This window comes from Melanerpes formicivorus, unplaced genomic scaffold, assembly GCF_026170545.1.
Source record: "Melanerpes formicivorus ecotype bairdi unplaced genomic scaffold, bMelFor1.0.p_v2 SCAF_33, whole genome shotgun sequence".
Lineage (NCBI taxonomy): Eukaryota > Metazoa > Chordata > Aves > Piciformes > Picidae > Melanerpes > Melanerpes formicivorus.
The window spans coordinates 6,355,657-6,491,928 of record NW_027142385.1 but is presented as its reverse complement, the minus strand read 5'-3'; the positions used below and the strand labels follow the sequence as shown (position 1 = coordinate 6,491,928).

The 136,272-nt window shown below is 49.7% G+C and overlaps 2 protein-coding genes across 5 annotated transcripts; both read left to right on the top strand.

Annotated features, from left to right (window-relative positions):
* Nucleotides 1-27,461: 27,461 nt before the first annotated feature.
* TMEM250 (transmembrane protein 250) lies at nt 27,462-36,358 on the top strand. Of its 2 annotated transcripts, XM_068155864.1 has the most exons (3): nt 27,462-27,624; nt 28,975-29,154; nt 32,639-36,358. In XM_068155864.1, the coding sequence occupies exon 3, from the start codon at nt 32,772-32,774 to the stop codon at nt 33,189-33,191; it is 420 nt and encodes a 139-aa protein (XP_068011965.1). In that variant the 5' UTR covers nt 27,462-27,624; nt 28,975-29,154; nt 32,639-32,771; the 3' UTR covers nt 33,192-36,358. The 2 variants fall into 2 exon arrangements, with proteins under 2 accessions (XP_068011965.1, XP_068011966.1); XM_068155865.1 differs by lacking the exon at nt 28,975-29,154.
* Nucleotides 36,359-58,178: 21,820 nt separating this feature from the next.
* On the top strand, nt 58,179-126,201 carry NACC2 (NACC family member 2). 3 transcript variants are annotated; one of them, XM_068155861.1, is made up of 6 exons: nt 58,179-58,308; nt 107,647-108,570; nt 119,863-120,030; nt 123,174-123,279; nt 123,560-123,657; nt 125,386-126,201. In XM_068155861.1, the coding sequence occupies exons 2-6, from the start codon at nt 107,709-107,711 to the stop codon at nt 125,883-125,885; spliced, it is 1,734 nt and encodes a 577-aa protein (XP_068011962.1). In that variant the 5' UTR covers nt 58,179-58,308; nt 107,647-107,708; the 3' UTR covers nt 125,886-126,201. The 3 variants fall into 3 exon arrangements, with proteins under 3 accessions (XP_068011962.1, XP_068011964.1, XP_068011963.1); XM_068155863.1 differs by lacking the exon at nt 58,179-58,308 and adding an exon at nt 104,991-105,157; XM_068155862.1 differs by lacking the exon at nt 58,179-58,308 and adding an exon at nt 106,672-106,790.
* The last annotated feature ends 10,071 nt before the right edge of the window (nt 126,202-136,272 follow it).

The window sequence follows — 136,272 nt, the reverse complement described above, 5'->3', positions numbered from 1 at the left end:
TTCCAGAAGTCGGCTCCTTTCAACCCATAATCCATCATATTTCCCCATTTGCAATCTCTCTGTGTCTGAGTGTTTTAAGTTTCCTATGAATTATTTTATAAAGAGTATAAAGAGGCCTTTCTTCCTGCTGAAATGAGGGAGTTGCCTTTCTGCCCTATCAGGTCAGATACCATTAGACTGTTGTACAAGGGGGCCCTGCCATCCATACCTCCATATTGGCAACTACCTTAGTAGGCTCATCTGTCAAAGAGATCTAGTAATCAATCACTGCAGTGATCAATATGCAGCTTATGCATTCATCATTCCTTTGAGGAGACTATTAGGATGAAGTTGTCAGTGAAACAGGAACAAAGGGAGAAATATACTGAGATGGCTGAGGGGTGTGAATGTGTGCTGGGGCAAGAGAGAGCAGCTTGAAAAAGAGGAAACACAGCCCCACTGAAAAAGGGAGAGAATTTTGCTCCTTGAGGGAAGGAGAAGTTTGTGACAGATTTATCTGCATGCCCAGGAAAGTGGTGCAGAAGGTGACTCATCTTTCAAGTGGCAGAGTGGTGTAAAATTTTCCAGATCTCTTGATTGGTGTGTCACTATGATTTGTGGGCTGCTCTGCCAAGGTAAAATGGGTACCACAAGAAGCTGGGCACAAGCAAGCCAAGGAGGAAGGTGCAGGAAAGCTTGAGAATGAATCCATGAGATGCATGTTGAGGCAGGGAGAGGACTGTTTATTTATTGCTCTGAACTTGTGCCTTTATTCCATTTAATCTGAGCCCAGGAATTATTGCAAACGTTGACGATCACTTCTGCCTTGAAAAGAACACCAGGGTCCCTCCAGCTCTCAGCATCACAGACACTTGGAGACATTTCTGATGAGCATAAGCTCCCTGTCTGGGACACTCTGATCACAGACCCCCAAAAACACACATTAAATCTGCCTCTGAGACAGGACTACAGCTCTATGTTTGTCTTCTCTGTACCCTCTTTGCGCTCCATCTCCACAGGGGTAGGGCATGTTTTGCACACTGGTGACAGGTCTATGCATTGGTGGGGCCAGAGTCAACACGTTCTGCCTGTGTTCTCTGGGAGGTGGGTGGCCAATTCAGACTAGTTCCATGCCTTGGGAGTGGGAAATAAGGGACACATCCCTGTGATCCTGAGCGTGTCCCTCCTTAGTCCAGTGAAATGCTGGCCCCTCTGGGCAAGTACCCCAGTGTATTTCTCTACTTCCACTGCTTCCCCCACATCCTTGCCTGATGTAACAGATATCTTGTCACTCTCCTGCCCTTGCTGGAGCAGTTTGGGATCTTTGTCCTCCTCTCAGAGTGTTTCCCATAGAGGCAGTGGAGCCCAGCATGAGATGGAGGGAGAAGTCTTTCCTGGTGACTGGAAGGACAGAAGCTGTGTTTGTTGGTAGGCAGCTGCAGTTACCATTGTTGGTCTGGAGTTGCCCAGACCATCATGGGTGGGAATAAGAGCTCTGGGTCAGGCAGACTGGTCTCCTGCAGTCAAAGGAGTAGGGCTGGTACACAGATCTCACAACAGGTCCAGTGGCATCAGAGGAAAGGGTTAATTCAGTTGTACCTTGGGAAGTTGTAGGCTCACTTATGATTATTTCCTTACCCAAGACCAGAGCCATTATTTAGTCACTGTAATAATTTACATTAATTGGATGTAATGCATAACAAATTTATGAGACTGTGGGGCTAGGTTCTGCTTTTGCACAAAACTCATCATTGTGATGTGCTGACCAAGCACAGTGGGCTCCCATCTGCCAGGCAAAGGAGAAGTGGTGCTGGCCCACCTTGGCCAGGGGCAGGAGGGACAGGTGACATGATGGGCCCTGGGCTGGTTTGCAAACATCTCTGTGTAGCAAGGTCATGGTCTCTGCATGGTCATCCCAGGACAAACACAGGCAAGGAATCCAGCCTTGGTATACATTTGGGTGTTGCTAAATCCTTTTAGCTGTGGTTGCTGTGGGGCTTTTGCACCCTTTACCAGTTATAGATGTGTGTCTCCAGCAAACAGCAGCAGTATGTGAGAGCTCATAAGAAAATAGTAAGCAAACAAATGCAATAGATAAATGAGAGTGTGTATTCCCATGGCCTTCCACATGCCTGTGGAAGTCTTTTGATGATCCCTGAAGCTCTGATGTTCTGCATAGCTGAGCAGCATCAGCTTCATCAGATGGCAGATCAGGACTGAGTGGCCCATCTGATGTCCTCACAAGGGAGTGAGCACAGCTGAAAAACACATAAGGCAATGTGCTGTAACACTAAGGTCCTAGTATCTTGATCTCTGAATGTTCAAGACAACTCCATACAGATCATTTCTAGATACCAGTGTGGATGTTGTGAGGACTGCCATGAAGAAGTGGTGTGCCTGATTTGGGGGAACTTATTTCCTTCCCAGGTCTCCACATCCCTTTGTCCTCCTACCTGTGCTGAGCTGCAGGCACAGCTTACACTGCTTGGGGAGAGGGAAACAGCTGTGTTTGCTGTAGGTTGTCTCCTGTCTGGCTGAAGATTGAACTGAAAGAAGAAACCTGGAGGTTTCTTCAGCTGAGTGTCCAAGCTAAGCCAGGACTCTGGCAGCCAGATGCCTGCAGACGAGTGGTGACTGCAAGGCTCTGAGCAGGGGTCAGAGAGGACTCAGAAACAAAGAGAAAAGGGAAAAGCCTGTGATGTGATCCCTGGTACTAATTAGCTTGACCCCAGTGATTGTGTCTTAAAGCAACACTGGTGACCTCTGACCGTGAGGTTCTTCAACTGTGATCCAATAAAAGTTGCAGGAATGAATTTTGCTTTGCCTGTGGCCCCAGGGTATTTGTCTCTTAACTAATTTGTAAGGAACCTGGGAAAACATAGAATCCTCCCATTAACCTTCACATCCTTCCTTTACAAGAGACAGTTTCCTTCTCAGACCTAAAGACCACTCATAAAAACATCAGTCACCTCTAACCTCACAGCTCAGCACCAAGACACGAGCTCAGGCCTGGGATGCTCTGCTCTGAGGGCCATGTGGATGGGACAGGCTCCAGCCTGCTCACCCAGAGGCTCTAAACTAACTTTTAAAGGGGACAGCTGCTGGCTGAGCTGTATGCCTCTGCCCTGAAGTCCTGCATGCCCCAAGGGCCACATCCTGCTTTCTTCCCCTGGTAGTTCTACTCTTGTCCATCCTGGGGTCTCCCTGCATGGGCTGTTGACCCCAAGGTTAAGTCACTGAACACTGGGACTAGCAGGAGCAGAAATGACTCTGTGGTCAGGTCTTTCTGGAGGAGCTGTAGCTGTCAGTGTTGCTGTATCCTCCTGTAGTCTTCCCCAGGTAGTTTAAGGAGCTAAGTGATTGTTTTGCAACTCTATGCTAACTGTAAACCTAACCCTCATCTCTCCCTGACCTTCATGCACTGATTTCATGGGCTTGGTTTTGTACCTTGTGTTGGCTTCTCTGAAGCAGATGCTGAGTGAGGAGCAAGGAGCACCCAGTTTAGCAGCAACCATCCACATCTTAAAAACTGCTGCAGACAAATCCCTCATGTGTGAAACAGATTAGGGAAACAACAGGTAAATCATAGAATCATTTCAGCTGAAAAAGACCTCAATGATCATCAGCCCAACACCACAATTACCCTTAAACCATGTCACAAAGTGCCATTTTGAACACCTAAAATGCCTCCAGGTCAAGCAGTACAAAGTATCCAGCTTTTGGGGACACTTCTTTTTTGTGCTGAGGTACAGAAATGTCACCCTGGCATTTCTCCAGGCAGGGTACCTGGAAAGCAATGGAGAAACTGATTTGGCTGCCTCTGAGGTCTGGAGCAGAGATGCCATTTGCAGAGGCACCAGTGAAGGTCTCTTCCAACCTGGTTTGGTTTATTCTAATGGTTTATTCTATTCAGTGTCCCTGCAGGGACAGACACTGTCCCAGCTGCAGAGCACCACAGAAACTGAGGAAAGGATCTGGCATCTTTTCTGCTCCGTGGTGGTCCAACCAGTGAGCAGGAGTCTGAAGTCCTCTCTTGCCAGCCTGTTCCAGGGTGCAGTGTGTCTTAGTCATTCGTGCTAATAATTTATTACAGAATTAAGTGTATTGCCCAGGAAGGCTGCCAGTAATGCTGTGCCAGGCTGTGTACAACACTTTGTTAATTAAAAGCATTAGGCAATATAGACTCCATTGATGTGAATTAATCAGTTTAATTATGAAAAGGATTAAGTATCATAGTTAAAATAACACCACACACCAAGGTGGGTGTCTTGCATGTGGTTGTTTGGTTTGCCTCTAAACAGCAAACGATTGCCCACGTTCACGTTTGCCTTCCCCACTGTGCTGTGTGGTTACCAAGCTGCTGCCAGGGCAGGAGCAAAAGGGATCGTGCTCCAGTTTGTCCTCATCTTTAGCCCACCCAAAGTCTCTCTGGAGGTTTTTCTCTGCCTGTTTTCAGGGGCCAGGCTGAAGGCTCAAAGGTTTCTGAATGTGTTGCCTATTCCAGTGAGGTGGATATGAGTCTGAGCTTGGGGGTGAAGAGGTTCACACACAGAGCTCCTCACCTGTGCTGTACCATGGAGGGCTGCTCTTTCCCTGGCCCCTTCTCTTTTGTCCACCCTCCTCCTAACCCAGTAATCATGGCCATAGACCTGTTTGATTTGGAACAGTGAGATCTTCTTTGCTCTGAGAGGAAAAGATCAATTTGGTCTCTTCATTTAAAAAATGATTTATTCTCCTTTTATTTCCCACTCATAAATCAACCCTGGCCCAGGCTCCAGGGAAAGAAAAAAAAATGCTGAAGCTTGGGGATGTAAATAAAAACTGCATCCCAAACAGATTCCAAGCATCCTCTGGAGCCAAAGATTCATCTCCAAGAAAAATAACAGGATGGCAGGGGCTGGGGGAAGCGAGGAGCTCCTGAGCTGTGATGTTGCATTGCTTGCATGAGCAGCATAGAGCTGCAGTGGCTTGGTGCTGACCCTGCTGTCAGTCACTCTGGAGCCACCCTGCTGTCCCCTTCAGGTACGAGTGAGACAGAAAGTGACTCTTGGTGTGAGGGAGCAGCACTGTGGACCCTACTGCCCCCAGGATCATGGCACTACAGCCAGCAGATGCCCTGTGGATGCTGCTGTGTTCAAGCCCCATTTCACCCAGGAGATTTGTTTGCTTGGGCAGACAGACAGAGGGAATGACAGACACCAGCTGTGCAGCAGCAGTCCCAGGACTCCCTGATGGGAGCTGCATGTGCCTGAGATAAACTAAAATAGAATAAACTAGAATAAACCAAACCAGGTTGGAAGAGACCTTCAAGATCATCATGTCCAACCCATCAACCAATCCAACCCACCCAAACAACTAACCCATGGCACCAAGCACCCCAGCAAGTCTCCTCCTGAACACCTCCAATGACGGTGACTCCACCACCTCCCCGGGCAGCCCATTCCAATGGGCAATCACTCTTTCTGTATAGAACTTCTTCCTAACATCCAACCTGAACCTCCCCTGGCACAGCCTGAGACTGTGTCCTCTTGTTCTGGTACTGGGTGCCTGGGAGAAGAGACCATCATCCGCCTGTCTACAACCTCCCTTCAGGTAGTTGTAGAGAGTGATAAGGTCTCCCCTGAGTCTCCTCTTCTCCAGGCTGAGCAACCCCAGCTCCCTCAGCCTCTCCTCATAGGGCTTGTGTTCCAAACCCCTCACCAACTTTGTTGCTCTTCTCTGGACTCGTTCCAGCAAGTCAACATCAAGTGTGGGAACAGGGAGTGATCCCAGGGCTGGTACAAAACCAGAGGCTGCCGCAGCCAGGAAGCGCAAGTGCCACACACGGCACAGAGCTCTCACTCCTCCTGCCCTGTCTCCAGCCCTGCTGGTGCTGGGGTGGAGGCCTGGGAGCCCCCCTGACAACCTCCTAGGGCTGCTGGAGGTTTCAAAATCTATTTCCCTTATTTATTTGGGGGATTACTCTTTTCTCTCATGTAGGAGTGGAGCGCAGGGGGGTTGGAGGAGGTTTAATCCCCGAGACAAGAGGGAACCTTCCAAAAGGTTAATTGCTGGGCTTTGCGTGTTGTGTCGTGGGGCTGCTCAGGTTACTCAGCGATGCCATCTGCTCAGCACCACTGCCCTGCATAATTCACCAGGCTGCGTGGGTGTGCGGCTGAGGGCTCCTGGGCTATTCATGAGGAAGTTACCTTCAGGCAGAGCTCAGGTAACCGGTTACCTGACACCCCAGACTGACTTCTGCTCTCTTGTCCTTTTGCCCTCCTTGTTCCTGCCCTCAGGTTGTGGGAGTTAATAGCCAGGGAGGAGGTGATGGAGAGGAGCCTGCTGGGTGGTCTGTCCCAGCCCCCTCCTGCAAAGGCACAGGTCACTGTCCCGTCCCCACCTTGCCCTGCTCACCACAGCAGCGCTTGAGTCGCTCTTTTGGGCTGGAATGGCAGATCTGATGCTATTCTCTACCCATCCCACCTCCTTGCTCTGTGCATGTGGATGTGGACACAGGCCACACAAGGACAATTCATTCTTTCTTCCCCTATGAAAAGCTCAACCCCTCTGGAAATTCCTTCTTGCTTCTTTAATGGCCAAAGGCTCACGCAGGACCTCCTCTGCTGCCAGAGGTGTGCTTTAGGGCTCCACTTTATGCCACTTTACTGATCACTGTGAGGTAATTAACACACATCAGCAGCACAGTGTGATTGGGATTTATTCCTACCTCTCCATGCCCAAGCCTTAAGTAGGGTAAGTTGTTTCCATGAGAGTTTTTAACTTGATATTGAGTTGTTCTGCTCTGCCAGCACACCCTTTTCATCTCTGCTGTGTAACCTGAGTTCTCACCCCTAGTTTAATACTTACCTCTCCATGAATATTTAACCAAGGATCTTAGCAGATGAGCTCCAGGTAACATGTGGCAAACAGATTTCCAGTACAATAGATGATGCATAAAAGAAACCCTGGAAGGAAAGGGAAGGTTCACATTCTGGAAGTGGAAAGGCAGTTGGTGCACAGTGAGCTCCAACCAGCTGCTCCAATTAGCTGAGCAAGAGGAGAAAGAGGAGCAATGGAAGCTCTGGCAGAGCATGCAAGGAGTGCACTGGGACAGAGACAGCTTGGGAAAAATAAGCTGGAGCTCTTTGAGTTGGCCTAAAGCCTTATCTACATGAGCTTGGAGTGGTATAATTGATGGCCCTGCAAGACATTGCAACCTGCCCTGTGGGCCAGACCCCCAGGAGTATCCACAGTGGTCCCTCTGGCCCAGGAGCCATCTCTAATGAGGCAGCAGTAAATGTGTAGGGAAGGGTTTGACAAAAGGGCAATCATGGAATGGTTTGGGTTGGAAGGGACCTTTAAATGTCAGTCAGCAGGGACATCTGCCACTAGAGCAGGCTGCTCAGAGCCCCAAACAACCTGACCTGGAACGGTTCTAGGGATAGGGCATCTCCCACCTCCCTGGGCACCCTGGCCAGTGTCTGACCACCTTCAGTGTACAGAGGTTTTTCCTTCTGTCTAGTCTAAATCTTCTTCTTTTAGTTTAAAAGCATCACCCCTTGTCCTCTCACAACAGTCCCTGATGAAAAGATTGTCCCCATCCTTCTGCTGTGCATTGTTGCCCCTCCAGCCTACAACAACCCACTGACCCCCTCCTGGGGTGAAAGCAAGAGAAGGATATATCATGCACAAAGCTGCAATCTTTTTCTAGCTCCTTCACAGTGAAAACTTAGACAGCATCCTCCAGCAGTGGGTTTCACAGTTCATGAATGCTGTGGGGCATAAAAAAGCATCAGCCTGCTGGCTGATAATTTAACTGTGCCACTTAATTCTTCCAGAGAGAAGGACCAAGAATAATCAGGTTTTGCTCCTTTCCTTGGCTACAATCTTGACTATTTGCAGACATCTACTGTATACAGCTTCTCAATACACTCTACCCAGGTCTATCTGTGGCCCTGAGGTTCATTGAACATGAAATTGAGGATTAATTTCTGACCTAATGAGAGATTAATTTGGCAATTTTCATTCACCAAGGAGGTGAAAACCAGCAGTGCTGTCAACAGCAGAAGAGCCTTCTGCTCTATTGAACAGCCTGAATGTTAGCAATAATCTCTGCTGCTCTCTTCAGCCAAAAAAAAAAAAGCCCAGAAGAGATGGTCTGACCCTCACCCCCCAGGGACTCATTAATGGTAAAGGACCCAGATTACCAAATTAAACAGAATTACTTTGACCCAAGTAAGGGCAACAGGTTAATTTTTGCATGAACCATGGCTGTGAATTACTCTCCAGTCCCAAGCTGAGGTATGGGGCTTGGAGGACACTGAGAGGTGAAGGTCTCCAGAAGTCTGTGTGCTGCTGAAATATTGCTTATTTCACCAGGGTTGCCTCCTGAGAGGGATGAGCAGGATTTACAAGGCAGGGCTGATTTGAACTGAAGCAGCCATTTGCACAGAATAATTTCCCTTTCAAGACTTAAATTCAGATTTTATGGCTTCCTCTGCTCCTTTTGGTCTGCTGGGTGTTCTCCCTCTGTTCCCACTTGCCATTCACACAGCTCAGAACTGGTAGGGCCAAGGAGAGGTGGCAATAGCTTGGAAAATGTAAACTGGGACACTCATTCCAGTTTGTAATCCCTGTATGTGCTTACACTTCAAGAAGAAATGGACCAGCAAAGGCAGGCAGGGGGAGCTGGGCTGCACTGGATCCAGCTGGGGAGCTTGAAGCTCTTAACAGAGCTGGGCTTTGGGTCTGTGAGTAAAGACACAGCTTCTTGGGAGAAAGATCCAACAACTGATGAGATGAAGGCTTGGCCACCTCTTAGCAAACCTGGCACAAAGCCTGGTTTAATTTTTACTCTCCTGGGACCAACAGGACTCTCTCTCCTAATGCACACTTAGGAATTAAAAACAAACCAAAGGGGTAAAAAAATCCCTCAGGGAAACATGTGAGGCTCTGAAAAAAGAAGCCTCTTGCTCCAGAATAAGGAGCAGGGGCTGTCTGGCCCAGCCTGCTCCCACCCACTTCTTCTCCCAGCTCCTTCCCAGCTTGGTTTCCCCAGTGCAGGGCAGGGTTTCTCTACATTCCAGAGCCTGGGGTGCTGCTGGAGGTGGCCCCAAGGCAAGTGAGGTGCAGGCTGCTCCATGAGCAACTTCTCACTTTGTGCTAAGCTCTGCAATTTATTTGTGTTAGTCAGGTTAATGCACTAATACTTTGCATATTAATAATATCTTATTACATTTGTTCTTAAGAGTGGTATCATGTGGAGGCAAGGAGGATTAATGGCACCTCAGTAATATTTACATATTTACATTATTAAAAAGCAATACATCTTTCAGACAGCCCTGGGCATGGGCTGGAATTACAGATGCTGTTCCTAAGCCCACTGCAGTCCTCACCCCTGATACCTGCCCTGCTGACAGCTGTCCATCCTGGGTGTTCAGCACAAGGGAGGAGACACAAGCTAAGGCCACCCATCTGCCTGGCCATACCTCTCACACCTGCCTCCTACTCCATGGTCTCTGTGAAGACCTCAGCTCTGGGCAAACGGTTCCCAAACCACTCACCCCCTCAGTGGTGAGGAGATGGTGGTTGGACTCAATGATCATAGAAAGATAGGATGCTGCAGAGACATCCACAAACACACACACAGAGCCCTCAACAGCAGCAGCAGCCAGAAGAGGCAAGAGCTTTCTTGCTCACATTGCTGGCTGGCCCTGGAACAGGACCCAGCTCCCAGGGCAGATTGTGAGGGATTGCAGCTAACTAAAGTTTTTCCAATTTTGCAACCAATAAATTGGAGCAGTTTCAGAAGAATGAGGCTTTTCCTGTGGAAATGTCTCAGCCCCAGTGCCCTCTCCTCACCCTGAAGTCCCTTGAGTCAGTGGGAAGGTTGGCAGGCTCTGTGGGCAGGACATTGGTGGCTGCTGGCTGCTGCAGAGGGCTGCACTGGAGTTTTCTCAGTGCATCAGAGATGTTTGAAGGAGCTTCCTAAAAGCAGCAATGAGGGAAAAACACAGCAGGGAGGTGACAAGAGCCTCCCATGTTCCCAGTGAATAGGCACTGTGAGAACAACCTAGGGAAAAAAGGCCTGCAACACCTCACAGGGAGGGAAGTGCTGAGCACTGTGGATTCAGCTTCCAGCCTGGAAGTTAATGTGACCTGGCTGGGGCTGCTCAGGGCTTGGTCACTCAAGTTTATGGTCTCCACTCTGGTGTATTGTGTTCCTTTCCCCTTCATTTCCACAGATTACTGCAGGGAGCAGCTCTTTTGACTAAGCAATTTGTCCTTCCGTTAAGAAAAGAGTTCATGAAAAGTGCATTTGCTTAAAGAGGTCAACGAGGAGGAGCAGGAGGCGCCTTCACCCACTGCCTGTCTGCAGAGGGACCAAAGGGTAGCCTGCCTCCAGCTTTGCCTTGACAGAGGCAGCACTGGAAACCTGCTTCCTTGTGCTGCTCCCTGCCACCACCTTGCACAGCCGAGCTCAGGCTGCAGGGCTGGCAGGGAGCCCCTCTCCAGCCTCACCTGGCATTGCTGGTCCCTGAGGCACATGGGCAGCATCTCAGAAGGGCCAGGAGCTGTGGTCTGCTCTCCTGTGGGTGCAGATCAGGAACTGCCTCCAGCTAGCCCAGCTCCTGACACCATTGCAGCTCTGTGGGTGCTCATTAGCTTGAGCAGCTATGGATGGATGGATGGATGGATGGAGGGATGGATGGATGGATGGATGGATGGATGGATGGATGGATGGATGGATGGATGGATGGATGGATGGATGCCCTTACTGTCTGCTTCCCAATACCCATGATCAAACCTGATGCAGTTGAAAGTCTCTAGAGCAGGTCAGAAAGAGCCTGCAGTGCCTTGGCCAGCTAGAGCCCATGGTTAGCAACCTCTCCTGTCCTCCCAGCCCATTTCCAGCAATCCATACAGGTCCCATCAGTCCTGGCCACAGCCAGCTCCCTCCTAGCCAGCCAGCTAAGGCCATTAGTGTGATTACTGGAGGTCATGAAGTTCAAACCAAAATGTCAATTTTCATTTGGAGGAATGGTCCCATTTGAGGGGCAAAGGGATTATTTTTTTCTCTCTCTCAGAGCCCCTGGCTGTGAAATCATTGCTCCCCAAAGACTTGCAAATTTCTGGCCAGCAAAAGGTGCCAATAGCTGCTGCAGCCAATAAAAAGATTAACAAGGGTCACTGGTGCTTTCCTCCTTCCCTGCACTCAAAGGCTCTGGGGCCCATTTTGAAGGTATTAACCATTGCCTTTACCTTCTGCACGTTCATCACCGGCTTGGGGGTCTGTATGGATTTATTGACAAGACATTGCCATTAATCTTACCCACAGATGCCAGCCTGGGAGTCACTTAGGTTACATCACCCCTTCAGACAGGAGGATCTAGCCAGAGAAATTCTACAAAGAAGATGGAAAGAAGACAAAGTAGCTGGTGGGTGAAGGGAGGCGCTGCACTGCGAGGACCTGGGCAGGGAGAGCATCCACCAAGCAGCCTCTGGGAGTTTGGGAAGGCAAAGGCCTGACCTTGGGGAGGCAGCTGGGTTCTGCTCATTAATTCATCGGGGTCAAGATGCCACTCCTGTGCTCCAGGGTTAATGAGCCACATCTAGGGGTGATTTGGGAGGGTGCAGGGTCAGTAAGAAGATGAGTGCTGGCCCCCTGGGAGCAGCCCAGGTAGGGGTGGTACGGTGTGGTTACTGGACAATTTAGATGTCTCCTTTCTGAAGAAACTCCAAGTAGCTCCAAAAGACCTTGCTGACATCAGGCTGCTGCTGGGAAGGTTGGCTGGGCTGCTGGGAAGGTTGGCTGGGCTGCTGGGAAGGTTGGTTGGCCTGCTGGCACCACGGGGTGGCACCGGGCAAGGCTGGGTGGGCTCCTACCCATCTAGGAGGTGTCACGCTTTTAAAGTGGGGTTTTTCTTCTGTGTCATTGTGTTAAATAATTAAGTCTGCTCCATCTTTGCCTACTGACAATGTGGCACTTAATTAAGTGGTTTAATTAGAAGCTGGCAGCTTTAATTAAGTTTAGGACTGTAGAGGTGACTGGGAGCCTCCGGCTGAGCAGTGAAGCTTTTCCCTGGGGGAGAGTGAAAGGAGCTGCTGGTGAAGGAGAAACCTTTGCTCGCTTGCCCATTGTCCTTAGCCACACCAGGGAAGCAGTCACCATCCCACTGTGTCATAAGAGTCATTTTGGTTGGAAAAGACCTTTGAGGTGAGACACTGGTTGCCTAGGGAAGTTGTGGATGCCCTCTCTGGAGGTGCTCACCTCCAGGTTGGATAAGACCTTCAGCAACCTGGCCTAGGGGAAGGTGTCCCTGCTGGTGGCCAGGGGGGTTGGAACTAGATGATCTTTAAGGTCCCTTCTAACCCAAACCACTCTGTGAAATCCCCACAGACAGCACACTGCTGTTACCCACCTGCGTGCTGGGAGTCAGGAACTGGCAGTAACTAAGGATGCAAGAGGGTCCTCTTGGTTTCTTTTGTTTAATACCTCATTTAGCAGGTTACTATTTGATGTTATTTTAGGCTTCTTTCCCTATACATCTGCCACCCAAGCCCGTACAGATGTTTTAGGATGCTTTAATCCTGACAAAGGACTTAGCGTTAAGGAAAAATGGGTTACATAAAGATCCTTATCTCCTTAAGAAATAAAGCATCTTTGGGGCATATTGTGTACAAAACAAGACTAAAATAGAGGCAGAACATTCTGGGGCCACTTACCAGATGTCCAGGTTGGAGGATGTGGGTCTGGTTGGCCTGCGGTTTTCCTGCTCGGTTCCTCGGATGCCCCATGGCAGAGCGCTGCCCAGCAGCAGCCTGGGAGAGAGGCTGCTGGGGAAGAGTGGGGCATGAGATGCTGGAGCATGCCCAGGGAAGGTCAGCAAAGCTGGTGAAGGGTCTGGAGAAGACATCTTGTGAGGAGCAGCTGAGGGAATGCAGTTGTTTAACCTGGAGGAAAGGAGGCTGAGAGGAGATCTCATTGCTCTCTACAACTCTCTGAAGGGAGGTTGGGGAGAGGTGAGGGTTGGTCTCTTCTCCCTAGTGACAGGAGACAGAATGAGAGGACATGGCCTGAAATTGTGCCAGGGGAGGCTTAGGTTGGAGATTATTAACATTTTCTTTACTGAAAGACTGGCCAGGCACTGGAACAGGCTGCCCAGGGAGGTGGTGGAGTTGAGACCCATGTGGACGTGGCACTTTGTGACATGGTTTAATGGCATAGTGGTGTTAGGCCAATGGTTGGACTTGATGATCTTAGAGGTCTTTTCCATCCCAGACAATTCTGTGCTTCTATGGGAAGCAAAAGAACCATCTCACAGTATCACAGTATCACCAAGGTTGGAAGAGACCTCAAAGACCATCGAGTCCAACCTGTCACCACAGACCTCATGGCACCAAGTGCCACATCCAATCCCCTCTTGAACACCTCTGGGGATGGGGACTCCACCATCTCCCTGGGCAGCACATTCCAAGGATAAATGACTCTGTCCATGAAGAACTTTCTCCTCACCTCCAGCCTAAACTTACCCTGGCGCAGCTTGAGACTGTGTCCTCTTGTTCTGGTGCTGGTTGCTAGAGATCTCTGAGCTGGCACAGGGGAATAGCTGAGCTCGTGTCACTTCCTGCTAGCAGCAGCCTCCTGGATTAGCCAGCAGGAATTTTGCCTGTGAGAGGACTTTTCCCAGGGCAGTACCAGTTCAGGCTGCTGCTTGTTCCTCTCTGCTGAGGGCAAGAAAGGTCACCCCAAGCTACAGCCTCTCCCAGCCCTGAGCTGCTGGAGTTTCCCGGCTGCTGCCCAGTGTTTCATGCTGTACAACTGACAAAGTTCTCAGGTTTTTGTGACTCCAGTGATTGATCCAGGCCGTGGCAATTACAAAAAGGAGTTGCAATCCTCTGGGATCTGAGGCAGAATATCAAAAGAGCATGGGCTCATGCTGCTTTAATTAAAACTTAGTTTAATTAAAAACCTTGAGAGCTTTATTAGACTCAGTAATTGATTTAATTTTCTTGTGGAATTCTATTACAAAACACTTGCAGCACCTTGGGTTTGGGATCCTGGCTCCAGAATCATCTTCCTCCCTGAATGGCACCTTTGCCCTCTCCAAGGGGCAAAACAGAAGCTCCCTCTTGGCCAGCTAAATTCCTGAGCCTCATGGGGCATTCCTAGTCAGGGGGAGTCTGATGGCTGCTCCCAGCTGTAACAGGCAGCAGCCTCAAAGCTCTCACCCAAGGAAAATAAAGTCATTCCCTGACTGTCATCTATCAGGGCAGCCAAACTGATCTCCTCCTTCAAAAAGGATCTGGGGTAATAGCTGCAGGTGGGACTCTTGCCCTCAGATACACTCTGATCTCTCCAAGAAGACACAAACCCCCCTCTGGGTTCTCTCTAGGGCTGTGTCTACTTTGGCTGTCTTGGATAACTACTGTTAGCAGGGTGAGGGTAGGAAGATCTAATCCACACTATGAAAGATTTTGTGGCAGTACTTAAAGGTGAAGGTGCCCAATGCCTGGCTACCCAGACAGGCTGGCACACTAGCACCTGGCTTTGCTGAACTCCCTTCTTGCTCCCAGATCTGCTTTTTACTTGCTACCTTAAACTAATGTGAGTGGCTGAGTGCCAGGAATCAGCTGCCACACCTCACCCCAGCCCAGGCTCAGTTCCTGGGGGAAAAGCTCTGTGAATTGCCCCAGTGCTACAGGCTGGGGTCAGAGTGGCTGGAGAGCAGCCAGGCAGAAAGGGACTTGGGGGTACTGGGTGATAGTAGGCTGAACATGAGCCAGCAGTGTGCCCAGATGGCCAAGAAGGCCAATGGCATCCTGGCCTGTATCAGGAGAAGCGTGGCCAGCAGAAGCAGGGAGGTCATTCTGCCCTGTGCTCAGCATTGCTTAGGCCACACCTTGAGTCCTGTGTCCAGTTCTGGGCTCCTCAGTTTAGGAAAGATATTGAGATGCTGGAAGGTGTCCAGAGAAGGGCAATAAAGCTGGGGAGGGGTCTGGAGCACAGCCCTGTGAGGAGAGGCTGAGGGAGCTGGGGTTGCTTAGCCTGGAGGAGTCTCAGGCTGTGCCAGGGGAGGTTTAGGCTGGAGGTGAGGAAGAAATTCTTCCCAGAAAGAGAGACTGGCCATTGGAATGTGCTGCCCAGGGAGGTGGTGGAGTCACCATCCCTGGAGGTGTTTAGGAAGAGACTAGGCGGGGTGCTTGGTGCCATGGTTTAGTTGGTCAGATGGTGTTGGGTGATAGGTTGGACTTGACGATCTTGAAGGTCTTTTCCAACCTGGTTAATTCTATTCTATTCTATTCTATTCTATTCTATTCTATTCTATTCTATTCTATTCTATTCTATTCTATTCTCTTACCACCTCCCCAACCATCTGGCAGTGGGTGCTCTGGGCAGATGCCTGGTGTTAAAGCCTTGCTGGCCAGGACACAGGGAATCAAACTGTAAAATCAGAACAATTTTTAACCCCCCCCCCACCCCCCCAGGCCCACCACACAATGACTGTCTGATCTGTATTTATTTCATAACATCCAGAATTAATAGGATACAGGAGTTAAAGCAACCATGGCAACTGAATGCAGAAAGGGCTGTCCTTGTAAATAAATGAATTCATAAATAACTCACAAGTGCTGATATAAAAAGTCATGGGAATCTAATGCAATGCTAATGCAATTCAAGCCTTCCCTTCTTTACATGCAGCATTATGATATCAGGTGCACCTCGCTTTGCTCCGTGCTACAAGTGTCATTCTTAAGATAATAGAACTTGCTAATTGGACCAGGAGCCAGGCTGTGATTGATGAGGGCTTGGGGGGGGGTTTGTTCTTCTCCATGTTCTTGCTGGCAGAGCCTGTGGCCCCGTTGAGCTGCAGGCTGATCTGCCAGCGAGGAACTCAGGAAAGTTAGGGAGATAGGAGAAGGATTCACCTTGCTGTGGCCCCTGAGCATGGACCCCCACTAGGTGGGCACAGGGCTATTGATTGTGTATTTATCTGCACACAGTTTTGTCTTCTAACTCCCACACTATTCCTGATGCAGGCCAAGATGCCATTGGCCTTCTGGGCCACCTGGGCACACTGCTGGCTCATGTTCAGCCTACTATCACCCAGTACCCCCAGGTCCCTCTCTGCCTGGCCGCTCTCCAGGCACCCTGACCCCAGCCTGTAGCACTGCATGGGGTTGTTGTGAACAGTGTGTAGAACCTGGCACTTAGATGTGTTAAATCTCATGCCCTTGGACTCTGCCCATCTGTCTAGCCTGTCCTACCTGAAGGGAGGTTGTAGCCATGTGGGGGTTGGTCTCTTCTCCCCAGCAAGCAGCACCAGAACAAGAGGACACAGTCTCAAGTTGTGTCAGAGGAGGTTTAGGCTGGATGTTAGGAAGAAGTTCTTCCCAGAGAGGGAGATTGGCCATTGGAATGTGCTGCCCAGGGAGGTGGTGGAGTCACCATCACTGGAGGTGTTTAGGAAGAGCCTGGATGGGATGCTTGGTGCCATGGTTTAGTTGATTAGGTGGTGTTGGATGATAGGTTGGACTCAATGATCTTGAACCTGGTTAATTCTATTCTATTCTATTCTATTCTATTCTATTCTATTCTATTCTATTCTATTCTATTCTATTCTATTCTATTCTATTCTACTCTACTCTACTCTACTCTACTCTATTCTATTCTATTCTATTTGTTGTTGGCTTTTCCCCCCTTTTCTTTTTCTCTTGAGCATTTGCTGCTCTTCTGATGCTGGAAAGTGATTTTCTCCTTTGCACAACCCAATCTAAGCAGAAGCAGTGTCAAAAAGACTCACAACATCTTATGAAGCACCAGAAGCTTCTCTCAAACTGTCAGCAGAGCATTTTTGCATCTTTCAAAACTGAGGCCAAAGGCTTCTTCAGACTCCTTGGGCAGCCTGCACTTGGTGCCCTGTGAACACAGGGGCAAAATTCAGCTTAGCCAAAGGTGCAAGTTTGCTCCCCACAAATGACAGGGTTTGGTTTATCCCCCAGGAACCAGAGGCAGAGGAAGCTCAGGAGACTGCAGGGATGATGCAGAGGATTCCCACTGAGGTTCCTTCCTGCATGCACCCCATTCTGAAATCTTTGGTACTCAGCACTGGTGAGGTCACACCTGGAATACTGGAGTCACTTTGGGGCCCCCCACTCCAAGAAGGATACTGAGGTGCTGGACAGGGTCTAGAGAGGGGCAATGAAGGTGAAGGGTCTGTAGGATAAGCCTTTGAGGGGCAGCTGAGGGAAGTGGGATTGTTTTACCTGGAGAATGGAAGGGGGAGATCTTCTGGCTCTCTACAAGTCCCTGAAAGGAGGTTGAAGCCAGGTGGGGTTCATTCTCTTCTCCCTAGGAACAAGTGATAGGATGAGAGGAAACAGCCTCAAGTCACACCAGGGGAGGTTTAGGTTGGACATGAGGAACAATTTCTTCCCTGAAGGGATTGTCAAGCCAGGGGCAGTAGTGGAGTCCCCATCCCTGGAGGGATTGAAAAGCTGTGTAGATGCGGTGCTGTGGGACATGGTTTAGTGGTGACCTGGCAGTGTCGGGTTAAGGGTTGGACTGGATGATCTGAAAGGTCTCTTTCAATCTAAACAATTCTATGATTCTATCAGGAGGGACCAGCCTGGGGTGGGTGTCCTACCCACCACCCTGGGACCAAGGGAGGGAGAACACGCCTGGTTAACACCTCTTTGCAGGGAAGCTCTGCGCTGAACTGCATCCAAGGCTTTGCATTTTCTGGCGCCGCTTTCCCCCCTCCCTGCTCCTGCCTGGCCGCTGCGGGCTCAGCAGCAGCCGCAGCAGCATCCCTGGGGCAGCAGCACCGCCAGGCGGGACGCAGCCGCAGGCACAGCCCCGCACTCACCCACGCTCTGGGAGGACCCTGGGGCTGTCCGCCCGCCCCGAGGTGACACCGGCGGACACTCACAGGGGGACACACACATCATTGCAATGCGCCTCCTGAGAGGGGAAGGGGTCTGAGGGTGGGGGTTAGGTGGGGGAGTCGCTGACCTGCTCTTCCCGGATGGTTTGAAACAGAGTGAAAAAACTAATAATGAGAAAAAGAGCTCTTGGAGTAATTTACCTTAAAATGTTGTGTATTCTGTGACCCTAGAGAAAAGCACTGGGGGATTCGTGGCCCAGTGAATCCCCTAGTGCTGAGAATGCTGCCAGCACAGCTAATCCTGGTGAGCAGGGGCTTGAGCACTGACTGATGCTCTGTAAGGATGCTGGAGAAATATGGGCAAAGCCTGCTCTCCACTGATCTCAGACAAATGAAGCTTGTCTCTAAATTTGACATCTAGCCAATGGCTGGAGTAGATGGCTTCATTGATTCACACTAGAGGGATGGAAGCAGGGGGAAGCTGGGGGAAACACACCTTTGCCAAGTGATGGTTTGTCTCCTCTCTTGTCACTCCCCGTCTTTCCCTGAATGCAGCTGCTGGATAGCTGGGGCGTAGGCATTGGGAAAGGGATGGAAGAGGAATTGGCTGGAGTGAAAATCTGGATATCTGCCTGGATGTCTTGGTGATGTTTGTGTTTTCTTTCCTCATCATCTGTTTTTCTCCAGGAAATTGTTGGGCAATGAGGAGTGAGATGGGTCTGTCTTTCCTCACTGAGGAGCTCCATCCATGTCCTCACATTTCACCCAGCACAGGGCTCCCAGGGCTGTTATTAGTGCTTAGCTGATGGTGGTGCTGCTATTTATCTGCATGTGTGCTCCTGAGGAAAAACTTGTTTATTGTGAGGGTGCTGGAGCCCTGGAACAGGCTGCCCAGAGAGGTTGTGGAGTCCTCTTCTCTGGAGACTTGCAAAACCTGCCTGGATGTGTTCCTGGGTGGCCTGCCCTAGGGTGATCCTGCTTTGGCAGGGGGATTGGACTAGATGAGCTCCAGAGGTCCCTTCCAACCCCCACCATTCTATGATTCTATAATTCTATTGCAAACTCCCTGCTCCCAGAGCTTTTCTGGTGCATGCTGAGCACCTTCCTGGGGTGTTAAAACACCTCTCAAAATAGAGACAGGGGCAATGGAAATGCTGGAGATTAGGCATGACCCAGCTCTGCTACTGACCATGGGCAGGGGGCTGTTGCTGAAATGACCCCAGAGCAGATGCACCTTCTGTGCATAGACCTGATGGATCTACATCATGACTTTAAGAGGATTCTTCTCCTACTATCATGATACAATCTGAGACACATTATTAATGAATGAGAAACAGGGAACTGAGGTTCCCAGAGGAAAGGTGTTACTTTGCCCTCAAATGTCCCCTTCTGAGGAGTGTTTGGCAGAGCCAGAGGAACTGGAAGGCTTCCTGAGCCTCCCTGCCAAACCCCAGCTTCACCAGGCAGATCTGGATTGGGTCTGTTTTAACACCTCCTGCTCGCATGAGACCCAGCCTGTGAGTGAACAGAAGGCAGCAATGACACTTCTCTGGGAGAGTTTTCTGCATAATAGGCACTTTCTGACATCAGCCAGATCGGGACCAGCCAACATGATGCAGCAACAAGCTTTGGCAGGAGTCCTGTCCCTGGCAGAGTGGCTGATTCTATTTTCATTTGTTTTAGAGACAGTTTCTCACCCACCATATGTGTGCAGCTGGCTCCTGCTCCAGCCCCCACAGGTCAGGAGGAATCTTTCCATGACTCCAGCATTTCTAAAATAACTCCTCTTCCCCTTCTCCCAGGCTGGGGGGCGACAGCCAGGCTGGTGAGGCTCTGTCTTGCACTGTGCTGTCGGGGCAGTTAAGTGTCCTCGCTACAGGATGACACGTTTCAATGTCTATCAACCATGTGTGGGTTCTCTGGGATTCCATCCATCCTGCTGCTAGGCTTTTCAGTTTGCTTTTCCAGTTTCCTGCAATAGAGAGGGAATGGTTTGGGGCAGAAGGGAGGCAGGACAGCCCCATCAAACAGCCCCCAGGCCTGGCTGGTTTTTCGTAGAATCATAGAATTAGCTGGGGTTGCTTAGCCTGGAGAAGAGGAGGCTCAGGGGAGACCTCATTGCTGTCTACAACTACCTGAAGGGAGATTGTAGCCAGGAGGGGTTTGGTCTCTTCTCACAAGCAATCAGCACCAGAACAAGAGGACACGGTCTCAATCCTACCCTGGTACAATTCCAGGCCATTTCCTCTCATTCTATCACCTGATACTAGGGAGAAGAGACCAATCCTCACCTCACTCCAACCTCCTTTCAGGGAGTTGTAGAGAGCAATGAGGTCTTCCCTCAGCCTCCTTTATGCCAGGCTAAACAATCCCATTTCCCTCAGCAAACCCTTACCAGACCTGTTCTCTAGACCCTTCACAGGTGTTGCTGCCCTTTCCTGGACACTTTTTAGTGCAGCAAAGGCTGGTGGCAGCAGCAGGCAGATCATTGTGCCAGCAAGCATGCTGTATATTGAATACATCAAACATTACTGTCTCACCATGCCTCACACGAGCCATTTATTTCTTTCGAAGCTGCAGGCTGGTCTAGTTTTAGATTTCACAAGTCACCTGTAAAATATCTATGTATAAAAGTATTACAGGAGAAAGGGTTCCTGCAGGGACAGGCAGCCTGCCCTCATTGTGCTCTGCAGCCTGACCATCTGCTCTGGGACTTCCATTTGTCCCTGGCACTGCCACGTTCCAGCACCACAGCGTGTGGCTGAGTTGGGAGCAAGCTGGGTACATCACTCACTGCTTCCTCTGGACATGAGGAAGAAGTTCTTTGCTTTGAGGGTGATGGAACACTGGAACACGTTGCTCAGGGAGGTGGTGGAGGCCACATCCCTGGAGACATTCAACATCTGTTTAGAAGAGCTTACAGAGATAGGACAAGGGACAGTGGCTTGAAACTGCAGCAGGGGAGATTTAGGTTGGACATATGGAAAAAGTTCTTTAATATGAAGGTGGTAGAACACTGGAACAGGTTGCCCAGAGGAGTGGTGGAGGCACTCAAGATCAAGCCTGATGGGGCTCTGAGCAACCTGATCTAGTTGAGGATATCCCTGCCTACTTCAGGGGGTTGGACTAGATGACCTTTGAAGATCCCTTTCAACCCAATGCATTCTGTGATTCCCAGTGCTACTGAAACCCCACAAGCCCCAAATAACTCCACAATACTCCAAATAACTTCTCAATACCCCAAATAACTCCACAATACTCCAAACAACTTCTCAATACCCCAAATAACTCCACAATACTCCAAATAACTTCTCAATACCCTAAATAACTTCTCAATACCTCAAATAACTCCACAATACTCCAAATAACTTCTCAATACCCCAAATAACTCCACAATACTCCAATTAACTTACCAATACCCTAAACAACTTCTCAATACCCCAAACAACTCCACAATACTCCAAATAACTCCACAGTACTCCAAATAACTTCTCAATACCCTAAATAACTTCTCAATACCCCAAACAACTCCACAATACTCCAAATAACTTCTCAATACTTCAAATAACTCCACAATACCCCAAATAACTCCACAACACTCCAAATAAAGCTGAGGCTGCTGCTGCTTTCCATCCCTGCTGCCTTCCTGGGGCTCCAAGAGCTGCTCACGGGCTGCAGGTGGGAATTGCAGCGCTGCAGAAGTGGGAATTAGTTCCACTTTCTGCTACACATATTTTTGTCTGATTAGTCTAATAAACTGCATTATTATTTACCACATGCAAATCTCTGCAAGCTGATTAAAGCTGACATTTCAGCTAGGAGATGAGACCTGGAAAGAAGTAATAAGGAAAAATTATTTCCCAAGCTTTTGCACTTTAGATTTGCAGGGAGGATCGATTGCACTTAAAATTTAAGGCCCAGACACGACCCTAAATCTCCTTTAAGGAAAAGGAAAGGATTAATCCCTTAATTTGTTATATTTTAGCTTTACAGGCTGGCTCAGCAAAACCCAAGGGAGTTTGCACAAGATGCTGGTGGGTTTGAATGGTGGCTTTGGCTACCAAGTGGAAGGCAGCAGTGAATGCTAGTTTGAAAAATGTCATGTTAACACCTTTATTATCCCTGAGACCTTAAGAGTTATGGCTGGAGAATGACTGCAGCGGTTGTTTCTGGGTCACTGAAGGAAACTTGTTAGCTCTCTCTCTGGTTACGCTTCCCAGCACACAGATTTTTATTTGCTGCATTCTGTCAGGGACCAAACAGTGGTGGGTGCTCTACACTGCTGAAGGAATGTCCCAATTTCAACTGAAAGGGCACGAAATGGTCAGCTAGCCTCTGGAAAGTGTGTTTTGCAGAGAGAGAGAGGGGAGCAAAAAGAAAGAGATAGAGCTAGGAGAGTTTGGGAATGATCCCTACAGCAGCTATATGGACTCTGTTATTTTTCTGTAGACCAGGTGAAGAATGGTTCAAGAGCAAATAAAGGTGTGATTTTCAGAGGTCCAGGCGTTCTATAGGGCCAAATACCTCACAGCCTTCTTGACATGAGCCTGTGAATGAACCTGCTCCATAAAACCTTGCTTATGTTGGCAAAAAAAAATGCAGTCTTCATCTCTCCACAAGTAATAGGGACTGAAAGCTTTTTCTAGACAGGGGTCAGACCCATTTTACTGTAAGTGCAGATCCATTGAAGGTGCAAAAGGACTGAGCTAAAGGACATCTCAGCACTACAGGGTCATTACTCCAGCTCCAGCTTAAATGGCTTGACCGAGGCTAAAGTATGAATCAGTGGCCAGAAGCTGGGCTGGAAGTTGCAGTTGTCAGCCTTGTGATCAGAGCAAAAGATCACAGCCACAAAATGAGTCAGAAAGTTGGGGCAAAAGTCAAAGTAGGTTTGACTTCTTCCCTCATCTCCAACTGAAATGAGACTGACTCCCTGGGCTACCACTGAAGTCTTTCACCCAAACAAGGTCTGTCCATGTCCATGACTGGACAGATGGGCAGAGTCCAATGGGATGGCATTCAACAAGTCCAAGTGCCGAGTGCTGCACTTTGGCTACGGCAATCCCATGCAGAGCTATAGGCTGGGGTCGGAGTGGCTGAGAGCTCCCAAACAGAGAGGGACCTGGGGGTGCTGATCGACAGCCACCTGAATATGAGCCAGCAGTGTGCCCAGGTGGCCAGGAGGGCAAATAGCATCCTGGCCTGCATTAGGAATAGTGTGGCCAGCAGGAACAGGGAGGTCATAGTGCCCCTGTACTCTGCCTTGGTTAGGCCACACCTTGAGTGCTGTGTCCAGTTCTGGGCCCCTCAGTTTAAGAAGGACATTGAAGCACTTGAACGTGTCCAGAGAAGGGCAACAAGGCTGGGGAGAGGCCTTGAGCACAGCCCTGTGAGGAGAGGCTGAGGGAGCTGAGATTGTTTAGCCTGGAGAAGAGGAGGCTCAGGGGTGACCTCATTGCCCTCTACAACTACCTGAAGGGTGGTTGTAGCCAGGAAGGGGTTGGCCTCTTCTCCCAGGCAACCAGCACCAGAATGAGAGGACACAGTCTCAAGCTGCGCCAGGGGAGGTTTAGACTTGAGGTGAGGAGGAAGTTCTTCACCGAGCGAGTCATTCCTCATTGGAACGGGTTGCCCGGGGAGGTGGTTGAGTCATCGACCCTGGAGGCGTTCAAGGGGAGATTGGACGTGGCACTTGGTGCCATGGTCTAGCCATGGGGTCTGTGTTGATAGGTTGGACTCGATGATCCTCGAGGTCCTTTCCAACCTAAGTGATACTGTGATATTGTGATACTGAGCTTTCAAAGTCTTCACTGGAAAAAATTCCCCCCCCCCCCAAATGGGAACGAGATGAGATGTTGCCATTATCCAATGACTGTGACAACTCCACTGTGACCGTTTTGCCTTCAACCCAGGAAGCATTTCAGGCATTCTTGTCTCAGCACACCCCCTCGGCGACCCTTCACGCGCAGCACCACAGTCATTCATCATTACCCAGTCTCCAAATTATTCTAGTGTTGATTAAATTAGTAAATGCAATCACAATCTGAAGCCAGTTAATTGAGAGAATTTATTTGGCCCTGACAGCTTTATGCATGTTTGATTAAGTATTATAAGGTTTGGTTTTGAGTTTGCATAATTTACCTTTAAATCCTGCGCTGGGGGTTCGGAGATGGGGTTGGGGGTGGGGCGTGGGGGTTGGGGGGAAGGCATCAACTATTAATGACCAAAATAAACTCTTTGAAGATGCAGCTCTTTATGATTTATTTCTCAGCACAAGATCTTCCAGATTTTGGGGGGGGGTTGAGAGAGGGGGAGAGGGGTGAGGGGGTGGTGGTGGTTGTTGTTGTGTTGCCAAAGTGACAAATACGTTTAAGGGAATAGTTGGAGCCGTTCAGCTCGTGCCATAAATCTTGTGAAAGGCCTACAATTCATTAAAAGTTTTGAAAGAAGTACAAGTTAGCATTTATATTGCAACAAGTGACATATAAATGTGTGTGTTTGTCTTTGAAGGGGGCCATAAAACATCTCGGCGCTGCCCGGCCGCTGTGACTGGGACTAATGGCTCGCTCTCGGGGCTGATGATAAGTTTCCTCACAAATCTCCGAGGCTGTCAAGACAAAACTGTTCAATCAACAGGAATATGAGTTGTGTCTTTAGTAAAATTAGCAACAGGGAAGAAATACAGCCCCCGGCGCTGGCGGAGGGCTGTGGGCGGCTCCCCCTCGGGCTGAGCCCGCAGCCGCTCCTGCAGGATCTTACCTCCCTGAACGGCAAAGCTTCGATTCACGCCTGACCCCCCCAGGAGGGTTTGGATTGTATGGAGATGCACATTCATCGAAGCAGCAAAAGGGTTGAAAGAGTTCTGGCAGGAAAGTGAATAGGGCTATCTATTAGGAAGGCTCCAGGGAGACCTTACAGCAGCTTTCCAGTATCTGAAGGGGGCCGACAAGGAAGCCAGGAAGGGACTTTTTGCAAAGGCTTGTAGTGACAGAACAAGAGGGAATGGAATCACAGAATCACCAAGGTTGGAAGTGATCTCAAAGATCATCATCACCTGTCACCACAGACATCATGACTAAACCATGGCTGCAAGTGCCACGTCCAATCCCCACTTGAACACCTCCAGGGATGGGGACTCCACCACTTCCCTGGGCAGCCCATTCCAATGGGCTGAAGCTTGAAGAGGGTAGGAGATTAGGAAGAAATTATTTACAGTGAGGGTGGTGAGACACTGGAACAGGTTGCCTAGGGAGGTCATGGATGCCTGGACATCTCCAAAGCCAGGCTGGATGAGGCCTTCAGCAACCTGGTCTAGTGGAAGGTGCAGGGGGATTGGAACAAGATGATGTTTAAGATCCCTTCCAAACAAAAACATTCTATGAATCTATACATCTTGATTGTTTTGTCATCCTGACCTAAGAAGTCAGAAGAGTCAGTCTCATCAGTGGTGCTGCCACATCACACCCTTGCACATGCGTGTGGTGGGGGCATTGTTCTGTGGAGCTCCCTGGGTTTTACCAGAGGCAAGGAAAGACCTCCAGACCTCTTTTCCTACCCTGAGGGCTTCCTGCAGGCTGCCAAGCGCCCACTGCATTCAGCAGTACCCCTTCATCCTCTGTGACCAAGCTGGAAAGCCAAAGTACCCTCATGATTTTGTTGCTTGGGATGAAATTCCCACCTCTGGGCTGTGGCTCTAGTCCCAGGCAATGGTGGAAGGAAATAAATGGAATGTGGCTCTCCTGATTATCTTAGTTAAAAACAGATGTTGCCAGTTTCATGCCACTGGGAAAATCTATCAGCTTCACACCTCCCCTTCTCCCTCCCACCAGAAGGTCTGTGGGAGACAGAGCTGGCAGTCTGCTAGGAGTACCCCACCTCTCATGACCTTCCTTGATGTGTGCCCTGTAGCTCAGGCCCCTCCCTGTATTTGTGGAATAAAACAGCTCTGAGGGGCAGCAGGCAAACCAGGGAGGAACCAAAACTGAGTTTGAGCACCAGTTGGGATGCTGGGAGGTATCTGGCCTGGTGCCTCAGCCTCCTGTGCAGGTCTCAGCACTGGCAGATGGTTTGAGTTATTATTATTTAATGTTTTTCCACCACAGCAGTGCCTTGATGGCAAGCAGGGCAGGGAGCCAGTGAACAAGTTCTGTATTATTTCCATTATGGAAAGCAATTCCTGATCACATCTGAGGGAAAGCAGCACGAAGTTTCTTTTCCCTGTTTTAATATATATTGCTTCTGAATTTTCCTCCAGCTGTATGTTCCTCAGGATTGTTGTGTGTGTGCTGCTGGCCTCCCCAGAAGTCTGGATCTCCTACATTTGTGATTTTACCACTTTACCTCTCTAAAAGTGCTTGAGCTCCATCAGCAGGGTAAGGCCCTGGGAGAGGCAGAGTTTCTCCTAGGAGCACCACAGGTTCTCCCAGAACCTGGACTCCCAAATGTAATCACCTGCACCACTCCATGTGCTCAGCAAGCCTGGATCTGACACTCGAGACCCCACATGGTATCTGTCTGGTCACAAAATCAGCTCAGTGCCATTGACAGGTCCAACTGATGAGTGACTTGGAGAAAGCTTGGCCACACTCTTGTTTCATAGAATCATGCTGAGTCCAGCTGTTAACCCAGCACTGCTGATTCAAATGAATCGACTCACAGATGGACTATAAGCCACAGCACTTTTACTTTTTCTAGCAGAGAGAGCCTAAGGGTCTGAGCCCTACCAAACTGCATCTCCATCAAGTCAAACTTTCAGCCAATGTGACATTTTTTTTCCACTCTATTCATTCTGTGGTTCACCCACGATAAGCAGTCCTCAGTGCTCTGTCTATTGTGGCTAATTTTATGGTTTTCTAGATAGCAAAGCCAACATGCAGCTGCTTGGGTACATATCATACCCCTGCAGATGGGTTGGCTTCTCCCAAGTCAAAACCCCCAAGAATTCTGCTAACTCACACTTATGTTACGAGCAGCCCAGTGCTGTCAGGCAAACTTTAACTCCATCCTTTAATTCACTGCCAGGTCACCACTAAACCGTGTCCCCCAGCACCACGTCTGCACGTGATTTCAATCCCTCCAGGGATGGGAACGCCACCAGTGCCCTGGGCAGCCTGTTCCAGGGCTTGCCAACCCTTCTGGGGAATGAACTACTGATAACGTCCAGCCTAAACCACCCCGGCACAACTTGAGGCCGTTTCCTCTTGTCCTATCGCCTGTGACAAGGGAACACAGGCCGGCCGCCACCCCGCCACAACCTCCTTTCAGAGAGCTGTTGAGAATTTCAGGCTTCGGCGCAGCCCTGCGAGGATCGCTTTGGCTGGGGATGTCCCAGCGCCCTCACCACTCGGCCCAGCCCCAGCTGAGAGCCCGAGCCGAGCTCCACTCCCCATCCCCGCAGCGCGGCTCGCCGCCGGCCCGCTGGAAGCGACCTTCCCGGCTCCCTCTCGCCAAGGCTGGTCCGTCCCGGGCGGGCCCCCCCGGCCGCGACAGCTCCCTGCGGCCGCCCCCAGCCCAGGCTGCCGCTTGCCGTAGCTGGGGCAACGCGGCGCGCGCGCCTCACTTCCGGCGGGGGCGGGAGGCGTCATGACGTCATCGCCGTGCGCCTCCGCGGCCGCTCCCTGACCGCCGCCGCCGCCACGGGCCGGAACCGGAGCGTCGCTGGCCCCCGCACATGCGCATTGCGGCGCTCGCCCTTAGGCCCGGGCCTTCCATCAGCCCGGGCCCGCGGCGCCTGGCCTCGGCGGCCGCCGCCTGGAACGGAGCGATGGGCAGGACGGTGAGTGCAGGGCGACGCCCCGGGGCTGCGGACGGCGGAAGGAGATGGCGGGGACGGTGGCCCGGGCCTCGCCCTGTTGCCGCTGCCGCCGTCTCCGCCCTGGGCCGCTTCCACGCTGCGGCCCGGTGTGAGGGGCGGCGGGGGCGTTGGGCGCGACAGCGGCCGCTCACCGCCCGCGAGGGCCTGTGAGGGCCGCCGGTGAGGGTCGGGCCCGGGCACCCCTATAACCGGTCGCTCCCGCCCAGGCGTTGCCTGCCGGCGGGGCTCTGTCTGCCCTGAGGGGGGTCGCGGCTGTGTCCCGGTGGTCGTGCGGGGCTGTCACCGCCCGCCCGCCCGGCGGGGCTCCACGCTGTCTGCGCTGGGCTCTCGACCTCGCAGGCCGAGACGTCCTGGCTGAGCTTCCTGCTTTCGGTGCCTTTCTCAAGTCGCTGCTGTTTAATTTAGCGTCTGGTAGGATGTAGGAGGAGTTCGGATTTCCCCTCTTTCCGGTTCTCCCTGCTTTCATTTATCAGCACTAACCTTTATTTGTCATTGTCCCTAACCTTGTTTGGCTCTTGCTGGAACACTTTGGTCCTGCTCGTCCTGACGGATGGTCCTGTCAGCTGAGAACGCTGCGGTTTCTCTGCCATTCCCTTCTCCTCCGTGAATGATGAGTACCCTGAGCACCAGCAGACCTTGCCTGGAGTGTGTGATGGATGAAGTAGCTCTGGGTTGCTGCAGCTCTCTCATCAAACACTCCATTTTCAAAGGAGAAAGAGTGAAAGCTCACCAAAGTGAAGAGTTACTCAGGCTTTTGACTTCCTGATAAAGCCATCATTAACATGGTGCTTGGGGTAATGGCAGCAGAGCTGACAGCGAGTTTCCTAGGCCTTGAAGTTGAAATCTTTCAGCTGTAGGATGATACCCAGCAGAGACCAACTCAGCTTTGCAGCCTGACAGCACTGTGCAGGAAGACCCCCCAAAAAAATGACCTTGAGGAACGGGTGTGCAAATCTGTTTTGAGGCATCACATGCCCAACAAACAGCTTTGGGGGCAGCTCCTCCATGGCTCTGTGAGTGGTGTCTTGCATCACATTTCACCCACCCTGGTTGAGCAGTGATGGCTCAGTGCTGGCAGAAGGTGACCAGTGAGTTCTTTGTGATTTCTTTTTTCTCCTCCCAGTTTTTGTGTATGGCATTGAGCACCAGCAAGCTGAATTTCCCCAGCATGTCTCAGTCAGCTGGAATGCCTTTATGGTTGAGTGTGTGATTCCTCCTGGGGTTTAAAAGCTCGTGCTTGGGGAGAGGCCAGTTCTGAACTTGTTAACACACACAATGAGCAAATTGAAACTTTCTCATCTTATCTTTTAGATCAACTCCTATGTAGAGTCTTATGAGGCTATGAAGCACCTCAGCTGTGTCCTTCCCTCCTGCTAGAAGGCCAGGTGCCCCAGGAAAACGTCACTGTTTTGTTACAAGGATTAAGTGGCATCCAGAAACAGCAGCAGCTGACCAACCTCCTGCTGAGTAGATGGCAGCACCGTTAACAATGTAATCTTTCAGAAAGTTCACTTTGTTCTTGCAGTTTCCCTCTGCTCATGGCTGTTCTGTGGTGGTATTTGAGTTTAGGTAGAGTGAACCTACTGAAGGCTGTTTGTGTGGTGAGTGCACTCTCTGTGTGTAGAATTTCTTCCTAACATCCAGCCTAAACCTCCCCTGGTGCAGCCTGAGACTGTGGTCTCTTGTTCTGGTGCTGGTTGCCTGGGAGAAGAGACCAACCCCCACTTGGCTACAACCTCCCTGCAGGGAGTTGTAGAGAGCAAGAAGGTCTCCCCTGAGCCTCCTCTTCTCCAGGCTAAGCAACCCCAGTCCCTCAGCCTCTCCTCACAGGGCTTCTGTTCCAAACCCCTCCCCAGCTTTGTTGCCCTTCTCTGGACACATTCCAGCAGTCAACCTCCTTCCTAAACTGAGGAGCCCAGATCTGGACACAGGACTCAAGGTGTGGCCTAACCAGTGCAGTGTACAGGGGCAGAATGACCTCCCTGCTCCTGCTGGCCACACTGTTCCTGATGCAGGCCAGGATGCCATTGGCCCTCTTGGCTGCCTGGGCACACTGCAGGCTCATGTTCAGTCTACTGTCAACCAGTACCCCCAGGTCCCTCTCCAGCCACTCTGACCCCAGCCTGTAGCTCTGCCTGGGGTTGTTGTGGCCAATGTGCAGAACCTGGCACTTGGATGTGTTCAATCTCCTGCCCTTGGACTCTGCCCATCTGTCCAGCCTGTCCAGGTCCCTCTGCAAAGCCTCTCTACTCTCCAGCAGATCAACTCCTGTCTCCAGCAGATCAACTCCTGCCCCCAGCTTGGTGTCATGTGCAAATTTACTGATGATGGACTCATTGCCCTCATCCAGATCATCAATACAGATGTTAAAGAGCATGGGGCCCAGCACTGATCCTGGGGGCACACCACTAGTGCCTGGCTGCCAGCTGGATGTGGCACCATTCACCATGCTGCACACAATTCCCTAAAGGGAGGTTGGAGCCAGATGGAGATTGGCCTTTTCTCCAAGGAGCAAGCAATAGAACAAGAGGAAATGGCCTCTAGTTGTACCAGAGGAGGTTTAGGTTGGACCTGAAGATCAATTTCTTCCCCAAAAGGTTTGTCAGGCCTTGCAAAGAGGCTGCCCAGGGCAGTGGTGGAGTCCTCATCCCTGGAGGGATTGAAAAGCCAGGAGATTGGTGTTAAGGGACATGGGTTAGCAGCAGCCTTGGTAGGGGTGGTCTGGATCTTGAAGGAGTTTTCCAGCCTGAATGATTCTGTGATTCTAGGAAAGGCAGGGTCTGAGTGCCTGGGTGTGTGAGGGGCTGGGGAAGTCCCTGTTGTGCTCCAGCACTATCTGAGCAGCACATTGTCATTGCATAATTCCCGGAATTTGGCACATCACGAGCCTGGGGTGAAACAGGGAGCAGTGAACAGGCTACTGCTCATCACTCACACAACAACAATGGGTGTGTGGAAGGATGTTAAGATTATAAATCCTAAACACTCCAGAAGATCAAGATAGTCCACTTATCTCTGCAGGTCCCAGGGAGAGCAATAAACTAGGAGATGTCTTTGAGAGGTGCCTTGCCATGGCGTGCAGTGACAGTGAGTCCTCAAGGCTTGGCTGAGTGAGGGGAGGTGCATCCTGTGGAGTGTGAAAAACATGACTGCCTCATTGTTCTTGCAGGGCCTTCCTTTATTTTCCATTTGTTTATTTGCTGAAGCTTTGCCAGGTTTGGAAATGAGCAGAAATCAAGAGCCACCACTCTGGCTGGGCTGTGGAGTTCACTTCCAAATGTACCTGGAGGACCTTTTTCTTTCTTCCCTTGTCTTGAGAAGAAATGTGTGTGCAGGCACACATCATTGCTCCTGCTCACATGAGTGCCCTGTTGCAGGATGGCTGTTTGATCAAGAAGGGTCTGTCAGCTAGCTGGGATAATTCCAGAATGAAGTTCTGGGCTTCCCTGCATTGACTCTGCAGTGTTAATGATGTTATTGTTTCCTTTTGTAGAAACTTTCAAGACCCACCTGGGATGCATTCCTGTGTGGCCTGGCCTAGGTGATTCCTGCATTGGCAGAGCAGGTTGGACTTGATGAGCTTCAGAGATCCTATCCAACCCCTACCATTCTGTGATGATGTAGTGTTGATGCTTATGACAGGCTATGACTAGTGCTGACATCCCATGCTGCTAGGCAGCTGGCTGGATTTGACTGGGTGATGCTGGAGCCATAGAATGGTGGGGATTGGAAGGGTTCTCTAGAGGTCATCTGGTCAAACCTCCCTGCCAAAGCAAGGTCACCTAGGGCAGGCCACACAGGAATGCATCCAGGTGGGCTTTGAAAGTCTCCAGAGAAGGAGACTCCACAACCTCTCTGAGCAGCCTGCTCCAGGCTCCAGCACTCTCACAGGAAAGAATTTTCTCATGTTGAGGTGGAACTTCCTGTGTTCCAGTTTACACCCATTGTTCCTTGTCCTATTACTGGGAACCACCAAAAAGGGAAAAAGAGCCTGGCACCTTCATCCTGACACCCACCCCTCAGACATTTGTAGATGTTCATAATTAGAATAGAATTAACCAGGTTGGAAAAGACCTCACTGGGTCCAACCTATCACCCAACACGATCCAATCAACTAAACCATGGCACCAAGTGCCTCATCCAGTCTCCAGTGATGGTGACTCCACCACCTCCCTGGGCAGCCCATTCCAAAAAGATCCCCTCTCAGCCTTCTTTTCTCAAGACTAAACAGCCCCAGTTCTCTCAGTCTTTCTTCACAGGAGAGATGTTCAGATTTGTATTTATGTGTGTCTGCTTGGTAAAGAGTAAGGAAAGCCAAGTGGTTTCAAGCAAAAAAAAGTTGAGTTTTTAAAGCAGTAGTAAGTCCCTGTGAAGCCAGAGATTATCATAGTATCATTATCTGCCTCTCAGCACTGCTTAGGCCACACCTTGAGTACTGTGTCCAGTTCTGGCCCCTCAATTTAAGAAGGATATTGAGACTCTTGAATGTGTCCAGAGAAGGGCAACGAGGCTGGGGAGGGGTCTGGAGCACAGCCCTGTGAGGAGAGGCTGAGGGAGCTGGGGTTGCTTAGCCTGCAGAAGAAGAGGCTCAGGGGAGACCTTATTGCTGTCTACAAATACCTGAAGGGAGGTTATAGCCAGGAGGGGGTTGGTCTCTTCTCACAGGCAACCAGAACAAGAGGACACAGTCTCAAGCTGTGCCAGGGGAGGTTTAGGCTGGAGGTGAGGAGAAGGTTCTCTGAGAGAGTTGTTAGCTGTTGGAATGTGCTGCCCAGGGAGGTGGTGGAGTCTCCATCCCTGGAGGTGTTCAAGAGGGGATTGGATGTGGCACTTGGAGCCATGGTTTAGTTGTCCTGAGGCCTTGGGTGACAGGTTGGACTTTGGTGGTCCTTGAGATCTTTCCCAACCTTACTGATTCTATGATTCCTCCTGCCAGGGCTACTTAAATGTGCTTTCCTTCTCTGTCTCCCTGCAGGTCTCTTCCTTCCTGGAAATTCAGCAGAGAGTTCCCTTTCCCAGGCCTTTGGATCTCTTCCACCTCCCTGGATAATATTTGCTATGTGCCCTGTAGCTCCTGCCCTGGGCCTCGGTGAGCGGTGGGGTGCCCGATGCCTGTGATCCCCATTCCCCGCCGGGTCCGTTCGTTCCACGGCCCCCACACCACCTGCCTGCACTCGGCCTGCGGCCCGGTGAGGACCACTCACTTGGTGCGCACCAAGTACAACAACTTTGACATCTATCTCAAATCCCGATGGATGTACGGATTCATCCGGTTCCTGCTGTACTTCAGCTGCAGCCTCTTTACCTCCATCCTCTGGGTGGCACTCTCTATCCTCTTTTGCCTTCAGTACCTCGGCATCCGCATCTTCCTGCGTTTCCAGTACAAACTCTCCATCATCCTCCTCCTGCTGGGGCGAAGGAGGGTGGACTTCAGCCTCATGAATGAACTGCTCATCTATGGAATTCATGTCACCATGCTGCTAGTGGGGGGGCTGGGATGGTGTTTCATGGTGTTTGTGGATATGTAAATAAAACAAGAGCATGTGGGCCAAGAAGGTGACTTTTCTTCTGCCCCCAGATGTGTCAACAGCTTTCCCTTTTTTTTATCTATCTCTATATAAATTAATTTATTTACCAGTACTACTTTTTATTGATAATGTATCTGTCTCTGGAATTTGGGGCTTGTTTGGTTGGGGTTTCAGTTTTTGGGGGGAGAAGGGTTGAGGTGCCAGTTTGGTTATCCAAGTGCCACATTGGGTTCAGTTGGGTTTGGGGTTTCTCTGCACAGTGTGAGTTAAGGGAAGTTTTGCTGCTGTTCCTGCATTCCAGTGGGCAGGAAAAGGCAGGGATTGGTCTGGGGGACAGAAACCAGATAATTGTGCCCCCCACACACACACTTAATCCGTCCTCCCCCTTTTCCTGAAGCTATTCTGTGATGGCTCAGACCTGTAACATGTACCTGCTCAACCCCTGCTATCCCTTCCTCTATGGTTTGCACTTTGCACATTCCCTGCTGAGTTGGGGCTGTTCAATCTGGAGAAGAGAAGGCTCCAAGGTGACCTAATTGTGGCCTTCCAGTATCTGAAGGGGGCCTACAGGAAGACTGGGGAAGGACTTCTCAGGATCTCAGGTAGTGATAGGGGGAATGGAATGAAGCTGGAGGTGGGGAGATTCAGGCTGGAGGTGAGGAGGAAGTTCTTCCCCATGAGAGTGGTGAAGCCCTGGAATGGGTTGTCCAGGTGGTCGAGGCCCTGTCCCTGGAGGTGTTTAAGAGCAGGCTGGATGAGGCTGTGGCCAGCCTCATCTAGTGTGGGGTGTCCCTGCCCATGGCAGGGGGGTTGGAACTAGATGATCCTTGTAGTCCCTTCCAACCCTGACTGATACTATTGATACTATGATAATATGGGGCCAAATTCAGCAGGCTGGAGCGTTGTGGTGGTTTGGTTTTAATTCCTGGTTTGGTGTCAGATTTCTTCAGGCCATGCTTTTGAGCCACTGTGCTGTTCTGATCACTGCAAAGTAATTGCACAACTACCAATGACTTTGTGTTTTTCAGGCAGTTAGTGCTGTTTGAGTCTTGCTCTGGCAGAACAAATCCATGGGAGAGTGTTGGCAGCAGGATTGGGTCTCCTGTGTTCCCCAAGCCCCCATTCATGGCAAATATGTTACCATTTGGCAGTGATTAAGGGGAACACATTGCTGTGCTCCCTATCATTTAGATCTTGACATTTGGTTCTTCGTTTTGCTGAACTGATTAGTTCCAGTTCTCTGCTGAGATCAGACTGCTCTGCTTTTAACCTCTCCTAGGTGAGACACTGTCTGGGAAGGCAGATTGCAGCAAAGGCTGTGGTTGCAGAAAACATTCTCTCAGCAGCAGTGAGAGTGGGGTCACTGGAGAGCTTCACCGACAGCTCTAAGCAGGGAGTTAAGCATTGAGCTCAGTTTTAGTGGGCTTGATCTAAGATCTCAGGCTGTTCCTTTGCAGTCAGTCAAGTGACTCTATTTATGGAGTCTAGAAGTTGGCCTGGAGTTTATTTCTGTTCTGGGGTTTGTTTGTTTGTTTTTCCTTAGAATGAAATGTTGCTCTTTCCCCCCCAAATTCTTTAAAGACAACCAAGTTGGTGAGAATGATGGAGATTTATTTCTGGTGGCTTTTTTGCCCCCCCTCCCTGTGAAATCAATGGAGTTGATCATAATGGAATAAGACTGGAAATACTTGACTGCTCTGTTAGGATCTCTTTGGTCTGAGCTATTGAATGTGGCTGAGTACAAAACCAGTTTGCAGACTGGGAAGGATGCTTCATTTTTCAGCTTGTGAGTGCTGCAGTCTTGCACTGTGCCATACTTTGATTTGTGGGCTTATGGATGCAAAGTAGAGAAGCTTCTGTCTGCAGTCCAAAGCTAAAGCAAACCCAGAAGTTATCTCATTATCAAGTGGTACAGATAATGCAGGCTGAGCTCGCAGCACTGAATAAATAATGGGCCATGGTGGTGTGAACTTTAGATGAGCCCCACGAGAGCCAAAGGCTTTTTCTGCAGGAAAGATGTGGTGTCAGCATATGTCACAAACTGGTGTCTGGAAGTTTCCTCCCAACTGTGCAGCTCCCCAGTGCCTTTGTCTGGGATTACTTTCTGGACTGCAGGGCCTCGGTGTCCTGCAGGTCCAAGCTCCAGCTTGTGCTGTATGCCAAGGGCATTCCCGGGCCAGTGCTTTCCTCCCCAGTGCAGCTGGCAGCCTGGGGCATCATGGTTCTGGTGTGCAGACTGTGGGACTCCTGGGATGGCTATGCTCAGGAATTTGTGCAGGAAGCATGGCCAGATGGCCAGCAAACAGCCCTGGTGCAAGCTGAGAGACCAGCTGGGACCCCAGTGAGGTGCAGCCAGGAGCAGCTGTCTCTCACCCTTTGCGGGAGGCACAAAGTGGAGAGTGGTTGGTTGGTAGGACCTTGTGTCACCTTGGAGTGGCTGTACTTCAGCACTGCTTATAATGATGAGTAAAAGGTGATTTGTGCTCCATCTGGGTGCTGCTGCACTTCCTATCCATGCCTGTGCCAGCTGGTGGGTGCTCTTCATGACTGCTTGGCCAAACCTGGGGTAGTTTGGTTCAGGCTCTGAAGAAAGTAAAGGTCAAAGCTGCGAGCAGGTCATGAACTTCTCCAGTTCCAACCTGTTCTTTGAAAGCCCACACAGGAGCAGGGTGACATGGTGAGCTTTGATGTGTGTGAGCTGGGGAGGGAACCAGAGCACCGATCATGCGATTACCACATGAATAGCAGTGCTTCTAAGGCTGATTTGGTCGAGGAACAAAGGAGGCTGTGGGTACAAGGAGTCTCGTACTTACCTTTTCCACCACACGTAGTTTGACTGTGAGCCAGCCACTTGATTCCACGAATATGACAGCCTGAGTGAGCTTTGTTTGAGCTCTCCCTGCTAAGCAGCTGGCTGCACGGTGGTGATCTATTGAGTTGGGACACCTCTCAAGGGTTCCTCTTGAGGCTGAGAGACCCCTTGCCAGCTGCAGTGGATGACAGGTTGTGTGTAACCTTGTGTCACAGGGCATTTAAATCATCTGTTGGTGACTTTGAATCATTATTGCATCCTCTGTGCAGTAAGTCATAGATTGAGCCTTGCCACCAGCCTTTGTTAAGCCTCACTGTCACAAGATCTTTCTTCAATAAACCCACTTTTGCTGCTACCGTTGGCAGTGGTTCTTTAAGCAGTTCAGGTCTACTCCAGGAACCAGCAAAGGTCTCTGCGTTGCAGCTCATTGCTTTGCTGCACAGAGCTCCCATCAGCCCTCTGCACCCAGGCTCAGTGGTGCATGCCGAGGAAAATGAACATGTCCTTAGCAAATCACAAAAGTGAACCTTTGCCAGGTGCCCAAATGTTCCTCGAGAGAGGCCTTGGGGCTAAGTTGCTCAGAAGACAGCAGGAAGTGATTCCTGATTCTTCCATTACAAAGGTAGCCAAGTAGCTGCTGTCAGAGTGCCCTGAATCCCAAGGTTGCAATTGCAGAGAGGCAAGCCCGAGGCAAGAGTCTTTTTGAGCCAGCAGTGTGGCCAAGAAGGCCAACAGCATCCTGGCCTGCATTAGGAATAGTGTGGCCAGCAGGAGCACGGAAGTCATTGCGCCCCTGTACTCTGCACTGGTTAGGCCACACCTTGAGTGCTGTGTCCAGTTCTGGGCTCCTCAGTTTAAGAAGGACATTGAGAGACTTGAATGTCTCCAGAGAAGGGCAACAAGGCTGGGGAGAGGCCTTGAGCACAGCCCTGTGAGGAGAGGCTGAGGGAGCTGGGATTGTTTAGCCTGGAGAAGAGGAGGCTCAGGGGTGACCTCATTGCTCTCTACAACTACCTGAAGGGAGGTTGTAGCCAGGAAGGGGTTGGAAGTGATTGCGCTATGGAATGGGTTGCCCGGGGAGGTGGTGGAGTCGCCGTCATTGAAGGTGTTCAGAAGGAGACCTGATGGGGTGCTTGGTGCCATGGGTTAGCTGTTTGAGTGGGTTGGATTGGTTGATGGGTTGGACACGATGATCTTGAAGGTCTCTTCCAACCTGGTGTGGTTTATTCTAATAAAGGTTTTTATTCTAATAATAAAGGTCTCTTCTCCCAGGCAACCAGCACCAGAACAAGAGGACACAGTCTCAAGCTGCGCCAGGGGAAGTTGAGGCTCGAGGTGAGGAGAAAGTTTTTCATGGAGAGAGTCGTTCATCATTGGAATGTGCTGCCCAGGGAGGTGGTGGAGTCCCCATCCCTGGAGGTGTTCAAGAGGGGGTTGGATGTGGCACTTGGTGCCATGGTCTAGTCATGAGGTCTGTGGTGACGGGTTGGACTCGATGATCTTTGAGGTCTTTTCCAACCTTGGTGATACTGTGATACTGTGAAATCATCAAGAGCCTGGTCTAGTTGAGGATGCCCCTGCTGACTGCAGGGGGGGGTGGACTAGATGACCTTTGGGAGTCCCTTCCAGCCCAGCCCATTCTCAAGGGGGGAGGGCCTCAAAATCATTGTGCTGTTCAAAATCCTCTCATTCTTGGTCATGACCAGCAAACTGGACACCTTGCAGCGCTCCAGTGGTACGATCCTTCCGGCTCAGAGGGGGAAGTGAGGTCCCTTTGAGGTCCTGTTGGCAAGGCAGAGGAATTCATTTTCAAATGGTTTGTTTGATGATGTAATAATTTGAACATTTCAGTTCTACGTGAGCGGAGCAGGACTTGGCACCTGCGTGGCGCTTCCTCTCCAAAGGTTTTTTTTCCAACTAGAGCTAATTAAACCTCACAACATTCCCCAGGAGGATTGCAGAATAAGTAAGATCTTGGTAATGGTTCAGGATTTAAATTCAGTAGGTTTAAATTTGAGATTTACATGTAATTTTTTTTTTTTTCCCCCCCTTCTTAAAAGCTTTTAGGATTACTTTGCCAAAATGGTTCTTTTCTCCAGGAGCTGGGATTCTGCAACTTTCTTTACAAGCTCTCAGGGAGCCAAGCCACAACTGAGGGAGGGAGAAAGAGGCAGAATAAATGTTGTAGTAAGTATATGCAAAGAGTAATCTGCTGGGGTTTTGTTTACCCCCATTTGTTTTAATTGAAAAACTTGGCAGTTGTAAGAGGGGTGGGGAAGCAAAACTTTGCAGGATACAAATAAGGAAACAGAGGAAGCTGAGCTTCCTGCTTTTCAAGAGTCAAATAATACTTGCCAGGAATGTTTCGTGGTGAGCAGGTATCACAGTCTCACAGTATAACCAAGGTTGGAAGAGACCTCGAGGATCATTGAGTCCAACCTGTCACCACAGACCTCATGACTGGACCATGGCACCAAGTGCCACATCCAATCCCCTCTTGAACACCTCCAGGGATGGGGACTCCACCACCTCCCTGGGCAGCACATTCCAATGGCTAACAACACACTCGGTGAAGAACTTTCTCCTCACCTCAAGTCTAAACCTCCCCTGGTGCAGCTTGAGACTGTGTCCCCTTGTTCTGGTGCTGATTGCCTGGGAGAAGAGACCAACCCCTTCCCGGCTACAACCTCCCTTCAGGTAGTTGTAGAGAGCAATGAGGTCACCCCTGAGCCTCCTCTTCTCCAGGCTAAGCAACCCCAGCTCCCTCAGCCTCTCCTCACAGGGCTGTGCTCCAGACCCCTCCCCAGCTTTGTTGCCCTTCTGTGGACACCTTCAAGTCTCTCAATGTCCTTCTTGAACTGAGGGGCCCAGAACTGGACACAGGACTCAAGGTGTGGCCTAACCAATGCAGAGTACAAGGGCGCAATGACTTCCCTGCTCCTGCTGGCCACACTATTCCTAATGCAGGCCAGGATGCCATTGGCCTTCTTGGTCCCCTGGGCACACTGCTGGCTCATGTTTAGGCAGCTGTCGATCAGTACCCCCAGGTCCCTCTCTGTTTGGGAGCTCTCAGCCACTCTGACCCCAGTCTGTAGCTCTGCATGGGGTTGCCATGGCCAAAACTCAGGTACTCGCAACCTGTGCTTCAGTGGGGAACTTCAGAGTCTTTTAGATGTTTGTTTGTTTGTGTTTTACTCTTTCCAAATTCATCAGTGCTGGGAGGGATGGCTCAGGCTCCAAAATGTGTTAAATCTTCCCTTCTTGCCAGGTAGAGAGATCTAACTCTAAAAGGTTGGTGATTTTTTGTTTCATCATTCCTCCATGCCAATGTCATGCTGAACAGCCAGAGCAGCTGATTTACAATCGCAGAATTGTCAGGGCTGGAGGAGACCTCAAGGATCATCTAGTTCCAACCCCACTGCCATGGGCAGGGACATCTCACATTAGATCAGGTTGCTCACAGCCACATCCAGCCTGGCTGCAAAAACCTCCAGGGATGAGGCTTCCACCACCTCCCTGGGCAACCTGTGCCAGTCTCTCACCACCCTCATGGGAAGAACTTCCTCCTAACATCCCATCTCAGTCTACCCATTTCTAGTTTTGCTCCATTCCCCCTAGTCCTATCACTCCCTGGCACCCTAAAAAGTCCCTCCCCAGCTTTCTTGTAGCCCCCTTCAGGTACTGGAAGGCCACAATAAGGTTTCCTCAGAGCCTTCTCCTCTCCAGACTGAACAGCCCCAACTCCCTCAGTCTCTCTCTCTGTCTTTTTCCCCGTCTGTTCCCTGTCTTTTTGTTTTGGTTTGGGGTTTTTTTGTTTGTTTGGGTTTTTTTTTGCTGTTGTTGTTTGTTATTTTGGTCCTTTGGGTTTGTTGGGTTGGGTTTTTTTATTGTTGTTGTTGTCATTTGTTTTTCTTTCCATGATTGGATTTTAAATATTGCTGTCACACTTACTGGGTTAAAAATGACCTCAAGAGCAATTGAGAAAAGTACTAGAAATCCTGATTTGGGAGAGTGGGTCCATGCTAGACTCCTGCCAACCCCTCCAGGGAGCTTCCCCCATGAGTCCTGCTCGCTCCAGAGCTTTCCAGACATTCGGGCATCAGAGAGGCTCCGACTGCGTTGTGCAGACTTAAGGCCAAGGGGTGATGGTATGTGTGGTGCTAAAGCTGCCTTGGCCTCTTGTGTAGCCTGTGAATGCATGAACGAGACTGAAGTGTTGGAGTTTCACCTTGTTAACTCTTCAGAACATGACACCAGCTGGTGTTTTGGGTGCCTGTTAAATTCTGTATGAAACATGCCACCTACATTCAACTTATCTTTTAAACATGTTGATGGATTGCTTGCTTGGGAGGAAAAAGGAAGCATTTTATCTGAGGAAGCTGGTCTCATTTTGCTGTGGGGATGTCCTAGACCCTCCTTCTCTGTTTGCACTGGTGCAAATAGAGCAAAGGAGTCAGGCCTTCTGGGGTTGTACTTCACTGAAAGTTGGGTGAAAAGCCTCTTGTTACCTCCTTGTAGGGTCATTAAGAAATTATTTGTGAGGAGACCCAGGAGTACCCCAGAGCCTTCTAGCTCCTAGGTTTTGGCTCTAGTAAGCAGAGCGTGTTGCCCACCATGGGTGTTGGGAGTGACTGAAAGAAGCTGTCACTTCCCATGGAGGTGGACATCAGCTAATTACTAGAAGGTGCTGGGTTTCCTCCTGCTGAGCTTGCAGTGCAGAACTGTGTTGTTTCAGGACACGCTTGTGATGCTTCCTATGGGAATAAAGACTTCCTCATGCCAATTGTTCTTACATGGAAAGTGGCACAGTGATGTGCAGCAGCATAAACCCTGAAAGAGATGCTGGACAGAAGTTGTTCTCCAGTGAGTAGCAAAGTTTGGGCCAGTAGAGGCACAAGCTTTAGAGAACCAGCACAGAGAGGACTGCTGCTGACTGAGCTGGAGACATATTTGAGTGGATAAAGCAACCCACGTCCCCATGATGCTCCTTTCTGTTATCCCAGCTTCCCAACTGAAGAGTCATGGTGGGAGACTTGAAAGAAAGGGGAAGGAGGAGTCCAAAGGAGAGAATTATTTGGGCAAGGGTGGATATTTTCATCATTACTTAGGGAACTGTAAGCTCAGAAATGTGGCTGGTGCTGCTAGCAGAGTGGCAGATGGCAAAGCTGGTTGAATGCTGTGGACTCAGTGACAGCAAAAGGTTCAGCAATGTGCTCTGGAAATTGGCATTTTCTATTACAGAGTTATTTTTAAAGACCTTCTCTTTAGCTTTGCTATCTTTGCCTTCTCCTAGAGAAGGACTTGTTTGCTCAGTTCTTAGAGTAAGCTTCTACCCTAGGCACCTCACTGTGCCAGTGTAACTGGCCCAGACTGGGAAGCTGAATGACCTGGGGCCCCAGCCTGAGGGGTCTCCAGGGAGCAGCCTTAGGCTTCCTCAAAGGCAGGCACTGTGCCATGCCTGAAAACTCACCTTGTGCTCTGAAAGCTGAGCCTTCTCCTTCTGCCTGTACAGCTTCAGGATCAGGATTGCCATTTTTCCTAAACCAAGCTGGGGACAGGTTGTGACCCACCTATGGCTGTGAGTGTCACGGAGACGCTGGGAGGAGACTGGAGACCAGCCCCTTCCCCTGAAGGGCCTTACCTGGCTGCGATCTCATTTCAGTTCTTCACAGGGTCCTCATAAGTCACCGATTTTTCTTTCTTTCCTTCCCAGGGGAGGCAGGAGACAACATTTACTACCAGTTGTGGAAAATAACAGTTTACTTTCAGGAGTGGTTTTAGCTGTTCTGGAGCCTCTAGCACACGCAGCTATCGTGCTGTTCCCATGAAGACAGTGCTGGAAAATATGAAGCTTTGTTATCTTTCTCTTTTTTTTTTTTGGTGTGTTTTTATTTAGCCAAACAAGGTTTCCATAGCTCCTGGACAGCTCTGCTGCTGAGGAATAAAAAAGAAATAATAAATAAAACCCCTCTCATTTCTTCACCTGCCAACTCTCTGCACTAATTTTGTCTTCCTGCTTCAAAGCAGCCACCGTGCCCAGAAAATGTCAGTTCAAAGCGAAGTTTTGTCCAGTAATGAGCCAGTGAAAATTGTTTAGTGTAAGATCTTCTTGTGCAGCTATCAAAAACTCTGCTGAGGTGAGAGCAGAGCTGGGCTGTTGGGGTCTGCTCTCAGCTCCCTGCTCAGGTGGCTCCAAATCAAGGCAGGTGCACCGGAGGAGCAGCTTTACGTTAATGCAGATGGAAGGAGCATCCCTGCATCTCCTGCATCTTTCTCAAGGATAAACTGATCTCCTGTGGCAGGTGAAAAACCACATAACTTGCACAAGGGCTGTAAAAAAGCAGCACTTTTCTGAGCTGCAGCCCTGGAGGTGTTTAAAAGAAGCAGAGATGTGGTGCTGAGGGACTTGGTGGAGTTAGAGAATGGTTGGACTGGATGATCATAAAAGTCTTTTCCAACCAAAACAATTCTATGATTCTATGTTGGGTTTTGGAGAGCCTCTTCCCTTGTGACCTCCACCCCACACTCCACTGGTTGCAGAGAGCATGCTCCAAAAATGTGTGATGTTCCCTCGAGTAAGTGTGTGAAAGGGAGCTGCTCCCCCTGCCAGCTCTCCTCTTGCCAGCGCACAGCCACGTGAGAGGGGCTCCAAGGGCCACATCCTGACCTTGAATGCGCAAGGCTGTAGTAAATCACAGTCTCTGGTACATCCAGAAGCCAACTTTCCCCTGCATGGAAAATGCTCTAACACCAAGAGACAAATACCAGAGTCCTTAGCTGGTTCTTTAGAGGGGCAGGGGGGGGGAAATAATCTCCCATTGGCCCTGGTGAGAGTTTTGCCTGAGTAAGGACGTCGAGATTATGCATGCTAATTAAATGAACCACCCATCCCTTCAGAGTCTGCTCTCTGCTGGGAATTCCCCTCTGAGTAACTTGCTCCCAGTGAGGAAAGGAGTTGCATGAAAAATTTCCCAGATGGTGAATCTGTTAGAGAAAAATCACAATCTGTTTGTGGCTTTTTCAAACAAAAAAGAGCACAGGAGACACTGCGGAATAAATTTGTTGTTGCAAACCATTTGCTCAGTAATGGGGAGAATTTAGATGGGCAAAGAGCTGCCTTTTTTTTTTCCTTGCCTTCTTCTTTCTCCCCTTTTTCTTATTTTATTTTAGTGGGTTTTTTTCAGAGGAGTCTTCTCTGCCTGCCTCTCGAAATGAGCAATGATTTGAAAAACAAACCGCAGCCCTGTGTGTTTGCAGAGCCTGGTGTGGCTGCTTTAACGCTGCCCCTCCGTTTGTTCTGACATCAAGGGTGTCTGAAGCTGCCGGGGGGACAGTGGCCTTGTCCAGGCAAAGCCTCCCAAGGAACAATTGCTGCTGTGTGCTGTGCCTGCTTTGTGTGCCCGCCCGGCACAAAGGAGCTGTTTCATGCGGAGCCACCGCGTCCTGGTGAGTGTCCTGCCAGCGTCCCCGAGCACAGGGACCCACGCAACCCCGGGGCCACGGTCCCTGGCCAGCTGGCTGAGCGCATTGCTGACCCTGACACCATCTGTGATTTGGGGCCAAAGCCCACCCCAGCCAGGGGAAGGGACTTGGAGTGGGTTATGGAACAACAGCCTTTGGCTGGGCAAAGGTGTTTGGGCCAGGGCAGGCCTTGGCAGAGCCCAGCAGCAGCCCCAGGCAGGCTGCCTGCAGGTCCCGGGGATAGATGGTGCCACCTCGTTGCAGGCTCAGCAGAAGGAACCTGTGCCATGTGCCTGCCTGCCCCTTTGCCATCACTGGATGGGATTGCATTGAGGTGCCAGGCTCTGCCCTAGGGGCTGTGATCCCCACACACTCAGCTGCCCCTTCACCATCACTGCTTGGGGTGGGAGTGTGCTGGAGATGCCAACCCTGCTGTAATGGGACAATGGCCAGGGAGGGGCTGAGCCAGTGTCTGGCACTGGGGAGCACTTGGATCCGTGCTTCATCCATCAGAGCCTGAGCTCCCACCTCGCTGTAAGGCATTGCTGCATTACTGATATTGCCTGGCCACATTTCACTTGAAATCTGAATTTCATACAAAGCTCTGAGCCAAGAAAAATTCTTCCAAGGGTTTTTCTTTTTTTTTCCTTTCTTTTTTTTTCATTTCAACTTCAAATGAACACTGCTTAATAGTTTCTTGGAAACACATTTGCTTGCAGTTCTGTGCAATGTAGGCACTGTTACTTCCTTCTTTTCCATGTGAGGCTGGCTGCAAACTGTTTGGTGGCAAACGTGAAACCTGGCATTGTGCAATGCAAGCAGGGCTGGGGGTGAGGCAGGGCGAGGGGGGAGCAGCATTCAAGGCAAGGAGGAACCAGATTGTAAAGGTGAGGCTTTCCTAGCAAAGCTGATGGTCAATTCTTCATGTGCATATGTTGATTTAATCAGCCCATGTCCTTTTTGTAACCCAGTCCTGGTATTGCTCCATAAACACGTGCTGGCTGGGTTTTGCCAGGTTCAGCTGAGGAGAGATTTATGTGCCTTCAGGATCTGAACAACTTGCTGAGCTTCAAGGACTGAGAGTCCAGCGTGAGTCACACCAGGGACATGCACACAGTTCTCTTGTACTCCAGCCTTTCCTAATGAACCAAGCTGGTGGTGCTGATTTGCCAACAAATTTCCTATTTACTGTTCACCAGAGCATCAGTTGTGACAAATAAACAGAAGAAGGCAGCATTTCACTGAAAGCATTTTATGTACTGATTAAGACACCATACAAAGAGAGCTCCTCTGGGTACGTGGGCAGGCTTGGTTGCAAAGTAGCTGTTGCTGTGTTAAGAGGGCTGCTGTGAGGGCTTTGCAGCAGTAGCCAGGTCAGGAATCACAGAGATACCTGAATCCCTGAAATCTGGCTGCCCAGGGGAGTGCACTTCTCTTTGCAATAGCACAGGGGAGTGCCTTCAACAGGGGCTGTTTGTTTAGGTTCTGCCTATATTTACAGGCTTGTGAATGCCTTCAGAAAGGGATGAACCTGGTGCCTGCTTCTGAGGAAGCACAGGATAATTTTTACGATCAGAAACAACATGATGGCAACGTGCTACAAAAAGGGCAAGCACATTTCACACTTCAAGGACTCTAAGTGCTTAGCAGAGAGGGCAGGAGGGGAGCAGTGCTGCTTTCTCCATTCTTTGGGAATGTTGGGCATGCATGAAAGGGCTACAGGATTCTTGGTCTCTTCCTTTAAAGCAACAAAGAGCTGAAGCAAGAACCAAGACCTGAAGCCTAGTTAGAGCTCTGGTTCTGCTGGAGTCAATGGCAAACTCGCAGCGCTTTCAGCGAGGTCAGGATTTCACCTTGTGTTCCTCTCAAACAAAACTGCCTGTTCTTGGGGAAATAAATAAAACATTTGAAAGCAATGCTCCTGAGGTCAGGCTGCGATGGGCGTGCATATGGGAGGTGTGCGGCGCTGTGTGTCAGGGTGTAGCGCGAGAAATATGAGGCCAAATCCTGAAGCCCCTCGTGTCAGGCCACTGCCGTGGGTTTGGGGTTTTTTTTCTCCCCCAGACTGACTTTGCTGCTGTTGCTGCTCCCACGTTGCTGTCGTGCTTTCCAGCACTGAAACACCCCTTTGAGAGCAGCACCGAACAGGACCATCAGGGAGATGGTTTTGCTTTGCCCATGTGAACAGCGACCAGGAGGGATTGAATTCAGAGAAGGGCCACGAGGATGATCAGAGGGCTGGAGCACCTCTCCTATGAGGACAGACTGAAGGAGTTGGGGCTGTTCAGTCTGCAGAAGAGAAGGCTCCGAGGTGACCTACTTGTGGCCTTCCAGTATCTGAAGGGGGCTACAGGAAGGCTGGGGAGGGACTTCTCAGGATATCAGATTGTGATAGGACTAGGGGAAATGGAATGAAGCTGGAGGTGGGGAGATTCAGGCTGGATGTGAGGAGGAAGTTCTTCCCCATGAGAGTGGTGAAGCCCTGGAATGGGTTGTCCAGGGAGGTGGTTGAGGCCCCATCCCTGGAGGTGTTTAAGCCCAGGCTGGATGAGGCTCTGGCCAGCCTGATCTAGTGTGGGGTGTCCCTGCCCATGGCAGGGGGGTTGGAACTAGATGATCCTTGTGGTCTCTTCCAACCCTGACTGATACTATGATACTATGATACCCCAAGTGTGCAAGCTGTGCCTCCCTGGGGGGTCCAAAAGCCCCCAGCATAGTAAGCGAACAGGGACAACCACAGTGGCTCAGCCCCCTTGGAGAAATCACCTTGCTGGGGGTGGTCTAAAACCCCCCCAGCCTCCTACGAAGCGAACAGGGCCAACCCCTGAGGCTCAGCCCCTTGGGAGCAAGCGCCGCACTGCCCACTGTGCAAACCCACCCACTGCCCTCAGCTGGTGCTGCGTGTTGGTTGACATGGTGCAGTGAAACCACAGAGGCAGGAGATGGGCAATGGCTGGGTTTGTTCACAGCCTACCCGTGACCTTGAACATTTCTTGCATCCTCCCGGCGCATGATTCGGGGGAGCAAGCAGGGGCGGGGGCACGGCATCGAAACGTTGGTTCAGCAATTGCTGCAGAAAGGAAAACTTGCCTCAATCTGCAGAGATGCCAACCGAATTTTTTTGTTTTGTTTTGGTCTTTTGGAGGCAAGCCAGAAGCAGGATGTTGTGAAGTCTTCAGCAGCTACTGCCTGCTTGTTCCATACCAAGCATAACTTTGTATATATTTTTATCGGCAAACTCGGTCCCACGCATCCCGATGCGCAAACGAGAGCCCTCGCTGCAGGGCTGCTCTTCCAGGGATCTGGGGAGGGCTGAGCCCTTTCCTTTCCCCTCTTTTCTTCACTCAGAGTGGCAGGAGCTGGCCTGCAAAGGTAGCTTTTTCTTTTTTTTTTCCCTCCCTGCCAGCTGTCAGCTGCTAAGAGGAATAACAAGTGGTTGATTTGAGAGGGAGGGGGAAACAAGCTCTGTGCCCTCTGGGGTCCCTGCTCCTCGGTCTCAGCAGAGGGGAGGTTTCAGCGCAGTGGTGGCTGCGGTTCTGCAGCAGTTGCAGGGAATTTAGGGTTTTACTTTTTGCATTGAAGTGGGGATGAGGCAGTTTCTGCTTCGTCAGCAGAAGGGCCTGTTCTCTCCCTTGCACAATAGAAAGCCGCTGGGTATAAATAGCCTTTCACGCCTGTCACCTCGCTGACTTTAATGGCGAGGCTCTGATTTAAGCCCTGCCTCCAGAAGATGCTTCAGGTGTGTGCTGGCCCCGCGGGACTGAGCACGCACTCCAATTAAACGCCTGTTTAAGAGGCTCTGAGCAGCCAGGTACTCAGCCCATGCTTTAGCACTCTCCGGAGCTGGGACTGGCAGGAGGGGGGAGAACCGAGCCCATTGTCGCTGTTTAAGTGCTACAAGTGTTGCCTTCACAAAGGATCAGTGCTCAGAACCGGGAGACATCTTAAGAGTGTCTGACAAATATATGTACATTCGGGGACCACAAGCCTTGAATTAGTAATCCAGTGAAGGGTATTGAACATGACAGAGCTCCGTGGAGGATAGGGCTGGGCTCTACCTGCCTGCCTCAGCACGACTGCCTTGAACAAGTCCCCGACAGCTCTGGGGTGGGAGGGCAGCGGCTGGTGGGGGGGCAGGATGGGTACCCAGCACCCAGCAGGTGTGGAGGCAATGAATGCTCTCTCCTGTCTCCCTTTTTCATCTGCCTCTTCATGGAGAGCCTCACAGGTAGCTCTCATCAGTGTTTTCCAGTGCCTACTGCATCGCAGCCCTGGTATCACTGGGGGTCAGGAAGTGTTATCAATTTAATAGTAATAATTAAATTATTTATCTCGGGGCATTTAATGTGCAGAATCCCGACCCCAGCGACAGGAGATCTGTGTCGTGACAAGCTGAGCACAAGCACCCTGACAGGAGGGCCCAATCCCTCCTCCTCCCTTGCCCTGTTTTGCCCTGCCCGCCTCCTGGTCGCCCCTTTGTTCCTAAGAAAAGCCTCCGAGGTGGCTGTGGATGCCTTTCTGAATGCTCATCGTCACATTATCCATCAGATCCATATTTACAATCATTCATTAAATTAGGATGTACGTTTCATTCTTCTTTCTTAGAATATTAATGCCTACTCCTGGTTGAAATGCCATATGAATATTCATTAAAAAATCAATCAATTCCCGTGCCAGGAATGATGTCATTTGAGCAATAACTGAAGCAGTAATCGAGCATGCTATGAAAAAACAATGAATGCCATCAGATCTAATGTTTATTGAACTCAGTGTGGGTAAATCACAGTAGGTTTTTTTTTTTCTCATGCTTTTGTGTGCATTAACTGGTGCTCCAGTTCCTCCTTCTGCCTGGCGCCAGTTAGCCCAGCCCAGTCCAGCCTGGCCAGGAGTGGGGAGCACCTCGGAGCAGGTAGGAGACATCCCTGCAAGGATGGATGAGCCTGGGGGCCGGGCGGGATGTCACATGGCAGCAGAGCTCCTAATGAAGAGTGGATTGGAGATTTGTCTTAGAACAATGGGAAACAAAAGCTCAGGAAAGTGGTGAGAAGCCTGGAGAATGAATAGGCTGAAGTCGTCTTTCCAAGAGATCTTCAGCAGGTGAAGCTCTTTCTCATCTCTTAGAGCATTGTCTTGAGGGAGTTGAAGTGATGGCTCGAAGTGATGGCTTTTCTTGGGTTGTCCTCTCCATTTTTGATGGTGGAGCTACCAGGGCAAATCACAGGATCATAGAAAGGCTTGAGTTGGAAGGGACCTGAAGTTTCAATCCCCGTGCAATGGGCAGGGACACCTCACACTAGGCCTGCTTGCTCAAAGCCTCATCCAGCCTGGTCTTAAACACTTCCAGGGTGAGGTGTCCACAACTTCTATAGGCAACCTGTTCCAGTGTCTCCCTACCCTCACAGTAAAGAACTTCTTCCTAATGTTCACTACCAATACAGACCAGCAAGTATCAATAGGTAGAGGGTTTGTTGTTACGCTGAATTTTCTCAAATCAAGACTTTTTCAATAACAGCAAAGCAGCTGTGTCAGTGCAGGGCCTCTGGCTGTGGCTCCTGTGATAAGATCACACTCTGCTTCGGTGGGAAATGTTAAGAGTTTTGGCTTGACTTCAGCAGCCAGAATCACTTCGGAAATCTTTTGTGTGCAATGCACCAGCCTCGAAAGGGAGAGGTCATCTTCAGGATCTGCTTTTTGCCGTAGCTGCCGTATTAAACCCATCCATCAGGCCTGCAGAACAAGTGACACGGAGCATTTGTCCTGGGGAGAAGCTGGCTTGATTGTAATTAAATATATTTTCTAGGATAATTTAAATAGGTGAGATTGTCACCTGAAGAAATGCACATTTTTCCTTTGCAGCAGAGGCAGGCAGCAAACCAATATATTTTCTCTTTCTTTTACTAATTTTTTTTTCCCCCCTTCCTGATTTCTGCCAAAAGAGATACTGAAATAGCCTGGGTTTGAAAAATGAGCACAACTTTGCTTGGCACTGGGAGTCAGCCATGGGTTCTGTTCTGCCGAGAGCAGCAGGAGCAGCACGAGCTCCTGGCTGCAGCCGTGCTGCTTCAGGGGCTGCTCTGTGCACTCAGTTGATCTCCTCCTGGGAGTTCAGCCCAGGCAGTAACCAGAGCAGTAAGAGGCTCCTCCAGAGTAGAAAGGAGAATTAAAATGTGTTTTCTGACTGGACTCAGGGGTGTTGGAGCCGCTTTCACTGGGTGATGTGATGCAGTGGAAAACACAGACACAATTGTTTCCTCAAAAGCTCTTCTGTGTTGTTTGGATGCTCCTGATTTGATGGTGAAGAGGTCAGGCTTGGTGCTGCTGCCCAGGAGGAGCATGATCATGGCCGTCTGGCTTGTAGACATAGTGCTTAGGGATGTGATTTAGCGAAGGGCTTGTCAATAGTTTGACTCGATGGTCTTAAAAGTCTTCCAGTCTAGGCAGTTCTGTGATTCGGTGTGGCAGGGGGATTGGGGAAAGGCCATCAGATGATCCCAGCAGGCCAATACCTGGCTCCTCTTGGGTTTTTCTGAGTATTTGGAGGGTTGTGCCACATTTTTTGGTTTATACCCAGCCAGCCTCCACAGAGCATCCTCTACCTGTATCAATATGCAGGTGTGAAGGCACCCCACGATGCAGGGTGTTTCCCCACTCATCATTTCTCACTGCTGAAGAGCAGATGTTTGATCCTGTAATTTGCTGAGTGCTTCCCGATTCCCATCCTCTCCTCTCCTCTCCTGGGAGAGGCTGGGATGGGTGGGCAGGGGAGGTGGGAAAGAAGCTGACAGCCTGGTGCTGTTTCCTCGGGATGTTCTCACAGTAAGTTAGTGCTAAATATTTAGGAAATTTCACAGTCATGAGGCATTAAAATTCTTACCATGAATTAAGTTATCGCTTAGTCATTCAGAAGATCACCTCCATCACTCAGAATAAAAACCCAGACTAGCTCACGGCCAGCAGCAGTATTTCAGGAGGCATTGGGGCCAAGCCCAGAGCTACAGAGAGGCAGGGCTGCCCCACTCCCCTCTGCTCCAGCCCTTTGTCACTGGCTGTCACTGGAGAAGACAGGAGCCCAGGGCTGCTGGTTTAGCCGCCCGTGCGCTAACGTTAGCAGATAACATCTCCAGTGGGTGTCAGGATTAGCATTAGCCCTTTTCCAGTGGTGAAAGAGCCACTTCCCAGCAGCAGCTGCCGGTGACACCTGATCCAGGGCTCCTGGCAGAGGAGGAGCAGGGAGCCAAGGTTACCCACTTCCACCTCCAGCACTGCAGCATCAGCTCATGAATCATGGCTCTGACAGCAGTGACTTGCTGTATCAGTCACAGCACAGACACTTCAACTCAAAATGTTCTTCTGCAGAAAGGAGGGGGAAACACAGACCGATGATGCCAGTCTCATTTGCATGCTTAACTTAGAAAAATTAAATGCCTGACGTCGTCTCAGGCAGTTTCACACTCTCATTGAGGGCATCACTCTCTCCTACAGAGCACATATGTGGCCACCTCATCCCCTTTCCAGCTGGCCAGAATTATTTGCCCCTCCAAAGGTGACCTGAGCTGCTTGATTTAAGGAACCTTGCTTGTGTTCTTGTGCATTTAAATCCCAAAATGGTGAGGGAGGGACAGGCATCTGTAGGGAGAGGCTGAACACCATCTGTTTGCTCAGTGGCCAACTGAATGGTCAACTTTAAACTCTTTAAAATCATTGTCCAAGAAAGACATTGAGAAAGTGATGATTGTATTCAAAACAAAACAAAACAAAAGAAGAGAGAGACTGTGACAAGCCTGGGAGTGATCTGCTGGGAGTTCTGGTTTGAGAAACATCACAGAGTGTTGCTAGGGGTCCCCAGAAGCTCCAGGATGACTGCAGACACCTGTCCACGATACCAGGGGCACACAGAGCCCAGCTTCACCTCCCTGCTAAACCAGCAAGGAGAGTTTCAAGCTGTTTAAAGCAAACAGGTGACCTCAAAGGCAGCACCTTGCAGCAGGGCTGATCCAAATGAGGGTAGCTGAGTCACCCAGCTTGCTTGGTGCAGTAGTTCCTGTGCTAAGGAGACATATGCTCCCACAGCCAAGAGAAAGATGATGTATCTGGGAGCAGGAACTATGGTCAGGCCTTAGAGAGAAAGCTGTTGGCCAGAGAAGTGCTTGTGAAGTGCTGTGAACGGTGCCAGTTCAAGCTGAATACAATTCCTGAGCAGTGTAAGGCAATTAAACATCACGATGGTTTGCAAGGAGATGTTCTCTCTGCCAACGTGTTGAGTCTTTAAGATGAAAGCAAATCTTCTTCTTTTTTTTTTTTTCCTGAAAACTGTATTTAATGCTGCTCCTGGGAGAAGAGCCTGCAGGCTGTGTCTGGGGAGGTCAGGAGCCCTCCAGCACCTGAGCCCAGCAGCCTCAGCTAAGTCAAGGCGTTTAGTCCCTGCACGTGAATTCACAGCCAGAGGGAAAATGCCTCCTGGGACTGGATTTTCTCTTCTCCTCTTTGCACAGTCACCATGCCATTATGTAATAAATAACTATGAAAACAGGCCACTGATGCCTTATTTCTGCTGTTTTGTCCTGCTCTCACCTCGTGGGAGGCCTAGCTGGAAACGAGCGGTGCCTTGAGCTTCTGCAGCAATGCCCAGGACAGGATCCAAAGGATTTCTCTGTTTACAAACAAGCAGAGCCTTTTTGCACACAACCTTGTACCACTTCACTTAAGAGAGCGTGGCCACCTTGGAGACACTCTCATTTCTCTCTGCTTTAACTTCTTTTTAAATCATTTTCATGTAAACCAGATCAGCCTGGCTGTAGTTAAAGTAGCATCCATTTGATGCAGTTAAAATAACAACCACTTGTAGCCTGTTGACTGGGTTGTGTAGGGTGATGGTCAAGCCTTGTGTAGATGCTTAATGTAAAGAATTCAGAACTTTGTTTGTTTGTAGAACATAACTCTAACCTGGACAGGCTAGAAAGCTGGGTGGAGTGGAACCTCATGAAGTTCAACAAGGGCAAGCGTAGGGTCCTGCACCTAAGGAGCAATAACCTCCTGCACCAGTACAGGGGAAGGGTTGGCTGACTTGAAAGCAGCTCTGCAGAGAAAGTCCTGGGAGTGTTGATGAACATCAAGTTCACCATGAGCCAGCAATGTGCTCTTGTGGCCAAGGAGGATAATGGCATCCTGGGTGCATTAAGATTGTGGCCAGCAGGTCAAGTTTGCTTCGTCTCCTCGTACACTCTGCTCTAGAAACGCCACATCTGGAATACTGGGTCTAGTTCTGGGCTTCCCACTTCAGGAGAGATATCAACATGCTCTGGGTGGTCCTGCTTTAGCAAGGGGGCTTGGACTAGATGACCCTCAGATGTCCTTTCCAACCTTCACCATGCTGGGATTCTGCGACAGCTGATTCTGGCTCATGGGCTCACTCTGAGCAGTGTCTTATCCAACAATTGACTTCCTCTTGTCACTGGGGATGCTGATGTGGAAAAACCTTGCCCAGAGCAGCAAGGTGGTAGATCTTGCTGGTACTGTTTCCTGATTTCTGGTCAGCATTATGTGAGCTGGAGCAGATAGAGGGTTGAGATAGCTGAGGTCATCATGCCATGTTCAAAGCTGGAAAGGAGAATATTTCAGAGGAGAAATAACTGAGCTGAGCAACCACCAAAGACCACCAAAGACAACAAACCACAGACTTCATTGGGTAAGAAATGGTGTCTCTGGTTCATGAAGCTTTGGCTGAGCAAAGATTTTGGGGGTTTGTCCCATAATGTGGTGTTAGCACCTTGTCCCTCCTCAGGTGTGATGGATAACAGCAGGGTGTGGTGGATGCTTGCTCACTATCCCATCACAGCTGCTCATGCCTGGCCATCACAACTCCTGGTGTGAAAAGTGAGCTGCAGTGGCAGTTATCTCCCAGGGTCATGGTCTGGCTCAGAGAGCTCAGACACCATCAAAATGCCAATTCTGAGCCCTGGGCCTCCTGGGAGATCTCTGCAGGGCTGACATTAAAACATTAGTGGGCTGGAAGAAGACCCCCTGTGACCCAGGAGAAATTTACTGCGTCAGCTTTCCCAGTGACATGCATGCTAGTGAGGCTCCCTAATGGGAGCAGAGTGGAGTTCTGGAGTGGGAAGTGAAATGAAGACACCACAAAGTGGTTGAGGAGCAGAGGAGCAAGAAACTAGCAGAGGAGAGTCAACAGGTAAATTCCTGAGATGGCCATAGGTTGTCAATTTTCCAAAGGGAAAGGCAGGTGGAATACTTCCCTTCAGACCTGTGCTGAGCTTCGTGCCCAAGAGGTGTGTGCCTAGAGAGTTACTGCTCTGTGTGGCCAGAATCTGTGTGTCACAGAGTCATAGTATGATAGAGGCTGGAAGGGCCCTCTGAAGATCATCCAGTCCAATCCCCCTGCTAAAGCAGGGTCACCCAGAGCAGGTTACCCAGGATCACAGTGTCCAGGTGGGTTTGGAGTCTCTCCAAAGGAGACTCCACAGCTTCTCTTAGCAACCTGCTTCTTTGCTCTGCCACTCTCAAAGTGAGGAATTTTTTCCTCCTGTTCAGATGGAACCTTCATGTGTTCCAATTTGTACCCACTGCCCCTTGTCCTGTCACTGGACACCACTGAGAAGAGTCTGGCTCCATCCTCCCACACCACTCAGCTCTACTGCACTGATTGCAACGAATCCCCCAAGGAGCCAACTCTCCCCTCAGTTTGGTTGTTTTAGTTTTGTACAAGGACATTGAAGCTTTTCTCTGTTCCTGCAGGCTGGAGCACAACGAGCACAGCTCCTCATCTGGCGGAGTTCATTTGGCTGGTACAATGGGGAGAGGAAGAGGCAAATCCCTCTGCCATAAATAAATAAAGAATGTAAACAAGGGTTTCTGATACATTTTGTTTTGTCATTTGCTGCTGTTCATGATGGTATGTTAATGTCAATGAACTTCAGATGGCTGCTGTGTCCTCTCCTCTCCCCTGTGAATACCAATGATGCTGAAGTGTTTGCTAAATGTACCAGCAAAGGAGAGGTTTCTGGTAGCAGGTAATTTTCCCTCCCTACCAGATTGCTTTGTGGTTCACAGCACAGTGCAAATATGGCTTGCATGGGTTGGACTGGGTGGATAATACTGGTACTAGAGAGAAAATGTTTGTCAAAATGCATCCCAATATGACAACCCTTCTGCTTTGCAAAGTCCTCTGAAGGTTTGCTGCAGCAAAAGGAGTCTCTCGGGAAGACCTCTTAATTTCTCCATTTCTTATAGCACCCTTTTCCAACCTAGAGCTGCTCCACTGGGTGTTTAAGGTGATTCCCACAGCCACCAAGTGCTGGGGAGCACCCAGCCTGGCCCACAGTATTCCTTGGCTCTGTTGATGGCCATTCTAGTGGTAGCAAGTCTGGAGGAAGGAAGATTGGAAAGATCTTGTAAGTCATGTTCATGCTTGAGTGTGCTGGAAAATTGTGTCTCCTGCCCACCAGTTCCACCAGAGACTGGTGCAGTGTTGCTTTGCTGTGGGCTCCCTGTGGGTCTGGTCCCAGCTGGGCCAGCTCCCTCATTCTGGTGTTTAGAAATGCAGCTGGGGAGCAAGATGCAAGGCGTGTTTTAATCATTCCAGTGGCCTTAGAGCCTGGGATTCGGAGAAGGAACCAAATCTCTAAAGCTTTGCAGTGATGAGGACAGACTGAAAGAGTTGAGGCTGTTCAGTCTGGAGAAGAAAAGGGCCACCAGGATGATCAGAGGGCTGGAGCACCCCTCCTATGAGGACAGACTGAAGGAGTTGGGGCTGGTCAGTCTGGAGAAGAGAAGGCTCCCAGGTGACCTAATTGTGGCCTTCCAGGATCTGAAGGGGGCCCACAGGAAGGCTGGGGAGGGACTTCTCAGGATATCAGATTGTGATAGGACTAGGGGGAATGGAATGAAGCTGGAGGTGGGGAGATTCAGGCTAGATGTGAGGAGGAAGTTCTTCACCATGAGAGTGGCGAAGCCCTGGAATGGGTTGTCCAGGGAGGTGGTTGAGGCCCCATCTCTGGAGATGTTTAAGCCCAGGCTGGATGAGGCTCTGGCCAGCCTGATGTAGTGTGGGGTGTCCCTGCCCATGGTAGGGGGGTTGGAACTAGGTGATCCTAGGGACTAGGGTCCTTTCCAACCCTGACTGATACTATGCTGTTTCGCTGGAGTGCTGCAGACAGGAAGGGTTAAACAGAGGTGGGATACTGCAGGATTCTTTCTTCTGCTTCACTACACCACTGGGGGGAAAAAAAACCCAACAACAGAAAGAAAAAGAAGTTAGCTTTTCTGCTGCAAGAATGTAAATGTTGGGTATTTTATCAAGTGATTTCTGCAGCCCTCTAGCCATTCTTCAATTTGAAATGCTAGATTAAAAAGGGAAAAAAAGAAAAAGGCAGGGAAGAGAGAGAAAGAAAGAAAATATTTTTGTCAGCCCACGACCACTTTGCAGACATTATGGAAAATGTTGCCTGTTTTGTTTCCTCTCCCCGCTGAACCAAGCTTTTGCATTAAAATCAGCATAGTAGTAAATAAACATGCTTTCTCTAGCCCTGCAGCCATTCCAAGACATCAAATGGTACTTAAGAAACGTTTCTTTCTCCATCACAGAACATTTTTTAAATGTCCATGGCTGAAGGGAGGGAAGAGGCTCTTGTGGCTGAAGCATTAGCGAGCTTTCCGCTCTCAAAGCTGGGGGAGGCCTTGGGCGAGGCACTGAGCTCGGGTTTTCTGTCCTGCTGAACTACTTGGAAAAGGAAAAAGAGTTCTCCAGCATCTCACAGTGGATGTGGCTGGGTGTCATGGAATCACAGATTGGTTTGGGTTGGAAGGGACCTTTAAAGGTCACCTAGTCCAATCCCCCTGCTGTCAGCAGGGACTTTGGAGCCATGGTCTAGTTATGAGGTCTGTGGTGACAGGTTGATCTTTGAGGTCTCTTCCAACCTTGGTGATACTGTGATAGAGCAGGTTGCTCAGAGCCCCAAGCAACCTGACCCAGTATGTTTCCAGGGATGGGGCATCCACCATCTCTTTGGGCAACCTGGGCCAGGGCCTCACCATTCTCAGAGTAAAAAAATTATGCTTTCTCTCTAGTCTAAATCTTCCTCTTTTAGTTTAAACCTGTCACCTCTTTGCTCATAGAGTGGCCCCCTGGGCTGTGAAATGACAAGGGGGTGTCCATGCAGGGGCTGAAGTGTTTGTAGGACCATGTTGAGATGCTCCAATGGAAAACATGAGAGGGGAGCAGAGCCTGTCACAAGTGATGGGCGGGAAAACTGCTCCATCTCAGAGTGGGTTTGGGGACACCTTCCTCAAGCATCATTTCTAACAAAACCCCTTTTTTTCTCTCATGCAGCAAAAGGAACATGTTTGTCCTAACCTGACACTGTGTTTGAAGTGTCAAGTGCTAATGAAATTCCTCAGCCTTGAGCAGTTGGAGGCATCCAGTGCTGGGTTTTAAAATATGGGGATATTTTGCCGCAGATTTTTAAGGCAGCCTCAAAGTGATAAATGTTGGAGAGCAGGAGAGGAAAGAAACTTCCAGAGTCAGAGAAGTTCTGACACAAAATAGCCAGGAAGAAGCTCAAGGCTTGAAATCAAGACAGTTTGGTTGTTGCTTTGAGGTGTGTTTGGAAACCACAGAGCTAACCCTGTGTGTTTCAGTCATGCAAATGGGGCAGCTCTTCTTAATATTTTGGGCTTAGAGAAGCAACAAAGCAAAGGGACATTATTATTATTATTATTATTATTATTATTATTATTATTATTATTATTATTATTATTATTATTATTATTATTATCATAGAATGATATTTGGAGTGAAAATTCACAGGCTTTGAGCAGCCCCACCTCAAGTAACTCTGCTTTTGTAGGGAACACTTCAAAGGGTTTTACTGCAGAAGGGGATGGGAGAGGAGAAAGGGATAGGAGAGGATAAGGGGATGGGAGATTACCACAGAATGGGAGAGGAGAAGGGGAATAGGAGAAACAAATGGGATAGGACAGGGAATGGGTGAGGAGAGCAGGACTGGTGGTAAATGGGAGTGTGGCAGGTCCCATGTATGGGAAATGAAGGAAAAAAGGAATAGTAAAATGAAAAGCTAAAATAGCAAAATAAAATAAAGAAAAATAATATATTTTTTATAAAAATGCAATATAAAAATAAAGTTTAAAAGGAAAGAATAATAAAGAAAAATAAAAGCATAAACAATACAATTCACTTAAATAAAAGTGAGAACCAAAATAAAGTAAAATAGAATAAGGAAAATAAAATAAAATTTAAAAAAATATTGAAATAAAGTAACATTAAAAAATATACCAAAGTAAAAGAAATTTTTAAATAAAATCATAAAAATAAAATAAAATAAAATAAATAAAATAAAATAAACCTGGTTGAGATGAAAAGAGATGAAGTGACATGAGGTGACCTGACGGAGGTTTCCGCCCCGTGCCCCGCCCGTGCCCGTACCTCGCCCCTCCCGGCGATGCCCCGTGGGTCGGCGGGGCTGGGGGCTGCCGGTGCTGGTCCCTCCCCTCCCGCAGTCCCTCCCCAGGCGGGGGCATCCCCGGGGGCGCGGCGGCGGGAGGTGTGACCGGGCCCCCCCCCCATCCCAATCTCCGCTCGGGTCCCACCTCCCGCCGCTCCCGCCCCTCTCCCCCCCCCCGCCCCACGGCCCGGCCCGGTGCCGTCGGGGCCGGCAGTGAGCGGCGGCCGCGCTGCTGCTGCCGGCGCTGCTGGGCGAGGTCAGGGAAAGTCCATGTGAGGAGCGGCTGGAATCACTTCCTGCCGCCGCCGCCGGGACCGCGGCTCCCGCCGCCGCTAGGCCCAGGGCAGCGTCCGGGGGCCGGGCCCCGCAGGTGAGCGCCGGGACCCCGGCGGGAGGGCACGGGGAGGGTGCAGGGCAGGCCCCGCGGGGCAGCGCGACCACCATCCCCCTCGCTTGTGTTTTAATAAGTAGCAACCCCCCTGCGGGTTCAAACTCGGGGAAAGCCACGCGAGCCGCCTCACCCCGCTATGGAGCGGGGGTAACCCGAATGTTCCGAGCACGCTGCGGTTACCGGTGGGAAGGTTTGGCGAGGGGAAGCGGGGGGCGAGGGGGGATTTTGGGGAAGGGGCGAACCAGGGGGGCTGGGGTTCTCTCGTCCCGGCCGTGGGAAGGGGTTTCGGGGGTGATTTGGGTCAGTCGCTGCTGCGTTTGCAAATCCGGCAGCAACGTGGGGAGGAGGCTGTCAGGGGCCGTTCCTGGCTGGGGAGCTGCGCTGGGGCTGCATGGGTCGGGCTCTGAAGGCTCCCGCAGGCTCCTGCCTTCTCTCCCCCGGGGAGGAAAACGCTGGGAAAGGGGAGGCATTAAGCCTTCCCCCCTCCTCAGCCCAGCCCAATGCCTCAACCCGGAGTTCAGGAGCCATCCCAAAGGTCATTGGGGTGCCGGCTGGGTGCCCTCCTCGCGTGGTCGGGGGTTTGCGGTGGGACAGTCAGCTGTGTGTCCGTCCTCCCCCCATTCCCCCGAGACCCAGGGCAGGTTGTTCGTTTGCTGGTTGGTGTCTGAAGAGGGAAGAAGTAGGGGAGATGGTTGGTTTTTCCTTGGGGCAGGGCTGTCGGAGCGCCGGCGCGTTCCCCTGCCTGCTGCAGTCTGCAGCCTGCGGTGGTTAAAGTGCGTTTGCTGTGCTCAAGGACTTCTCCAAACACCTTCCCTGCTGTAGGAAAATAAAACGCCAGCAGCACGTCGCGGGCTCGCCCGTACCCACCACCAGCGAAGTGCAGGATCTCTTCCAGCCAAGGCTCCATTACCCGCTGAGTCCTTCATTTGAATAGTCCTGGTTTTTTTTTCCCCCCCTCTTCTTTCGGGAGGCATTGGCGAGGTTTGTGGGCAGCTTGATGTGCTCGGTGCCTGCCAAGTGTTTGCCTCGCACCCTGCGTAATTGAGGGGCTGGCGTGCTGGTTTACCTCCTCCAGCTGAAATATTAAACAGGAGGAGAAGCTGGAATGGGTAAATAACCCGGAATGATTGCTGCCCTGCACCTTGGCTGCTCGGCGGCGGGGCCGACGGTGGCTGCGTGAACTCCGTGCGGTCCCCGGTGCCCAAGAGAACCCTCCCTGCTCCAAAACTAACCCCAGATTATGTGCCCTCCTCTTAGCCTGCTATTAAATCGACCCCTCCAACCCCGAGGAGTAAAAGCTGAGCCTGTCCTTATGAGTTGAGTTGCTGTTGTTTGCCCAGACTGGGACAGTAAGTCTGTGACCTCAAGGTGTGGGTAATGGAGGTAATAATAGTTTGATCTCAAGTAACCAGCAAACAGAAAATAATTAGGGATTTTCTCCTCCTCCTCCTGAGAATTTGGCCTTCTGTAGCTACAACTGCTGGGGAGGTGAAGGTTTTCCTCCTTAGAATGAAGGCTTCCTGGGAGAAAAGTTGTCCTGTTTGAACACTAAAGAATTTCCAGAACTTAGAATTCCTCAAAGAAAGCTTCCAAGGCTTGTTGAATGCTGCAGTTAGTTGAGCAGGAGTCAGACATCTGTAAGCACAGATGCAGGGTCTCCACATTGTTTGAAGGACCTTTTTGGGGTGAAACCCATGATTTGTGTTTAGACCAGAGTAGCATTCCCCAAAATCCTGTTGGTTCCCAGACATAGAGCCCCATCCCTAGGGATCACCCTCTGGCCAGGCCATGCTTCCTTCACTGTCAAGGAACTGTCTTCTGGGGAAACTGGGTTTGTTTGGGTCTCCTGAAGCTTTTCCCAGAGTTGTTTTCTGTTCCTAGAAGCTGGACCCCTTTGGTTAGGATGCACGTGCTGGTACTGTTGCTGTGGAGGGGATGTTTTCAGTGCCCTCATGCAATACAAAAGCCTTTTCACTCCCCCAGCTGTAACTCTGTGCTATCCTGAGGGATTCTATATATGTATATCTCTTTGGGTTTGGAGCAGGGCAGGGAAGATGTTTGGTTCCTCTCAGCAGGTGCCAGTGTCAGGTCAGCATCACTGGGGGCATCCAGATGGAATGGAACATTATTACTGCCAGTAAGTCCTGAAAAGAAAAATCTCCTCTCCTTGAGGTTGAAGGAACCTGTCTGTACAGTCCAGGTTAGTCCTTCCTGGACTTGTTTTGGTTCAGATCCCAAGCCGAGGTGTCAGGAGAGGCTTAGTGACATTGTCTGTTGGCACTTGGGGAAGATGCACTAAGATAACTCCTTGCAGAGCCCATTCTGCTCTGGGTTTTCTTCAGAGAAGCCTCCAGACGGGTGCCTGCTTCCCCAGCTGGGGACACAGCCCATCTCCCCTCAGAAGGGTGTTATTTTATCCTGGTTTGTACAGTCTGCTTTCCCTGCCAGGCCTTCTGGAGGGCTGCATTGCTCCACAGGGATGTGCCGTGCCTGAGAGCTGCCTTTATTGACATCCCAGGACTGAAACTGGTTGGGGGCTCTGGGGTGTGCAGCGATGGGTGGTGTGGATTGGTGATAAACACAACAAAGCACCCTGCACAAAGGGGATGTGGCTCTGCTCCCGCTTTGCTCTGCATGATGCCTGTGTTTAAAAATACCCAGGCCTGACAAAATGGGGTTAGAAGGAGGCTTCATCCACGGGTTTGAATTTTCCCAGGTTTGCTGAGCCAGCCAGCTTCTTTGGTCAGGAAATAAGGATGGAACTGATCCTGGAGAGCTCCAGGGATGCCAAGGAGCTGGGGGGCTGCACTTGAACTGCTCCCCCCCCCCCCCAATCCCCTTATTTTGCTACATTTCCTTGAGTTTAGTTGAATAAAATAGGAGGAATAAAATACAGGCATTCATCTGGAGGGAATGAAATTGGAAGTCCTCAGCCATACCTAATGGCCAGCGAGAATCCTGCTGCAGTTGGCCTTCAAATCGAGCCAAATGAGCAAAAACTCCAATTGCCACCCAAAAAGCAGCCTCCCACCCTGTCTCTTCTTATCTGGGGCAGTGGAAGCAGGTCTTGCAGCTTCAGCCCCCATCTGGGACAGGCACACCTAAAGGAGATGGCTTGGGGTTGGGTTTTTGGGGTGGTGGATTTTTTTTTTCCCCTTCTCAAATCAAGCCTGTGGAGCAATTGAGAACTAGGTGAAGCGTGCTTAAAAGAGGGCGAGGCTGTTGGTTTTTCTCTACCTGACTTTATTTGTGAAGTGACAGGAATTTTGACAGGCTTTGTGTCTTTTTTAGCAAATCAAGTGTCATGCCAGGTTTGCCTGTGGATGAGATCATTTGCAAAATATGTTTCCCAGCTTGCTTCAGGCATAATTCATTGTGTCAACTGCAATTGCTCATTTGCTAGGAGCTGTGATTCATTAGCCCTCTCTTTATTTATTTATTTGGGAAGTTTAACTTGGTTTTGGTGTGGGTTTGTGGTGTTTTGGTTTGTTTTGGGGTTGTTGTTTTTTTTTTGTGAGCAAATGTTTGGAGGCAGAACAGAAGTCAAAAATAAAGTAATATATTCAATCTTAACAGCCTTTGTAGCCACAAATGCTGCTGTTAAGGGAAAAGTTGCTAAAATGCCTTGGTCCCGTGGAGGGAGAGGCAATCCCTGGGCGAGCTCCGCTGGGCGCGGGTTTGTCATGTGGTTGCTCCTAAATGGGGATGGAGGTAATAAAAACTGGACTGCTGGGACACAGCCTGCCACGTAGGGCCCTGGGTGATGGAAGGAGAGCGTGGAGCTTCCTCCTCCTTTTCCCTAGTGGGAGGTTTCATCCCGCTGGAGGGACCACACTCCTCCTCATACCCGCATTTGCCTGGGGTGGAGGCTGCTCTGCGGATGGACTGAGGAGACAGCGAGGGCAGGAGGGCTGTGGGTCTGTGGTTGTTCGCAGCCCGTGCACAGCACCAGCTTTTCCTCCTCACCTCTCCCTGGAGGAAGCATTAGGGCTGGTGGTGACGAGAGCAATTACTTGGTACGGTGACCGAGACCCCCCGAAAGCTGGCGGCTCAATGGGATAAAATGAAGATAAATAGCGCTTGGCACGCGCGTTGCGCTGTGCGTGCTCCCAGGGCTGCTCACAGGCATCGCTGCTTGGCTTCAGTCTTTTCTAGAGGTCCTCACAGCAGACTTTTTAAAACAATTTGCATGTCAAGTACATTTTTTGGTGTGTTTCATTTCCTATGCAGACAAATATTTCAGTGCATATCTCTTTTTTTTTTTCCCTTCCCCCTGAAGTGGGTGGATGGATGGCGGGGGGGGGGGAGGAGGAGGGGGAAAGGAGGGAGGGGAGCAGAAATCACTGCTACTGCTTCAGCAGCCACAAACTACCCTCCAATAACAAGTCACTGTGTGTGGGCTGCAAAAATTGATATACTTTTCACAGGAGGATTGATTTTATATATTTTTTTTATTTTATTATATTTTTTTTTTAACTTCTAAGCTATTATGAGCTGTGCATTTAAACAGAAGTACAGCTGGCAGGTTTGGGGTTTTTTTTTTCCCCCCACCCCCCGTGCAGCAACTCTCTATAAAGTGCCATTAAAATCTTTTAGGCTTGCTTTCTGAGCATTTGTGTATTCTCTCTTGTTTTTCTCTCAATTTGAGATTTTTTAAAGTTAGAAAAAGAAAAGAAATAAAAAAGCAAATAAAACCAACACCCAAAAACTGGGAAAGGGGAAGAGTGAAAGCAGAGTACCACGGGGAGTCTGCTGACTTCTGGCTCGCCGGCTCCGTGCCCGAGTCCTGCCAGTTCGCTGCGGACGCCAGTGCCAGGAGCGAAGGGCAGCAGAGCGTGAGCTGAGGGAGGTGACTCCATCCCAGTGACCATATATAGTCACTGGGATGAGATTAAATACTTCACCTCCCGGTGCCATCCCCCCAGCAATCAAGCCAATATCAGGATCTATTAATCATTTGCAAAAACAGGAGAAGGAAAAAAAATGAATCCTCGTTTCCTTGCAGCATCTCATTTGTAGCAATCAGAGCTCTTCTGGGTCTATCGATTGGGGGGGAGAGGAGCCAGATGTTTTTCATCCCTGGGTGTCTGGAGACCGAGTTTCGGCAGCGCAGCGAAGAGCAGCAGCGTGTGTGAAGAATTGCAAGTGCAGCGTGCCCTGAGTTTGTGCTTCCTCAGGCTCATGGGCTCGGTGGCAGAGCAGTTGTGTGGAAAGGGTCCTGTGTTCGGGTGCCAGCGCTGGCTCGGCTCCACGCGCGCGTTCCTCTCATGGTATCCACTGGGGAAGCATATGGCAGCCTTGGTTATATATATATTGTGTGGGGGTACATGTTTTACATGCCAGTTCTCTCTGTCATAGGACAAACATTTACGCTCCGATTCTATGAAGCATTAGGGGAAGGAAAGCTGGGTTGGGAAAGAACATAATTCCTTGCTGAGATGTTTAGTGATGACATGGCAAAGGAGTGCTAATGTTTCGTTGCTTGGTGCTTTCCAGGGTGCTAAGCTCTGAAGGGATTATGCTGCATCGAGGTGGAACGTGCAGGTGTATAAATAAAGGGTTGGCATTTCAAGGCGTGCCGTACAGAAGGTGATGGCCAGGTGCCCAAAAGACACGGGGAATGAGGTTTTAGACGTTTGAAGGTGATTAAACGTCTTGATTTCCAAAGGAAGAGGCAGAGGGGTCTGGCTGGTGTTGGATAGGAGACCTGCAGCAATGGGTGGAAGACCCTTCCAGCAGAAGAACCCCCTCTGGCAGGATAGGTTGTGCCTATCTGCCTTGTTTCCCCATGAACCCCTCCCAGGGAAGGCTCTTCTCTTGTGTATAAAGCTTGTGGTTGAGATCCTGCTGGCATGAAATTCCTGCAGACAGGGGTAACTGCTTTTCAAAGGTGCCCTGGTGCACTGGAATCCTGCCTCAGTGCTGCAGTGTCTGTAGCAACCTTCACAAGACTGTATCTGCATCAGATAATGTTCTTTTTTGGTTATGTTCTGTTCTAGTTCTGGTTGGAATCACTTTCTCATTGCAAACCTAAGGTTTTATGGTTTCCTAATGATTGTATGGAGGCTTTTTATCGCTCTGCCTAGATCTTCTCCCTTCTAACAAGTTCTGATGGACTGTGAAGTAAAATGCTGTGGGTTTTGCATTGATCTTGTAGCTGCAGCCCATATTCACAGGCAGTGGAAGCATCTGTATCGCTCGGCCACTCACTCCTACGAAGAAAAGTTGCTTGAAACTTCGTCTCTCAGCCCTGCAATTATCTTCTCCTTTTCTGCCGCCCTCCGTTTTTACATGCTAACAGCATCAGTGCATGCCCATGCCTAATGAAACCTTGCTGCTCAGGTTTAACTGCCTTCTAATTAAGGAAAATAAATTTTTGCACGGTGGTTGTAGCTGCATCCTTCATGCCTAAGGATGCTGCTGTGCCCGTGGTACCTGAGCCTGCTGAGTGGGGACAGCAGACTCAGTGCCGTTCATCAAGAGGATGATGGACAAGAGCAGCAGCAGAAGCCTCCTGGATCTGCTGCTCTGGTAAATCACTCTGCTTATAACTACCTGAAGGGAGGATGTAGCCAGGTGGGGGTTGGTCTCTTCTCCCAGGCAACCAGCACCAGAACAAGAGGACACAGTCTCAAGCTGCGCCAGGGGAGGTTTAGGCTGGAGGTGAGGAAGAAGTTCTTCATAGAAAGAGAGATTTGCCTTTGGAATGTGCTGCCCAGGGGGGTGGTGGAGTCCCCATCACTGCAGGTGTTTAGGAAGCGACTGGATGGGGTGCTTGGTGCCATGGTTTAGTAGATTAGATGGTGTTGGGTGATAGGTTGGACTTGATGATCTCAAAGGTCTTTTCCAACCTGGTTAATTCTATTCTATTCTAGATTAATTGCCCAGTTTAAAGCATTTTTGGGAGGGGGGAGCTAAATCCATGCATCCATTTGGGGCATGCTGCCTGGGTCAGAGCTTCAGCCCAGCCTGGTTGAAAAATATATCTGGGGGTCACGCTGAGTACTTTTGGAAGGCAAAGAGAGGACATGCAGCTGTAGCACTGAATTTTTGACTCTTGTCTGTGTACAATTCCTGCTCTTAATGCATCATTAACACGGGTTGCTGCATTTCATTCTGTTCCCATTACAGCCCCTCCGTTCCCTCTGCTAATTTTGGTGTGTTGATATTTTTGTTGTCAGCAGTTTTGGGCTTTTTCTTTTTCTTTTTTTTTCCCTCCCTTTTTTCTTTCTTTCTTTGTTTTTTTTTTTTTTTTTCTTTTAAAGCATATAAAACCGTTAGTGTGAAAGGAGATTAAAAAGATACATTACAATTAAAATGTTAATGCAATTGGCAACATGCAACTTTTGAAACCATTTAGGCATTAATCTCTCTGGGTCTCTGTGTCCATTAACTCGGGCGATTCTTATTCCACACTGACCCCTGCTGAGAGACTCCTGCTATAATTGGGTTTTAAAAAACTGGGGGGGGGGGGGGAGGGAAGGAGGGAGAAGAAAAGGAGGGAAAGAGAAAAGCCTTCTGCAAAAGGAGAAGTTGGGAAGCTTGCTTTAGCCTCTCCGTGTGGGTGTCCATGGAAGCGAAGCCAACAGAAGACAGCCTCGTGGCTCCATCACTCCGCATCCTGCCCGCATCCTGCCCGTGCTCTTCCCACCATGGGAAGGTCTTGCCCGTGAAGTGCTGCCCAGGGGCATTGGTGGTGGGGGCAGAGCCCTAGGAGGCACCAGGCTGGGCTCCTCCTGGGCAGCTTGGCTGTCGCCGTGACCTTGGGCAGGACGCGAGCGCCATGCTCCACTTGGGTTTATCCCAGCGAAACGTGAGAAGGGCCAGAGGAGGATGGTGGGAGGAAGGCTTTTTAAGGCTCTTGGGGAGAACAGCAAGTAATTATTTGCTGTTAGGGCTTCAGCTTCCCCCCATTCCTCTGAAATAGTAATTTCTGCAGATTAACTCTTTTGAGAGGTTTTAAATAGTTTTCTTTGCAGCTTGCACAATATTTGGATGGGGGCCAGTGTGTGTGTGTGTCCCCCAAGCTTGCAGGGTAGGCGAAAGAGGAGGATTGACTAATTCCCAGGCTGTGTAGTGAATCGAGCAGTGGGACTTCTTGACTCACCAGACAGCTCCCAGGATCTGTGCCATGGCTCCATCGCACCACAGGCTGCACTTGGCTGCTCCCACCTCGCCAAGCCTCCTGCCCATCCAGAACACTCTGAACACTCTGTGCTGGGCAGCCTGAGGCTGAGACTTGCTTGGCTCCCGGACACCATCTCCAGAGCTTTGCCCTGTGCTGTCCAAGAGGTTCACATCTTCACCTTTTACAGCGTGCTGGAGAGGCTGGGAAGGACAGGTCCTTTAGTGTAAAGACCACAAATACCCCTCCTAGCATGGGGATGGGACAATGTCTTGCTAATGGGGTGGGTGTGCTGCTAACAAGGCAGTGATGTGGACGATAGGAAGAAGTTTTTTTGACCATGAAGGTGGTGAAACACTGGATCAGGTTGCCCCATCCCTGGAGATATTCAAGGTCAGGCTTGATGAGGCTCTGAGCAACCTGATCTAGTTGGTGGTGTCTCAGCTACTGCAATGGTGTTGGACTAGGTGACTTTTAAAGGTCCCTTCCAACCCAATGCATTCTGTGATTCTGTGTGCCTCATGAGGCAATGAGCTGTAAATCCAAGGATGAGCTGTAACTTGAAAACAGAGCACATGCTGATGAGGGAGGAGTGGAGTACCAGCCCAGCTTGCCTTTCTGCTGCAAGCATGAATTTAAGAATAATAATTACAAAAAGCTCAATAGAAATTGGGAAGCTGCAGAGCTGCTCTGCTCTCCTCGAGCTCCTGGTGCCATCACATGGTGCTCTGCTGCACGGCGTGCAAGCAAGGGAGTGGATGTTGGTGTGCTGGCCAGGAGGCTTGCTTGAGCTGCAAGGTCTGCAGGGGCTGGAGAGAACGATGGTGGATTCTTGAGGCTGGGTTCATGCCTTGTGAAGTGAGCTGTGAAGCACAGAGCGTGCTGCTGGCACCTCATCACAGGGCTTTGGGTGTTGGACGGCTGGGGCGATGGGAGGGTTTTTTTGGAGGTCTGAACCAGCTATTCACACACAGCAGAGGCTGAGGTTTGGCTGTTTCATTCCTTTTCTGATATGGGTAAAAAGATAGTTTAAACTGTTGTTGTCTTGAGTCAAGCATTCAAGTGTCTCATAGATTAATAACCTGAGAGGATTTGGGTCAAGGATTCAAAGTGAATGGAGAAGACCTCACTGGAGTGTGACCTAGCTATGTCCCAGCTCTGCTGGTCAGGTGAACTGGGGGTGTGTTGGTGACATAGGTGTATGCCAGGGTGCTGTTTTGTGCCCTTGGGTGAAACCAACAGCATTTATTTCAGTCAGGATAGACTGCCTTAGGGGATGTGAAGGGAAATCGACTCACCGGAGTGACAAAGACCAGCAGAAACATCCTGGTGTGTTCAACCTCTGTCTCTGCCCTCCCAACCTACAGTCCCATGGGAATCCTGCACCAGGAGGGAGTTCCTGAGGGGTGGGAGGCTCCCATGGTGTACCTGAACATCTGGTCCAGAAGCTCTCAGAGACTGAGCCAGGTGATGGCCACCATGGAGCTGACCACCCAGGAAAGGGAACTGTGGCATCCGTGCTTCACAGTCCTTTTCCTGCGAGGGCATTGAGGCTTCCCGTGCTCTCGCATCTCTCAGCACAGCAGCAGGCGTGCAGGCAGGGAACAAAGAAATGACTGTTTGAAATTCCTGGCTGATTTTATTGATGTGCACTGGCAGTTGTAGGCCAAGGAAGAGGGAGCAACACAAAGCAACCCCAAACATTCCCAAACGTGTGCTCCTGGCCCAGCACGCAGGTGAGATTTGCAGCAAGGCGAATTTCTGTGTTGCAGACTGAGCAAGAAGCTCACCAGGATCAATACCTGAGCAGCCCAATAAAATCCGTGGGAATTTAATTTCAAGCAGTTTCAAGCAATCTAATAACTGGTCTTTCAGATGACTGTTGGTTGGTTTGATTTTTTTTTTGTGTGATGGTGGGGGTTTTTTTTGGTGGTGTTTTTGATTGTGCACTAATAAAAACGTCGACTGAGCCCAGTGTACACATACAGAGCTTTGGGTCTGCAGCATGTCAAGGCCAAGGCTGGTTTAACCTGGAGCTGGGCAGTGAGAGCTGGAGACCTTTTGCTGCCAGGTGAGCAGGCTTGGCTCTGGGTGGTTTTCAGATCCACTAATAGTGGCAACCCTTCTGCTTCCAGATCACAGGATGTTAGGGGTTGGAAGGGACCTCCAGAGGTCATCAAGTCTGAACCCCTATCTTATTGCAGTGCTGATGTCAGCCCAAAGCCATTTTTCTGTCCTTGCATGGCATTATTAAGATTTCAAGTCCCCTATCCTTGAAGATTCATGAACCAGTCTTGGGAAGAACCCATAACACACTGTCCCATTCTGCTCCCCAGCGAGCAGCAGGCTGGAGAGGAGCATGGGAGTTGGGTGCATCTCAAGCTGTTGCCTTTTCAGAGCCCATCGTGGCTGTGGGTGAGGTCAGATGATAGCCTGCTGTCAGTAATACTCATGTCAGTGTCCATCCTTCTCTCTGGCCTTAGGTGAGCTTCCCAACCAGCCCCACTTGAGACCCTTCACAGGCTTGGCAAGCCTTGGGAGTCGGTGGGCACTTCTGCAGAGAGAGCTGAAGGTGTCCAGGCCACCTGGTGTCTTCCTAAATGTTTTCTTTTATAATCAAATGTAGGAAGTTTCCTCATTTGTTCCCCCTTACATTCCTGGACTGGCTGTTGTCTTGTTTGTGATGGCCACGGGGAGGTGTGTCCTGCACTGCTTGCTGACTGCTCTGCGTTTGGCATGCGGAACAACACAGAAGGGAGGCCTTAACTTCCTGTTCTTTGGAAGGGAGCTGGGGCTGGTGCAGGGGGATAGGAGAGCAGTGTGGTTTGGAAGGGGTGGAGGAACCTAGTGGTGAAATCACTGTGTGTCCTCCTTGGAGCGGTTGTGTGCAGGGCTTGGAGCCAAGCAGTCCTGGCAGCGGTCACATTGCACACACAGGTTGTTTTCTGCAGGCAGAACAGAGCTGTTTGGTTTTTATCTTGGCCCACAGATCTAACCAACACCACTAATTGTTATCTTTAACCAAAGTCCAGTGGACACTGTTTAGAAAGATCCAGTCTGTGCTCACCTGAGCGCTGCAGGGACAGTCGGCCCCTGCAGAAGGGCTTGTTGGCAGGGACCTCCTGCCTGAGAGATAAGATCTGCAGGCTCTCAGGCACTACCTGCCTGACACTGTGATGGGCTCTGAGCATTCTTCACTCCTGGACTGCACCCAGAATAGAATCTGCAGTCTGAGTGTGTCTGCTTCAGGCCAGGCACCCACCACAGATCAGCAGAGTATTGACCATTAGTTTTTCTGCTTGGCCACCAACAAAATGCAGAGGACCACTACAATGGTCCGTGTGTCCCCTCAGGATTATCCATCATGTTGCTTTCTAAGGGGTATTAAACAGCAAAAAGCATTTCAGTAGCCTTTCCTCCTGATTTGTAAGGTTTTGCATAATGAAAGCCATGACTTGTTGGTAACAGTGCAGCCCTCACACCTCCAGACTGGTATTCCCCTCCGCACCCCCTGCCAGATTCTTCAGGCAGTTCAAGTACAATAGATCTACAAAGCCACACAAGTTGATGCCCAGTGCCAGCCCAAGAGGAGCTGTGCTCTCGCAGCCTCCCTTGAGTGTGCAGCATGGACACGTGCTGTGGAAATCGTTTGGATGCCTGGCAGACAGTGGGTGAGCTGGCTGTCTGCTCCCCACCCTCCAGCCTGCTCCTAACCTCCTCCTCCTCCTCCTCCTCTGTGTCTCGGAAATGTTATGTAAAGTGCAACGTGCAGCAGTAGCAACAGAAATATTTGGTTCAGGCAGTTCATGAGGTGGTTCCCACACCCCTGTGATCTCCCAGGCTCACATGCCAGTGGCTGTGGAGGAGCTGCTTGGTGACCAGGTGGATGACTGTGTTGGGCACCCAGAGGGGTGGGCAGGGGCATCTGAATAGCTTTTGTGGTGCCACCCCAATATGAATGGATAAGGCAGTTTGGCGTAGGAAGGGAGAGATTTGCTTGCAGTGTTTGAAAAACACAAGTTGCCAATGCTGCTGGTGTTGCTTGGTGTCCCTGAGTGGTCAGGGCTTCACCTCGGGGCCCTGTCTGTGCATTATGAAGAAGGACCAGTTTTGATCTGGTACTCTGAGTGGGGGGCAAGTTCATGATGTTCATGGAGAGCCTTCTGTAGGCTTGCTAGAGATGCAGCTGGAGGTGTTGGTGGCTTTGTGTGTGAGGTGGCCGCCTCTTTGAGGGCTTTCTGTGCAACTGCATCCCCTATGAGCTGGTGACCAGGCTTCCTCACCAAGGTCACAGCTCACATCTCCACAGACTAAGTCAACTGAGTTGAAATCTACTCATTAAAGAGTTGTAACGAGTTCTGTGCCCAGCATCAGGTCTGTGCCCATCAACCCCTCTGTGCCCTGACCCTGTACTGCTATTTGGTGTCTGCCATGACCATGGGCAGTTTGCACTGGAGCATGAGAGCCTGGTGCAGCCCTTGATTTTCCCTTCTTCCAGCTCTGCATCCATCAGTGATTTTCATTTTGGTCACAGTTACATGAATTTTGGAGCTGCAGAGTAGCCTGGGCCCTGTCTCCAACACAGACACAGGATGCTGCTGGTGGGTTCAGTGTTGGTGTTTCTGGTGGTGGGAGGCCAAAACCCATCACAAACCTATGTGGGGAGGCCTGTGATGAGGTATAACAAGGAACTGCTTGAAACTCACTGAAAGGCATGAGGAGGAAAGGATGGGATGGAAAGCCCTGCAGAAACATCTGAGCATGTGCATGGGTGGTGACGCTGCAGCAACCAGCAACACCAAGAAACAAGTGCTTGCTAAAATGCTCCCCTAAAGACTTTGTGTAGCCAGTCTCTGGTCTGAGAACTTAGGCTGGTTGTTCTTCTGCCAGTTGGTGAAGATGGTTGGACAAGTCCTGTGAGTTACCAGAACTTGGAGGGGAGAGGTTTCTGTTACAGTTTCCCTACTAAGTGCAGCAGCTCTGCCTTGCCAAGCTCACTCTGTTTCCTCTGCACCAAGCTGGTATTTGAATCTGGAACTTAGTTTTGTAGGTGGGAGAAAACCCTCCCAGCCACCCACCCTCAGTGCTGAATGATGCCCTGTTCTATATGTTGGAGATGTGGGCAGCACTGCTGGACTGTGTGTACTTTACTCTGTACATCTCCTGAGGATGCTATGGGCAGGGGCTGGGGACTCTTGCACCTGGGGACAATTGCCAGTGCTCCAGGAAGGCTGGGGAGGAAATGTTTAGAAGGGCTTGTAGTGATAGGATGAAGGGCAGTGGTTTGAAACTGAGGCAGGGGAGGTTTAGGTTGGACATTAGGAGGAAGTTCTGCATAATGATAGTGGCGAGACATCGGAACAGGCTGCCCAGAGAAGTTGTGGATGCTTTATCCCTGGAAGTGTTCAGGCTGGATGAGGCTTTGAGCAACCTGGGCTAGCAGAGGTGTCCCTGCCCATAGCAGTGGGGTTGGAACTAGATGATCTTTAAGGTCCCTTCCAACCCAATGCATTCTGTGAACCTGTGAATAGATTGGTCTGAAGGTGTTATCTTTGTATCACCAAAGTGTGTGATTCCTCTACTGAACCATCTTGTGCAAGGGCTGTCCCCAGAACCTCACTGAATGCCTTTTGCAGGTTTGGATGTTTTTTTTCAGTTCAGGGAAGGTTAGCTCAGGTTTAAACCACTTGGCTGTGGTTGTTAAGTCTTAGTGACATATTAAGTATTTAATATCCAAGTGCATTAGCTTCCCACCCACATCCCCTGTTTGAGATGGGTTGAGGGAAATGGTGCCCACATCTAATAGGATGCTGCTCAGCATGCTTGGATAAATGGCTTCCTCCTGGACCTCTTCTCTTTATGAGTAGTTCCTGGCCTAATTAGGCATGAAGGATGGCGTTGGTGGAGATCTCGTGACTGCACCAGGCAACACCTAATCCCACAAAGAGGTTTTTGGGAAGCGTTCCGCCCGCCGGAGGGGACACCTTTTTGTGCGGCAGGGACAGCGGCGGCAGAGCCTTAATCCCTAGCGCTCTGCAGCCAAAATGAGTAACCCAGATAAACCAGTATCCCCACTACCCGGTGGCAGTCGGGGCATGCCCCAGCGCCGCCACCTCTCCTCGGTGTCCCCTAGCAGCGTGGCGCGGCCGGGCGCGCAGCTCGAGGAATCCGACGCCTTGATCGCCGCGGCTGCGCCCCGTCCCAAATTCCAGGTCCTTGCTTAACTCGTGCAGTAGAGCAGGAGGAGCTCTTGTGAAACGAAATGTGCCGGAGCATCAGCACAGGGGAGGGGGGAAAAAAAAAAGCCTCTTGCCTTCTGTGAAAGCCAGACTGTTGCAGCGTAATTTGTTTTGTAAGGTTTTGAAAGGCGGTGTTGCAATCTGTAACAGTAGAATAGTGGGAAGATGGTCAGGTGGTTCTGGGGGACTTCAACAGACAGATTTCATGTCTGTGTGTTTTTGCAACACCTTTCTATAAAGGGAAACATAATTTAAAATATGATTACTTAGTGTTGTAACAGTCTTCTCAAACGTTTTCTGCATTATGCAGAGATCATTATCAGAGGCTGATATTAACTTGCAAAGAATATTATGCAAATCATTCTCCTGTTCTGCTAAAAAGAAATTTCCTTCATAATGCAAAGCGTGACAGAAAAAAAAAACACCAACCCCACACCACCACCATATGAAAAAAAAAAAAAAGCCTTGTGCAGAGGCTTTTGGCAAAATTACATTCAGAAGATGTAACAGTTTTTCTGCTTACTAGCACAATCCATTTGTGCCTTTCTGTTGGATTTTTTTTTCTTCTCCTCCCCCCCCTTCTTCAACTCAGGCTGATAAAGGATGAATTTTAAAATGAGGGCTGGGCTCGGTGGGGAGGGTGTTGTACCTCCTGGGTTTGGGGAGGCTTTGTGTGGTTAGGGTCGTTGCTTCGGATCCATGCTGGTAGTCATGGAATCAGTGGACGTCAGTGAGGACATTGAGAGACTTGAACGTGTCCAGAGAAGGGCAGAGAGGCTGGGGAGAAGCCTCGCGCACAGCCCTGTGAGGAGAGGCTGAGGGAGCTGGGGTTGTGTAACCTGGAGAAGAGGAGGCTCAGGGGAGACCTTAGTGCTCTCTACAACTACCTGAAGGGTGGGTGTAGCCAGGAGGGGGTTGGTCTCTTAAGCAACCAGCACCAGAACAAGAGGACACAGTCTCAAGCTGCACCAGGGGAAGTTTAGGCTGGAGGTGAGGAGAAAGTTCTTCACTGAGAGAGTCATTCACCATTGGAATGTGCTGCCCAGGGAGGTGGTGGAGTCCCCATCCCTGGAGGTGTTCAAGAGGGGACTGGACGTGGCACTTGGTGCCATGGTCTAGTCATGAGGTCTGTGGTGACAGCTTGGACTTGATGATCTTTGAGGTCTCTTCCAACCTTGGTGATTCTGTGATTCAGTCATTCAGTCAGGATTGGAAGGGACCACAAGGATGATCTAGTTCTAACCCCCCTGCCATGGGCAGGGTCACCTCACACTTCCTCCTCACATCCAGTCTGAATCTCCCCACCTCCAGCTTCATTCCATTCCCCCCAGTCCTATCACTACCTGATATCCTAAGAAGTCCCTCCCCATCCTTCTTGTAGCCCTCTTCAGATACTGGAAGGCCACAATTGGAGCCTTGGAGCCTTCTTTTCTCCAGACTGAACAGCCCCAACTCCTTCAGTCTGTCCTCACAGGAGAGGTGCTCCAGCCCTCTGCTCATCCTCGTGGCCCTTCTCTGGACACCTTCCAGCACCTCCATAGCCCTCATGTAACAGGGGCTTCAGAACTGGAGGCAGTACTCCAGGTGGGGTCTCAGGAGAGCTGAGTAGAGGGGGAGAATCACCTCCCTTGACCTGCTGGCCACACTTCTGCTGCTGCAGCCCAGGATCTGATTGGCTTTGCGGGCTGCAAGTGCACACTGAGAGCTCCTGTTGAACTTCCCATCCACCAGCACCCCCAAGTCTCTCTCCTCAGGGCTGCTTTCCAGCCAGTCCCTGCCCAGCCTGGATTTGTGCCTGGGATTGCCTCGACCCAGATACAGGACCCTGTGCTTGGTCTTGTTGAACCTCCTGAGGTTGGCTTGTGCCCACCTCTCCAGCCTGTCAAGGTCCCTCTGGATGGCCTCCCTTCCCTCCAGTGTGTCTGCTGCACCACACAGTTTGGTGTCATCAGCAAACTTGCTGAGGGTGCACTCAATGCCACCGTCCATGGCACCCACAAAGATGTTGAATAAGACTAGTCACTAGTCACTGTGGACTTGGGTAGTTTTGAGCTATTGGTCATTCTCTGCAGTTACTTGGAGGTGATTTTGGTATTCCAAACATGGCAGGGGTGTGCAGCATTGCCTTGTGTTCAGATGGAACCTCCTGGGTTCCAGTTTGTGCACTTTGCCTCTTGTTCTGTTACTGGGCACCAATGAAAACAGTCTGGAGTCACTGTCATTGGAGGTGTTTAGGAGGAGACTTGATGGGGTGCTTGGTTGCATGGTTTAGTTGATTAGATGGTGTTGGATGATGGGTTGGATGTGATCATCTTGAAGGTCTTTTCTAACCTGGTCTATTCTATTCTATTCTATTCTATTCTATTCTATTCTATTCTATTCTATTCTATTCTATTCTATTCTATTCTATTCTATTCTATTCCCCTCCACCCTTTTAAGTATTGATCAGCACTGAGAAGATCCCTTCTCAGGCTTCTCTTCTCCAGGCTAAACAGCCCCAGGGCCCTCAGCCTTTCCTCCTCACAGAGATGCTTCAATCCCTTCAGCATCTTTATAGCCTCCCCTGGACTCTCTCCAGTAGCTCCTTGTCTCTCTCAAACTGGGGAGCCCAGAACTGGAGACAGGACTCCAGTGGGGCATCACTAGGGCAGAATAGAAGGGGGAGAAGAACTTCCCTCAACCTGCTGACCATACTCTTCTTGATGGAGACTGTTTGCCTTCTTGGCTATGAGGGCACATTGCTGGCTCATGGTGAACTTGTCCACCCGTGCTCCCAAATCCTTCTCTGCAGGGCAACCCCTAACCTGTGCTGGTACCTGGGATTTTCCCTCCTTTGACCCTACACTTGCTCTTGTTGAACTTCATTAAGTTCCCCTCTGCCCATCCCTGTAGCCTGTATGCATCAAGAAGCCATACCATCAGCATGAGGAGCAGCTTGTGAGTACCCAGCTTAAATCCACAGTGCCAGGCTCTCCAGATGCCCCATAGGACACATGCATTGCCCTGTTAGAGCTCTATACTGCTGGTACCAGTAGGACTATGCAGAATGAGGGGTGATGGAATGAGGGGTGATGGTCTGACCACAGAAGCCCATGGTGAGATTGGTAGTCCTGCCCTGGAGCTTTCAGCCCTGGCATCTTTTCAGCACATTCCTGGAAGGAGATCCTGGCCCTGGCTGAAGTCCTGGGGGATTTTGCCACTGACTTCATCCCTCCTCTGTATGGTGTTTTTTTTGGTACAAATTGGTTGTATCAGTTCAGAGCTGCCCCTTTCTAATGCAGAAACCAAAATGGAGAGGATTGTTCTATAGATATTGGCTGTTCCACTCTGCTTATCAGTTGATTGACACAATTAAGCCCTGATAAATACTGCAGCTGGCTGAAACAATAAAATATTTACAGGCTGTGGGTCGCAGTCAGGGCTGGAGAGGCTCATTCACTGTCAAACTCCATTTTTCAGGCATTTCAGATCATTTGGGGGGGAAAGAATGGAGCCTCTCTCTTGAAATTTCTGGGTTAGGCATTTCTCAGTACAAATGTGATGGAGAAAAGTCAGGAATATTCAGAGATATATCTTGAATCACAGCCTCCTGAAATGGCAGAGAGCATTTTTTTGCTGGCATGGGGAATTTTCAAGCTCTGTGTGTGTGTGTGTGTCTGGTTAGATAACTCAATGTTTTAAAATCAACTCAAATGAGATAAATAAGCTGGAGGTTGTAGTTAGCATTCGTCAGGCAACTTGGGCTGGAGGTTCAGGCATTGACTGACTCCACCTCTAGCTGCAGGGTTTCCCTGTTAGGATGGGTGAATGCTAATCCTCCTTTATTCTCTGCTGCAGAGAAATGGATTCATCAGGAGTTTTCGATCTTGACAAGAAGCCCTTGGTGAAAGGCGGAGGGCTGGAGTGCTCTGGGTGGGGGGATTTCTCTCTGCCATGGGCACAGTATCACAGAACGGTAGGGATTGGAAGGGACCGCTGGAGACCTTTGAGTCCCTGCCAAGGCAGGTTCAGCTAGAGAAGGTCAAACAGGAGCACATCCAGGTGTGAGTTTTGAATGTCTCCAGAGAGGAGTAGCCTGTTTCAGCGCTCTGTCACCCTTAAAGAAGTTCCTCCTCATGTTCAGACGGAACTTTCTGTATTCAAGTTTGTGCTTGTTATCCCTTGTCTTGTCACAGGGCACCACTGAATAAAAGACTGGTCCCATCCTCCTGACACCCACCCTATAGGTGTTTATAAGCATTTATGAGATCCCCACCTTTAATCTTCTCTTTTCCAGACTAAAAAGACCAAATTCTCTGTCTTTCCTCCTAAGTGAGATGTTCCTAGTCTCCTCATCATCTTTGTAGCCCTTTGTAGCACACCAGTGCTCAGCTGGGTGCCACCATGGGTGCCTCCTGCCACCACCAAATGCCATATTTGGTGGCACAGAGAACTCTCAATACCCTGAAAGTGCCCCAGGGTGTGGTTGTGATGTGATAATTGCAGCAGTGAGTGAGCTGGCTCTGCTCTGTGCTTCCTATGGCCTGCCCTGGGCATCTCCTGGTGTCACAGAATCACAGAGTCATTTTGGTTGGAAAAGACCCAAATGCCCAAAGGGGACCTACAAGAAAGCTGGGGAGGGACTTTCTACCAGAGCTTCTAGTGATAGGATGAGGGGGAATGTCTCTAAGCTGGCAGAGGGCAGATTTAGACTGGAGGATAGGAAGAAAATCTTTACAGTGAGGGTGGTGAGACACAGGAGCAGGTTGCCCAGGGAGGTTGGGGATGCCCCCTCCCTGGAGGTGTTCAAGGCCAGGCTGCATGTGGCTTTGAGCAACCTGGGCTAGTGGAAGGTATCCCTGGCCATGGCAGGGGGATTGGAACTAGATAATCTTTAAGGTCTCTTCCAACTCAAACCATTTTTTCTGTGATTCTGTGATCACTGAGTCTGACCATCATCTGACTACCAAGTCTGGTGCTACACCATGTCCCTCAGCACCACATCTGTGTGTCCTGCTCACCCCCTGCAAACAGCTGCTGGTTGAGCTGGAGGCAGATCCTGGAACCCACTGAATGAGTTTGTGAGAAAGGACCACTTGGCATTTTTGTAAAGATTGCATGGAAGGATGTCTTGAAGTGGTGAGGTGTTTTACTCCAGCGTGCTGAGTGGATTTCTTGGACTCTGAGGGTGCTGGAGCCCTGGAGCAGGCTTCCCAGAGAGGTTGTGGAGTCTCCTTCTCCGAAGAGATTCCAAACCTACCTGGGCATTGTGATCCTGGGCAACCTGCTGTGGGTGACCCCTGCTTTAGCAGGGGGATTGGGTTAGATGATCCCCAGAGGTCCCTTCCTTGTGATTCTGACCCATCTGGTGGACGTGGGGAGGCCTGTGGATGTGGTCTACCTGGACTTCAGCAAGGCCTTTGACACCGTCCCCCACAGCAAACTGCTGGCTAAGCTGTCAGCTCGTGGCTTGGACCACTGCACTCTGTGCTGGGTTAGGAACTGGCTGGAGGGCTGAGCCCAGTGAGTGGTGGTGAATGGTGCCACATCCAGCTGGTGCCCAGTCACCAGTGGCATCCCCCAGGGATCAGTGCTGGGCCCTGTCCTCTTTAACATCTTCATTGATGATCTGGATGAGGGGATTGAGTCAGTCATCAGCAAGTTTGCAGATGACACCAAGTTAGGAGCAGATGTTAGTCAGTTAGAGGGTAGAAAGGCTCTGCAGAGGGACCTCGACCAGCTGGACAGATGGGTAGAGTCCAACAGGATGGCATTCAACAAGTCCAAGTGCCAGGTACTGCATTTTGGCCACAACAACCCCATGCAGAGCTACAGGCTGGGGTCAGAGTGGCTGGAGAGCACCCAAACAGAGAGGGACCTGGGGGTGCTGATTGACAGCTGCCTAAACATGAGCCAGCAGTGTGCCCAGGTGGCCAAGAGGGCCAATGGCATCCTGGTCTGCATTAGGAATAGTGTGGCCAGCAGGAGCAGGGAGGTCATTGTGCCCCTGTACTCTGCTTTGGTTAGGCTGCACCTTGAGTGCTGTGTCCAGTTCTGGGCCCCTCAGTTTAAGAAGGACATCGAGACACTTGAACGTGTCCAGAGAAGGGCAATGAGGCTGGGAAGAGGCCTTGAGCACAGCCCTGTGAGGAGAGGCTGAGGGAGCTGGGATTGTTTAGCCTGGAGAAGAGGAGGCTCAGGGGCTCATTGCCCTCTACAACTACCCAAAAGGTGGTTGTAACCAGGAGGGGGTTGGTCTCTTCTCCCAGGCAACCAGCACCAGAACAAGAGGAAGTTTAGGCTGGACGTGAGGAGAAAGTTCTTCACCGAGAGAGTAATTTGTCATTGGAATGTGCTGCCCAGGGAGGTGGTGGAGTCCCCATCCCTGGAGGTGTTCAAGAGGGGATTGGATGTGGCACTTGGTGCCATGGTCTAGTCATGAGGTCTGTGGTGATGGGTTGGACTCGATGATCTTTGAGGTCTCTTCCAACCTTAGTGATGCTGTGATCCTGCAAGCCCAATGCTTGCTCACAGATGTGGAAGCAGATACTACAACCTTGAAGACTCTTGTAGGGCATAAAAGTTGTAATTAAAAGTCTGGCTTGGTTGAGGGTATTTTGGTTTAGTCTGAATGTCTTCATTCCTCTTGAAGAAGAATTAAATGAACCCCCTTAGTATTTTATCCTTTTGGGTTTTTTTTAGTGCTTTTTTTTTCTTCTTTTTTAACATTTCTGCATATTTATTCTTGAAGTTGGAGCCTCAGAAAATAATTGAGTAAAACAAAATCCACAAGGCTTCAAATTACCTCCAGCTTAATGTTTTATTTAAAAGGTTTGCTAACTGACATTCTTTATAATGAATTAGGTCACGGGGCTCTAAAGAGTGTTGTGGGTTTTCTTTTCTTACATTTAAATTTGAGGCTGCTTCCCTCGAAACTTGGGCTCCAGAGCAGGGAGCTGCTGCTGGGTTGTGACTCCCTGGCTCGGGGAATCTCACTCTAATTATTCTCAATCACAGTGGTGCAAATGAATATATCCATGTTTGGAGGATCGAAGCGGTGTTGTCATGGCAATCTCTGTAAGGTCATGAGAAACTCATGGATATTGTTTGCCTCCTCTCCCAGGAGACCTCTCCTACCTTTGCAGGACTATGGATTTGGGGGTGAGGGTGGGGGTTGGGTAAGAACTTGAAAGCGCAGTTTTGTAATGATTTGGCTGAAAGGATTTGTTGTTTCCCACTAAGGAACTGAAGGTGCCACGGTTTAGGTGAGGCTGGTTGTAGGCTGGGGCTCATGGTTCATGTCCTGCCTTGTCAATTCCTTCTGAGAGCTTGACAGATCCCCAGATGGTGCCTGGACTGGTGCTCCAGGAGGTGGGATGCTTATAGAATAGAATCAATAAGAGACCTCAAGGATCATCAAGTCCAACATGTCACCCAAGACCTCATGACTACTAAATCATGGCACCAAGTGCCATGTCCAATCCCCTCCTGAACACGTCCTGGGATGGTGACTCCACCACCTCCCTGGGCAGCACATTCCAATGGCTAACAACTCTAAACTACAGCACAGCACAGGGGACCTGTTAGCTGGCTGCTGGTGAGTGGTGCTTAGTGTGCTGTGCTGGGCTCTGGTTTGGGCCTGTTGGGAAAAGGTTTAGTCATAGCATCACAGACTGGCTTGGGTTGGAAGGGACCTTTAAAGGACTTCTAATCCAGCTGCCTTGTGGTGAGCAGGGCCGTCTGCAGCTAGAGCAGGTTTGCTTACATGTAGTTTAAAAACCAACCAACCAAGACAACAACCAAAAACCCCCAAAGGAAACAAACAAGCAAACAAACAAAAACCTCCAAAAATGCAAACACAAACCACCTGCCCCTGCCAGATCCACTTTCTTAGTTACAGGAGGTGATGCTAGCTGGAGCTGGAGCAATTGGAGCCCCTCAGAGCTGTCCCTGTGCCCCGGCGCGGCTGAGGCTGTCGCCCCACGTGCAGCGCTGGGTGCTGCAGTCACTGCAGAGGAATGTGGGTGATGAAAAACATGCATGGCTGGGCTGGAACTGCCCAGGTCCTGAACACAGCCATGTGCCCTGCATGGGATGGGAGGAGATTAACAGAAAAAATATGTGAAAAGTAAACACTATAGAAGCAGTGGCAAAGGCAGCGAGGGGGGGGGGGGGATGTGTGCTCAGCCCTGCTGGAGCAGAGCTCTCCTCTTCAAAAATAGATCAAAAAAAAGAGATTAATTTGGGTTCTGCAAGGTGCACAAAGTACATCTGCATGGGTGCACAGCCTGAGAAACAGCAGTGTGAGTCTCTGTGCTTTTGTGGAACTTCTCTTTGTGAAAGGTGCTAAATCACAAATTCTTATTAGATCTAAATTAAAAAAGAAAAGAAAGAAAGGGGAAAAAAAAACAAGTGATCCCCGAAGTCACTCCTTTCTGTTTAATAAGTCTGTCTGGAAACCTTTTGCATGTTTGGATTGCAGGAGCAGCAGCATTGGCTTCACAACTATCTGATGTGGTGGGCCAAGTGGATTGACTAAAGTTGGCATTTAGGAAATCTTGGTGTGGTGATCCTTGTAGCTGTGGGTTTATGGGTTTGGATTTCCAGCTTCTTTTTGTTTGCAAAAAGCCCCAAACAATGCAAACAAACCCTCAAAGCAGCCTCTCTGATAGAGAACCATTAAAGCATTTTGAACTGCAGCTAAATGTATTCCATCTGCGATTCTCCCTCCCTCTCTTCCCTCCCTCTCTTCCCTCCCTCTCTTCCCTCCCTCTCTTCCCTCCCTCTCTTCCCTCCCTCTCTTCCCTCCCTCTCTTCCCTCCCTCTCTTCCCTCCCTCTCTTCCCTCCCTCTCTTCCCTCCCTCTCTTCCCTCCCTCTCTTCCCTCCCTCTCTTCCCTCCCTCTCTTCCCTCCCTCTCTTCCCTCCCTCTCTTCCCTCCCTCTCTTCCCTCCCTCTCTTCCCTCCCTCTCTTCCCTCCCTCTCTTCCCTCCCTCTCTTCCCTCCCTCTCTTCCCTCCCTCTCTTCCCTCCCTCTCTTCCCTCCCTCTCTTCCCTCCCTCTCTTCCCTCCCTCTCTTCCCTCCCTCTCTTCCCTCCCTCTCTTCCCTCCCTCTCTTCCCTCCCTCTCTTCCCTCCCTCTCTTCCCTCCCTCTCTTCCCTCCCTCTCTTCCCTCCCTCTCTTCCCTCCCTCTCTTCCCTCCCTCTCTTCCCTCCCTCTCTTCCCTCCCTCTCTTCCCTCCCTCTCTTCCCTCCCTCTCTTCCCTCCCTCTCTTCCCTCCCTCTCTTCCCTCCATCCATCCACACCCCCCACAGTCCACCTGAGCCTTTAGGCAAATTTGTTACATGCAGGTGACTTGGTTTGAGAGATCTGACATAGTTTAGTGACTGATGTCAACGTTCTCCAGAAGCTATGAGATCCATATTCAAAATTAAAAGACAATCTGATGTTTCCTTGGCTGTGGAAGAGAGGTGGCAGCTCTCATCCAGGTGCCATGTGAGTCTCTTGCATTATGTCTTATCTGCACTTAATTGCTTCTGCTGGCTGCGTCTGTCAAGGTTTTGAACCGAGCTGAGCTTGTCCTCTCACACCCACCCTGTGCTCATGCATCAGAGGAAGGAAACAGGTTTTCACTGGTTTTGGTACCTGGCAGCTGTGCAGACCAGTTCAGTCTTCCCCTGCCAAGCCCTTGCCCTGGCATGAGGGGTACTGCACATGGCAGGGGGACACCCCACACTGTCACCTCAGCCCTGTGACTGGCCTGCCCGCATGGGATTTGTTCTGACCTGGCTTTCTTTTCAGAACTTTACAGATGTGTTGGATTAAAGGTTTTCAAATGAGAATTTGGGGTGATTGCTGTAAGTCAGAGAAAAGCTTCCTGGCTTGGAGTGTGGATCTGAGCTGGGTTTAAACAAAACCAACCCAAACTCTAAGCAAGTGGAATTTATAATGAAAGGCCTGTTTACATTTAACGAATTCTTTCAGAGGATCTGCCTTTCTCTCTGCTTTCTGCAGAGGGATGGAGCAGAGGCTGGGCTGAAAATGAAGCTGGCTTTCTCAGCTGACCTTCTGGCACATCTGCTGCTGCCTCGGCATCCACACCCATGCACACAGGGCTTAAACCCTTTGCCTTGGCGCCTATGGGATGCTCCTTAATAATCCCAGGTGTAACGAACTTCTGACCTATTCTTGCTTGTGTACCCACCGCTTGAAGAAGCAGCCGGCAAACTGTCCTGGGTGAGGGGCTGTGGGGGTGTCTGATGAGGCTCTGAAGGCGCGGTGGAGCCTTTGATGCTGGGAAAGCAATTAACTGCAGCTTCTGCAGGCTTTAACGTTGCTTCAGCACCCTCCACTTATCCCTGACACTGGCTTTTGTTGATCCTTTGCTTGACTAACATGTTCCTTTCAGCTCTGGTGACAATAGCGTGTGAGTAAGCAGAACACCTCAATTCTGAACGATGGCCGGTGGCAATTTCCTCATTTCCTGAGTGAGTGCAGGCTTCTTGGGGTTCCATTCCTGTGCCAGAAAGACTATTTGCTCATACAAAGTTCTTCATTGTAATAGGGAAAAAAATCAATTTGATTACTTTCATGTCAGCATGCATGTCTAATGGCTTAGAAGTTATTGCAGCCATAAAATATACAGTATCATTTCTCTCTCGCTCTGAAATTTGACAGGATTAATATAGTCAGCATGAAATCTTAGTCATAAAGTCGACCATAAGTGATGGTAAAATTAGCTGCAGAAATCGTCTGCTTATGGAAAGCATCTTCTGTTTTTCCTTCTGGGAAAAAAGCACCGAGGGGCTGGGGTGGAAAGGGAGCTTGCTGCAGCGCTCAGGCTCTCACACAGATATCACCTTTTCATCTCACACTCTTCTAACAAGAGAGATGGCAAGTGCTGCTCAGCCCTGAGGTGTCCCAGGCGGCCTGCAGTGCAGTTTTATGGCCCATTCATCAGCTGACCACCCGGTGGAGGTGGTGGTAGGGCTGGGTCTTGTGCTCGGTGCAGCCATGATTGTGGCTGTCCTGCATCCCACCCTCCCCTGTAAGTCATTCCGTGGTACCATTCCTTGGTTCCATTTTTCAGACAGGGCTTGAAAAGCTTTCCTCCATCAAAGGTCAGACTTTGGGTTAGAGAGCAGTAGGATGTGGTGTGGGCTTTTGATGATGTGTGTCTTTCAGTAGAAGCTTACCTGTCCATGTTGAAGTGAATGATGGAACAATTTATCTCATGCAGCACAAGCCTTATTGAGGTTGAAGAGCTGTTTCTTTCCATGGGTCAGTGCTCTAGTAAGGTTGGAGGGAGGTGAGGCCCAGGTGAGCCTGGCTGTGTCCATGGTTTTCACCCATGGGTGTTAGTGGATGCTCATCCTGCTGGTGCAACCTGCTGCCTTCTGCTTGATCACCTGTGGTCGCCCACACACAGTCCCTGAGGAAGCAGGGTGGTCACTTTCTCCTGGATGGGAGGAAGGCCCTGTAGGCAGCTACCTTGCTCTGAGCTGAGATTGAGAAATCTTGGTTTGAAGCTGAGTTTCCTCCTGACAAGTGACTGCGCTGGATGCCAGCGGAGGAGCCCAGCAGACGGCTGGAGCAGCCTCTCCATCCTGTTCAGCCGCCTCCAAAACTGCCCTTGGAAGTGGAGCTGAAGTGCTGAGGTTAGGCAGGGGGATGTTTGCTGACGTGTGATCCTTCACCAGCCCAGCCTTTGAAGTGCCTGTTGGTGTTTTCATTTAATGACATCTCATTTCAGTTGTGTTGTGCAAGGTGCCCATAGCTGTTTTTTCTGCTTATGAAGCTGGTTCCAGAAAGAAGTGAGGAGCTGGGTACTGGTATCTTTGATAGCACCTTTATAATTAGACCAAGGGAAGACAGCATCTTGCATCCAGACATCAGCTACCCACCCTGCAATGTCCAAGATTTCTTGCTAGTGCTTGGCCCACTTGGCTTAGCAAGGGGAAGCTTCTGCTGCCTCCTGAGCAGGGCAGTGCTGAGGTTTATTTCTCCAGGGGGGCTCGGAGGTGTCCCCTGCTGTATCCGGACACTCCCACCTCTGCTGGAAGCTGTTGTCCTGCTGGTTTCACATGTTCTGCCTCCCTTGGCAGCCTGTTGTGAGAAGTTAATATCTGGTCATTGGTTTTGGCTGCATCTCCAAGGCAACTTCATTCATAGCCAGCTCCCGGTTCATACCGATCCGGACATGCCTAGATGACTAACTCTCGGCTCCTGTTACGCTGTCCCAGGAGAGCTGTTAACTCCTTCAGCCCAGGTAGGTGGTGGTACAGCAGGGAATGGGCAGATGGAGCAGGTGGAGGCCATAAAGACCAAAAAACACTGACTTGCTCCGTGCCCTCTCCATCCTTTCTGCTTTGGTTTGCTTCCCAGCACCTCCTGCAGCCCCTAGAGCAGGGAGCTCATCACTATTTAAGATCATTTTCAGTGCAGAAAGATCTCAAGACTGTGTTTGTTTCTCCTGAAATTATAATGCTTTGGTTTGGGCAGAACTTTGCCTTTGGGATCTAAACTTAGTGGAAAAATTTCATTTGATATAAACAAAAAAGAACTTGGCTGCACACTGGCAATATGCTCTGAAATGCAGCTGAGATTGAGTTTTGCATTTCACACAAGCCAAGCTGGGGATTTTCCTCCAAGGGTCAGGTGATGTGGTGAGACCACCAGGTTCCCAGCACGTGTTCATGGTCAGTGAGCCCTTCAAGATGGAGCTGTGACAGGTTAAACCTGGGGGCATCCAGCGCCTGGTCCTTCACTGCTGTGCCTCTTTCTGCATGGCTTTGTCAGATACAGATTTACAGCCCCAAAGACTCCCTTTGATTCTCACCAAAAGATGTGGGAAGGGGGGAAGTGAGCCAAACTGGGCTTCTTCTGGCTGTTTGTTTCTCTCCAGGCAGTGCTGAGAGGTGCTGTTGCACTACATAATGATATGTCCTTAGAATCCACACCACGCGCTGGGATGGGTCCCAATTCCCCATCAGAGCAAGTAGCTGCTCCCTAGCCCCATGCTGAGATTTGACCCTGGGACTCCTTTTCCAGCCTGGGTCTCTGGAAATCATCCAGCCACAAGAAGGAGAGGGGCTGGGAGTGGAACAGAGCAGATCTAGCTCACACCAGCTCCAAGCAGAGTTTGTCTTAAGCTTGTTGACCATTACAAGGATGTGATGCTGCTCTCTACCCTTGGTGCTGCCATGGTCCATGTATCTGATGTGGATGTGGTTATACTGGGGGTGCTTGGCAGGAGTGTAGGCATAGGTAGGGGAAGCACATTGGGTTTTACTGGTCACGTTTCTGTCCTAAGTGGGGTATCACAGCAGCAATCAAGGCTCAGGATCCCCTGGGGATCACTGACATGGGCAAACCTGAAACCCTGTTAATTTTTTAACACCTAATGTGTTTGGGGGGATCTGTTACACTGAAACATCAGCCAGAGAGCTCAGCCTGCTGGGAACATGACCCTGCTGTGCCTGGTGACCATGCCTGCAGGGGTGGTGACATGCCAAGGAAGGGTGAACCATCCCCAGAGGTGTTTGGGAGATGCATGGATGTGGTGCTGAGGTGTTTTAGTGGCAGTGGCTTAGTAGTGATGGGATTGTAGGTGTGCAGTTGGACCTGATGGTCTCAAAGGTCTCTTCCAACCTCAACAGTTCTGTGATGCAGCCTTCCAGTACCTGAAGAGGGCCTACAAGAAAGCTGGGGAGGGACTTTTTACCAGGGCTTCTAGTGATGGGACGAGGGGGAAAGGCTTTAGGCTGGAAAAGGGAAGATTTAGACTGGAGGCAAGGAAGAAATTCTTCACGGTGAGGGTGGTGAGACACTGGAACAGGTTGCCCAGGGAGGTTGTGGATGCCCCTTTCCTGGAGGTATTCAAGGTCAGGTTGGACAGGGCCTTGAGCAACCTGGGCTGGTGGGAGGTCTCCTTTCCCATGGCAGCGGATTGGAACTAGATGATCTTGAAGGTCCCTTCCAACTCAAACCACTTTCTGATTCTATGATTGGCAGAACAGTGAAGAGATACCCACTGGGGTGTCACAATCAGAGCCTGTTACCCCATGCACCACATCTGAAACCTGCTGTCTCACCAACTTCCCTCCTGCAGGTGCTACTTTCCCTTCCTCAAGCCCCAAACCTGTTGTAGGGCCCTTTGAAACGGTCAAACTCTTCAACTTCAATAACAGATTACCAATAGTATCAGCCTTATATAATGCACACCTCATTATTGCTTACTCAGAACAATTTCACAGCCTCCTTATAGAACCTTGGAACTTTATTTGCTGAGTATAAAATATGCAGAAATGCATGAATAGTTTTAAAGGCTTGGTACCCTAAACTAATACAGCATGCTTTTTCTTTCTCTCTCTTTTTTTTTCCCTCCTCTCCCCTCCTTTGCACCATGATTGAAGTCAAATTAACATATTTACCTTCAGTGCTCCCAGGAGTGGCATTAAAAAATTCAAGAGGTGATTCAGAATAGTCTCCGATTTACTGTGTTTAAAGCTGGATTTCATTTCTCAATAAAGCCCTGCAAGCACTTGACTCCCTTTCAGCTCTGCAAGCCCTTCTTTCCTCCCTCTGCAGGTCCTTGGACTTAGCAACAGATGGTAGCAGCATTATTGCTGCTGTGTTCCCCAAAGGAAACTTTTGCTTTTATTTTATGTTATTTTATTGGGCTTTTTCTTCAGGAGGAGGCAGAAAGCAGAGGCAGAGGAGGAGGCAGGGACTGGGTTGTAACAAAGAGCACAGAAGTGGAGCTGCTGTTTTAATGTGAAATAAGGGAAAGTATCATATGTGGTGGTTGTCCTGCTTGCCTGCAGCTGCTGGCTTGCTGTCTGGGGAGGGGGGAGGGTTATGTTGTGGTGCTGTGCCTCAGGCTATCCAGGTGTGATAACTCTTTCTTAGGGCAAATCAGGAACCTTCATTGTTGCTGTGTGTTGACATCTTCCCAGGAAGAAAAGCCATGTAAATGCAAGGGTAGGAAATGGAAAACAGTTGCTTTATTGCCCAGTGGTTCCTTTATTCTTACCGATGATTACCCAGGAGTTGTCCTGTGCTGTGATTTATCCCTGCAGCTATAGGATGTAGTTCCCGTGGCTCCAAGCATCTCAGACCCCACAGCAGCTAGCTGCAAGGGTGCAAATTTATGGAGCAAACCTAGAAGTGGGTAGATTCAGATTGGATGTTAGGAAAAAGTTCTTTACTATGAGGGTGGTGGAACACTGGCACAGGTTGCCCAGGGAGGTGGTGGAAGCTTCATCCCTGGAAGTTTTTAAGGCCAGGGTGGATGTGACTCTGAGCATCCTGATCTAGTGTGAGGTGTCCCTGCTCCATGGTGGATGGGATAGAAACTAGGTGATGCCTGAGGTCCCTTCCAACCCTGACAATTCTATGATTCTATGAAATTCCCTCCTCAGAGCCCCAGACTGCTCCACTGTCACCTCTGCTGCGGGCTCCTCAAGGGAAGTAGCCTTCCTAAGCCTAATCAGTGCTGCAGGGAAAGCTTTAACCTTCTCAGTTTTCCTGACCAGATAACCAATATTCTGGACTGAGGGTCTGTGTAAGGAGCCCTTTGCTCAGCTGTGGCCAGTCAGTACCCTCTCGAGTGGAACAATTCTGCCTGAAAATTTTGTTTACCAGCGACTGCAGAGCCTGGCAGCAGCTCTTGCTATTCTCCACGCCTGCCCCTGGATTAGGAAGTTGTTTCAGCAGATGCTGTTTCCAAAGAAAATGGGTTAATACTTAGTGGTTAGAAGAGTGGGGCAAAAAAGAAAAAACAAAAAAAGAGAGCTTATTTGTGTGAGGTTCTGGCTAATTGCCCTGCAAGAGTTACAGAGCGTTGCAGCACATTTCCTGGGTTTCGCAACGGGGATGATTCTGGTTTAACTGGCCAGAAAGATTTGCAAAAAGGACACAAAGAAATGGGGGAGCACAGGCAAAAATCACTTGCTGGTTTGCTGCAAAACAAACAAACAAAGAAAGAAAGAAAGGAAAAGCTGAAAGACCTTAATTGTAGGGTAAAAAGAAATCTCCAGGTGACTGAGCGAGTGGTTGAGACTCCGGGCTGAGCAGGTCTCGGAGTTTAATTATCGTTTTATTGATGAAAGATGGATGTTGCTCTAGGGCAGGCCAGGACAAGCCCCTCTTAGAAACAAGAAGTAATTCCCAGGCAAAGAGTTCCCTGGGTGAATTGGGATGTTCTTCCTTCCCAGTTCGTGGGAATGTCTTTGCAGGGTTGTTGCGTGGAGAGGGGAAGGTTGCTGGTGTGTGACCGCCCTCTGCTCCATGGACAGGGACCCCAGCAGATGCTGGCTCCCACCTCTGATGTGGAAGCAGGTTTTCAGCATGGCAAGCCCTTGTGGGGCACATTCCTTTGTTTTTATCCTGGGAGGTGAGTGTCTGGGGGCAGCTCCTGTCCCGCTTTTCTGGTGCTGTACTTCAGGGACCATGCTGCTGAGCTGGAGCTGCCCTTTGGGGACGTGTTGTTCTCACAGGTACATGGTACCCAGCCCCACTGAGGCTTTTTTCCCACTGCTGCTCCTATGTTGGCCTGTGGTGAAGGACTAAGGCTTGTTCTCTGGGTTCCCTGATTTAGGGGCAAGCAAGGTGGTGGCCACCAGTGACCCATGCCCAGCCCTGATGCTGCAACCTCCTCCCACTCTGCATGTTCCTCAACTTTCCAGAGCAGGAGGACCACACTGACAGGCAATAAAAAGGAGGGGAGATGAATTTCTTGCATTTTGAGGGTGCCAGAACCCTGAAGCTGGCTGCCCAGAGAGGCTGTGGAGTCTTCTCCTCTGGAGTAATTCCAAACCCATCTGGACATTGTGATCCTGAGCCGCTTGCTTTGGGTGACCCTGCTTTAGCAGGGGGATGGGACTAGGTGGTCTCCAGAGGCCTCTTCCAACACCATGCTGGGATTCAGTGAATGGTGCAAGTGAGAACAGCCTGGATTGAGGTATAGGGTCGGCTGATGTTCCATAATGTTCATTCAATGAGCCCTGCTGCTCCACACCTCAGCAGTCACATCATGTGTCTCACTGACATAGTGGGGAGAGCTGCCTGTCCCCACTCTTGTTCACTGCATCCCAGCTGCTGCCCACCACTACCTTGGCTCATGGACAGGGCAGGGTGGAAGTGGAAGCTGCTCCAAGTAGTACAAGGAGGAGTTTACTCTGTGTAGCCAGCAGTTCAGTGACAAAGGCAGAGGCACAGGAAAGTGCTCCTCAGGTATTGCTGTTTCCAAGAGCATCACTGTAAAGAGAATTAGTGTGTGAGAAAGTGGGATGGCAGTGAACTGTGGCTGGGGGGGCTGGGTGGAAACCTCACAGACTCCTGGGGTGCACCATCCACCTTCGGGATGCTCCAGGGAAGGATGTCTTGCGCTCTTATCCTCCAGCTGGTCTCAGCATCCTGTTGTGCAGAGAAGCCCCGCTTTTGGTGCAGAGAGACCCCGCTTTTGGGGCAGAGAGAGAGACCCCGCTTTTGGTGCAGAGAAGCCCCGCTTTTGGTGCAGAGAGAGAGACCCCGCTTTTGGTGCAGAGAGAGAGACCCCGCTTTTGGTGCAGAGAGAGAAGCCCCGCTTTTGGTGCAGAGAGAGAGACCCTGCTTTTGGTGCAGAGAGAGAGACCCCGCTTTTGGTGCAGAGAGAGAAGCCCCGCTTTTGGTGCAGAGAGAGAAGCCCCGCTTTTGGTGCAGAGAGAGAAGCCCCGCTTTTGGGGCAGAGAGAGAGAGACCCCGCTTTTGGTGCAGAGAGAGAAGCCCCACTTTTGGTGCAGAGAGAGAAGCCCCGCTTTTGGTGCAGAGAGAGAAGCCCCGCTTGTGGTGCGGAGAGAGAAGCCCCGCTTTTGGGGCAGAGAGAGAAACCCCGCTTTTGGTGCAGAGAGAGAAGCCCCGCTTTTGGGGCAGAGAGAGAGAGACCCCGCTTTTGGTGCAGAGAGAGAGACCCCGCTTTTGGTGCAGAGAGAGAACCCCGCTTTTGGTGCAGAGAACCCCGCTTTTGGTGCAGAGAACCCCGCTTTTGGTGCAGAGACCCCCGCTTTTGGTGCAGAGAGAGAACCCCCGCTTTTGGTGCAGAGAGAGAACCCCCGCTTTTGGTGCAGAGAGAGAAACCCCACTTTTGGTGCAGAGAGAGAAACCCCGCTTTTGGTGCAGAGAACCCCCTCTTCTGGTGCAGAGTCACAGAGGCCCCATGCTGACACATCCACAGGTCGGGGGACTCTCGTCGGCCAGCGCCGCGTCTCCACGCTGCTGGTGAAATCACTAATTAGATTCCATCTGAGCAGCAACATAAACTGGGAATAAATGGACTTGGCTTCATAAACTTAGCACTTAAATATTTTCCTAGGCAGGGGAAGAAGAAGGAGAAAAAAAAACAACCCACCAACCCAACACATTTGCTTTCCATGCAAAACATATAAATCTTGGAAAAGCTCCCAAATTTGCGTGTTTAACCGCTCGGATCTCTGCCTTTGTCGAGCAGAAGTGGTTATTCCCCTGCATAATTATTTTTCTTTTTAAAAGGAAGCTGAAATGTTTGTGAGGAAGACATTTTAAGTGACTGCTGGGGATGAACAAGAGTGAAGGGAGAGTCGGGTTTAATGATGATTGCTTCGCTTTGCTTTATCGCTGTTGGAAATGAAGCCTTCTCCTCACCCCCCTCCCCGCAAGGACTAAGCACTAATTGTCCCTTTTACCATCATGTTTTGGGGCTATCTCTGCTTTTTTTATTGAAATGTGTATCTGGCTGCTAGCTGTTGTTTTTTAAATCCCAAATACAGGAGCTGTTAGTGGAGTTTATTTAACGCAGTGGAGTCTTTGCATAGTTAAACTTGTGGGTGCTGTATAAAACACAGGCTCCTGCCTTCCTGCCCAGCCGCCCCCCCTGCAGGAGTTGGATGGCCTTTATATATAACCACTGTGGGCAAGGGGTGTGATGGGGAAGGAGGGGAGCTGCCACCTTCCAGCCAGGGCTGTGTAAGGAGGGAAAGGGCTGGTGGTGCCACTCCCAGAATCGTAGAATGGTTTGGGTTGGAAGGGACCTTAAAGACCATTTTGTTCCAACACTCACATCATGGGCAGGACCACCTTCCACTAGACCAGGCTGCTCAAGTCCCTGTCCAACCTGGTCTTGACCACTTCCAGGGAAGGGACTTCTACAGCTTCCCTGGGCAACTTGTTTCAATGTCTCACCACCCTCACTATGAAGAATTTCTTCCTAATCCCCAGTTCTCCATGTCCCCTCTTCCATCTCAAAGCCATTATGCCTCATCCTGTCACTACAAGCCCTTGTGAAAAATCCCTCCCCAGCTTTCTTGTAGCCCTCTTCAGGTACTGGAAGGCCACCATAAGGTCTCCCTGGAGCCTTCTCTTATCCAGGCTGTCCATTTGCTGTAGGGTGTCCGTGGGAAATAAGGGGATGACACCCACTGAGGGGGCTCTGCCTCCAGCCACCAGCACCCTTCACCCAGTATGAAGGTTTCCAGAGTGGAGAGTGAGCCTTGTGCAGAGGACCCATCAGGTGTTTCCTCCACTGCCCTTCCCTTATGCTCAGCCCATGAGACACCCCACAAGAACCATATAAATACAGAGATACAAGGCAGAGGCTCAGGTTTGGATTGGTGTCAGTTTTGCATAAAACCCCTGAGGAGAAGCTGTGGAGACAGGCATGATGCACAGCTTGTGTTGGCATTGTCCTGTCCCCATCTTGGGGGTGCAAGTGGAGGTACTGTGTGGAGCACCCCCAGCCCTGCTGTGGCACTGGAATGCAGTTAGGGATGGCAGCTGAGATGGAGAAGTGTGTCTGTGCTGACTGTCCTGCCTGGAGCAGGTCTGGTTTTGGTATGTGGACAAGTGAATTGAGTCTGGCGATGTCAAGTTGATGGGCTGCCAAACCAAGAATTAGGAGAGTTTTCTCAGAGCTGGGATGAGGTGGGGTTGGGATGCTCTAAGCTGGAATTTGCCCAGGATGTTGGTGCACTGGAGGAGACTTTTCAAGCACATTAGCCCTTCGTGAACACCACGAAGACACGATTTGAAAGCAGCTCAAAAAATAAAGCCACACATCAGCATCCTCTGCAGAGAAAAAACCAACCCTCAGTACCCATCCTACAGCAGCTCTCCACGAGCACTTGCTGCGTGCTTTGCTGTCATTAACAGTCACCATCCCGAGCTAGAGATGTTTAATTTGTCTGTGTTCTCCTAACACCTTTCTGTTTCATAACAGCAATCCCTTCTCCCCGTTTGGCCGGGAGGCAGCGGTGTCTGCCTTGCCTCCCTGTAATCCAGGAGTGAATCAAAGCAACTTTTTACAAAACAAGATTCTCTCGCTGTTGCAAAAGAGCTTTGGGGAAATCTGGGTTTTGTGGTTAAGGATCTTACTCTGATGCACAAGGAAAATTATGTGTAGCTTTTATTTGGCCCAAAGGATTCTTACAACATTATCCGTATTTCCTTTAATTTGTGGGATTTCTAGTAAATGGGCTTAAAAATAGGTCTGGGCAGGATGCCAGGGTACATACGAAGAGCAAAAAAGCTTTGCAGGCTGCGAGCAGCTCGCTTTCGCTGCTCCCTCGGCACGGGCTGGGGGGCCGGAGGAAGCGCTCACCTTGTGGGGTTAAATTGAACGGTGTCTCTGGGCTACTTTGGAAGTCCATATTGCAGAAGAGATTCTTTAACTCTTCAACAGAACTGGTGCAACATGGTGGTTGAGCTGGACACGAGTCTGGAAGAGGAACAGGATGAGCTGTAGCACCAGGGGAGGACAACAGCATGGGGGGATCTAGAGGGGACCCTCATGTAAATCCCTGGACCTGCTCACTGATGGGATTTGGGGAGCCTGGAAACCCGGCGTGTGAGCAGGAGAACAACATGGCAATGATAAATGTTTGTTTGGTGGTTGTTTTTCTTTGTTGTTGTTTTTTTCTCTTCTCTCAGCCTTTCATTCTCTGAAGTCTCTTTAAGCCTTTTGTAAGACAGGAACATTCTAATAAGGGAGAGGTGATGGCTCGAAGCCGCGCTCCCAGCCGGGGCGAGCGCCGGGTGCCCAGCTCCCTTTGGTGATATTTAGCTGGCTCTTTCTTCAAAACCAGACTCAGCTCAAGTGACTTAAAAATGCATTTTTCCCTGAGGACAGCCACCCACAAAAGCCTTTCATTAAGACATAGTGAGTTTATGCAGCTGGAGTCCCAGCAGTAAAGGAAAGGTAAGTGGGAAAAGATGCTGGCTGCACAGGCTGCCTGGCTCCACGTTCCTCTGCTGGGCAAAGGCCTTGATGGCTTCCCAAAATATGTGAATTTTGTCCTACTTTTGAAAAAACTTGGTTCATGGAATTAAATCTTTGGGCATAAATCTGTGGAACTTAATTTTGTTGAGAACCACTGCAAGTAGCTTCTGGGGAGATGAAGAGGAGGAATGGGGAGATGGATGAAGAGAAGGAGCTGGGAGATGGATGCAGAGAAGAAGCAGGGAGGTGAAGAAGAGGAGCAAGGGGGTGGCTGAAGGAGAGGAGCAGGAGCAGGGAGATGGATGAAGTAGAGGAAGGGTTTGAGTTTCCTGGGAGCAGCAGTAGCATGTGATGGGCAGGGGCTGGCATCTCAATATGAGAAAGGGCAGGAGCATAGCAGCAGAGCCAGGGTTGGGGTTGCAGCCGGTCCTGTGGGTCATGGCATGAGGAATGTGTCGTGCAGGTACAAGCTCACGCTACCCTTGCCAGTGCTCTTGAACTTAAAACATGCATTTGCACAGAGTGGTGGTGATGGATTTCCATAAAATCAAGAAGCCCCCCATCCCTGATGCAGAAGCAGCTTGTGAAAAGGAAATTGCTTATGCCATTGGCAGCCCTGTAATAATTACACTTTGCATTAGAGCATCTTGAGTTGCTTTACAGATACCAAGTCATGTAATGCCTCTGAGAAGTGAGGGAAATAAGTGGGGGTTCATCTGGCTGTACATCTCTCTGACCCTCCCTGAGCTCCTCTCCTGTGCCACACTGGGACCTTGCTTTTCTTTAGAAGTTGTTAACTTGAGAACTGTGGTGGGAACTGACCCTCAGGATAGTAGTGGCTGAGAACTGTGGTCCCGGGAGCCATTCATTAACCAGACTACTAAGTTCCCCAGTGCCCTTTCTGGAGGAAGCAGGGAAATTTGCTCTAAGGGATAATGTCTGGGATGTGTCTGAAAGGGAATGGGCTTCATAATTCCAAGCCTTGCCATTGAATGGCATCACTGGCAGTTGAATGGGACCTTGAGCCTTTTCTGTGGGACTGGTGCCTGTGGTGGGTGCCACAGCAGGCACAGGAGCACTCAGGGGTACCTCCCATCTCTGAGGGCTCTTCCATGCTTCAGGAAAAAGCAGAGCAGAGCAAAACACCCTATGCAGCGTGGTTTTGGCACACTATGAGCAGAAATCATCTGTTTCCCTCTGGATGTGGAGCTGCTGTATGCAAGCACTCCAAACATCCCTCTTTTCTCATGAAATCTTGGTGTTTAGCGTCTCACAACCCTGCAGCCTCTTACCCTCTCATGCTGGCTGGTGATGCCCAAGCACCACCCTCCAGCCAGCCCAACACTGAGGCAGAAGTTCACATTCAAGCTGATTCTTCAAATTCACCTCCTTTGCTGGAGATCAGCTTTCCCAACTGCCCCGGAGGAAAAGGCTCCTGTTGTTCCTTCAGAGACCAAGGTTAAATGAGCTGCTGCAGTGGGAAATGCAGGGTTTGAGGGGTCGGGGAGATGAGCTGGGGCTGGAGCTGACCCAAGGGCTTGCAGTTCCATGGCCAGGGCTGGGCTTGGACCTGTGACCTACCGTCCTTAAAGTGCCATCCTTGCTACATGCACCCCTACACCTCTTTGATTTAGCTTTTAAAACATCATTGGGTTTGTGTGTGTGTGGTTTGGGTGTGGGGGGGGATTTTTTGGTGGTGGGTTTTTTTTTTTCCCTCTCTACAAAGACTTTTAACTGAGAGACAGCAAATTTAATATTTTCTGTGTCTTGGCTGTGTTGTGATTTACATTTGATTTTAGGCATAATTAGAAATGCAAGTAGAGCGCTTTGTGTTTTACCTCTGCTTCAACTATTTATGGCATGAGATGCAAATGAAGCAAGCTATGAATATTAACGATCGGAGTATGTTACAAAGTAGCACTGTCTTTAATGAGTTGGGTAATGGGCACAGGCTTTGCGCACCCTTTAATATGGAGGTGTTTTATGTGGCGTGCCGTCCGGGCGGCTCTGCAGCTCTCTCTCCACGCCGTGTTGGGTTACATCCCGGGAGAGCGGGGCCGGGATTTCACCCGGCTCCAGCCCCTGCAGGAGGTGGGTTGTGGTTTCCAAGCTTTGCCCATGACAAAAGCGGCTGCGGCTGGCGAAGGATGGGGATGGATTATTTCACAGAGACTCTTTCAGTTCTGCTCTAGGTCAATCCCTTCCGTCTGCTGCGGCGTTGTAGATGGATCTGAGAATAGGAAAGAGCTCGGCGACCTTTCAAGGTGCTTTGCAGCGCTGGGAGGGAATCTTAAACACGTCCCTGCCAAAATGGAGCCTCCAACATCACACAGAGCCCACCACGTTCATTCTGCTGCTCCTCTCGCCAATGAGACTTATTGACAGGGAATTATTTCGGGGCTTTATTGACACATCCAAAGGCATTTGAAAGAACATCTTATCTAGTGGATAGCAGAGGGCCGGGGCTCCTCGCGTTAACCCTTTCTCACCGCAGGCAGCCGGGCAGCCCAGTTAGAACAGGTTTATCTCTAAACTGGTAGTGAAGTAGCCCTGTAGCTGTAAAAGAGGAAGCTAACATGGGTTTGGGGGCACTGCAGCCTGTACAGAGATTCCATCCGTGGATAATCTGAAGAACAAACTTCTGCTGGAGCCCTGGGGTCCCTGCGGGCTGCAGCAAGGGGATGCAGGAGGTGGGGAAGAGCCAGGCAACTATGGAAAGCAAGGGTTTTTTTTTCCTTATGCCAAATGGGGTTTGGGGAGGGTGGGCGGCAGGGAGGGAGAACGAAGCATGCCCCAGGGAGCGTGCTTTTCAGATTTGAGGTATTTAAATTACAAATTTTGATGAGGAAGATTGTCAGCAGTATTCAAAACAGTGCTTAAATTCTTTTGAAACACTGTCGAGCTGTGCTGTGGCAGTTGAAAAGTTTGGCACACAAGAACTTGGCCCAGAAGTTGCTGCTTGGGATTTTTTTTTTCCCCCCTTTAAAACTCAATTCATCTGTATTCAAGTATCCCACATGCTTAAGAAGAAAAACAACCCCACCAGGCTCACACTGGTTTGAAGAGAGACCCTTATGTGTGAGAGAAGCTGCTAATATTAGGGGTTTCCTCATTGGTTAATGCATGTTGATAACTATTTATATTTGTGTGCTTAAAAGAAAACCAGTGAAAGAATCATTTTATAGTGTTTGTCTCCACTCAGAGAGACAGCCAGCAAACTCAGCTGGAATGTAGAATATGCTTGGGATCCACTGGATTATTAACCTATATGCATTGGCTGTGCCAGGGTGGGTTTTTGATGAGTCAGTGAGTGTTGGTGTGGGGTCAGCTGAGTGTCTGCAGCATGTTGTGAATGTTGGGAGGACTTTTTTTTAACTCCAAGCTCTGACCCTCCTTTGCTGCATGAGGCTTGGATCTCTGTAAACCCCCCCCCCCCCCCAATTTAAGCAATGTAGAGCTGCGCATCAGCAGGGCTCTCCGGGGACGTCGGCTGCTCAGCTGTGACACAGGAGCACAAAACTTCTAAGATAGCAGTGTTGGCTCTGAAGACATACCTGACCATATATCTATATAAAGGTCTCTCCATAATATATTTGCCATATATAATTGATATTTTAGTATCATATCTATAATGTTCTGGGCTGCAGTGGTGTCTGGGGGTGTGTTAGGGTTCAGAAATAGTCACATTCTGAAGCTTTGGGCAAAAATCTCTTGGAGCACTGAAGGGTTTTGCTGCAAAAGCAGGGAAGGCAGAAATAAGTTAGTGTTGGGTCTCTTGAACCTTCCTGCCCTGGTGCTGTGCTCCTGAGGGTGGGAGCTGTGTCTGCAGCGAGTTTTCCCCCCAGGAGGCAGGGAGAGGGAGGATTGTTTGCTGAAGTGCAAGCAGCAAACGCAGTGTGTGAGAACTGCAGCCCTTCTGCTCTGCCCCCATCAGGGGAGAAAGGGGGCGTCGGGTGGAGGTGACCTCCTCACGTCTCAGATGTTAGTTTTCTCAGGGTTTTTTTTTTTGCTCAATGGCCAGAAACCTCAGATTTGAAACCCATCCTGTGCAATCCTGCCATTTGCATATCTAAACCTGGGAGCAACGGAGTTAAATTTCTGCAGTCTATAACTTTTCCTTTTTTTTTTGCAAGCTTATATTTCCATTAAGGCTCAAGCTCGGCTGCAATCGTAGCCTCACTTTATAGAGCATTAAAAGTTTAATGTATAAATGTCTTCCTTTGCCAGAACTTTTTGGCACTGTTGTGTTTTTTTTTTTTTCCAGGGCTGAAATTCCCTACAAAACCCACAGCGATCCCGAGCACTGCGCTGCCCTTGAAGGGTTAATTCTGTTATCCTACTTCACTGTTACAGTATTTATTAATTTATTTTTATTTAAAGCAGGGAGCCTTAAGCTTTAGCCAAAAGTAAAAGTCATTAATTTTAAGCCAAGAGATGTAAGCAAAGTTTCCTTCCCCTCTGCAGGTTGGTCAGGGTAGGCTATGCAGTAATTGAAAAGTAAAGGCAATTGAATTACAGGCTCCGGTCCAAACCGAGCGCGATTTCTTCTCCTTCTTCTTCTTCTTCTTTTTTTTTTTTTACAACCTCCATTGCATCAGAACTAGGCAGGATTCCTGATGTTCTCATGTGTGTTAATGCTGACTCACAGACTAACTTGCACAAGAAAAAAACACACACAGGCAGCTCCACCATACTAGGTAATGAGCTCTAGCAAGAAGCGGCGGCTGATCTTTTGTAAGCTTTTTTTAATTGACCTTTTCAGACGTTTACTTTATTTTAAGGCTGGTTCTCTTTTTTTTTTTTTTTTGGCTCTGTAGTGGCAGGATGGTGGAACTGAGTCATGCATGTTATATATTGCTAGCTCTGCTGTGGTGTACTAGGAGCGAGGAGAATACAATTCAGCATGGCACTTGTCTTTCCGATGTGTTACGGATGCGAATTAACGTTTGCGATGGGATGCAGCAGCGCTCTGCAGCAGGCAGGGTGCTGGGGGGGGGGTGCTGCGTGCTTGTCGGTGGATGCAACTTAGTTGGGGTCTTGAGTTTGTGGCAGCTTGCAAAGCGTGGCATTCTGCAGAGTAATTGTGATTTTTTTTTTCCCTTCTTCTTGTTTTTTCAACTCCATGCCTCTCTCTCCCTTCTCCTTGCAGCAGTCTGAAAAGAAAAAAACCGCCCCACCGAACCAACCAGCAGCCTACTAAAATGTTGTGTTTTCTGGTTTTGCTTTTCCTTGTTTTGAGAGCTTTTAAAATCAGGGATAAGATAAAGGGGGTGGGGGGAGTAGTAATTAAAAAATAATGGCAGTAACGTGCTTTGCCTTGGCTGAAGAGATGCGCTTGGGGAGGCAGCAGCCTGCCGGGTGGGTGACCTCGGAGTGGTGAGTTGTGCCCGGGCTGCTGGTGACTCACCTTGCAGCAGGACAGAGCCCGGGATGCTGCTGGGGGTGCTGGGGCTGTGCTAGGGTCATACTGGGGTCCTCAGGGAGAGCTCCTGGAACTGTGCCAGAGTCGTCAGGGAGCACTCCTGCAGCTGTGCTGGGGTCCCCAGGGAGAGCTCCCCAGCACCCCATCCCTAGGCTGCCCTGGCAGTGCCGGGACCGTGCTGGCTGGGCTGCATCATCAGCGTGAATTTAATTCACTTTTCCATCTTTTCCCCACCCCATTCCCTGCTCGTGGTCTTTACTTTCTGTGCCAACTTTTAGGATGCTGAAGCAGCCGTAGCTGGGTGCCGCATGTCTGCTGCCTGTGTGTTACTTGGGAATATTTGCAAATTCAGTTTCTGCTCCCTTAATAAGGCAGAAATAATCTGCTCTCGCCCATTGCCACTGGCTGCTACACTAAAAATAGGGAGCCTCAGCTCTGCTCACTGCTTGCCACTTGCAGCATTTCAAAAATAAATACTTTGGAGCTGCAGGAGCAAATGCTGCAGAAGAGGAGAGGAGTCTTGCTCTGCCTGTCATTTGATTACCAAACTTAACCTTGTTTCCTTCCCCCAGACAAAGATGGGTGCTGAGCTCTGCAGGCTCCCACCGTGGGGCACGTTTGTGCCCCAGTCCCCCTCCATTCCCCTTCCCAGGATTTCTTACCCCAAACTGGAACACAGGCAGAGGGGAGGCTTGGGTGGGGGGGCTAGGGGGGGTACAGAGGGTTTTCTTTTTTTGCTCCTGTGGCTGCAGTGCATGGAGGGGGGGTGAGAGGAGGAGGAGGGAGGTGGAAAAGGGGGGGCGCTCAGCCTAGACCTGAAGTGCATTTTATTTGACTTTAGTTAACTAATCCTCTTCTCAAAGGTATTTTGGCAGCTCCGTGGTGCTTCGCCACCGACTTTTGCAGTTAGCTGTTACGTATTTTCCTTTGGGCTTATGTAAAAAGTGCATTTCCTTTTCATTTAAAGGGGAAAAAACCCCAGCAAAAAGCCCTGTAGCTGAGTGGGGGGACTGCCGGGGCGGGGGGGGGGGGGGGGGGGGGGCGCAGGGAATGGGGACTGGGGACAGCGCTCGGGTGGGGGTGGCTTTGGGGAGCTGCTGTCCGGCTGGGTGACATCCAGCCTCAAATCCAAGGGTGGGATTTCCCCCCTCTCTCCTCATTTACAGAAGAAAGAGAAGTTTCCTTTGACCCTTTGGGGCCTTCAAGGGCAGGACTTTTCAGCTCTTTTCTTTTGAGGATCTTTGACTGAGGGGGTTGGGGGGTGACAGCCCTTGGCCACTTTGTCTCCCACCCCCAGAGGGTCCCTTTGCCTTTGTCCCTCCCCAGCTGCTGCCCACCTTCCTGCGGGAAATGTTGGACTTGGGGGGGGGAAAGTCTTTGGGGTTTTGGGGAGGGGGTGGTGAAGACTCTGAATCTCTTTGTATGTTGGCTAAGGAAAAAGACAATTTAAATACATTATCTAATTATTTCTGATTACTCCTGGGGGAGCTCTGATTCCAGCATCTTAGTCTAGGTTGATTTCCACACACCCCCCCCGCCGTTTTGTTGTTGCCTCACCCCAACCTTTCAGGACTCAGAGCTCAGGAAAACAGTTTAGAAAGGAGCAAAATGTTGGGTTTTTCCCCCCCCCCCCCCCCTAAAGATACAGATGTAGAAGCTGAGAATTCTCAAACTCTGCTGGAAGTTGGATCAAATAACGGCTGCATTTTTAATGAACCTCTTGTGACACAGGCTATGACTTTACAAAAATCACACAGACGTCTACAAATTGCCCAGATATATCCAGGAGCTGGGGAAAAGAAGCTGCCATTAGAAAGCAAAATGATGTTTTGCTTGAATGCTCACGTATCTTAAATAATCAGGGTGGAGCTGGGGGTGGGGGTGGCTGGCTGGCTTTGATCCAGTTTTCTCCAAGTTTCCCTGTTTGGTGGTGTCCATCTGATCTGTCAACAGCAGTACATGGTAAAATGAAGAGGGCTGAATGGTTTGGGTGCTATGGAGCTCCTCCTGCACCCTGGAGCTTAGCCTGGGAGATGAGCACATAAAATACAGTTTATGTTTGTAGTTACTAAGGTTATTTATCCTGCAGCACAGCTCTTCCCGTGTCAGATGGGCTGAAAGCATTTCAAACCAGTCAAAAGTGTTTTGGTGCTACTAGTTAAGGGGGGTTTGAAGTTAGACACGAAGCACTGTTGTGTTCACTATCCAGTCACAGCAGTATTTGGTTGCTGCTGGTTTTAGGGGCTGTGAGGTCTGGCGGCAAGCAGGTTCTGGTTGGCTTTTGTAGGATGATTTAGGTTGGAAAAAGACTTTTAAGATCCTTGAGTCCAATCTGTCAGGAGTGGTGAGCAGGTTCTCCTTGGCCTTTGTAGAATTATGTAGGTTGGAAAAGGCCTTTTAGATCAAGTCCAACCTTTGAAGGATGGTGAGTAGGTTCTCCTTGGCCTTTGTGGAGTCATTTAGGTTGGAAAAGACCTTTAAGATCAAGTCCAACCTTTGAAGGATGGTGATTAGGTTCTTCTTGGCTTTTGTGGAGTCATTTAGGTTGGAAAAGACCTTTAAGATCAAGTCCAACCTTTCATGGGTTGTGAGGAGATTCTCCTTGGCTTTTGTAGAATTGTTTAGGTTGGAAAAGACCTTGAAGATCATTGAGTGCAGCCTTTCAGGGATGGTGAGTAGCTTGTCCTTGGGTTTCAAACCTGACACCTTTCATTTCTTTTTTCACCTTTTTTTTGTTTGGTTTTTGGAAGTTTTGTCTTGCTGGTGGCTTTGGGTTGGAGTTTTTTCTCTCTTCTGGTCATACAAGGGCAGGGGCAAAGCAGGGAGGACAAAACAAAAATCCAGCAGTTCTGGTCTACAGTCTATGGGAGTGGTTTGGGCTTTTGCAGGTCTCTAGTACAGCTTTGGTTGCATTCCTCAACACTCTTTCCAGACCAAACCTAGCTGCTGTTGTCTCTGTTTCCTTGTGAGCACATTTCAAGGCCTTTTTATGAAGGCTGGAGGTTTGGACCATCGCTGAGTGCCACAGGCAAGTTCACCCATCCTCTTGGCTGCTTTGTGACCAGCAGCTCTGAAATGTGATGAAATTGGAGAAAAGGCCACCAGGATCTGGAATGATGGAGTTTTGGGGTGGGATACTTTGGGGTGGTCAAGCCAGGCTGCAGTCCTGGGGAAGATGTACTGCAGGAGGGATTGATCAATTGTGTGGAGCATCTTGGTTCAAATTCTGATGTTTCATGGGAGGTTTTATGTGAAACCTGCCAAAAATTTGCTGGGCTGGGGCACTCTGGTGCTTCTCACCAGCTTAACCATAATCCAAATTGGCACAATTTGGGTGTTTTTGGAGAGAGACATGGGTTCCTCCTGGCACGCCTGGCTTGTTTATAGAGCAGATTCTAAGCAAGATTAATAATTTATGTCTGCTTAAAGTTGGTTTCTTCTGCACTACCAAGCTGTCCTTGGCTGGTCACATGCATCCTGCCTTGTTGTATTGCTCTGAGGGAGATGGGAGCATGCCCGAGGAGTTCCCATCCAGTGCCACCCTGGTGTCTCCTCCAGCTCTTGCTGGAAGAGAGGAGGAGAGCCTCTCCACCCATGGTCTCCCACCGCCATGGATGAGGCTTTCTTCAGGGGCCTGGAGGCTGAAGTTTTGTTTCTGTTATTCTCCCATAATTTTCACAGATCTAAGGTGGATTTGTGTTTGCCAGGGCCGATTCCTTTCCTTCCAGCCATGACACTGCCAATCTCCCTTGCAGAAGAGGTCTTGGGCTTGGTGGTGTCATGGAAACATAGAATGGTAGGCATTGGAAGGGGCCACTGGATCATTGAGTCCAACCCCTCTGCCAAAGCAGGATCATCTAGGGCAGGTCACACAGAAACACATCCAGATGGGTCTTGAAAGTCTCCAGAAGAGACTCCACAACCTCTCTGGGCAGCTTGCTCTGGTGCTTTGTAACTCTTACAGCAAAGAAGCTTTTCCTCATGTTGAAGTGAAACTTCCTGCATTCCAGTGTCATCTCTGACCTCCTTGCAGGCTGTCACTTTGGTCCCCTCTTGGTGCCTTACCCTCCTTACCAACACAAGGCAGAGATTCCATTGCCCTGACACTGGGTTCGGATCAACCCACTGAGCGCTCCCAACGCATGGAGGTCTTCAGCTGGGAGCATTGTGGCTCTGCCAGGCGCTGGGAGGCTGCAGGTCCTGCGGGATGCAGAGCAGACGTGTTAGTGCCGTTTGCTGGAAGAGCAGGGGAAGGCAGCCAGCCCCTGGGCGCACGGGAGCAGCAGCAGCTCGCTGCTGTGGAGTTGAACTTAATGCACCAAACATCTCTTTGGATGGTGGAAGCGGAGTCACCATCGGCAGGGAGGGGTCACGCCGGTGCATCACCAAGCCCCTACAGCTGTCCTGCTCTTAAGGATGGCTTCACCTCTCATCTCTTAAATTTTAACTGTGTGTGACCACTCGAGCAGAGCAATTGAAACAAATCCGAGAGCAACAGCAGAAATAAAATCTCTCTGGGTGAGAGAGAAGTGAGGAAAGTGAGGCCCCACCCTCTTTCCCAGAAAAAAGCACCAAACATGCTCAATAAATGCGAAGGTAATTTAAAATCTGAATCCAGGAGACAATGTGACTAGGATTTCATTACTTAAGCAAATGGATTTGCTTTTAGTGGATTCAGCCACAGACTGAAAGAAGCTTTCCCCAAGGGGTAAACATTTTTCCTGCCTTTGAAAGGCTTTTTTTGTATAATGGGGGTAACGGGTCTGGGGAGGTGGGGGTGGGAATTGGGACTGTGGCTGCCCAAGGATCACCTTTATTTGGGGTGGATTTGGGCATTCCCAAAGCTGTCCTTTTGGGTGGATGGTTTTGGGGAGCTTCTGGAATGGGGTGGTGGGATGCTGGGGAGATGCTGGAGGGATGCTGGGGCAAGCTGAATGCTGGGGGGATACTGAGGCAGGTGGGATTCTGGGGTGATACTGGGGAGATGCTAGGGCAGACGGGATGCTGAGGGAATGTTGGGGCAGGTGGGATGCAGGTGGCATGCTGGGGGGATGCCGAGGCAGGCAGGATGCTGGGGGAATGCTGGAGGGTTGCTGGGGCAGGTGGGTTGCTGGTGGGGGATGACGGAGCAGGTGGGAGGCTGGGGAGATGCTGGTGCAAGTGGGATGCCGGGGGAACGCTGGAGGATGCGGAGGGGATGCAGGGGAATGCTGGGGGGATGCTGGGGGATGTTCGCCACTCCTTCTGCCGGCCGCAGGAGTTAACCAGCAGCAGTGCCAGCTCTGCAGACTGTTTGGAATAGTTTAAATGCTTTGACACTCTGGATGTACTAGATGGCAGGGGAGGCAGTTTACAGCGTAATTCATATGCAAAACTGCACTATAAATTTAAAACCTGTCTCAGTTGCCGTGGCACCACTAAGCATTTCATCAGCATACAGTACAGTATTTCTGCCATCTTTGTTTGCATTGCAGTGACTCATCAAAAGTCTGTCTTGTACCAACACTGAGAGCATTCCTCTGGCACTGATATTTCTCTGTTTTTAAAGCTTGGGTTTGAAACTGGCATTTACTTCAGGTCCCTAATCAAAGGGCTCTATTCATTGCAGAGAGCAGCCTGAATGTTAAAGATGCTGTGCGCTGCCGGGGAGATTTGACTTGGAAAAAGCTTGAGCTACAGCAGATACAAACCCCAGGCTTTGATACTATAGATTTTATTATTTTTTTTTTTCTCTTAACCCTCCCCTGAGCCATCCTGGTCGCTGCCTATAGAGGGGTGGCCGAGGCGATGCGAGGCGGGGGCACACGGAGCCCCTGGGCCGGTGGCTGCCGCTGAAGGTAGGTTTGCTCCCAGCCAGGCGAGGGACCGGGAACTTCCTCGCTCGGAAGAATTTTTTTTGAACCATGCAGATACAATTAAATTGGCTCTGAGTGTGTTCCCTTTTCTTCCTGTTACCCTGTGGCCTTGCAGATAGGACTCTTTTTTTCCCCCCCCACCCCCCCTTCTTTTTTTTCTCTCTCAGCAATGGGAACAGAGCAGCTCTTTGTGGGTTACTATTTTCTTTCCAGAGATCTTTTTTTTTAAACCTTTCTCAGATAAACTTCTTTCTCCCCCCCCCCACTCTTTTTTTACCTTTATTACTTTTTTCCCCTTCTTTTTTTAAACTACTTTTTTTATTTAACCTCTTTTTTCCCTTCTTTTTTCCTTCTTTTTTCCCTTCTTTTTTCCCTTCTTTTTTCCCTTCTTTTTTCCCTTCTTTTTTCCCTTCTTTTTTCCCTTCTTTTTTCCCTTCTTTTTTCCCTTCTTTTTTCCCTTCTTTTTTCCCTTCTTTTTTCCCTTCTTTTTTCCCTTCTTTTTTCCCTTCTTTTTTTTCCTTCTTTTTTCCCTTTTCTCCTTCGCTGCTTCTTTTCTTCTTCTTTTCTTCTTCTTTTCTTCTTCTTCTTCTTCTTCTTTTCTTCTTCTTTTCTTCTTCTTTTCTTCTTCTTTTCTTCTTCTTTTCTTCTTCTTTTCTTCTTCTTTTCTTCTTCTCTTCTTCTTTTCTTCTTCTCTTCTTCTTTTCTTCTTCTTTTCTTCTTCTTTTCTTCTTCTTTTCTTCTTCTTTTCTTCTTCTTTTCTTCTTCTTTTCTTCTTCTTTTCTTCTTCTTTTCTTCTTCTTTTCTTCTTCTTTTCTTCTTCTTTTCTTCTTCTTTTCTTCTTCTTTTCTTCTTCTTTTCTTTTCTTCTTCTTCTTCTTTTCTTTTCTTCTTTTCTTCTTTTCTTTTCTTCTTCTTTTCTTCTTCTTTTCTTATTTTTTCTCTTATTTTATTTTCTTTTATTTTTTCTTCTTTTTTATTTTCTTTCTTCTTTTTTTTTCCTCTTTTTTCCTCTTTTTTCCTCTTTTTTCCTCTTTTTTCCTCTTTTTTCCTCTTTTTTCCTCTTTTTTCCTCTTTTTTCCTCTTTTTTTCCTTCTTTTTTCCTTCCATTTTCCTTCCATTTTCCTTCCATTTTCCTTCCATTTTCCTTCCATTTTCCTTCCATTTTCCTTCTTTTTTCCTTCCATTTTCCTTCCATTTTTTCCATTTTTTTCTTAATTTTGTTCTTTTTTCTTCCTTTTAAAATTTTCCTCTTTTTTTTCTTCTTTTTAAAATTTTCTTCTCCCCCCCCCCCCCCCCCCAGTATCAATTTTTTTGTATTGATCTTATAAGCTTCCAGCACTAGTTAACCATAGTTTTTTCTTCACTAGCATTGAAGGCAAAGAGGATTTTCAGTCTCCTGGACTCTTGCATGGAGCTCGGGGCGGGGGGACCAGGGGGTGGTGTTTGGGCTCTGGCTGGTGTCGGTGAATCCGCAGTGATTTGCTTTGCTGGAGTTTGAGTGCAGGGCTGCACTAAGGCTCCTGCTCTGCTGTTGCTCGGGGTTTATGCGAGCGCTCCCCTCCAACGCCAGGCGTTAGCCACTCACGCAGAGGAGGAATTCTCCCCACGGCCAAAAGGTACAGCCGCCCGCGGCGGGATGCGGAGCCGGAGCCGTCGCTTGGAGCCTGTTTTCTGTGAGCTTGTTGCTTAGAGGGACCCTGAGGGTGATGGGCTGGGGGCTTGGCTGCAGGAGGGGCTGCCCTGAGCTTCTCCCTGCCCCATTTGGGATTTAGGGGAGAAAAATGAGAAGACAACTTGGTAGGCGGCTGGCTGCGGCACGTTGGTTTGTTTTATTGGGGCTCAAATATCTGGCTTAATTTGGAGATAAGCCTCGTTTTGTTGGAGGATAAATCTGTTGAGAAGGGGTTTAACTGTTGAAATGCTCCCTCTTGCTGGTGCAGATGGGAAGATTGCTTTTCAAAGTGGTTTTTCCTGGGAGCTGTGGCTCCGGCAGGATCGTGTATTTATTTCAGGGGGAACAGGCATGTTGTTTTATAAATACCTTTTCTGTAGTTTCAACATAGCTGCTGCTTGTTGTGTTTCTTATATAATGCTGCCCAAGGTCTGTCTGACTGCCTTCGGTTTGCTTTACTGCTCGCTCCTTTCCCATTACCCTGCCGATTTCCCTGCAGAAAGTAAAAAAGCCCCAGGGGAATAAACCAGTGGTGCTTATTTGAACAGACCACAACTTGAAGAAAATACTTGCATTTGTGGGAATTTCCTATGCCATCCACACATATCATTTCCAGTGAGGTTGGAAAAGATTGATAAGCGATTTCTATAAGCGATGGCTTTTCCGCATCGGCTCTCGGAGCTGAGCTTTGGAGCCTTTGATGTTTGGGTGAGGTAGGGTTCCTCTGCTTCTCTCCTGCTTTGGTGAACTGTCTAAAAACGCTGTGCCTCTCTCCCTGCCTTCTCTGGGTTTTTTTTCAGATGTGCCCTACTTTGGATATTCCTGCATTGAATGTCTGAGGAGCTCCAGCCGATCCTGAGCCATGTCGCAGATGTTGCACATAGAGATTCCCAACTTTGGGAACACTGTTCTGGGCTGCCTGAACGAGCAGCGGCTGCTGGGGCTGTACTGCGATGTCTCCATCGTGGTGAAGGGCCAAGCCTTCAAGGCTCACCGGGCGGTCCTGGCCGCCAGCAGCCTCTACTTCCGAGACTTGTTCAGTGGGAACAGCAAAAATGCCTTTGAGCTGCCGGGTACCGTCCCCCCAGCTTGCTTCCAGCAGATCCTCTCCTTCTGCTACACCGGGAAGCTGACCATGGCAGCGAGCGAGCAGCTGGTGGTGATGTACACGGCAGGCTTCCTGCAGATCCAGCACATCGTGGAGAAAGGGACGGACTTGATGTTCAAGGTCAGCTCTCCCCACTGTGACTCTCAGACCACCATGATCGAGGATCCCAGCTCGGAGCCGCAGAGTCCCTGCAACCAGCTGCAGTCGGCCTCGGCACCCTACGTCATGTCCCCCTCCATGCCCATCCCGCTCCTCACACGCGTCAAACATGAGAACCTCGAGCTGCAGGCAGCTGCCCTGCCTGGCCTGCCTGGCAAGCGGCCCCTGGAGCCTGGCGCCCGGGAGGGGACGGGCGGCGGCCCCAACGCCGCTCCCCTGAAGCTTTCCCGTGTCTCCTACTATGGGATGCCCAACCTGGCCACCCTCATCCCCAATGTCCAGCAGGTCCAGTACTCACAGGGGGAGCGGACGAGCCCTGGAGCCAGCAGCATTCCCACCACTGACAGCCCCACCTCCTACCACAACGAGGAGGATGAGGAGGACGACGAGGCCTACGACACCATGGTGGAGGAGCAGTATGGGCAGATGTACATCAAGTCCTCGGGAGGCTACTCTGGTAATGGACACTCTCTCTTTGGGTTTTCTGCTCTGCTTCAGTGCTTTCTTGGTCCTTCAGCCAGTGCAGGTGGCTTTGGGATTGTTCTTCAGGCTTTTGTCTTCAAGGGCTTCATTTGTTTGTTCACATAGCATGCAGCAGGAGATGGTGGGCTCAGTGCTGGTGCCAGGGTATGGTGTGAAAAGGTCCCTGTGCCATCACTCCTGGGCTATGTCCCCACTGGAGAGGCTCTTTAGATAAGAGAGGCTGTGTTATCTGCCATGACCCTGAGCTGTTTTGTCTGGGGCTGTCAACAAGCAGCCAGGTGGTGACATGAGCCATGCTGTGGTGATGCTGTCCCATGGAAATGACTGAGCTCACCTGAGGTCACCTGAGAGAGATGGGAGGAGAATTGTCACCACTTGCCAGCCTGCAGGGGGTTAGGTGGTCAGCCTGGGAGTCAGTCTCCCTCAAGGTGAAGGCATGTTCCTCTGTCCTGACCTTTTAGAGTAACGTTGTTCAGAAACTGCTGAATGTACAGAATTTGGAGGAGGGGAGAAAAATGTCAAATGAATCATTTTTATACACATTGATTAAGAATTCCTGAAAAAAAAGAAGAAAAGAAGGACTTCTATGCCCACTGCCTGAAGGGACCCTTCTTTCCTTCACCAGCCTTGCCCAGCGCATTGCTGTCACAAAGGGCAGAGCAGTGTGGAGGCCTCTTGGTACTATTTTGTCTCTGTGTGAAAGGAGTCCCTGGGCATGCCTTAGATGGAGGAGGTAGCTTCTCTTTGGTGGTGCTTGACTGGGAGCTGCCAGCTGAGCCTGGCATTAAGACCCCTTCTGTCTTGCTTCCCATGCAGGGGAGGGCTTCTTCATGCACCTGGCAGGGTTCAGGCCCTGCTGAGGAGCAGGGCAGGGGTGGGTGCAGGGCCAGGAGCTCAGGACCAGAGGGGGAGATGCCTGACTGGGTGGCCAGTGTGCCCACATCCCGCACAGAGGCAGCCTGCAGCATCCTGTACCGCGGAAGCTTCCGCAGCCTGCACGGATGCAGCTCACAGCATCCCATGCAGAGGCTTGACCTCAGCACAGTGGCCTCCCTGTCGGAGCTGTAGGTGTTTGTGGCAGCAGCTTTGATCCCCAGACACTCTCCAGGGAGGGACATCTTCCAATCATGGAGCATCGTCTGTCCTGGGGCTGCTTTCCCTGCTGCAGTTCTGCACTGAAACTGCCAGCTCAACACTGCAAATATTTAGCTGGGTTTTGCTGAAGAGCTGCTGTGCTTTCTTCAAAGGCTTTTTGATTTTATTCTTAAGCAAGGGAAAAGGTATGACAAATGCCACTAGTTCTTTACCTAAAGCCAGGCTTTCCCTAGTATTGAAAATGGGCTCATCCCCACATGCTGTCCCATCCCATCCCTAAGAGCAGGAGCCCGGTGTCCCCTTGCCATGTCCCTCTGCCACGTAGCAAGCAGCAGCAATGTTTTCCAGGCTTTTTCACCAAGCCATGTGCAGAAGGGGGAGGCACACTCCTTGCAGTGTTACTGTTTTAATATTAGAAGCATTTGCTGAGCAAAGTGGACAAGGCAGTTGTAGAAAATGAGCCTCAAAAGCCTGTCTGCTCTCTGCCATGCTTCAACTGGGTGGGCAAGGAGGAGTGGGATCAGGGGCTGGGGACAAGGCTGGGGTCTCCTCCATGGCCGCCTAGCTGGCAGGAGCAGGGCCCTGTGCCCTGGCTGCTGTCAGGGTCAGCCCCAGCAGAACTCAGGCTGGTTTCCCTCACACTGGGTTTGGTTTTATTTAGCTTTGTGCTTCCCTGCTGCAGAGCTGGCAGTGAATGATGTGGGTTTGCTTCAGCACTGTTCCTCAGAGCAGTGGGATTTTATCCTTGGACATGGTGTTTTCCTTCACCATCGCAGGGCTAGTTCATGCAGTAACAGAATGCAACAAATTCAGGAGGAGAGGGCAGGAGCAGCCTGAGATGGGGCAGGCAGCAGCTATTGGGCTGTACCCAATTCTTGCAGTGCACGAGTCAGCCCAGTTGGAAAAGTGAAAATGCAGCAGCTTTCAGGAGGTGCTGCAGCCATCCAGCCCTGAGCTAAGCGTTCCACAGCAAAGTTTTCCTGCTTGGTTTCTGTAGGGGAAAGACTTGAACCGTGTCAGGATGCCGAGGCAGGGGCTTTGTGGGCTGGAGGGAGGTCAGGAGCAGCAGAGTGCTGCCTGGCCCTGCTGTAAGGCTCCAATATCCACATCTCTGCTAAAATATCTCTTCTGCACCAGCACGTTTCCAGGGAGTTTCCTGTTTTAAATAAGCCAGCTATAGTATCAGGCTTCCTGGAAAAGAGGGCACACAAAAAAAGAGATTATAAAAAATAAAACCTAAGCTATTCCATTATGGTTTGGACTTGTACAGCTAACTGTGTTTTAATTACTCGGGATAAACTGTACCCTCAAAAGGTGCAGAATAATAAAACCATAAGATGGAAGAGAGAAGCCAGCTAATCCTGCTCCTGGCATGGAGACCCTGACAGCCTTACAAAGGCCTGGGGGAGGGGGGAGCCCTTTAAAATAGTGATTGCCAAGGTTTCCAAGAGCCCCATTTGGGAAAACAAAAACAGAGCCAAAGAAGAGCACTGCAGATGAAGCCCTGAATTTCAGAGAGGTTTGCTGGGGCTTTTTCCTCCTTTTTCTTTGCTTTTTCACTCCCCTGCTGAAGTCTTAACTAAGTTAATGCCAGTGGTGTGTGTTGGGGGGCTAGTGGCTGATGTCTGCTTCCCTTGAGCATTCCTTGCCTTGAGCATCACACTCCTTGAGCATCATGCACCTGGAGCATCACCCCCAAAGCCAGGGCTGCGTGGGGCAGAGGAAGGTGGTTGACAGGGCTCCCCTACCCCACAGGGTCACAAAGCCTCTTCTTGCCCCAGGGCTGGGGTTTTTAATTGATTTTTGTTCACCTTCTTTTGTAGTCAGAGCCACACTGAACACCAAAGCTGGGATCAGAGAGACCAGAAGCATGTCATCACCTTGGCCAAGGGTTTGGTGATGGTAGAGGAAGCAGGGAGAAGGTCCTGTTAAGTGATATGCCTCCTGCAGTGGTGACACTGGTGTGAATGACCAGGACAGGTGTTGACCCTGCAGATGATAAGTGAAAGGAAAAGCCCAGTTTTAACCAGAGGGCTGATGAGATGCTCTTGGTGATGCCCAATGACAGGACAAGGGGCAATGGGTGGAAGTTGAGGCATAGGAAGTTGCGTGGAAACAGGAGGAAGAATTATTTCACTGTGAGGGCGACAGAACACTGGAACAGGCTGGCCAGGGGGGTTGTGGAGATACTCAAGACCCACCTGGATGAGCTCCTGTGTGGTCTGCTCTAGGTGGTCCTGCTCTGGCAGGGGGGTTGGACTGGATGATCTCTCAAGTCCCTTCCAAGCCCTAACACTCTGTGATTTAGATGTTGGTAGAGAGAGTGGTAGCTTGCAGAGGCATGTAGGAAAAGATGGCTTAGCTCCCACCAGCCTCTGGCCACGTTCTGCAGCCACACTGTCACCATTGCCATGCCCACCTGTTGCTGGGGCAAGCTGGGAGCATCAGAGCAAAATGGCTTCTTGTTCTGTAAGTAGGTCTGGCTGCAGGGAACGTGTGGGCCTTGAGGACACGAGCGAGGCTTAATGAGGTTCTTTAGCATCTGATCTGAGGAACGCACAACTCCAGAAAGCATTAAACAAAAGCCAAGTATTTTTATCCTGGTTAATTACAGCGTCGTGGGCCTGCTCTGAAGTGGGTTTCTGCAGGACTTGCAGATGCTCGGCGCTTTTCTGCGCTGTAACCACGTTGTCAGTCAGCTCTCGCTGCTCAGCAGATGCAGATAATTGAATTTTGACAGGCACAAGTGAAGTTGTGCGAGGGTCCAGCCTCCTCCCCAGCTCCTGCTGCGCCCGTTTGCAGGGGAGAGGAGGAATCCGTCTGCGGCAAACGGCTGGAATGCAAAGGCTGGACTTGAAAGTTACGAAATCCCGAACTGACAAGAGCACACTTCATTAAAAATTCATCTAAAATAGCCATTATAGAATAGTTGTGGTAATTAGCTGAGAGAATAGTTTTCTCTCCTGGCCTCTGATTCCTGACAGTAAGGAAAGAGGGCAAGAAACAACCCAGAATCTGTAATGAGCTGCTCCGGCAGCATCCCGGACCCAGGCTGCGGAGGATGCTCTGCGGCGGTGGAAATCGCGGCTCACGACGCCAAGTCGTTGCAGCTGGAGCGAAGTGGCTGCCTCTGACTGCAGGGCTGGTGCTGTGATCTGTGGGGTTGTGTGGTGGCTGGGCTGTGCACAGGGGGATGCTCACCAGCCAAGAGCTGGTGGGTTTTGGGTCAGGAGAGGCTTCTCTGTTTATTTGCAGAATCGTTGAATGGTGGCGGTTGGAAGGGAGATCATCCAGTCCAACCCTCCTGCTAAAGCAGGGTCACCCACAACAGCTTGCCCAAGATCACAATGTCCAGGCAGGTTTGGAATCTCTCCAGAGAAGACAACTCCACAACCTCTCTGGACAGCCTGCTCCAGGGCTTCAACACCCTCACAGCAAAGGATTTTTTTCTTCTGTTAAAGTGAAACCTCCTGTTTGTGCCTATTGTCTCTTGTCCTGCCACTGGGCACCACTAAAAACAGTCTGGCCCCATCCTCTTGCCCTCCACCCTTTATCTCTTGCTGAGCATTGATCAGATCCCCTTTCAGGCTGCTCTTCTCCAGGCTGACCAGCCCCAGGTCTCTCAGCCTCTCCTCATCAGGACTGCTCCAGTCCCCTCAGCATCCTCGTGGCCCAAATTCACCAGGATTCGTTTGGCTTTTTGCTGAGGGCTTCAAACAGCCTCACTGCTGGAAGTGCTGCTGTGTACTGATGGGAGCCAGCCAGCACCTGCATCACCCATTCCAACACGGGGACCAGTGGTACTGAGCAGCTGAGGGAAGGCACAGCCCCACACCAGGGGCCTTGCAGCCTCTGCCCTTTTTTGGCATTAAAACCTCCAGTCCTGGTTTCCTCACCGTGTAACACAGATGTTTAATTTTAGGCTGGCAGATGTTTCACTCCTGGCTGAGATCTGAAGCGAGGGCGAGATAGGAGTATTTATAAACCAGGAATATTTTTCCTATACTAATTCCAGATTACCTCCCTCTATAAATAGGTCACAAATCAAATCTCTGCCTTCCAGTTCGTGGTTATAAATGTGCTCTTTGTAAAACGTAAACTATCCCACTTGGGGCTGCATCACATATCTGGCCAGGCCTGCCTGCCTCTGTCCTCTGTGGCACAGGTTTACGTAGGCAGCAGACGCTCGGTGATGCCGGGGCCACGGCAGGGGATGCTATTTTTGGGGACAGTCCCACTGCCAGTGGAAAATAGGCTAATGGGATAGAAATGTTTGTAAAGGGCTGCTGTTTGAAAAGAAACTTCTCACCCCAGGGAGAAAGTAGAATGATCCACCTGTTTGCCTGTGTGGTCATAGGATCATAGCGTGTTAAAGGCTGGAAGGGACCTTCAAAGATCATCAAGGCCAACCCCCCTGCTGGAGCAGGGCCATAGAATCCAGCACAGGTTGCACAGGAACACTTCCAGATGGGTCTTGAAAGTCTCCATAGAAGGAGACTCCATGAACTATCTGGGCAGCCTGTTCCAGTGCTCTGTGACCCTCACAGTGAAGAAGTTCCTCCTCATGCTGAGGTGGAACCTCCTGTGCTGTAGTTTATATCCCTTGCCCCATGTGGTGGAACAGGTGGAGGTGGTTTTGTAGCTGTTGTGGTGGTCCAGGGCTGGTGGCTTGTGGTTTCATGTTGGGGATCTGTAGATACTAACTCCTGAGTAAGAATCCATCACTGGGATTTTTCTGTATCTCTGTAGTTTATATCCATTGCCCCTTGTGGTGGAGCAGGTGCAGGTGGTTTTGTAGTTGTTGTGGTAGCCCAGGGCTGGTGGCTTGTGGTTTTGTGTTGGGGATCTGTAGATGTTGAGTAAGGATCCATCACTTGGGTTTTTCTGTATCTCAGAATCCCACTCCCAAGGTAGAAATAGCTGTTTCTTACCCACAGGAATATGTCAAAGCTTATATGCAGCAAATAGTCAAGAGGAGACCGCAGACTGGTGGGATTTGGGGGTTTATGAATAATTTGGAAGGCCTGGTGTTTGAATTGTCAGGAAGAAAAGTGAATACTGGAGCTGGATGTGTGGCCAGCAATTCCCAGTGCTTCCAGACCCTGGGCACTTGCCTGAGCAGCTTGTCACCCATCACTGATGAGGGTCAGTGAGGGTGGTGTGGGCTCAGCATCTCTGCTCCTAGGCACCTTGGGTGGGATGTGGAACTATCCTGGTGTCACAAAAAACATTGTGGGCTCAGCAAGGTGGCATAATGCACCTCTGAGACAGATAGTTCGGGTTTGGGACAAGGAAGGGACATGCTGAGGAGCACTAATAATTCTCTCTTTCCTCCAAGTGTGGACTCCAGCTTTAAGGCTCCTTCTCCAGCTAGAAAACCCAGAATATTTCCCATTCTGGACCACTTGTTGTCAGCTGCAGCATCCAGATAGGTTTGAGCTGAAATCTTGTATCTGCCCTCTCCCTGGGGGTGTTCAAGGCTTAGCCTGGAGAAGAGGAGGCTCAGGGGAGACCTTATTGCTGTCTACAACCACCTGAAGGGTGGTTGTAGCCAGGAGGGGGTTGGTCTCTTCTCCCAGGCAACCAGCACCAGAACAAGAGGACACAGTCTCAAACTGCACCAGGGGAAGTTTAGTCTCGAGGTGAGGAGAAAGTTCTTCCCAGAGAGAGTCATTAGCCATTGGAATGTGCTGCCCAGGGAGGTGGTGGAGTCACCATCCCTGGAGGTGTTTAAGAGGGGATTGGACGTGGCACTTGGTGTCATGGTTTAGTAGTCATGAGGTGTTGGGAGACAGGTTGGAATTGATGATCTTTGAGGTCTTTTCCAACCTTACTGATTCTATGATATCTATGATTCTATGATTCTAAGGCTAGGTTGGACAAGGTCTTGATGAACCTGGTCTGGTGGGAGGTGTCCCTGCCCATGGTCAGGGGTTTGGAACTAGATGATCTTTAAAGTCCCTTCCAACACAAACCATTTTGTGATTCTGTGATTCTGTGAATGACTAAAATCTCCCAGTGTTTGGCTGGCAGCTCTCATCACTTCCTCCTGTAATGATTTCCTGCCCCTCTCCACTAGCTGGTGGGCTCCTTTCTTGCTGGAGAACAAAACTGCACGAAACAATAGATCACATTGTTCACCCCTTTCTTTCAAAGGGAAGGAGCTGCTGTGTCCCTCTGAAGATCCAAATTAATTAGAAGCAAATACTATCCTGTTCTCCAGAGCATAAAGGCCAAACAGACTGGCTTTCTTTGCAAACATGGGACCAGAGTGTCTCTTGTATCCTGCTTCTTTACATAACCGATGGCTATCTGCTGAACTGAAAGGCCTGAATCTTTGGGTGGGGTTTGTTTAGTATCACTGAATTTGTGCTCAATGCTTTCATGGAAATAAAAGTATCCCTCCCACCCCACCCCCCTCAAAAAAAAAAAGGGAAAAAAAAAAAAGAGAGAGATTCCTGCTCATGTTTAATAAGAGATTTATAGACAGTGAGCCAGCAGGACAGATGTAACCCAAACAGAATGGTGGCTTGAGTTACGTTTGGAGTTCTTAGCTTGAATTTTAGTTTGTTTTATGAAGCATTTGATTTCACAGGAAGAAATGTAAACCTCTCGATGGCTCTGTGTGTAGGAAGTGAAATGCCTTCAAAAGCAGAGAATTTCTTCAAGGCAGGGTTGTCACCAGCCAGCGCAGCAGCCTTGGCTGCCTGAGAAGCTGCATGTTCTTTCAGGAAACAAGTTTGACACCAAATCCTTCAGCATTTCTCCAGGAACACAGTGCTTGTGCTGATCTTTCTCTTGCCTGCCTCATTATTGCTGCCTTAGCATCTCTTTGGCTCCAAAATTGTGGTGTGTTTGTTGTTGTTGTTGTTGAATGTGTGTCTGTAGAAGGTGGCAGAGCAGGTGGGTTCAGCCTGTGTTTGCCACTTGGATGTTGTAGGTAGAATCATAGAATCATTTAGGTTGGAAAAGACCTTTTAAGTCGTTGAGTCCAACTGTTAATTTAAAGCTGTTTAATTTCATCAATGACACCAGGCTTGGTGAAGAAGCAGGCAGGAGGAGGGCATGGCTGGTGGCCAGTCCAGGCTGAGCTCTCTTCTGTTCCCATTTCTGGGTCATCATCTGCGAGGACCTCCTTCTGCTCTGAACTCTGTCTTGTTTGGGATATCGATTGCAGCTGCTTCCCCTGGAGACCTGCAGGCTTTATATCACTTTAAAAATAACTGGAGACCTCTAAGAAGCTTTCTGAGAATCTGTATCAGTCTGTCCAACTTCCCTTCAGCAGCTTAACATCTGCTGGGTTTAGGTGCTTAGGAACACTGTGAGCACTCCTGACCTAAGTCATTGGTTACAGCCCTGACGAGCCACCTGCAATTAACAGGAGCTCCATGCATGGGCATGACCTGTCCTGGTGGCTCAGGGATGTGCATTTAGCACAAAAAGCTGCTCCCAAATTGTGTTTTCCACCAACAGCAGCATTCACCCATCTTTTGTTGCTGCTGTTGAGAACCTTGGATGTCCTCCTCTGCTTCCTGGGATTTATCAGCAGGCTGGCAGGTGTGGTGTGTTTCTGATCTGACTTTTTAGTTCCACCTGTATGGGAACTGCAGAGGACTCTGTGTGGGCACTGACTGTGGTGTCCATTCTTTCTGCTTCCTCATCCCTTGAGAGTTGTGTTTATTTTGCTGTGGCTCTTGTGCTGTAGCCAGCCTTGGTGGGTATGCCAGAGCCAAAGAGCCCATGAAGGACAGCAAAATAGGTCCTCCCTGGCTGTTGATTCCCCCATACCCAGAGCCCCTCTGCTTTTGGTTTGTTTAATCTGGAAAATAGTGGTATTTGTTTGTGACCTGTGAGAAAGATAGGGACAATCTTTTCAGCAGGGCCTGTTGTAACAGGACAAGGGGTGATGGTTTTAAACTAAAAGAGGGAGATTTAGACTAGATATAAGACATTTTTTGCACTGAGGGTGGTGAGATATTGGCCCACATTGCCCAGAGAGGTGGTTGATGCCCCATCCCTGGAACCATTGCAGGTCAGGTTGTTTGGGACTCTGAGCAACCTGCTCTAGTTGCAGATGTCTCTGCTGACTGCAGGAGGGTTGGACTAGATGACCTTTAAAGGTTCCTTCCAACTGATAACATGCTGTGACTCTATGATTAATTTGGTGCATTCTATTTATCACTCTTTGAAAACATCAGCAATACAGCAGGGCCTTGAGATACTTGCTCCGTGTGAGCAGACGATGACTCCCACCTCCAAGGAGAAGGTACCTGGATATTCTGTGGTAGAATAAGGAACAATGGACACAAACTGGAACACAGGAAGTTCTACTTCAACCTGAAGAAAAAAAATTAATCTTTTCTTTGAAAGTGACAGAGAGCTGGAACAGGCTTCCTATAGAGGTTGTGGAGCCTCCTTCAAACCCCGCCTGGATGTGTTCCTGTGTGACCTGCCCTAGGTGAACCTGTTGTGGCATTGGGGTTGAGCTGGATGATCTGCAGAGGTTCCTTCCAATCCCTGTCATTCTGTCACTCAGTGGTTGCTCAGGAGCAGGGCTAAGCAGGGAAATAATTGCAGTTGGTGACACTTCTGTATATCCATGGGACTGCACACCAGCACTGCAAGGCCATCGAGCTGCGATAGCAGGAGGAGTTAAAAGACATCACAGGAATTGTTCTGCCACTGTTTGGTCCTTAATCATGGAAGGAAATTGCTGTTCTGTGGTGTGGCTCCAGGAGTAAGGGGCATCTTCCTGGTGTCCCAACATTTTAGGGAAGGAGGGAGCAGTGAGGGTGGGGATGCTCCAGCCCCGTGCCTGCAATAGGATGCCGCAGCCCAGCACAGCGTCGCAGGGCATGTCCCACTTAGAACACTGCTGCCTTTGTGCTGGAGCCATCACCCTCTGGTTACTGCAGCAACAAGTCTGCAAAACTTGTTATTTTATCTGGAGAGAGAGGAAAAGTGGCCCCCAGAATACTGAAATAATTGCAGGAAAAGACACTTCTGGAGTCGGAGACATTTTGAGTTGAGAAGTGCTGATCGCTGGGGTGGTTTCTTCTCTCTGTTCACAGACACTGGAGCATGGAGCTGGGGTGGAATTTATCTGCTGCACTTGCCACATTAGCAAACACTTAGGGGAGAAAAGCTGGATCATTGTGGAGCTGGGCTTGCAATTCAGAACTGCAACTGTTCCCAGCACGTCCCAGTGCAGCTGGAGTTGAAGCACACCCCTGTCAGCCCTCTTGTGCTGTCTAAAATTGTCATTTGAAGCAAGCCTGGAGACTTGTGCTGTAAATGTGCTTCAGAAAGCAAATCCTCTGCATGCCCACAGACCCAGACATGCATGCTGCTGGTGGGACACCTCAGTCCTTCAGCTTTTTGGTGTTAGAGGTTGTTAATGGGCAGTAGTGGGCTCTGGAGGTGGTCCACTGGGGCAAGGCACAGCTGAGTCCAGGCAAAACCCAGTGATTTGGGTTTGAAGCTGCAGCTTAATATTAGTTTTGCCTTGTTAGTTGAGATCTCTCTTCTTACCGGGAAGAAATATTAGCCCACAAAAGGCAGAGTAAAAGAAGGGACTCTGGAGGGTGGGTTGGAGCTTGCAGGAGGCGGCTAGTGGGTGCCATCCTCAGCAGAGGCTATAGTGACCTTTCCTCCATGCAGCAGATATCTGCAGAGTCTGGCTTTTAACTTCAGCTGGAAAGAAAAAACACCAAGAGAGGTAATTCTGGTGCTGGTGCAGGTATTTGTCAAACCTGGGCAGTTCCTTGCCTGGTTTAGAAACCTCATGTGAAGCAACCTGCCATTCTGGGAGCATTTGGGGAAGCCAGCTCCATGTGCTGTGCTTGCAGAAGGATGCCAGCTGTGCAGAGTTGCCCATTTTCATAAATGATTAACTTAGGGAAAGTTAAAGCATAATTAAATTCTCAGAATCCCTCTCACAGAACCTGAGCATGCACATGAGGTTGCTGTGGAAAAGGATGGGGGGAGACTGAGGGATCTTCCCGTGCTTTCTGGCGGCATCTGTCCTACGGCTGATAGCCCTGGTGAGCTGTCGTACTTCTGGAGGGAGGAATACTTCTGACAGCTCCAGGGAAAAGGCCCAGGCTGACCTTCTGTTAACATTGTGCCTGCATAATCAACTCTTTTAATGTTTTCCCATTTGCTTTTTAAGTTGCTCAAGAGAAGCCGGAGCAGATCCCCCTGGAGAACCGCTCCTGCGTCCTCATCCGACGGGATCTGGTTGCTCTCCCAGCCAGTCTTATCAGTCAAATTGGATACCGTTGCCACCCAAAACTCTACTCAGAGGGAGATCCTGGAGAAAAACTTGAGCTTGTTGCAGGTAACAAGGTTGGGGTGGGGTGGGGGGAACATTTCTTTGCTCGAGGTTGCCAGGGGATCATTGGTGGTTTCCTTCCTGAAACGTGTTCTTTGCCTTGCTAGCCCGGGCGTCGTGCATCTTGCGTGCCCTTGCTGTGTCTTTCTGGATTACTCAGCACCAATCATCTGTTTCAAAGTTCCAAGTTTCCTTTTAATTTGCTGATAGGGGGGAAAAAAAAAAAAAGAAGTGTCATTAACAGGATTTATTCAATTGAATTAATTTAGCATTTTAATTGAATTCTCCAGCTTGTGTTCTTCCTGAGCGGTGCGGGCTGTGCGTTGCGAGCGCGTTTTGATTTAGATGCACAGAGCTAAAAGGAAAAAACCCACCCAGCAACAAACCCTAACACACTAAAAAGATTTACAAAGCAAGGGAGATAAAATTTGTTGTCAGTGAACAGGCTTTGAAAACCCTCTACAAAGCCCTGAAAAAAAAACGGGGCGGGGGGTGTAACGAAACAGTCGAACGCCGCGGCAGGAAGGCAGAGAAGGAATCGGGTTGGGTCCTCTCTTCAAGTTTCATTTTCATTTGGGGAGGAATTTGCAATATTGGGAGAATTCAGTACCCCTAAAAAGGATTTATGGCCAGCTCAAGGTGGAGGATGATGCTGGTTAGCTTTTTAATGACAGTGGTGGTGTGGAGTTGGGTAAAGATTGAAATCCGGTGGCTGTGCCAGCCTGCAGCTGGGTACCCCGAGCGCTGCTCAGAAGATGGATGTTGGACTGGGATGTCCAGGTCAAATTCCAGTTTAAATAACTACATTCAGCTTTTATAAGCCTCCCTTTGCTGCAGTGATCCCACACTGTTGGGAAGTTTTTTTCCCCATGGACAGAGCTTTGTTTAACTGAAGGGATCTTTGCACCACAGCCCATACCTGCTACCCAGGCCAGAGGCTTAATTAATACCTGTAAAGCCCTAGGTCCAAAAAGGCCAGGAGGTTGTAGTGAGCTGGGGGTTGCTCTCTTCTTCATAGTATCAGGTGATGAAACAAGAGGAAATGGCTTGAAATCATGCCAGGGGAGGGTTAGATTGGATATTAGGAAACATTTCTTTGCTACAGGAGTGGTTAGGCATTGGAGGAGGCTGCCCGGGGAGCTGGTGGAGTCACCATCCCTGGAGGTGTTCAAGAAACCTGTGGACAAGGCACTGTGGGACATGATTTAGTGTCAGGTTGATGGTTGGACTTGGTGATCTTAGAAACAGTTCTATGATTCTATGATCATTTTCTGGTCATTTATCTTTTGGTGAGTAGAGTGATCTTATTTTCACTCTGTAGAAGGAATGGGAATTTCAGGGGGTTCCCAGGAAGGTTTCCATCTGATGGGAGATGCGTCTCTGATGGAAGGCAGGGGTAAAACAGGCAGGCCGCAGCACAGTGAGCAACCACAAGTATTTATTTTCTATCTGGAATATTCATTTTATCCCCATTTACATTTTATGTGAGACTTCTTAAAACCATCAAGTGGTGCGGGTTATTTTCACAGTGAGAGCTGCAAATTGGCTTGAGGCAGCTCTGCTTGATTTACATTTTTCAATCTGGGAAAAAGAGAAGAGTTAAAAAAAAAGTAGATTAATATCACTAACTGATAGTGACTGCCTTGGTTATTTTTGATTTATTAAAGTGAAGTTACCCTTGGTAGCATCTGCTGTTCCTTCTGATGGTTTCTCTCTTCATGTCCCACTGCTGAAGAAAGCTAATCCCTGTTTCAAACCTGATAAGGCCTGGGTGGGGTTTGACACTGGAGCATGCAGGAAGGTCCTGCAGGAGAAGTTTTTCCTGGTCTTTCCATTTGGAGCATTCTCCTTTTGTGTTTTGATTTTTTTTTTTCATGCCATGGTTGGTTCTGCAAACTTCAGCAGCTGAGGGTCTGAGAGGAGACCCCAAGAAGGCTTTCAGCAGGCCTTGTAGTACTCTGATGGGTAGTTGCTGTGTGTTGAGAGTCCGTGGAGGATACATGGTGAGGAGCAGGACCACTCAGCTCTAGAACGATGCTCATTCTGTTCTGGGACAGAACCAGTGGTCTGGGCTGCCTGTGGTGGCAGGGAAGGTGCAGGCAGAAGCTCAGACTCTGGATGGTGCTGAGTGCCTGCCTTAGTACCATCCACTCATGTGGGCTGCTCTGTTTTCATCTGGAATATCAGGGACAGTCATCTGTAGGCTTTCCTGGAAATCCAAGAGATTAATTGTATTTCTCCAGTAGATGTTTTTTTATCTTGAGAACAGAGTGTCTTCTGGATCCAGATACCACCTATTATTTAGTCTTAATTAAAAGCAAATACCAAACCCTCTCATCTAGCAGTATGCTTGGAAAAGAGGATAAACCTCTCCCTGCAAGCTGATGCTGAGGCAGGAGCAGTTTGGTCTGTGTGAGCTATGTGCAAAGGAAAAGAGTTTGATAAGAAACCTGCTGTAAAGCCCTGCCAAACCCCTGGATCTGTAAAGCTGCTTTGGCAGGGGCTCCTTTTTCTTCTGGAGAACATCCTTCAAGGCAGGGTGTTTCAAAGTCAGCAGTTCCTGTGCATTAACAGGAAAATTCCCTGCTCACCAGAGGTATCGAGAGGTGATGGGCTGGGGTTTGTGGAAGCAGTTAGATCTCTGGTGTAGCTGGTACCTTCTCTGTGCTAGATGGTTTTTTCCCCTTCTCTCTCTAGTTATATGCTCCACAATCTTTCAGATCAGAGCAGGCCAAATGGATTTGGGGTTTTCTTCCTTCAGAGGTAATAAATAATCTGTTCTGTACATATGAAATCACAGAATAAAGCTTTGTGTCTGTCTCTTTGCAGGCAAAAAGAGAGTTCTTTCATTTCATTTCCATAGAATTCCTTTCTCTATGGATGAAATTAGGGATTATTGTAACATGGGACTCACCAGGGCCCTGAGGGGATGCAGTAACCATCCCTGCTGGGCTTTGCCAAAGCTCTGCTGTCCTTCTTGGGCTTTCCTAGCAGCACATGCAGAGCACGTGCCCTCCTGTGTCACACCTCCCCTGTCACCCCAGGGTTGTGACCAACAGCACAGGAGCAGCAGCTCCTCCCTGGCTCAGGGTGATGCTGGTGGTGAGACAAGGATTTAATCTTGAGTTCTCCCTCTCCAACCCTTCCAGGCTCAGGGGTTTACATCACCCGGGGGCAGCTGATGAATTGCCACTTATGTGCCGGTGTCAAACACAAGGTCCTCCTGAGACGCCTCCTGGCCACCTTCTTTGATCGGTAGGTCCTCCTGCTTCTTCTGCTCCCCCAGGGCATTTGGTTGATTCTTCTGGTTTCTGGTGTCTTGACCTCGTTGATAGATAGTGTGACACAAGTGCTTCATCCTCTCCGTGTGCTGCACTCATCTCTGTGCGATTCCTTAACGGTGCTTGAAGCTGAGCACGAGATTCTCCGGTTCCTCACCTTAAAATTGTGATTGTGAACCTAAAGGGAAGAGGAGAAGGTGGTGGCCGTGCCCTGGAGTCCCTGGTGTAAGGATCTTCCTTTGCCTTTCTTGCAGGAACACGCTTGCCAACAGCTGTGGAACTGGAATCCGGTCCTCGACGAGCGACCCCAGCAGGAAGCCTCTGGACAGCAGGGTTCTTAATGCGGTCAAATGTAAGGAGAGAGATTTACTGCTGCTCAGTTGGCACAGCATGCTGAGGGCAGACCAAAAGCTAAGCAGGGAAGGCCATCTCTGGTGCCTAATAACGGGAGCTAAGTGTGGTGAAATTAGGTTAGAGGAAAATCAGTTTATTTCTTAGCTTCCTTCGTTTGGGGGAGCTGAAGTTAATTTTTGGTGGCCTTTGACAGTATCTTAGTATAAAACATTATTGCTGCTTGGCTGGTTTGCTATGTTTTTTAAAGCAGGCAGTTATTTTATTGATAGATGCTCCAAGAAGGAAGTTGGAATGATGGTTTTGGCAACATTCAGAGCTTGGTGCCACTGAGGCAGGCTGTCCCCTGGGTGCTGGCTTTTGTCCCATGGGCTCCAGCTTGCATTCAGATTCATCCAAGCACGGGGCTCTGCCAGACACAAGGAGTGGGCTGTGGGATAGAAGGTGCCTGCTGCTGAGTGAAGGCCTAGGTGGTGCAGGAAAACCCTGATGGCTTAGTGCTGCAAAGCCTGTTTATCATGGGCTTGATATACAGCGGAGAGCAACGTGTTCTCTCCCCCTCGCTGGATCCTGGTAGTAAATCTTTATGTAAATATTATTGCAGTGGAAAATGAAACTCTAAGCAGTTTGGTTGTGGTTTTGGGTTTTTTTTTTTCCTTCTTCTTTTTTTTTTTTTATTTTACTTTTAAGATTTGGAAGATAAATCTTTCCTCTCTCGAATTGTTGCTGTGCTGCTGAACTCCAGGGGCCCTCCAGCCACCCTCTGAGATCTGTAGCACGTGGAGAGAAAGGATAAGGCAGCAGCTGTTCTGCACAGAAAGACAAAATTCACTAGGCTGTGCTGGTGGTGCCTTCCTGCAGCTTTTGTGAGGTGCTCTCCTGAGGCAGCTTCACCCTGCAGAGCCCTGGCTCTGAACCTTCCAGCTTTGGTCCTTGCTGAGGCTTGCCAACACTGTCAAAAGTAGTGCCCACCACATGCTGCCACGTGTCAGGACATAAAAAGACTTCTTGCTGCCCAAGTTTTACCCTGTGCACAAGCTTTAGTTTATAATTATTCACCTTGACAGTTCCTTGGACATTGCTTCATAACATCAGGTGCTTGGCCCCCATGGAGGAGCAGGGCTGCAGCTGAGGTGTTGCTGTGCTGCTGCAGCGTGTGGGCCAGTGGGTGTGCTGGTGGTGGGACCCTGGTCAGGCTGGAGGTCCATGGTCGGGCTGGCACCAAGGCAGGGGACAGGCAGAGGATGGTCCTTTGGTCCTGTCATTTCCCAGTCTCACAGCTGTGCCTGCACCACCATGGTTTTAAGAGCCACTAATAGATCTGCTGTTGAGGTGTTTGTGTTGACTTTTTCTGTGTCCATCTCTGCTTTTGGTCATTGTAACTTGCTATTACCATGGGTACTGCTTGTTGCCTGGAGGCTGGGTCCTGCAGTCCCTGGTACTTCTGGGGCTTGTTAGGTCCTGGGGAGTGAGTGCTCCTTCACCATCCCCCTTCCCTGTGCCTCCTGGTTATATCCCTTCTCGACTGTGCCCATCTCAAGCTGAGGAATCCTTGTCTGTAAGTCTCTCCTTGTGAGAGCTCTGGCCCACGGGTGGACTTCCACCCCATGGCACCCTGCGCTAAGCCCTTGTGGCAGGTTTGTAGGACAGGGCAGAGGCTGCGTTCGTGCAGCCACCTTGGTGTTGCTTTCTCTGACTCCTCAGCTCTGTGTGTCCCCTGTCTTTGCAGTGTATTGTCAGAATTTTGCCCCGAGCTTTAAGGAAAGCGAGATGAATGTTATAGCAGCCGATATGTGCACCAACGCCCGCCGGGTCCGCAAGCGCTGGCTGCCGAAGATTAAATCCATGCTGCCAGAAGGGATGGAGATGTACCGCACGGTCATGGGCTCCACCACAAACAGTGTCCCCCTGGATCCTGAATTCCAGCCCAACACTGCTCAGGTCTTTGAGCAGCGAATCTATGCAGAAAGGAGGAGCGATTCGGGAACTATAGTAGCCTTGAGAACTAACACAGTGAACGTAGAGCTGAGCAATGGATCCAACCAGTCCTTCGAACAGAGCGAGGATGCTGAAGGGGCTGGCTCCGTGATACAGGAGGCGGCTGCCACAGATGCTCTGGCATCAGATACCCAAAGCACTCCACAACCTTTTGAACAAGGTTCAGGCTCCTCCAGCCGGCCCGAAACTCCCGTGAGAAGACAAGATGGTACTTTTGGAGGGACTTTATAAGAGAGAGCAAAGCCTTGCGTTGACCTATAAGGGATCTGTAATACTAAAAAGCTGCTTGCATGCGTTACTAATAACGAAACGAAACGAAAAAAAAACCAACAAAAAAAGAAAACAAAAACACACAAAAAAAAAAAAATCATCATCATAATTAATAATGTGATCAAGCCACTTACCTACTGAACTGCTACTGTTGCCTGAGAAAAATGTGATTTTTATTCTGCTTGTATTTAAAATTGATGAAGGAAAGAAATAATCGCATTCGTTATACTGTAAACCGTTAGGGTCCGTGGCGACCTACTTAAAAAAACAAACAAAACCAACAAGATATTGGGCTCCTTTTTTGATATTCCTGAGGTTAGTCTCTAAGATTGTAGCTTTTTTTTTTTCTTCTTTTTGTTTTTCCCTTTTTTTTGGTTGTTTTTCCCCCTTTTTTTGTTGTTTTCCCCCTTTTTTTTTGGGTTGTTTTTCCCTTTTGGTTGTTTTTCCCTTTTGGTTGTTTTTCCCTTTTGGTTGTTTTTCCCTTTTGGTTGTTTTTCCCTTTCTTTTTGCTTTTCCCCTTTATTTTGTGTGTGTGTTTGTGGTTTTGGTTGGGTATATATTTTTTTGGGGGGGGGGGGAGGGGGGGAAAGGGTTTATTTTAAGAAGGGGAGGAGAAAAAGCTAGCCACCACCCCCCGCCCCGTCATCACCACCCCATCCATTACTCAGCTCAGCAGTAAAGCCATCGTGAACCTTGTCCTCTAAAGACAGTTTTTTGCCGTCGCTGAACAGGAAAGCCAAGGTGTGTTAGGGTGCAGGTGCTGTGAGTGGTGATGTTTGCCTCGAGCAGAAGGGCTCTAGCCAAGTGGGACAGGGTGGGGGGAAATGGTTTGAACTTTAGGCTTCTGGTGTGGGAGGGAGCCCCCCGCTGCGGGTGCTGCGGGGCAGGGCGCCGCGGTGCCCAGCCGTTGGTGGGGGCTCGGTGCTGGTGTCTTGGGGGAGTTTTATCCAGCTGCCAGGAGCAGGGATGGTTCTGTGGGAGTTCAGGCTTGCACGTGTCGGGAGGACTTCACCTTACTGGGGAGGCTCCAAGCATGGAAGTGTTCAAAGCCATGTTGAACGGGGCCTGGAGGAAGCTGGTCTAGTAGGAGGTGTCCCTGCCAGTGGCAGGAGGATTGGAATTAGATGGTCTCCTTCCAGCCCAAAGCATTCTGTGATTCTGTGATTCTGTGGGATGTAGGTGGAGACCCTGGCTGGTGTTGTGGTTGTTGTAGGATTTTTTTATCCCCCAATACCACTGGGGTTTGGCTTTGGTTTCTCTCTCCCTCCCAGCGACTCCTTTTCCTTTGCTTCTCTTGCTTGCACCTTCACCTCACCTGCTTCTCGTGTCACTCCTCTGCACCTGGGCATGCAGGCAGGTGGATCCCGGGGCAACCTCCCGGGATGGGGTGGGGGTAGTAGCCTGCTCTCAGCCTCCTGCAAAGGGCTTTGAAGGTGGTCTTGCTCTGAGGGGCATGGAGCCAGGAGCTCTTGGTGTCAGCTCCCCGCAGCATCCACACTGGAGGCAGAGAGAGGTACTGGTGTGGGCGGCTCACCTACTGCCCCCTCCCTTTCTCCCAGGTCAGACAGACTCTCACTTTTTAACCATTAGGAGTGAATCTGATGAAAAGAAAAGTCTTAAAAGAAAAAAAAAAAAAAGCAACCAAAACAGCTTTGTGCCCTTATGGGTAGAGGTTTGGGGGAGGAGGAAGCATTTCAGCTCTTGCTCATCCTCTAGGCAGACTGTTCTGGGGAAAAGCCCGAGCTTGTGGGCTTTTCTATTGACAACTGATGTCCCCAGGCTGTGGTGGTGGCCCCAGCTGGGCTCAGTTTGATGGTGCAGGCACTGGGATGGGACCTGCAGGTTCCCCTGAAGCCTGGGTATCAGCTTAGCCCCTGCTCTCACCCTCCTGCCTGTGTCAGCTCTGCCTCAGAAAGCCCCCAAAGTGACCCAAATCCTGGCTGCGGATCCGGGTGTCACTGGGCACAGGCGCTGCCCAGCCCCACTTGCTGCAGCTTTGCCCTGGGCAGGAGGGTGCTGGGCACCCACGGGGATGCTGAGGCTGGGGTATCCCCAAGGGATGGGGACAGTGATGTGGAAGCCAAGTGTGGCCTTTCTTTTGCCTTTATTTTTTTAACTATGATTTTGACTGTGACTAACTGCCCTGCTCTAACGATGCTTGCAGCTTGTTCTCTAACACGTTTGGGAGCACAAACATGTGCAAGGTGCACCACGAGTCACTTTTGAAGGCTCCTGTGGCTGTGCTCTTCTTGTCTTCCCTGCTTTGATTCCAGAATCCAGAGAGTGCTTTGCTCAGGGTTTTCTTCCTTCTTTGTGTTTCCATTGGGAAAAGGGGGAACAGGGAGAGGAGAACCCAACTTTTGGCCATTTGTTTTTGGTTTTCTTAGATACTTGAAGCAGTTTTTTGCATCCTAGTAACAAAGCTGTTCCAGCAGTGAGCCTGTTCCACTGCTCCTTGCCCTGAGACAAAAAGAACTCACTGACAGGGTGGTTTCTGCCTAGCTCTGGGTTTTTGGCACAGCATAGCCAGACTGGGTGCCCTGGTGTCAGGGGCTGGCGATGGCACAATGAACCAGTGCAGGGGTATGTGATGCTTTGGGGGGTGGGGACAAGCAGGTCTGGGGGCTCTATTTGCACTTTACCCACATCAGCAAACAAAACTCCTGCTCTTGCTGAAGCCTGGAGCTGCTGCAGCTCATCCCCTGCCCAGCAGTGCCACAGGAGGAGGTTCCCTCTGCACAGTGATGCTTGCCTGTGCTTACCCAGGTGCTGGGGGTATGTGGCTGGAGGACAAATGTCAGCAAGGAGGGTACCTGGGACCACAGGGCTGAGCTTGGGGTGCGCTTCTTCCCCAGCCAGCCCCAAGGAGATGGATCAGGTCAGTTCCGTGGCCCTGGGGGCATCCCTGGCTGCTGGGGGACTAGCTCTTGGCCAGGCTGGTGGGGCTCAGGGGGGTAGATTTGGTTGAGAACCCTCCTGGTTCCCCATCACCTCCCCTAAAGTTTGCATTTGCCAAAAGCCCCAGGCAAGCAGGGAGCAGACCCGGGCGTCAGAGAGCGCAAGTCATCCCCTTTGTGTGTGTCTGTGTGATGTGTATCTATAGCTATCCATATAGAAGAGAGATTGCAAAGGGTTCTTCCTCCTCTCTGGCACTTGCTGGGGTTTGGTGAGCAGGTCGAGCCCTCCAGCCAGGGTTCGCGGTGGGCTGTAGGTATTAATTCTGGACCAAACCCATGCCCAGACAGACCCCAGGAGGGCAGCAGCAGCAGCAGCAGAATTACTTGAATGGCTTAGGACAGAGAGTCTGAAAAGAAGAGTCAAGTTGCACAGTGAAAATATATATTTTTATACCTAGCACAACTTCCTGTATATTTTTTGGGGTTGTTTTGATTTCCTTCTCTTGTTTTTTGATTTGGTTTTTTTCTTTTTTTTCCCCTCTTTTATTTTATTTTCTTTTCTTTTTCTTTTTTCCCCTTTCCTTTTGGTAAACAAAAAAAATTTACTTTGCTTTTGAGTTTGGTTTATTAATTATTATTATTATTATTATTATTGTTATTGTTGTGATTAGGAAGGCAAACTTCTACAATGTGAAGGGCGTCGGTGTTGTGTGTGTTGTTTGTTTGTTTGTTTGTTTGTTTTTACCTTATCTGGTAGATGAGGGCAAGCATTTTGCACTAATGTTTCCTGTGTGTTGGAGGATTAATGATGTGTTTGAAGAAAAAAACAAAACAAAACAAAACAAAAGGTATATGGTTAATGATTGTATTCTTCAGAAGAGAAAGAGAGGAAAACGAGCCAAAAAAAAAAAAAGAGAGGAAAACGAAGCAGCAAAAGAGGAAAAGAATCAAAAAGGAAAACAATAGACAAGAAAACAAACAATAATTAAAAAAAGAAAGGAAAACAAGCAAAAAGCCAACCAAACAAAAAGATGAAACCTTTCCCCCACCACCACCAAGTATAACCCCACTCCCCCCCTCTCAAAATACTGAATGTAAGGTGAGAACAGAGCAGTCCATCGATTGTATGCGGCTTTCCTGAGTGCCTTAGAATATTTTGATCATTGTGGGGCTTTTTTTTTTGGTGTTTATGAGGTGTTTTTAAATCTTTTTTTGGGGTTGCTTTTTTGTTGTTTGTTGTTTTTTTTCCTCTCTCTCTCTCTCTCTCTCCAAGGCAAAACCAGATTGAGAAGATCAGCTCCTAACCGACTCCTTCCTCCTCTTTGTTTACGACACTGGGTTAAAATTCTAGAGGGTTTGGTTGTTTGTTGGTTGTTGGTTTTTGGGGGGTTGTTTTCTTTCTTTTTGGGGGTGGGGGCTGCTTTATAAATGTGAATAGGAAAACTGCATTCATCTAGGTCTGATAGTGTAAAATCCAAGCATCAGTATTTATGGTATGTCTGCACCTTTATTCTTATGCTTGACTATTAGCAATATTACCTGTGTATTATATATCTTAAAAGTTATTCCAAGCACCTTTAAAGAAAGCAGAGTGTAAGCATACAAGTTACCTGCAGCTGCCATATAGTCTAGAAGCCAGCCCCTCTCCTCCTCATTAGCGCCAATTAACGAACACCCCACCCCCCTCGCACTTCCTCCCCCAGCCCCGAGAGCTGCTGCTTTGCAGAAGGGCTGCATGACCTTCAGCTGCTCCCTGCTCCCGGCGTCCTGCGGGTCCAGCTTTGGCCAAGGGATATGGTGACTCCCCCCACCCCAACCCTGGTGTCCTACAGGCTGGTGATGTTTCCATGCTGTTTTGGTGGAGGTGACACTGGTGTGGAGGGGGCTTGGGAGGAGGGATGGTGCTGGTGGAAGATGGGGAGTGGGTCCTTTATTGCCACCTTGATGGTCTAGGTCTTCTAATTGTGGTTTCACCCTAGAGATTCCCCCGGGGCTGGTGGTGGGGAGCTTGGCTCTGGGTGGCACACACTGGGGGCTCCCCTCCTCTGGCTGGGCAAGGGATTCAACCCCCACCCAGCCCCCCAAAACTGGAATTGCCCACAGCTTAACTGGTGTTTGAGGGAGCAGAGAGCATCTTAACCATGGTGTGCCACCTCCTCTCAAGCCCTGGGCTCCTGGGGGTTGCCTCTAGTCACTGCTTTTCCTAGAACTAGCTCGCAACGAGCAGAGAAGGACCAGCGGGCAAGCGGGACGAGCCCCCGCCAGCTCCCCAGCACTAAAGCCACCACCCACCCTCCTTACATTGCCAGTCCTTAGCCATCTCTCGGGCTTCAACTGCTGTTCCAAGTGTTCCTGCTGTCTGAATCATGCTGTGAGCAAGCGAGCCCCGAGCGCGGCGGGGCGGGAGGGAGGCGAGCGGGGAACTCCCCAGCCCCGCTCGCCCCGGGCGGGGGGTGGGCTGGGGGGGAGCTGACGTCTAACGCACTCGCATTGGAAACCCCTCAACTCCTCCGATGAGTTTCTTCCACTGTTAAGCGTTTTGCACACGAGATTGTGAAATTTTTATGCCGAGGTAAAAGCCAAAACTTGCAATACTATTTTTAGCAGATGAAAGTTAAAGAAAAAAAGGAGAAAAAAAACAAAAAAAAAAAAGAAAGAAAGGGGAAAAAAAAAGAAAGAAAGGAAAAAAAAAGAAAAGAAAGAAGGGGGGAAAAAAAGAAAGAAAGAAAGAAAGAAAATAGAAGAAAAATAAAAGAAAAAATAGAAGGAAAAAAAATAGAAGAAAAAAATAAAAGGAAAAAATAGAAGAAAAAAATAGAAGAAAAAATAGAAGAAAAAAAAAGGAAGAAAAAAAATAGAAGGAAAAAAAAAAAAGAAATAATAAATAAATAAAAAAATCAACCGAGTATAAATGTATAAATATTTTTGACTTGAACATTTGGATGGCACTTGATTCAAATAGAACATTAATTAATCCTTTGGACAGAGTGTTTTGGGGCAAAAAAAGAGAATTATATATCGATATAAAATGCAACAACAGCAACATAGAACCACCACCAAACAAACAAACAAAAAAAAAAAGGACTAAAAAAGTACAAGGTTGTTTCTTTTTTAAAGGCATCTTCATAGGGTATTAAGTAGTACTGTAATTCATGACTGTTAAAAATACTTTCTGTGCTGTAAGGAAATCTCACAGTACCACTGAATTATGTTCCTCAACTGTCTCAGCCACGAAAGATGCTAGCTTCTTCTTTCTTTTTTTTTATTCCCCTTTTTTCCCCCCCTTTTTTTTTTCCCTTTCCTTTCCCCTCCCCTTTTCCTTTTAATCCCCCCCTCCCCCCTTTTTTTTTTCCCCCCTCCTTATTGTGCATTATCACCGGTATTTATGTGCTCTTACTCTGTATAGTTAAGACTGTTATTTTGTAGCCATGGCTGACACGATCTATCAGTAACTAAAGAGAAAAAAACCAAACCAATAAAACAACAACAAAAAGAAGAGGTGAAGAGACCCCCGACGAGCTGGAACTATGCTCATAGCTGTTTTCATACGATGGGGAAAAAAAAAAAAAACCACATTAAAAATAAAGAAAGAACAAAAAAAAATTATATATATAAATATATATATATATATATAAAATAAAACTGAAACAAAACAAACCAACAAACCAAACCCAATGTGATCATTAATTGTAAAACGCTTTGTAAAATTCACATTTACAGAATAATAAAGTAAATTACAATTCAGCCCTTCCCTTCGCTCTGCTTTTCTTCTGTGCAGGCTCTGGATGTTGTTAACCACAAGAGGGGGTGTGGAGAGGCACCGGAGGGGACTCCGCCTCCCCCCCTGTTCCCTGGGCTGCCCCGAGGGGCCAGGATTGGCTTGGAGGTCTGAAACAAAATCCCAGCCTTGGTCGACTGCAATGGGCTGCCCGGAGGAGTTGTGGATGCCTCATGACTTGCTGGAACGTGTCCAGAGAAGGGCAATGGAGTTGGTGAGGGGTTTGGAACGTTAGCCCTATGAGGAGAGGCTGAGGGAGCTGGGGCTGCTTAGCCTGGAGAAGAGGAGGCTCAGGGGAGACCTTATTGCTCTCTACAACTACCTGAAGGGACGTTGCAGCCAGGTAGAGGTTGGTCTCTTCTCCCAGGCAACCAGCACCAGAACAAGAGGACACAGTCTCAAGCTGCACCAGGGCAGGTTTAGGCTGGAGGTGAGGAAGAAGTTTTTCACAGAGAGAGTGATTGCCCATTGGAGTGGGCTGCCTGGGGAGGTGGCGGAGTCACCTTCACTCGAGGTGTTTAGGAGGAGACTGGATGGGGTACTTGGTGCCATGGTTTAGTTGATTAGATGGTGTTGGATGATGGGTTGGATGTGATCATCTTGAAGGGCTCTTCCAACCTGGTCTGGTCCTGTTCTGTTCTATCCCTGGAAGTGTTTAAAACTGGGCTGGGTGAGGCTTTGAGCAACCTGGGCTAGTGGGAAGTGTCCCTGCCCATGGCAAGGGAGTTGGAACTCAATGATCTTTAAGGTCCCTTCCAACTGAAGCCATTCTATGATTCTATGAACTGAGTGGATTTGCGCAAATTTTAGGGGTTTTGAGAGTTCCATGCCCTTCATCCTCCCTCACCTCACCAGAACTGGCTTGGGCATCTTTGGGCTTTCTTTCCTCACACTTTCTTTCCCTCCACACTCTATTTGTTATTACTTCTGTAAACTGACTTCCCAGGGTGAGGATGCTCTGGAAGATGTGCATGCAGCCAACATCCCTGCTGCTGGGGGGGTGAGGTTCTGGCACGGACAGGGAAGATGCTCAAGTGCTGAGGCTGTAGGAGAGCACCAGGAGGTCTGAGCCCTGCTTTTATGGCTTTTGGCTCCAGCTCTGCCCAGGGAGGGGTTGTTGAGGGGTTAATTTCTTTGTAACCATTGCCCCCTTCCCCCCCTTCTCCATATCAAAGGCCCCAGAGCGTCAGAGCCCAGGATGGATGCCCTTGCACGCAGGTGGAGCAGGATGCAAGGGACCCTCCAAGCTGGACAGGAGGGCTGGGGGTGGCAGGCTGAGCTGTGAGGGTGCTGATTCTGCTCTCTATAATTTTTGCCTGCCTTTTTCTTTTTTTTTTCCCAACCCAATTGGCCATAAAATTGCTGAGAAGCTGCATTTCCTCTGCTTAGCAAAAGAAGGGGGGGGGAAAAAAGAAAGAAAGAAAGAAGGAAAAATCCAAACCCAAGTGCCCAAACCCGCTTGCATTTGGGGGGTTCATTTAATCTCATCTCAGTGAAAGGGGGAAAAAAAAAACCACCCAGAGAGACTTGGATGCTCATGTGCAGCACAGCCCTGCTGCATTACATAAACCATTTCAAACTGATTCATTCTAAATGAGTTGGTATAATCAGAATTTTCCTTACGAGCAGCTTTCTTGCAAACGTCAGGCTTTCAGGGGGAAAGAGGAAAAAAACCCCAACCACACCAAACTAAAACAAACAAAACACAAACCCCCACCAACATGACACACAAACCCCCCCCAACACCCTCCCCCCACCCTACACACACAACCCCACCCCCCCCAAACCCAACAACCCCATCATCCGCTGTTGCAAACTGATTGCTTCTAAACACCATCTCTAAAATTAGGTCTTTGGTTGTGTGTGGTATTGTCAGAGTTGGGTATATTATGATCTGCAGAGAGTCTAAAAAGATAAATGAGTTATTTAACCGAGTAAACGATGCTGCTGTAGAAAATGTGCAGAGAGAAGAGTGTGCAGGGGGAGGAGGAGGAGGAGGAGGGGACGGGGCCGAGGCTGTTAACGGCGCCTGGCACTGCAGCACTGAGGGAGAGCGGTGGAGGGGTCGTGGGGTGGGTGGGGAAAGGTTTAATCTTCTCATTAATGTTGTTGTTTATTTTATTGCTATGTTATAAATGAACCCATCTCCCTCTGCCTGGTGTGTGGCTGTGCTTTTCAGTAGGTCAAAGGGAGGAGGTTGAGGCTCGAGGTGGCAGCTGCACCCATGGGTGCTCCTCCCCAGGGTATTGAAGAGTGAGGGTTTGCTGATGCTGTTTTGGATCTGTTGGATTAGTTGTTGATGCTGACTTCCTGGGAGCTGATTTCTGGGGTTTAAAGGCTTGACCTGTCTTCATTTTCTTGGCATCTACTCCAGAGAGAGAGAGATGCCAAAGCCTGCACCTGCTCAGACTCTGCGTTTGGTTCTTTGGGTCCCCAGGGTGTTGCAAGTCTGACCTGGTACAGGTGGTCCTCAATACGGGTGCAGATTTTCCCCATCATGGGTACAGACTCACAGTATCACAGTATTGCCAAGGTTGGAAGAGACCTCAAGGATCATCAAGTCCAACCTGTCACCACAGACCTCATGACTAAACCATGGCACCAAGTGCCACATCCAATCCCCTCTTGAACACCTCCAGGGATGGGGACTCCACCACTTCCCTGGGCAGCACATTCCAATGACGAATGACTCTCTTGCTGAAGAACTTTCTCCTCACCTCGAGCCTAAACTTCCCCTGGCACAGCTTGAGACTGTGTCCCCTTGTTCTGGTGCTGGTTGCCTGGGAGAAGAGACCAACCCCTTCCCAGCTACAACCTCCCTTCAGGTAGTTGTAGAGGGCAACGAGGTCACCCCTGAGCCTCCTCTTCTCCAGGCTAAACAACCCCAGCTCCCTCAGCCTCTCCTCACAGGGCTGTGCTCAAGACTCTTCCCACCATGGGCCCCCCAAGGACATAGCCATGTGGATGCCAGGGTTGGGGACAGCAGGGCTATCTCACTACCCTGTGTGTCCAGGGGCACAATCCATCTGGGTGTCTCGCAGTGCCCAGCAGCAACAAACCAGCCCCAAGTGTGAGAGAGCGGCTCCACTTGCTGCAGGCTCCACTTGCTGCAGGCTCCACTTGCTGCAGTCCCCACTGGGCTGCAGATTTCACCTGGGGTTTGGGGTTTTTTTTTCCTATAGTTTCTCTTTTCCAGCACTGCTCTGCGCTGCCTCCTGACGACAGACCAACCCAGGAGGGTGAAGAGGAGCTCGTTGCCCACCACAGCACAGTAAGTTAGGCTGCCTGGCTGCAACCAAACACAGCCAAGCTGAAAGAGCCAAGAACTTGATTCTGGGTGCCTGTAGAGGTCATAAACTGTGAGTTGTAGATAGGGGCAAATGGGAGGCTCTGGAAGACAGCTTGCCAGGACTGCATCCAGGAGGAGCAGGGAGTGGCACAGCCCAACACAGGTGTACCCATGTTGGCCACTGCAGATAGTGTTGGCTCTTGCAGAAGTCATCAGCCCTTGCAGAAGCCATTGGCCACTGCAGAAGCTGTTGATCTTTGGCAGAAGGTGTTGGCCATTGCAGAAGGTATTGGCCTCTGTCTTTGCAGATGCCACTGGGTGGCCATCAGACACCAGGGGCTGCAGTATCCCAGTACCACACTGTTCCACCAACACCCAGCTCCT

Bases quoted from the DNA above. Each gene is read 5' to 3' on its own strand.
- TMEM250 (XM_068155865.1), top strand. From the start codon at position 32,772: ATGCCTGTGATCCCCATTCCCCGCCGGGTCCGTTCGTTCCACGGCCCC.
- NACC2 (XM_068155861.1), top strand. From the start codon at position 107,709: ATGTCGCAGATGTTGCACATAGAGATTCCCAACTTTGGGAACACTGTT. The intron at 108,571-119,862 runs GTAATGGACACT...TTGCTTTTTAAG, and splicing joins GTCCTCGGGAGGCTACTCTG to TTGCTCAAGAGAAGCCGGAG. The intron at 123,658-125,385 runs GTAAGGAGAGAG...CTGTCTTTGCAG, and splicing joins GGTTCTTAATGCGGTCAAAT to TGTATTGTCAGAATTTTGCC.